General features: G+C 48.7%; 4 protein-coding genes across 12 annotated transcripts; 2 read left to right on the top strand and 2 right to left on the bottom strand.

The window, feature by feature from the left end:
- Positions 1-16,877: 16,877 nt before the first annotated feature.
- ZC3H18 (zinc finger CCCH-type containing 18) lies at positions 16,878-87,602 on the top strand. Of its 7 annotated transcripts, XM_059667083.1 has the most exons (19): positions 16,878-17,027; positions 24,449-25,047; positions 37,080-37,164; positions 37,901-38,023; positions 47,386-47,534; positions 48,010-48,102; positions 49,084-49,241; positions 55,795-55,912; positions 57,902-58,170; positions 73,886-74,077; positions 75,209-75,334; positions 78,300-78,404; positions 80,169-80,312; positions 80,780-80,839; positions 81,984-82,144; positions 82,384-82,586; positions 83,453-83,549; positions 86,004-86,100; positions 86,695-87,602. In XM_059667083.1, exons 2-19 carry the CDS (start codon positions 24,463-24,465, stop codon positions 86,900-86,902), a joined length of 2,973 nt encoding a protein of 990 aa, XP_059523066.1. In that variant the 5' UTR covers positions 16,878-17,027; positions 24,449-24,462; the 3' UTR covers positions 86,903-87,602. The 7 variants fall into 7 exon arrangements, with proteins under 7 accessions (XP_059523066.1, XP_059523065.1, XP_059523064.1 ...); XM_059667082.1 differs by lacking the exon at positions 16,878-17,027 and having other exon boundaries at positions 37,952-38,023; positions 82,387-82,586; XM_059667081.1 differs by lacking the exon at positions 16,878-17,027 and having other exon boundaries at positions 37,952-38,023.
- Positions 87,603-92,763: 5,161 nt separating this feature from the next.
- On the top strand, positions 92,764-95,502 carry IL17C (interleukin 17C). Its single transcript, XM_059667076.1, has 3 exons — positions 92,764-93,614; positions 93,943-94,277; positions 94,773-95,502. Exons 1-3 carry the CDS (start codon positions 93,606-93,608, stop codon positions 95,032-95,034), a joined length of 606 nt encoding a protein of 201 aa, XP_059523059.1. The 5' UTR covers positions 92,764-93,605; the 3' UTR covers positions 95,035-95,502.
- Positions 95,503-97,403: 1,901 nt separating this feature from the next.
- Positions 97,404-105,165, bottom strand: LOC132217089 (cytochrome b-245 light chain). Of its 3 annotated transcripts, XM_059667078.1 has the most exons (7): positions 105,014-105,145; positions 100,214-103,022; positions 99,795-99,864; positions 99,228-99,302; positions 98,931-99,014; positions 98,266-98,347; positions 97,404-97,814 (listed from the first exon to the last, which is right to left on the bottom strand). In XM_059667078.1, exons 2-7 carry the CDS (start codon positions 100,248-100,250, stop codon positions 97,599-97,601), a joined length of 564 nt encoding a protein of 187 aa, XP_059523061.1. In that variant the 5' UTR covers positions 100,251-103,022; positions 105,014-105,145; the 3' UTR covers positions 97,404-97,598. The 3 variants fall into 3 exon arrangements, with proteins under 3 accessions (XP_059523061.1, XP_059523060.1, XP_059523062.1); XM_059667077.1 differs by lacking the exon at positions 100,214-103,022 and having other exon boundaries at positions 105,014-105,165; XM_059667079.1 differs by lacking the exons at positions 99,795-99,864; positions 105,014-105,145 and having other exon boundaries at positions 99,228-99,308; positions 100,214-103,018.
- A 1,264-nt stretch (positions 105,166-106,429) lies between these two features.
- Positions 106,430-115,382, bottom strand: MVD (mevalonate diphosphate decarboxylase). Its single transcript, XM_059667075.1, has 10 exons — positions 115,223-115,382; positions 112,884-112,954; positions 111,788-111,902; positions 111,328-111,474; positions 110,124-110,323; positions 109,764-109,838; positions 109,339-109,557; positions 108,763-108,878; positions 107,767-107,875; positions 106,430-107,177 (listed from the first exon to the last, which is right to left on the bottom strand). Exons 1-10 carry the CDS (start codon positions 115,290-115,292, stop codon positions 107,097-107,099), a joined length of 1,203 nt encoding a protein of 400 aa, XP_059523058.1. The 5' UTR covers positions 115,293-115,382; the 3' UTR covers positions 106,430-107,096.
- Between the last annotated feature and the right edge of the window lie 6,514 nt (positions 115,383-121,896).

Below are 121,896 nucleotides of genomic sequence, written 5' to 3'. Positions count from 1 at the left end.
CGCCCCCAAACAGCTCTCCACCAAGTCTGCTCTCAGTGGCCACTGCAGGGGCCCAAGGGGACAATAATCTTGAGGAGGACAGGAAGCGGGTCAGGGGCCCGTGCCTTTGCCATGTCTGGCTCCGGGGTCAGGAGCTCCTCAGCTCACCCACAGGGGAACAAGTGGCTATGCCTGAGGGTCAAAGTGGGCCCCATAGACTGAGCTTGCACGTTTGGGAGTGAGGGAGCTCAGAAATGGCTTCCCATTTCTCGTTAAGTCAAGTGCTCTCCTCTGGCTATAACCCAGAAACCGTCCCACGCGGGGAGTCTGGCCCAGGGACAGAACTCTAAAGGGAGGGAAGCAGGAGTCCTATTTCTGGGTCGTTCTTAGCCCATATGAGTGGCAACATGCAAATGGCGTCTGTGCAAATGATGGGGCAGCGGGAAGTGTCTGGGGGAAGCTGGGTACACTTTCGATGTGGCACCAGGTGGCACTGTCCACAGCTAGACTGATGGATGGATCCTGGCAAAGGACAGAAGTGCATGCCTTTAATACCCAGCAGGATTTTCCCATGATTAAAAAAAAATGCTTAAAGTAGTAACGATGGAAGGTCATAATTTTACACTGATGAAGGCTGGGTCCTTTCAGCTTCTTATTTCTCACCTTCCCCACTTCTGGAGGAGGTGAGAGAGCTACTCAAATGCAGTCCAGCCTTGAACTCCAACCACCTGAGCCAGGACACTGTAATGCCCTCGCTCATGAAGAAAGTCACTGGGGACCCAAGCCCCGGCCTGGCCCATGGCGTGGCCCCTACTTGGTTCCTTCCCCTGTCCAGGCCTCACTGGCCCTGCGGTGGGGCAGGTGGGACAGGGAGCTCTGGAGCAAGGTTGTCCCCATGAGCCCGTGGAGGACTTGGCTGCCTCCTGCACGCCCCCTACCGAAGATCGAGTCTGCAACCCAGGCATGTGCCCTTGGCTAGAATTGAACCCGGGACCCTTTAGTCCGCAGGCTGACGCTCTATCAACTGAGCCAAGCCGGCTAGGGCCAAAGACATTTCTTGTCCCTCATGGCCAGGCTCACAGCCTAGACCTGGGTCCCCTCACCCTGCAATACCCAGGCCAACAGGTCAATACACATGGCAAGGAGATGGAGGCCAGAAAGGCACAGCCAGGGAGAGCCAGGACGGGGACAACACCTGGATGTCAGAAGGACTCAGTTATGTTCTAGTTCTGTGTGGCCCTGGACATGCCACCTATTTGCTTAAGGCGTGGAAACGGAAGAGCTGGGTTTGAATCCAGGCAGCAAGCTTCAGAATCCACATGCTCCACCCAAGGCTAGAATGCCGCTCAGGTGCTAAAAGCAGAACTGGAAAAGACCCAACAGACTGTCCAATCTAAATGCCCACTTTCCAGATGGGGAAACCGAGACCCAGAGGAATGCAGGGATTGACAGCGATTTACCAACAGAGGCGAGATGAGAACCCCACTTCCAACGCCTGCCCCTGGCACCAGGTGCTTCCAGGGTCCCACCCAGCTCCCCACTATGCTCAGCTGAGCCTAGTGGAAGTCCTGGCTGCATCGCTTTGTGATGAGGGCAATGGCATTCAGGTGGAAGGCTAGGAGCACCTACCTCTCCACAGTGAATGCCAGGACAGAGGAGAAGACGCTGATGCCCAGATACTTCAAGTACATGCCTGCAGATCCACTGCCCAGCCAGGCTGTCGGAGATGTTTGGCAGCCCCACGACCACCAGCACATTGAGGTCAGCCAGGGCCAAGCTGACCAGGTAGCAATTGGTGGGTGTGTGCATGTCCCGCATGGTCAGCACCACCAGGACCACCACGGCATTGCCCACAATGCCCACCACGCACATTAATAGCACCAGGAAGACCGAGACCTTCCTGTACTCAGTCGGGCCCAGGACTGCAGTGCCTCACTCCAGCAACACATTGCTGGGCTTGTCTGGCTTGCTCCCATTTTCTGTGGTGGCTGATCAGGTGCTGGAGGCAAAAAGGATTTCCAGGAGGCCTCCACCACCAGTGGGGCAGCTGCAAGGCCAGACGAACTCCTGCCTCTCCTATGAGCCAGGCTCCGGGGACATGCAGAAACCCCCACTTAGGAGGTTATCTGCTCAGCCAGGTGAGGTGATAGAAGAGGGGATGCATTTTTCTAGTCTTTGCCATTAATATTATTAGTGAGGCAATCCCTCCACAAGCCTGTTTCCTGGTGGGGAAATACAGGTAACAGTCACATCTGACACATAAGACCGTGTGGGGATTAAACCAGGCAGCACGCATGTCAAGCCCTTGGCCGGCACGTGAGTGCTCACTGTCAGCTGCCCTCTGTCATTAGGAAGTCACCACATAGCATCGCTAGGCCTCAATGAGCTTATCTGTGAAATGGGGAGAATAAAGGGACCCAGTGAGATTTTCGTGAAATGTTGAGGCTTGGAAAGTTCTGGGCCTGGAAGCTGGTGAAGGCTCAGTGTCCATTATTTAATGTTAATATTAAAACTTTAATCTCTTTGAACCTCGGTTTCCCCATGTGTCTGTGGGGATAATAACTGTAGCTCCTCCCACGGTTCTGTGAGGAGTGAGTGAGATCGACACACCAGGGTCTGTGGTGCAAAGGCTGGTTTCCCGGCGGCAGAGCTGGAAGCTGATGACCGGCTCTTGCCCTGTCTCACTCTGGAAAGGGACCCGGAGTCAGCCAGACCCCCTTCCACCTGTTGTTCAGAGGTGCCCCCTCCCTTCTCAGGCTTCTGGGGATAACAGCAATAGGGGTTTTATTATGAGCTGATAGAGCCAGAGTCATCTGCTCAATGAGTGAAGTCAAAGCTGGGACTTGGGCAGACATATGAGGACACAGGACACACACACACATACACACACCACACCCATACCTCACACACATAAAACACAACACATACAACATACATACATATGCCACCCACAACATCATCACATACACATGCAACACATATACATACACAACAGTCACACAACACACTTACTTACCCACAACACACATGCACACAATATACCTGCGACACACCTGCACACACATCCAAGCATGCACATGCAATACAATCACATCAATGTTCACAAACACATGCTGTACACACAGCCCATAAGTCTCCCCCATGTACACCAATACGCAGAAATACACACATATACCACAAAATTACTCATGAACCAAAACTCCCTTCCACAGCATACCCAACACACACAAATATAACAAACCTCAACACACACACGTGCAGCACACACTTCTTCATGAATACACACTTGCACTCACCCACACACACCCTTTACCCAAAACCCAGGGACCCAAATGCACACATGCATATGTAAATATACAACATAGCTCTCTCGCACCTCACAACACAGGTGTATGTACTGTAAACATGGACACACGCCATCTACTCTCTCACGCCCACATGCACAAGTACACAGAACACACACCACACCCCTGTACTCAGACACCTGCATAACCCCACTCACGGATCCACCGGACCCGAGGCCCATCGCTCTCCTGAAAATGACCTCCCTTTCTGTTTAGGAGAGGAGCCGATCACCCCAGAGTCCCAGCGTGCCGCTACACGCCCCCCCAAAGGCCTCATGCCCCTTCCAGCGGAAGAGGCTGGCAGCCTCGAGGACTGAATCCAGAGTTCTCACAGCTGCCCCTCCAGATGTGCAAGCCCCCGCCACCACTGCAGCCATGCCTGCCACCTCAGCATTTCAGTGAACACCCCTCCCCGCCTCCCCCGACTGCCTGCGCTGGTCTTTCTCCACAGAACCTTCCACCAGGTGGGCAGCTGGGGCTGCTGTCTCCCAGCCCAGCCCCAGGAGAAACTCGCAAGCGCTGAGAACTTACTCTGTGAAGAGCCTTTTCCTCCTCTTCCTGGGGAGACGGAGAGAGAGGGAAACCGATCCTGCGAGGACTCCGTCCATGGACGAAGGCTTCTCACCCAGCGGGCTGCAATGCCGCATACATGTGCACAGACACAGGGGCCGGCCAACTTCTCCCCGCTCCCTCAGGTCCCTGTTCCCCCCACCCCCACGTAGCTGAACATGCCAACCCCATGTCAGCTGATGTGGCCCACCCAGCAAGGAGACCTGTGAGGAGAAAGCCCAGGGCCCTCCCCTCCCAGGCCTAGGGTGCGGGTTCCCCGGGAGTTCATCCGGCTGGGGTGGACCCCCACTAGCCAGGTGAGTCTTTGACAGGTGGCCTGACAAGAGGAGGCAGAGACCGGGGAGGAGGGCGGGGACAAGTCCCCTTCTCCAAGAGAGGCCAGGATGGGACTAATTGGCAGTGCTCAGCCGCCTGGAATCTGAAGGTGACCCTGGTGGGGGCCTCGCCACAGAGGGCCCTTCACAGCGATCTGGGCGGAAAGAAGGACACCGTGCTGAGCACCTCCTGTAGCATGTGCCAGAGGGGAACAGAGGCTTGGGCGTGGGAGTGGCCGGCTCAGGTGAAGGAGTGGGACTTGGGCCCAGGGCTGAAGGCTCTGGGGGGCAGGGGTGCCCAAGACCCTTCCTGCTGAGGCTGGGGCTTGCTGCTGTGCACCCCAAGAGGAGCACGGTTGGCACCCCTTCTCTTGGGAAAGGACCCCAAAGGGGCCTCTCAGCTAGCTCAGAAAGCGGGAATCCCAGACCATTTCCCCTCAATAGCCAGGGGCCCGGCTCTTCCCAGGCCTTTAGAATGAAGATTCCAAGCCAGGGCGCCTCCTCAGAGCCCAGGAGGACCCTTTAGAATGCAGGTTCCTGGGCCTCCAAATCAAGTACCCAGGAGCAGTGCCCTCAAATATGTGTTTTAATAGCCTTCTCCCACTCCAATGGCCACTGGTGTCCTTCTCTTTCTTGACATTTTAATTGTGAAATGTAATATTATAGAGAAGGCATACAAAAGAGAAATTAATGGTTGAATGAATAAGTGAGCACATCACCCCTGCCCTCCCAGCTCCTGCCCTCCCTCCAAGGAGGTTGCCACTTCCCAGCCACACACCTGCAAACAGCATCCTCTCTCCTGCCTGCGTGTGAGCCCTCTGTAACCAGGACCACACGTAGTTGTTTGTGTCCTGCTAATTCCCCTCGTCATCGTGCTGAGACTCATCCCCACTGGGTGTGGTTGTAGCTCATCCATTCCCACAGCTGTGTAATATTTCCCCACAGGACGAGGCTGCAAATGTTCGTGCATGATGCACTGTCGCTGGACTTCTGTACAGGACCTCTGGCTCGGTGGTATTTTCATTAGTTTGGTCCCCAAAACAGCTGATTTCCAGGACCTGGCTGAACAGAGGTGAGTGGAGAGGAGAAAGGATTGATGGGAAGAAAAAAGGGTGGGAGGTTGTGGTCCCTAGTGCTTCTGAAACACTGCACCCAGCTCCCCACGGGGGCTGCCTGGGATAGCTAGAGCAGCTATGACTCCACAGGCTATAGTTGCACGCAAGGCTCTGCTGCTCCATCTCTCGACATCCGCTGCTGCCACGCCCAGCCCACCGCCCACACCTCTCCTGCCCTCTCCTCCTGGAGGTACTCCCAGGAATTCAGCTCCATGGACAGCTCCAGGGCTGCTGTCCTCCCTCGACGGTACTGAAACCACCCTGCTGCCTTCCATGCAGCCTTCCAGAAGCCACAGGCTCAGTGGCCTTGGCAGAGAGCAGAATCCAATGGCACGGAATGGGGCTACAGAATTGTCCCCACCAAAGCCCTCATCACAAGAAGTGAAAATGAAGGTCCAGAGAAGGAATGCAGTTTGCACATTCACACAGCTAATGGCAATAATGGGTGAAACTGGCAATGAAAACTGAGATCCGGTGAGTATTTGTACATCCCAGACGCCTGGCTGTCTATGTGGGGACTGCCCCAGTCAACTCACACAGCAGGCAGGTTGGAAAGCAGGATGCTACCTCCTATCCCCTCTGAAGGAGAAAGCTCGTCTAGAAGCAGCAGAGCTGGGACTGAAATATGCTTCTTCGGTCGCATGCTGGGCCCTTCCTCCATACCGCTCCCCTTGCCCTTGATCTTGGGGGGGTTCTTCCCTGTAGGACAGAAGCAAGACAGCCAGAGCAGCAATAGCATCCCTGCCCAGCACCTACGTAGAGAGTGCTTTCAATCTGCCTTGGGTTCTCATGCTCACCTGTGGACAGACCACATTTCACAGATTCTCTCATGTCCCCACCTCTGTGTGCCTAGGAGTTCTGTAGCCAGCAGCGATCCTCACCCGCCCCCAACCACCAGCAGTAGCAAAACAATCCTTAGTGGCACTCCCAGGAGTAACACAGTTACATAGCATTTATCTATAATAATAAAAGTGTAATATGCTAATTAGACCAGACAGCCAAATGAACTTCCAGATGTCCTCCCAGACATCCTTCCCGATGACCTTCTGGACAAAGCCAGGGCTGCTAGGGCTGAGCCCCTTGCACGAATTTCGTGCATGGGGCCTCTAGTCTATACATATAAAAGGCTAATATTCAATGTCCCCTCAGGAGTTCAATGGGGAGACCAGGAGTTCGATCGCTCACTATGACATGTGCTGACCACCAAGGGTTGGCATGGAACAAAGGAAGGCCCCGGCTGGGCAGCCAGAAGGCCCCGACCTGCCCTGATCACCGGCCAGGCCTAGGGACCATGCACCGGACCTCTAGTTCATAATAAAACAACTTGCTGACAAATGTCCATTCAGAGTGTTAAGAACTTGATGCTGTGTCCCCACAGCAGAGATCTGACTGTTAAAACTGATGTCTTAAAGAAGTACAGGATAGTATTTCCCCTTATCCACAATTTCAGTTACTCAAAGTCTACCATGCTTCAAAAATATTAAATGGAGCCCTAGCTGGTTGGCTTAGTGGATAGAGCATTGGCCCAAGGACTGAAGGGTCCCAGGTTTGATTCTGGTCAAGGGCACATACCTCAGTTGCAGGTTCAATCCCTGGCCCTGGTCAGGGCTCATATGGGAGGCAACCAATTGATGTCTCTCTCACACATAAATGTTTTTCTCTTTGTCTCTCCCCCTCCCTTACACTCTCTCTAAAAATCAATGGGAAAAAATCTTCAGGTGAGTATTAACAAAAATTTAAAAATTCATATGTTTTAAATTATGCACTGTTCTAAGTAGTGTGAAGAAATCTGTCATGCTGCAGGGAATCATCCCTTTGCCCAGCTCCCCAACCTGAAGTTACTTAGTAGTTTGTCAGTTATTTTTTTAAAAAATATATTTTATTGATTTTTTACAGAGAGGAAGGGAGAGAGATAGAGAGTTAGAAACATCGGTGAGAGAGAAACATTGATCAGCTGCCTCCTGCACACCCCCTAACTGGGGATGTGCCTGCAACCAAGGTACATGCCCTTGACTGGAATCGAACCTGGGACCTTTGAGTCGGCAGGCTGACGCTCTATCCACTGAGCCAAACTGGTCAGGGCGGTAGTTGGTCAGTTATAAGGTTGACTGCCATGTGTCACAGTGCTTATGTTCAGGTAACCTTTATTTTACTTAACAATGACCCCAAAGTGCAATAGTAGTAATGATGGCAATTCAGATATGCCAAAGGGAAGCCATAAATGTCTCCGTGGAAGAAATCCCAGGCCTTTAGTAAAGTCTCTGTGGTAGGAACTGAACTTCCATCCATCCTTCATCCATTCACCCAAACCAGCCCGCAAGGGCCCAGACGGGGGTGGGGGGATGCTGGAGCTGAAGAAACAGCAGAAATCCCAGCCTCGGGTGCAGAGGTCCTAGGAATACTTCCCCAACTTCCCCCTGTCAGAGAGGGGGACCTGTCAGAGAGGTGTGCAGGCAGTTTGAGGGTCACCCTGGATGTCTCCAGGGAGGGAAGAAGGCCGAGTGGGGTCGGCACTGGGTCCCCAGCCGAGGCTGGGTAGGAGCCTGGAGGGGACAGGGTCCACAGGGGTCAGGCCCCTCTCTTTCTCACCTCAACTGCGTTTGGGTAGCAGCTGTGATGTGATGGGGGTCCCACACAGAAGGGGGCGGGGGCTTTCCTGCATCCACTATGTGGCTCTGAGCAAGTGAAAGAGGCTGAACAGAATTTGAATGTCTAGACTGTGCTTTCTAGACATCTTCCGTGCTGTGACCTGAGAATGAGAAGGGCTGACAGGACTTGGCAGCTAAGACAGCCCGATCCACCTGGAAGCAATGGATGCCCTGGCCCACTCCCGGATTACGTAGATCCAGACACCCCAGCCCCAGGCCCATCCAGCGTCCCGCCTGTCCAGCACATCCGGGCTGACGCACCCGCTGGCGGCACCTTGAGAAACAGCAAAGGCGGACCCGCATTGGGTAAACTTGGAGAAGGGAGAGCCTTCTGGTGCTTTCCTCCCCGTTGTTTCAAACATCAGATTTGCCTTTCTAACATGCTGCTTTCAGCCCTTGGCTGGGCAGCTCAATTGGTTAGAGCAGTGGTCGGTGAACTCATTAGTCAACAGAGCCAAATATCAACAGTACAACGATTGAAATTTCTTTTGAGAGCCAAATTTTTTAAACTTAAACTATATAGGTAGGTACATTGTTATTAACTTAATTAGGGTACTCCTAAGGCTTAGGAAGAGCCACACTCAAGGGGCCAAAGAGCCGCATGTGGCTCGCGAGCCACAGTTTGCCGACCACGGGGTTAGAGCGTTGTCCAGATACACCAAGGTTGCAAGTTCAATCCCTGGTCAGGGCACATACAAGAATCAACCAATTGATGTTTCTCTTTCTCGCTCTCTCCCTTCCTCTCTAAAAATCAATAAATCAATTTTAAAAAAGGATAAACACAGATACACATGCTGAGGCATTTGGAGGACAGCCAGTACTGATAGGGCATGGGTCTCTGACGGCTGAGGGAAGGGAAACAACAAAGTGACATACACATCCCTTCAAGCTGTAGGCTCCCCCACCCCCCACCCCCCCACCCCGCATAAAAGCAGCAAATATAGGCTTGCTGTGCTGAGCAGACAGGGGTTCAAAACAGCTGAGACTTGAGGAGAAACCCTGCAGAAAAGGAGACCAGGATACTAGCCCAAGTCCTCTGAGACTGGCCAACCCTAAGCTGCCCAAGCCCGGAAAACTGCAAGAACCAGCAGAAAAGAGCACCTGGAGGATAAGGAGCTGCGCGCACATGCAGCAGCCCCTGGGGCAGCCACAGGGAGAAACAGGTTGCAGATCACACCTGCAGAGGTGGAGGCCAAGCAGACAGTGCAGGCTTTCCTCTGAGTGCAGGAGGTACACTTTCCAGGAAGACCAGCCACACTCTTGGAAACAGACCAGCTTTTATGAGGCCTAGAAGTAAGCCTTAACCAGGGCCCAGGGATCTGCTGAAAATATCTGTCTGTAAGAATCAAGTCCTGCCCTCTTTGTGAGTACATAACTCCATCCAAATGCCCCCGCAATAATTTATCCACAATATTCAACATCAAAAAAGTACAAAGCATGCTATAAAAAGGGACCAGAGCACTGAAAACCAAGAGGAAAAGCAACAGGTACACTGGTGACTTAGAGGTAGGAGCTTTAAGATAGAGGCTTTAAAATCACCAACATGCCACTTCCTTCATGTCACTCGCCTGCTCAAGAGTCTACTATGGCTCCCCGTTGCTCCTCGGGGGAAAAGGGGTTGGTCAAGGTCAATACCCTCCCTTGGAAGCAGCTTCTCAGAGTGGAAAGAAAACAACTTCACTAATCTGTAGTTATTATATGTATATACCTGAGATTCATGTATTACAATTTTTAACAATTACAATATTACAATCACCTATAAACACTTGGGTCATTTGTATGTTTTTTTCCTTTCAGTTATTACCGAAAGATCTTTTTTCTTTAATCTTCACCCAAGGATATTTTTCCATTGCTTTTTAGGGAGAGTGGAAGAGAGAGGGAAAGACAGAGAGAAACATTGATGTGAGAGAAACACATCGATTGGTTGCCTCCTGCATGAGACTTGACCAGGGCCCGGGCTAGGGAGAAGCCGACAACCAAGATACATGCCCTTGACTGGAATCAAACCCGGGACCCTTTGGTCCACAGGCCAACGCTCTATCCACTGAGCCAAACCGGCTACTCATAGATCTTCTATGAATATCCTTGTTCATGTTTCCTGGTGCCCAGACACAAGAAAGTTACCATTCCATGGAGCAGCAGGATCCCTGTGACTTTTTTTAAAAATATATTTTATTGATTTTTTACAGAAAGGAAGGGATAGGGATAGAGAGTTAGAAACATAGATGAGAGAGAAACATCGATCAGCTGCCTCCTGCACACTTCCCGCTGGGGATGTGCCCGCAACCGAGGTACATGCCCTTGACCGGAATCGAACCTGGAACCCTTCAGTCCGCAGGCCGACGCTCTATCCACTGAGCCAAACCAGTCAGGGCCCCTGTGACTTTTTAACTTGCAGACTGCTGACCCCACTAGCAGAGCTTCTGATGCAGTAGTTGTGGCAATGGGCTCAAGAATGTGCATTTTTAACAAATCCCCATGCTGTTACTGCTGCCCATCCAGGGACCTCACCTTGAGAAAGCCTGTCTAGGTGCATGCCTGGGATGGAATTGCTGGTCACCGGGTATTGCTCTCAAAAACGCCACATTGTTTTCCAACACATTGTGGTCCAATGTAACTTACCACCCTTGTTAAATTCAGATTCACTATTCCATGGTCTGTCACAGCTCAGTGGTAAATAATGTGAATTTAGGCCATTGTCCTCAACTGACTCAGTAGCCCTTGTGGGATGGGACCATGCCTGTCAGCACTCAGAATTTGGGGAAATGTGCCCATTAGTATCAGAGTGGCTACTAGTGACAGTGATCCCACCTGATAAAACAAATGTTTAAGTTTCTCTTACATACATCACAACCACAGTAACAATCTGGAGACAGTATTGTTCATTATTCCATAAAAGGCTTGGTTTTTGTGGTACAACTGCCTGGGGTGAAATTGCAACTTTACACCTCTGTTTCCCAAACTATAAAGTAGAGATACCTCTTCATTCCAGAGAGAGAGAGAGAGAGAGAGAGAGAGAGAGAGAGAGAGAGAGGCAGGTGTAAAAAGGCACGCTTTACAGAGCAGGAAAGCTGAGGCTTAAAGGAATGATGCTTGCACGCTCACACCCAGGGTTTCTGGCTCAAAGAGCTGAGGTTCAAGCCCATGATTCAGAGAGACCTAAGATTCTAATCCCACCTTAGTCATCTTCTTAGTCTTTCTAAATCAGTGGTTCTCAACCTTCCTAATGCCGCGACCCTTTAATACAGTTCCTCATGTTGTGGTGACCCCCAACCATAAAATTATTTTCGTTGCTACTTCATAACTGTAATTTTGCTACTGTTATGAATTGTAATGTAAATATCTGATAGGCAGGATGTATTTTCATTGTTACAAATTGAACATAATTAAAGCGTAGTGATTAATCACAAAAACAATATGTAATTATATATGTGTTTTCCGATGGTCTTAGGCAACCCCTGTGAAAGGGCCGTTCGATCCCCAAAGGGGTCGCGACCCACAGGTTGAGAACCGCTGTTCTAAATGCTCCCCACTAATGCACACACACACTCCAGATGTTGCAAACATTGCAATTAGCAACTCAGTGCCTGACCCAGGACCTGAGCCAAGGTTACAGGCTGACCACTGCAGTCCTGCCCTCCAGGAACTTGTGCCTAGCTGCAGAGACAGACAAGGGCTCTGGGAGGAGGCCCATCCAAAGTGAGATATGAAAAACAATTAAAGGCTGGCCAGATGAAGGGGGAAAGTGGGAATGGTGTTTCAGCCAGCAGGAGTGACATGTGCAAAGGCATGGAAGCAAAGGAAAGTGTGGAGCAAGTCAAGGGCTGATGGGGTGGGATTATAAAGAGCGGGTGCATCAGGTTTCATCTGGAGGCAGAGGGAGCTGCTGGAGAAGCCTCAGGCTGGAGTGGTAAGAGTGGAACCAACCTCAGATTACAGAAAGGTGGCTCTGGGTGCCTGAGGGAGGATGGGGCATCAGGGGCAGTGACAGAGCAGACAGCCAGGGTACAAGCTGGAACTGTGGCATTAATCCTAGTAGGTGGTGATGGTGGCTGGAACCAGAGTCAAAGGAAATGGGGAAAAGGGATGATTCAGTTAGGAGGCAGAGCTGTGGACAGGAGTCCTCGCCCCTTTTCCTCTCCCCCAAACCCCTTTTCCCTCCTCACCCAGCCTTTCTGCCTTCTTCACCCCCACCTCCTCTAAGCTCTCACCCTGCATTTTCTCCCCTTCTCTCCTGTCTCCCTTCATTTTTCTTAAAAAAAAAAAAAAAAAAAGCTTGCCCCGGATAGTGTTTCTAAGTGGTTAGAGTCCCAATCCTCGTACTGAAGGGTCCCAATTCCCAGTCAAGGACACGTACCTGGGTTGCAGGTTCAATCCCCACCTCCAGTCAGGGAGCATGTGGGAGGCAACCAGTCGATGTATTTCTCTTACATCAATGTCTGTCTATCTGTCTGTCTCTCTCCCCTCTCTCCCTCCCTCCCTCCCTTCTACTCTCAATGTAAAAGCAATGAATAAAATATCCTCAGGTGAGGATTAACAAAAAGCAAATAACAATAATAATATACCTTTATTAAGGTACTAGAGGCCCAGTGCAAGAAATTGGTGCATGGGGGAGGGGGGTGTCCCTCAGCCCAGCCTGTACCCTCTCCAATCTGGGACCCCTTAAGGGATGTCCAACTACCCATTTAGGCCCAATCCCACTGGTCAGACATCCCTCTCACAATCCAGGACTGCTGGCTCCAAACCACTTGCCTGCCTGCCAGCCTGATCACCCCCTAACCACTCCTCTGCCAGCCTGATCAATGCCTAACTGCCCTCCCCTGCCGGCCTGGTCACCCCTAACTGCCCTCCCCTGCTGGCCTGGTCACCCCTAACTGCCCTCCCCTGCCAGCCTGGTCGCCAATAACTGCCCTCCCTGCAGGCCTGGTTCCCCCCAACTGCCCCCCCCTCTGCAGCCCTGGTCACCCCTAACTGCCCTCCCCTGCAGGCCTGGTTGCCCCTAACTGCCCTCCCTTGCTGGCCTGGTCCCACCCCCCAACTGCCCTCCCCTGCTGGCCTGGTCCCCCCCAACTGCCCTCCCCTGCTGGCCTGGTCCTCCCCAACTGCCCTCCCCTGCAGGCCTGGTTGCCCCTAACTGCCCTCCCCTGCCAGCCATCTTGTGTCCACATGGGGGTGGCCATCTTGTGGGTTGGAGTGATGGTCAATTTGCATATTACTCTTTTATTAGATAGGACTAGAGACCTGGTGCACAAAAATTTGTGCACTCGGGGGGTCCCTCAGCCCGGCCTGTTTCCTCTCACAGTCTGGGACCCCTCAGGGGATGACCACCTGCTGGCTTAGGCCCGCTCCCTAGGGGATTGGACCTAAGCTGGCAGTCAGACATCTCTCAGGCAGCCCAGGAGCCCTCAGGGGATGTCCACTTGCCAGCGGGGAGCAGGCCTAAGCTGCAGTCGGACATTCTTAGCGCTGCTGAGGAGGTGGGAAAGGCTCCCACCACCACCGCTGTACTGGCAGCCATCAGCCTGGCTTGTGGCTGAGGAGATCTCCCGCTGTGGGAGAGCACTGACCACCAGGGAGAAGCCCCTGCATTGAGCGTCTGGCCCCTGCTGGTCAGTGTGTGTCATAGTGACCAGTCATTCCCAGTCTTTCTGCTGTTAGGGTCAATTTGCATATTACCCTTTTATTATCAACACTAATAAAAGAGAAAAATGGTAATTGGCGTACAAGCTACCCTTTTCATTGGCTAATCAGGGCTATATGCAAATTAACTGCCAACTAAGATTGGCAGTTAACTGCCAACTAAGATTGACAGTTAACTGCCAACTAAGATTGGCAGTTAACTGCCAACAAGATGGCGGTTAATTTGCATACATAGGAACAATGCAGGGAGGCAAAAGGGAAAGCAGGAAGAAGCCCCCTGCCACCGACAGTGATCGGAAACCCAGGGGGGAGCTAAGAGCTGGGGGGCAGGGCAAAGGCGGCCCTGGGGCCGCCTTTGCCCTGCCCCCCAGCCATGATCGGAGAATCAGGTGCCTTTTCCGCCCTGGCCAGTGATAGCAGGAAGTAGGGGTGAAGCCAGCGATGGGAGCTGGGCACGGTTGAAGCTGGCAGTCCTGGGAGCTAGGGGTCCCTTGCCTGGGCCTAAAGCGGAGCCCACGATCGCGGGGCCGCTGCAGCTGCGGGTCCCCGCTGCCCGGGCCGGACACCTAGGCCAGAGGCATTAGGCCTGGGCAGGGGTGGAGCCTGCAACCGCGGGGAGCTGGGGGTCCCCTGCCCAGGCCTGACACCTCTGCCGGAGGCCTCAGGCCTGGTCAAGGGGCCGATCCAGTGATTGGTGATCGGAGGGTGATGAGGGTCAACTCCTCTGGCCGAGGCATCAGGCCTGGGCGGGGGACTGAGCCGGGGATTGGGGGGATATGATGGTCCCCTTGCCCAGGCCTGAAGCCTGGGTCAGAGGCATCAGGCTTGGGCGGGGGGTGGAGCAAGCGATCAGAGGGAGATGGGGGTCCCCTGCCCAGGCATGATTCCTGGGCCAGAGGCCTCAGGCCTGGGCGGGGGCCAGAGCCAGTGATCGGGGGGAGATGGGGGTCCCCTGTCCAAGCCTGACACCTCTGCCGGAGGCCTCAGGCCTGGGCAAGGGGCCGATCCTGCGATTGGAGGGTGATGGGGGTCAATGCCTGAGGGCTCCCAGTATGTGAGAGGGGGCAGGCTGGGCTGAGGGACACTCCCCCCCTCCCCCCGCACACACACACACCCAGTGCATGAATTTCGTGCACCGGGCCCCTAGTATAAGATAATTGAGATGCCACAAAATTCACCCTTTTTTAAAGTGCACACTTCAGTGAGTTTTAGTATATTCACAAAGCTATACAGCCATCACCACTACCTAATTCCAGAATGCTTTCATCACTCCTAAAAGAAACTGTACCCGCCCTAACCTGTTTGGTTCAGTGGATAGAGTGTTCCTGTGGACTGAAGGGTCCCAGGTTCAATTCCGGTCAAGGGCATGTACCTTGGTTGCGGGCATATCCCCAGTAGGGGATGTGCAGGAGGCAGCTGATCGATGTTTCTCTCTCATCGATGAAATAAAATACATTTTTAAAAAAAAGAAAGGAAGAAACTGTATCCATTTAGCAGTTACTCCCTATTCTCACTCCTTCAAGCCCTGGTAACCACTAATCTACTTTGTGACTCTATGGATTTACCTCTTCTGGATATTCCATGTAAATGGAAGGTGTCAGTCAGCTTAGGCTGCCATAACAAAATACCATAGACTAGGGACCTTAAACAATAGAAACTGATTTTCTCCTAGTTCTGGAACTTGGAAGTCCAAGATCAGGATGCTAGCATGATTGGGTTCTGGTCAGAGCCCCCTTCTTGGCTTGCAGACTCCGCCTTCTTGTGTCCTCAAGGGAGAGATAGAGGGAGAGGGGTCTCCCTCTGATATCTCTTCTTGAGAGACTTCATTTCTTTATATGGCTGAATAATATTACACTGAATGCATATACCACATTTTACTTATCCATCATCAGTTAAGAGACATCTAGGTTGTTTCTACTTTTGAGCTATTGTGAATAATGCTGCTATGAACAATTGCATACAAGTTTTTGTGTGCACGTTTCATTTATCTTGGGTTAGCTACCCAGAAGTGGCACTGAAGAATCATATGGTAATTCTATGTTAATGCCCTCATTTCTTCCCTTGCTCCTTCATTCGTTCAGATAACCTGGGGCAAACATCTATGCGTTCATTCAATTTTACTGTGGGCCAGACACTCATATTTGTGGGTGGAATAGTGGCAGGCTGCGCCAAGGAAGAGTTTTCCTGGAGGAGGAAGATGGGGTAAGGAAAGGCTTGCTCTGCTCACCATACCCCAAAATCCTGTTACCCCCAGAACTACCTTTATAATTTGCAGGGTCTATTGCAAAATGAAAACCTGGGCCCCTTTAAAAAAGTGATTAAGAATTTTAAGGCAGAAAGGTTCTAGGTGATTCCACGTGAATGGTCTGGACTGCGGGAAAGTTGATGGAAGCGGGCCACCTATGTTCTACCAGCCTGCGAGAGGCCACCTGAAGTGGGGAGACCTGGCTACCTGGGGTTCGCAGTCCTGAGACACAGACATTGGGGCTGGGGGGCTGGGAACTGAACTTAAATCTCAACTGGAGGTCTTCGGGCCTGGGAGACTCTTGATGTTCTGGAAAGCTATAAAAAGATTCTTGGAGTTGGAAAGCTGTAAAAATACTCCAAATACCACATTATACCCTTCTGATCATGAAGAGGTTACATAGCGTTAAGCTGATCACATTTAAAAGAGACAGAGCTATTGAACCTGACAGAAATAGTTTAAAATGTTAAGCTTTGATATTTGAACTCATTATCTCAAAAATGATTAATTTTGTTAAAGTGATTATATTTAATAGAGCAGAAGCCTATTTAATACCGTTCCGGAAGTAGTTTTAAATGTTTAGTCTTTGATATTTAACCTCAATATCTCAAAAATGATTACTTTTTGTTGGGTGCTTACGTTTAACAGAACGAAAGCTCTTGAGTCTGACGGAAGCAGTTGAACTCCAATGGCGAAACCACGCTCCCCCTGCAAAGTCCCTCTGCAAAGGGCGGCCCTCCCACCCAGTACGCAAATCCGCGGTGCGGGAGCTCGGTGCGTCACGTGACCACGCGTCGTCGGGCGGCCGCCACGCACAGGCTCAGACTCGCCCCCGGGGACGGGGCCTCCTGAGGCGCTTGCGCAGTGAAGGGCTCGGGCGTCCGCCGCGCGGAGGCGGGGAGGCGCGGAGCGACCGCGCGGAGGCCGGAAGGATGCAGGCGAAGGGCGGGGCACGCGAGGGAAGCGAGGGAAACCCACTTGCCCGTAGAACGACCGTCGCTGCCTGATGACGTCGCACAATGGCCGGCCCCCGCGGGTAGTGGAGCCCGTTTGTTCCGCTCGCGTCGCGCCTCCAGTCGGAGTCTGTAAGGAGCGGAAGGGCCGAGGGACGCCTTCCCCGCGCCGCCCCCTCCCCAGCGGAACCGTGGCCCCCTCCCCGTCCTCGCGCTGAGGTAGGCGGCGGGGCGGGTGGGCCGGCGGGATGGAGGCCGAGGCGGCCAGGCGGGGATCGTGGTGGCGGCGCGGAGTCCAGGCCCGGGGAACCCGCCGCCTCCGCCTCCGGGCAGCGCCCCGGACTGCCCGCCCCGGCCGAAGCGTGGCTCATGGACCCGGGGTAGAGGACGCTGAGACAGGCACGATCCCGCGTTCCGTCCGCGGCGAGCTGGCTCGGGGGGGCCCTGGAACCCCTCAGAGCCCGAGCTCCCCGCGACTGCCTCCGCGCCCAGCGGTGGGGTTGATTCTCCTAAACCTGTCATTTCTCTTCCGGGACATTCGCGTGGCACATGTGTGTCGCCCACAAAGGTGGGGGGGGGAGGAGCACGTAGGTTCTCCTTGCAGAGGCGGCCTTCCCGGCCCGGGGATGAGCTCTTCGGAACTTTGAGCTTTCTGAGCCTCCTGGAACTTGCTCTCAGCTGCCCAGTGTGCACAGGCTGGCGGCATTGGCTGTGCCCGAGACGCGCACCGCTCTTCAGAATAAGTCACTTCCTTGCCCCTTTGGTTTGGAGCTCAAAGAATGCCCGTCCTTGGTAGAAACTAACTACAGCCACGATGCTGGCAGAACCTACTGCCAGGCTTGCTCCTGCTGAAACTTCAGTTTTCCTAAACACTTAATGACAGCCGAGTTTGCTGGGTAGAGTGGTTGATCATTTTAAATACCAGCAAACTCAATTGCAAGAGTAGATCAGTCTTCGCATCCATTTGGGGAAAAGAGAAGAGAGTGTTTGACGTGTCAAGTACTGTTCCGAGGCATAGCAAGGGCTCTCATCATTTCTCCCTTGAGACCTTCTCCATGTATATCCCTCGGAGTGGTCCTTGCCCGGAGCAGAGGTTGCAATTATCAGGGTGAGCCTGGATGCAGGCTGATTCCCACTTCCAAGCCCTGAGAAGGGATCTTTGCCTGATAATTTTACAGACTGTTATGTGTGGAGCGCAGTCGGCTCTGGTAACCAAATGTGTCCCTAAAGCTGGAACTCTTCTCTGATTTGGGGTGGGAAATGCTCAAACTCTGTAAGAAAGCTTTGTGGAATCATTCCAGAGAGCAAACAGGTAAGCCGTGGCCTTGCTCATGTTTAAAATGTTTTTGCTTTTGTTTTACTTTTTCAACAGCTATAGATCATTTCAAGGTGAGTGCTTCCTCCCTGAGTTTTTTTGGTGGTCAGGCTTACTTTGGGGGTGGTGTTTTTCCGCAGCCTTGCCAGCCTTCCTTTAGATGTTGTATGTACATGACGTTATGAAGCAGAATTTTAACCAGATGTACCAGAATTTAGGCATTCAAATAGGGGCTCTTCTATTTAAAATTGTTAGCCTGAAAGGTTATGCTTGTATGTCATTGGTGTTCCTTTGCCAAAACCACCTGTTTTGGTAGTAAAATAGGTAAGCCATATGAGAAAATGTATCTTATTTAATAGTCACACCCCATGTTTGACCCAAAATTGTCTTACCTTGGTAACTCACCTCACTTATCAGACCAGGCTCTGAATGTCTTCCTGCAGTTTCTCAAAGTGACCCACCTTGAGAAGAGGAAGATTTGCTGCCACTAAAAGCTCCAAGAGAGGGTTCTGCAGGTTCTAAAGGTTACTCAAAAGAGAAGTTCCCAAAATGTTCTGTACTTTAGCAGTGCCATTGGAATTGGTGTGCAGCCTCCAGGGTGATTGCTGGGAAATGAGACAGCAGCTGCAATGCCTGAGTTCTGGTATAGTCTTCTAAAAATTAGACACTTATTTCAAATTTATTTCTGGTATGCAACAGGTAGTTTATCAAGTAAAGAGATTTTTGTCATTCCTCATCACTCACCATCTGCCAAATGCAGTAGTCAGTGGAAACACAGTGATGAATACTTGTTATTCTGTTCTCTAGGCAAGTTCACCATTTTATGGATAAAAGAACAAAAGAATTCGTTCTTTTTTAAAAAAAAATACATTTTATTGATTTTTCTTACAGAGAGGAAGGGAGAGGGATAGAGAGAAACATCGATCAGCTGCCTCCTGCACACCCCCTACTGGGGATGTGCCTGCAACCAAGGTACATGCCCTTGACTGGAATTGAACCTGGGACCCTTCAATCTGCAGGCCGACACTCTATCCACTGAGCCAAACCAGTCAGGGCCAAAAGAATTAGTTCTAAACTTTACCAAGAATCCTCTATTATAGGATGATTGTGTGAGAACAAACAAAAATCTGTGCACCTGGCAGTTAGAGAAGACGTGGCCAGAGGACCCTCCATTTCATTGTCTACACTTAATAGGCCACATGGTTTTCCTAGCACCTGAAAGAGAGCATGCACTTAAGAGTTTTGCCAAATTGAATTCATCTCAAATTAACTTAGGACACAGACGCCTAGAGAGATGGTTAACCTGCCCAGAGCAGACCGTGGAACACAAGCCATCTTCTGACCCCCAGTGACTCTCCTCTTCATTGCAGCCAGGTTGACTCAGGTTGCTTCTAATAACAGGGAGATAGATTCTTTGGCACATTTCTCTCTGCAAGATGTTCACCTGTGAGCAGCCTCGGATTATAACTCCCAGATGACCCCACAGGGCCTTCTAGGGTGACTAGATATCCCCATGTGCCTTGGACAGCCCCTGTTCATGCTTTTTTTAATTAACAGTGTCCCCTTCCAGTCTCAAACATGTTCCAACTTAGACAGTAAATTACATGGGAGCTCTGCTACTAAGTGTCAGATGTTTGCTGAGCCCAGAAACTACAGAAATGAGTGTGAGCCCTTCCATTCAGACCCTTCATGGGGTACAGGAGGGCCTTCCTACAGACTTTGCACATAGTCTCAGTACAGTATGGTAAGTATGGATACATAACAGAATAATGTACAATATACTTAGGGCAAGAGTTCTTAATCTGTGGGTCATGGGTGGACCTCAGGAGGTTTTGAATTCCCTAAAATAGAAGATGTATTGTGTGTGTCCAGATTTTTTAGGGAGGGAAGCTGACCCTTCATCTTATTAAAGTAATCCTTGCTCCCAAAGGCTAAGCACCGCTGACATAGAGAGCACCGAGCCTTGCCTGACAGTAGCAGGTGCACTCGGGACCTTTGGCCACTCCTGTCTGTTCCGTGCTGAGAACTACCTTTTGAGAGTTGGGAAGTTATCTTTGCATCTTTAGAATGTTGAAGTAATTCCCATAGTTCAAACTGTGGAGGACATTCCTATGTAGTTTAAGTATCTAAGATTCAAACTTCAGCCAAGTTTAAAATCATAAAACGGTGCCATAGATTGGATCTCCATGTGGTCATCACTATTTTTTAACTAGTAGTCTGTATCAATATGTTAACTTTTACTTTTATATGAAAAGGTGAGTTTTGGTTCAAGAAGGGCTAAGATAGGAGTATAGTTGGATCAGCACAAAACTTTGGAAGAAAGAAAAGAAAAGCAGGCAAGATCTACTGGTGCAAAGTCCCCAGCTAATGCGTGAGCTGTGTTCCAAAAAAGAATTTATAAAATCAGTTTGGAACTCAGGTCCCATTTTCCTATAGGAACAATGGCAAAAAATGGGGGTTAGTTCCCAGGCAGGGAGCAGAAACTCATTTCCTGCAGAGTCTAGGGCTCTGGGACTGAGTACTTGCTTGAGGTGCAGCTCTAAGTTGCAGTCTTGGAATAGCCATTCAGTGGCTAGGTAGCCTTGGTTTCCTTACCTATGAAGGGGACCATCACTTATTTGGAAGGTTGATATGAGGAAATTGATCAAGCGCCTGACACAGAGTAGTAGGGTCTCAGTGGACAGTGGTAGCTGTTGAATTTTTGCAGAAGTTTTTTTAAATAATTGAGTCTTGCATTAAGTAGATTATCAGATATTTGCTGCATGGAATAGTGAATGAATTACTCCTGAGTGTAAGAGACCTGAACTGAACCTGACAGGGGTGAAAGGAGTGTGGCTATTGGAAGTTGAGGATTGCCTTTACTCATCTTCACATTAATTCAGTTTAAATTAAAACATGCTGGGCAGCCCTGGCTGGGTGGCTCAGTTGGAGTGTTGTCCCATATACAAAAAGTTTGGGAGTTCAATTCCTGGTCGGATTGCATACAGGAGGCAACTGATAGATGTTTCTCACATGAATGTTTCTTTTTCTCCCTTCCTCTCTACAAAATAATCAATAAAAACATATCCTCAGGTAAGGATTAAAAAGAAAAAAATGTGCCAGGCACATCATCAGGCTCATGTCATCTAATTGTTGCAATGGTCTTGTACAGTAGATACTGTTATCCCCATATTTGAGATGAAGAAACTGGGGCCTGTCGAGTTTACATAATTTCCCCTAAGATCCTTAAAGCTAGGAAACAATATAGCTGGGGGTTCAAGTTCTATCTCAGAAGTGCACACTGTTTGCACTAGCCCATGTACCCCTGCAAAGATACAGTGTACCAAGAGATAAAGTCCCATGTTACTTGCTCACTTCTTGGATTATTTGAAGTTTGGCCCTCTTTTTTCGTTTCTTACTCTAATGTAAAAAGCAATTTGGATTGGATCTAATCAAACAATGAAACCAGAACAAACCAATTTGCACCTGGGCCCAGGAAGAGGGCTGTTATCAGGTTATGAGAGTTTGTGGCTGTGAACAGATAGTATGTTGCAAGGCCAATCACAGGCTTGGGGCAGGAGGAGGTTCTGCAGAGTATTAGTTGTGTGGTTTTTAAAAAAAAACTGTAGTTTGAAAAGACATTCAATTTTGGTTGATTATGAGGTAGCTTTGTGTCAAGGTCGCCATTAGACTATAAAGTATGAAAATCAGGATTTGGTTTCAAGTAGTGATGTATAGGTTCAGTAATCAGTTTCATGTGACTGCCTGCCTACAAGGTACCAGGTGCTAGCTTAATCAGCTGGGGAGATGAAAGTCCCTGCCCCTCTGTGAAGATTTCTTATATACAGTGTAACAAAAAGTATACAGAGATAGGCATAGGGTATCATGCACAAAGGAAAATCTTATGTGTTTTATTAATATCATTAACCAAGGGACCAGCTGCCTGCCACCCCCCCCCCCCCCCCCGTCTAGAACAGTTAAGAGTATAGGGGGGCTTTAACAGCCAGCCCTCTCCTTGGTAGCTTTCTCGTCTTTGCTGATGCCCTGGACTATGGAAGTGTGCTATGTGCAGTGACAGGCTCTGTCTGCACAAGGAGGCCAGGAAGTCACAGGAGTAGTCTTGTATTTTCGTTTTCAGCAGAATATATCATACAAGGACTAACTTTTTAATAATTTTTTCCAAAGTTCTACCTCTGGGTAGTGTAGTTTGAAGACTAAAAATTGAATCATTTTCAAAACTACATATTTAAATGACTGAATGAATTGATTGGTTCATAAATTTCTATTACTGCTAATCACTTAGTTTATTTATAAAGTGATGAATTATAAGTGATTTGTCCTGATGTGTGCTAAATTACAATAATTTACATTAACAGCCCAAAAGGGGGAACAAGAGGGGAGCATCTGTAATACTCTTGACCATAAAGAATTTCTTAAGAAATCAATAGGAAAAGATTTTCCTGATAAATGCAAAAAAAAAAAAAAAATAGCCCCCAGAAAAACAACTGTAGGTTTAGTTATGTAATTACATATAATAATTATATATTTAAGGTTTGCAAATATGTTTGTGTATGTTTCCAGATCTTGCTGAGATGTCAAGCTGCATGGCTGTGACATACATTATTTTTTTATTGATTTCAGAGATGAGGGGAGAGAGAGAGAAACATCAGTGATGATAGAGAATCATTGATTTGCTGCCTCCTGCATGCCCCACACTGGAGATCGAGCCTGCAACCCAGGCATGTTCCCTGTCCGGGAATCAAACCATGATCTCCTGGTTTATAAGTTGACACTCAACCACTGAGCCATGCTGGCTGGGCCATACATTATTTTAAATTAAAAAATTTGAAGAATCAAGTGACCATTTAACCTTTCACTATTACTAATATTTCAAACTAACTCAGTGGTGGTGACTAGCTATACCTTTCATTGGTGAATGGTGTTTGCTTATAGACTGTTTGGTGTTGGTTTCATGCACTCACACTCTTACTCCACTTTGTACAATCTGTATTTAAAACAAATGGAATAGCCTGGCGGTATGGCTCAGCAGTTGAACATCAACCACAGGAACTAAGAAGTTGCTGGTTCGATTCCCAGTCAGGGCACTTGCCCAGGTTGTGGGCTTGATCCCCAGTAGGGATGTGTGCAGGAGGCAGCTGATCAATGACATTCTTGTCTCATCAATGTTTCTCTCTATCCCTCTTCCTCTCAATAAAAATATGTTTTAACAAAAATGGAACAATGTACTATCTTTGCACACTGAAGTGGGAAAACCAGAAAATATTCACTTTATAATTAAATCTAGATTAGTAAAATAGAAATGAAATCTAAAAGTGACATGTTAGTCTTTTGACAAAAAATACAGTTGACCCTTGAACAACTCTGGGATCAGAGGTGCTGACCTCCTGAGCAGTCTAAAAGCCAGGGATAACTACAGTCAGCCCTTTATATGCTCAGATTCCCAACCGAAGAGTTAATCCTTGAACAATGTGGGTTTGAACTCCATGGACCAGTTGAAAAAACCCACATATAAGTAGACCTCTGCAGTTCAAAACCATGTTATTCAAGAGTCAACTGTTCTTAAATATATAAAATGTTCTGCCAGAGTTCTTTTCCACAACATATCTGTATTAGAACAGTGGATCTTGACTTTACTGTGAGAATCACGGTACATAAATACCTTCCGGGGCCTCCATTGGCAGCTCCAACATATAGGTCTGTGGTGAGGCCCAAGATCATGCCGAATGTATCTGATGAGGAAATCAAGGCCATATTTAGAGACTTGCATTTAGGAACAGGAGACAGCCTACAACCTGGGGACTCTTATTAAAGATAGGCCGGGTTTCTGTTATAGACCCTTCTGTTATAGACTCCAGAAAAAAATGGTTAGATGCATGCCTTCACAGCTTCGCTGCCTTATTCCATAATGTACATTTTCTTGAATTTCATCAGCAATCTAAGAATCCAAAAGGCTATCCCCTTGCAATGCATATCTTATCACTCATTTTCTATACTTTCTATTAACTGTTTGAGTTGCACTAGTGAGAAGAACTACATCAGGTACCTTCCTGCCAGATTGCTGCAGATGTGAGGTACTTAGCACACAGCTTAGCAAGCACAGTTCATCCTCGTTAAGATGCTGTGTGTGGTAGAACAGCTAACAGTAGTGGTCTGTGAAGTGGGGACGGGTTTGGAGGAGTTGTGCAGGACCAAGCAAAATGCAGATCCTGGTCCCCCCTGCAGGTCAGGAGTAAGTGTGGGGGCGGAAAACCAAGGCAAGACTCACTTTACGTTTTGATAAATGATATGAATTCATCTTCTCTCTCTTTTTTTTTTTCTCTCCCAGAACTGTGGGTACCGATGGATGTGGCTGAGAGCCCTGAACGGGACCCTCGCTCTCCAGAGGACGAAGAGGAGGAGCAGCAAGGGCTCTCGGACGATGACATTCTGAGAGAAAGTGGGTCTGATCAGGATTTGGACAAAGCTGCAGGGAGGGCTTCTGATTTGGAGGATGAGGAAAATGCTGTCCTAGGACTGAGCCAGGAGGAAGAGGAAAGTCGCTCTGATGAGGAGGATCAGGACCAGGACTCTGAGCCTCAGGAGCTGAACAGGGGCCCTACGAGCCCCCCTCATGCAGAGGAAGGGGATGGGGGGGAGGAAGACCATACAAGTGATCTGAGGGACGAGGCCTCCTCGGTCACCAGGGAACTGGACGAGCATGAGTTAGACTATGATGAGGAGGTCCCTGAAGAGCCAGCCCCCACTGGGCAGGAGGACGAAGCAGAGAAGGCTGGGGCAGAGGAGGATGAGGAAAAGGGAGAAGGAGCTCCCGAGGAGGAGGGAAAGGCCGATGTCCACAGTGTGGAAGAAAAGGAGCCCCTGGAGGCAGCCAAGGAGAAAAAAAAAGAGGATGACGACGGAGAGATTGATGATGGGGAGATCGATGTGAGTATCCCTGGGTTGCAAGTGCATGTAGATAGAGCCCAGAAGGACTTCTTGCCACCAGCCACACCTTGGCCTGGTGCCAGGAGGAGAGCTCTTCATAGGATTAACTTAGCCTCATTTCAGAACAAGGAGGTGGGATGGAGGAGTGCAGGAAAATGAGAGGATTGTCTGGGAGCAGTCGCCATGGTAATTAGGAAGTGCTAAATTCAAAGAGAAGTGGTCTAGATTCAGAAAACTTCTGCCAGTTGGTAGCTGGCAGAATTTCCATGGACCCTCACTCATCTATCTGGTGCTATTGTATTAGAATGCCTGGCCCAAATGTTTTAAGTTTTGGATTTTTTATTATTATTCATTTCAGAGAGGAAGGTAGAGGGAGAGAGAGATAGAAACATCAATGATGAGAGAGAATCATTAATTGGCTGCCTTCTGCACCCTCCCTCCCCCGCCCCACTGGGGATCAAGCCCACAAACCAGGCATGTGCCCTTGACCGGAATCGAGCCCTGGACTCTTCGGTCCATAGGCTGACGCTCTATCCACGGAGCCAAATCAGCCAGGGCAGTTTTGGATTTTTTTTAACAAGTGAAGAGGAAATTTCTCCTTTTCTCTTTGCTATCTTTAAATCCTATTTGAGTTGACATTCAACCAGAACCATCATGAATCTTTGGTCCTAATCAGGTTCTTGAGACTGATGAAAAGACTCGAGAGGCTTCCTTCAGTTTTGTCTAGGCATTTTTCTTTGTCCCACACCTTGTCCTCTGGTGAGGGTCCCAGCTGGGCCAAATAAGACCCTCAGGATTGGATAAAATGGGGTTCTACATCAGAACACCTCAGGTTTTGATCAGGCTATCACACTTTTTTATAACTTACTTAAATCTAGCCTTCAGGTTCAGGAAAAGGTAAGATTGGTAATATATCTTAGATAAAGGTAAGATTGGTAATATATCTTAGATATGGGTAGTTTGGGGTTTTATCACAGGTAAGCCTTTTGAAAGAACTTTAATCATGATATTTAAGAAGTTGAGTTTTGGGGCAAAGAGTCTGAAGTTTTTAAAGTTCCCCAGGGAAGGAAATTCTGCTTATCTAAGAGTCATCACAGTGACAGGTGTGTAGAATATCTCTCAGAAATGTTTTGGGTTGGGCGGGAAAAGGTTACTCATTAAATACTTAACCACAGGTTTACTGTAAGTACCACACTTCTCTAATAGCGTGTTGTGGTGACCATGGAGTGCCTAGTGAATTTGTAGGGTTTTAGACATTGCTTATCTGACTTTAGTTCATAAGAACAGAACTTTACAGGGCATGTGTGGGGTTATAAGCTTAGAATTTTAGATTTTTTTTTATCATCTCATAACTAAGTGTAATCTCCTGAGTTAATAATAATCTTTGTTTAATCTTTATATTATTTATTAAATAAATAATCTTTATTTTTTTTCATCTTACCCAAGGACATGTTCACTGATTTTTAGAGAGAGAGGAAGAGAGAGAGAAACATCGATTCAGCTGCCTCCCTCACATGCCCCAACAGGGAATCGAACCCACAACCCAGGTATGTGCGGTTGGCTGGGAATATAACCACAACTCTTTGGTGTACAGGACAATGTTCCAACTAACTGAACCAGCTGGCCAGGGCTATTATCTTATTTAAAAGGGTGTTGTTGGAACATTATCAGGCAGGTTCCCTTAGGTTTTGCCAGCTATACTTCCCTTCCACTTTGGGAAAGTTCAGTTCTGTCACGGAGTTGGCAAAGGGGAACATGGTATCATGACACTCAAGTTGATCAATGTGGATGAACTTTTGACCAGTAAATGGTCATTGGTTGAGATTGCTTGTGAATTTGGTGTTTTAGCCACTAGGGAATGTTGGAGAGCTCTAGATTGTGGCCTAAGGGTTCTGGACAGTTCATTTCCCATTAAGAGAGGACCAGTCATGAACTCACTTTGCTTCAACTGTTGAATAAGTTTTGTTTGTTTTTTTAATCTTTATTGTTGAGATTATTATAGATGTCCCTCTTTTTTCCCCCCATTGCCTCCATCCACCCAGTTCCTGCCCCAGGTCTTTGCCATCCTATTGTCTGTGTCCATAAGTAATGCATATATGCACATGAGATCTTTGTTTAATCTCTTCCTGCCCACCACCCGCCTCCCTCATCAGTCTGTTCCATTTCCATGCTTCTGATTCTATTTTATGCACCAGTTTATTCTGTTCATTAGATTTCTCATTCATTTATTTTGATTTTTAGATTCAGTTGTTGATAGGTATGTATTAGTAGCCATTTTATTGTTCATATTTTTTTTTCTTCTTCTTCCTCTTAAAGAATATCCTTCAACGTTTTATATAATACTGGTTTGGTGGTGATGAACTCCTTTAGCTTTTTCTTGTCTGAAGCTCTTCATCTGATCATCCATTCTAAATGATAGCTTTGCTGAGTAGAGTAATCTTGGTTGTATGTCCTTGCTGTTCATCACTTTGAATATTTCTTGCCACTCCCTTTTGGCCTGCATAGTTTCTGTTGAGAAATCAGCTGACAGTCAGATGGGCATTTCCTTGTATGTAACTAATTGCTTTTCTTTTGCTGCTTTTAAGATTCTCTCTTTGTCTTTAGCCCTTGTCATTTTAATTATGATGTGTCTTGGTGTGGTCCTCTTTGGGTTTCTCTTGTTTGGCATTCTCTGTGCTTCCTGGACTTGTAAGTCTATTTCTTTCACCAGGTAGGGAAAGTTTTCTGTCATTATTTCTTCAGATAGGTTTTCAATATCTTGGTTTCTCTCTTCTTATACCCCCATAATGTGAATGTTGGTATGTTCGAAGTTGTCCCAGAGACTCTTTACGCTATCTTCATATTTTTGGATTTTTTTTCTTTTTGTTTTTCTTGTTGGGTATTCTTTGCTTACTCATATTTCAAATCATTGATTTGATTTTCAGAATCCTCTAGTCTACTGTTGAATCCCTCTAAATTCTTTATTTCAGCCAGTGTATGTTTAATTTCTTAATTTCTTTTCCAAGAAGATTCTTGAGTAACCTTATAACTGTGGTTTTGAACTCTATATCCAGTAATTTGTTTTCTTCCATTTCTTGCACTTGTGACATGTTTCTTTGTCTCCACACTTTGGCTGCTTCCCTGTGTTTGTTTCTGTGTATTGGGTGAAGCTGCTATGTCTCCTTCAGTTGGTGGAATGGTCTTGTGTAGTAGGTGTTCTATAGGGTCCAGTGGCTCAGCCTCCTCAGTCATCTGATCTAGGCACTCTAGATGTGCACCTTTGTGGGCTGTGTGCATGGTCTTATTGTAGTTGAGCTTTGATTGCTGTTGGTGTCACTGGGAGGAATTGACCTCCAGGCCAATTGGCTGTGAGGACCAGCTGCGACTACAGTGGAAGAGCTATTGTGCAGGAGACACCTCTGTGGAGCAGGACTTGCTTCAGTGGGGCTTTGGTGCTCACTGAGTCTGCCCCTTGACTGTGTTGCTTATGGATGTGTAGAGTTGTAGTCTGGTGTGGTCTGGTACTAACCGCTAGGTACACGGGCTCTTAGGTTTCCAGGACGTACAAAGTCAGCTTCCTGACCCAGCTGCAGCAGGAGATTTTAGCCTGGGTGACTAATATCCATTCATATGCAAAAGCTGCTGGACAGGCTTGGGTGGGATTGTAAATTGGATGAGGCAGGGTCTTAGGGAATCACCAGGGCGGAGCAAACAGAAATGGCTGCCAGTCAACTCTGTGACTGGGGAAGTCCCAGCAGAGGAACAATGATCCCTGTGAACACCTCTGTCTAGGACAGTGATGGCGAACCTTTTGATCTCGGCGTGTCAGCATTTTGAAAAACCCTAACTTAACTCTGGTGCCGTGTCACATATAGAAATTTTTTGATATTTGCAACCATAGTAAAACAAAGATTTATATTTTTGATATTTATTTTATATATTTAAATGCCATTTAACAAAGAAAAATCAACCCAAAAAATGAGTTCGCGTGTCATCTCTGACACGCGTGCCATAGGTTCGCCATCACTGGTCTAGGAGAAGGCCGACCCGGAGTTCCTGCCCCGATGCCAGATAATCCAGTCCTCATCATATGTGTCTGTGTTCCCCAGAGCCTCGCCCTGGTCCTGGAGCTCAGAGGAAGCAGGACTTTGTAAGTTCAGTTCATGGTGCCAGCCTTTTTGAGAGGAACAACTGGGTCTCCAGCAGCCTTTGTGTCACTGAGCCCCAATCCACACTGGTTTTTACAGCCCAGAGTTCTTACTGCCCTGAGCTGGTGGTCTGGTGTGGGGCTGGGACCCCTTGCTCCTCTGGGCGGCCTCCCTCCACAGAGAAGATCTCCCTCCCAGTTAAAAAAGCTACACACGTGGGTGTCAGACCAGCCCATTGCGCACCTTCTACCAGTCTCCACGTGCTTCCTTCTTTACTTCTCTAGTTGTAGGACTTCCATTCAGCCAGCTTTCCAGCAGTTCTGGATGATGGTTGTTCTGTATTTTAGTTGTAATTTTGATGTGGTTGTGGGAGGCAGCTAGTACAGGCGTTTACCTACACCACCATCTTGTCCTTCTGAGTAAGTTTTAAGAGGAAATTTATCTACTCTTCTGTCTTTCCATGGCCATATGGGGTCAGGTGTCTCCCTGCTGGTCCCAGGGGACTTTGGCGTCATCCCACCAGTGGGTTTTTCCACTGCACTTAGATGACATTGAGTTGAATTGAGCTGTCCCTGAAAAACACCCATTCTCTGGAGATTTGTTTGTTTCTCTTAGAAACAGCATGTGAAATAAAAATTAGGTTGGTTTCTTACCCACTCAGATCCCATGGTTGATGGGTTGGTTTTGGCTTGTTTTGCCCTGCATGACACCCTCTCGTAAGGGGCCCTACACGTGGAAATAGTCTGCTGCTGAGGAGACCTTGAGAACATAGTTTCTTTCGGTCGCAGGAGGCAGTTTCCTTCCCACACCCCAGACTGTGCCTCCTACTCAAGTCACCCCTGCAGGTCTGTTTTCTTGGACACAGCACTAGTAGGCCCAACTGTGTGCCAGCCTTGTCCCAATGCACTGAGGATAATGACAGGTTAGAGCTGAGTCTCCCCCCAACTCAGGGACAGGCAAACCTCACCATGGGGAGGCACTGGTGACTTGGGCCCTCACAGCAGCACACCTGGCCTGCAGTTGCCCAGCTTCTTTCCAGGATCCTCTCTATTCTTTAAGTGTTGGTGTAAATGTCACCTCCTTAACATAGGCCCCTCCTCCTGCCCCTGCCTCTCTGTTGCACCTGGCACCTTTATTGTACTGCTACAGTTAAATTAACTGGGTCATTAGTATGTTTGTTCCTGTCACTTCCCACCTCTCTTCCCACCTCCAGGAGCACAGTTCCCTACCTCTGGGACCTACTGGGGTGGCTTCCTCAGTATCCCCAGGACCTGGTACATTGTAGGCCGCCAGTAACTGCCTTCTGAGCAAATAGAGAAACCTGCTGCTTAGGGGTATGTTTCGTTTGAGTGCCATTGAGATGTAGAGTGGCAGTGGGCAGAAGGTTTACACTGGAGAGCCATTCTCATAGAGAGGGCAGTTTAAGTGCTGGTTGTGGGTGACCAGCACCAGCCCTAACCACCATTGGGAAACCCAGTGTTAGACACCTATCCGCTTGTACATCAGAATGACTGTTGCTGATTTGTTTTTCCTGCTCTCTCTCTCTCTGCCAGTTCTAATCCTTTATTTCCTGTCAGATCTCTGCTCGAGTGTGTGCCCTGTGTCCCTACAAGCACACTGTCCTCTTTCTTTCCCAACATGCCCTGTCCCCAGCCCCAGCTACATTTCTCTGACAGAGCAGGGAACAGAGGTGTGTACCTGGGTCCATGAACAGCCTACTTCTGGCAGGCCTTTGGTCTGGTCCCCTTTAGTTTTAAATCTCTACAAAAAGTTACTTCTGGTCCTAATGGAAACTATACATTACAGAGGGCTTTTTCCTGGTGGCTTTCAAGCGCAGCTCTGCTATCAGGGTGAACCACCTGGATATCATGGGGAGGAAATTTGCATTCAATGAGGCCCCTGAGAGGTTCTGTGCACAGTAGGCGTCCTGCCAGCAGGCTGAATCGAGAGGTTCACTCATGGTTCAGAAGGCCCCTTCTGCACATGTGGCTGCTCCGTCTCCTCCCTCAGTGTCTGGCCCTGTGTTGCTGGCAACAGCTGGGTTTGAAGAGTCTAGAACGCCATGCCACATATCCTCCTATAACTGAGGAGCTCTTCCCTTCTGTCAGGTGCATCGTCCTGCTTTTCTCCCTTTACATTGTGGGTCACTGGGACAAGGTGAACTGATTTGGGGGGAGTCACCCCCACCCTCCCCAACTTTTCCACTCTTGGAAGCTTCCTTGATAGTGCTATGAATTTATACAATAAACCCTTCTGGATCTCTGGTTAGTCTCTCACCAGAATCATTTCTTCCTTTTGGGTTTGATGAATGGATCAAATGACCTTTGTGGGTCGTTGATTCACCTCTACAGACGTGTCTTCCCACCTATAGTCTGTCCATCCTCTCCTTGGCTTGTTTATGTGGTTCTGTTTTTATATCTTACTTGTCATTCAGTTAATAGAACTTTGATGATCTGGAATATATCATCTCCTTGGGGTGTATGTTTTGTTCTTTTTATCAAAGATTCTCATACTGGTGGGGTGGCCTCTCAGAGACAGCAGGACATGTCCTGAGTGGATAGTCCACGTGACTCCTTGGTCAGAAGTGTTAGCTTTCAATCTACCCACATACAAAAAATACCCCCTTGTGACGCATTTCCCCACAGAAAGATTACTGTGACTGTTCAGGTGCTGCTTCAGGCCACGCTGTATCATCTTTCTAAAATCAAAACATTTTGAATTCCCAAATCATCTGGCTGTGAGGTTTTGGGGTAAGGGATTATAGACCTGTATTGTTACCCCATTTTACAGATGCAGGATCCAGGGTGTAAGGACTTGCGAGTGACAGTGTCCAGGTGGTGCCTACATCTCTGTTCTGGGGCATGTGTACGAATGCCAAATCTGCTTCTGCGCACAGCAGCACCATGCGGTGACCATGTCCTTTTCTTCCATTGCTATGGGAGCTGCCCTGTTGGAAACCAGTTCTTACATGAGTAATATATAGGCTTTTTTTAAAAAAAGGAAAATAAAAACCTGCTCTAAGAAGAAAGCAAAAACAAATTATGCTACCATTGCTTAGAGATAATTGTATTTTGGCACATTGTCTCTGAGGTATTTTTCCATTAAAATAGTGATTGCTAATTAAGTACGCACTGTTCATGTTTTATATAAGGCACGTGAGCTCTCTGAATGCATCCCTGTTCTGCTAGAGGAAATTGCCATACCATCAGAATGTGAACGCGGGCCTTTCATCCAGTCATACGTATTTTATAAAGGCGTTAAAGTTGAATGTGCCCTGTGCATATTGACCCTGAGAAAGTGCTGATAGAGGTATGCCAATGAGCCATGGAAGTTCCTTAGATTTGTAAACTGTGGAGGGCTTTGCACATTCCCCCAAGTTAGATATCTGTACCATTTTAGCCATGGGGGTGATGTTTGCTGAGAACTTCACAGGCACTGTCCTTCTCATTGACCCACCAATTTGCTTCTGGCTGGACCACTAAGACCTCTCCTTGTCCTCTGCTATCTGCTGCCTCTGCTCTGGGTCACCTGCTCAGGAGGCCTGAAGTAATTCACAGATATTGTTTGATGTAACAGCCCTCAAACAATGAACATTGTGAGTTTGTCTGTAGAGATCCCTTTCTTGAGTTGTATTTGCATGAAACTCTATAAGATTAAGAACTCGTTTTAATCATCTGTCACTTGGAAAAGTCATGTTAAATGAATGGTTGGTTGAAAATTCAGGATATTATATTGTTGAGTGATTTATTGATTGTTTTTTGTTTTTTAATTAAAATAGAGACCATAAATGCAGCAAACTAGTGTGTACAGCCCTTTGTTCATCCTGGCAGGTGTGGGGATTAGATGACAGTGTTCTCTATTCATTGGTTTGACATTATATTGTGTGCTTTACTGTGCATTTCTAGGTCTGTTTACTGATCGTTTTTAGAAGCTGCATATACTCCTTATGGTTCATGTGACTGCTTACCAATCTTAAGTTGGGTAGGTGGTTCTTCTTTTTGCTCTTGCAAATATTGAAAGTAATGCCTTTGCAGAAATACATACCTCTTTAAACCTGATCTAGTATACTACTATGATCCTGACTTTGAAAAACTATTATTCTATACTCATTATTTCACTCCCATGCATTAATTTTTAGAAGATTTGAATGGGTTCTAACCTATCAAAAGGGCTTTGTATTTTTAATGAGAACAGAGAGAATCTGCTTTAAACTTAGAGTTCATGTGAAATACCACATTAAGGCAGGATAGTAATCATTACTATGAGAAAATAATAAGCAAATATTAAGACTTAAAGAAATTCTAGGGTTGGAGAAGATGGGGAGATGTTCAGAGGGTACAGACTTGCAATTATAAGGTAAATTCTAGGGACCTTAAAAAAGTGAATGTGAATAAATTTAATCTTTCAAAAAGAATCATTCTGTTGGCTCTCTTATGGGATAGAACAAGTATCTGTTCTTTTTGTTACAAGATGCTTTTTAATAACTCAGATTTTCAAGGCAGAAATTATATATCTATTTTTTTTAGAATATTTTATTTTTTATTATTATTAGTTAAGGTATTACAAATGTGTCCTCATCCCCCCCATTAACCCCCAACCTCCCCCACCCTCCGCCCCGCACACTCATGCTCCCATCCCCCTGTTGTCCATGTCCATTGGTTTGGCTTATATACATGTATATAAGTCCTTCGGTTGATCTCTTCCCCTTACCCCCGCCCTCCCCTACTTTCCTTCTGGGGATTGATAGCCTGATCGCTGTTTCTCAGTCTTTGGATCTGTCCCTTTTCATCAGTCTATGTTGTTCTCTATAATCCACAAATGAGTGAGATCATGTGGTATTTATCTTTCTCTGACTGGCTTATTTCACTTAGCATAATGCTCTCCAGTTCCATCCATGCTGTTGCAAAAGGCAAGAGTTCCCTTTTTTTACCGCAGCATAGTATTCCATTGTGTATATGTACCACAGTTTTCTAATCCATTCATCTGCTGATGGGCACTTAGGCTGTTTCCAAATCTTAGCTATGGTGAATTGTGCTGCTATGAACATAGGGGTGCATATATCCTTTCTGATTGGCGTTTCTGGTTTCTTGGGATATATTCCTAGTAGTGGGATCACTGGGTCAAATGGGAGTTCCAGTTTTAGTTTTTTGAGGTAGCTCCATACTGTTCTCCACAGTGGCTACACCAGTCTGCATTCCCACCAGCAGTGCAAAAGGGTTCCTTTTTCTCCACATCCTCTCCAACACTTGTTGTTTGTTGATTTGTTGATGATAGCCATTCTGACAGGTGTGAGATGATAACGCATTGTTGTTTTGATTTGCATCTCTCGTATAATTAGTGACTTTGAGCATGTTTTCATATGTCTTTCGGCCTTCTGCATGTCCTCTTTCGAAAAGTGTCTATCTAGGTCCGTTGCCCATTTTTTGATTGGATTGTTTATCTTCCTTTTGTTAAGTTTCATGAGATCCCTGTAAATGTTGGAAATTAAACCCTTATCGGTGGTATCATTGGCAAATATGTTCTCCCATGTAGTGGGTCTTCTTGTTGTTTTGTTGATGGTTTCCTTTGCTGTGCAAAAGCTTTTTATTTTGATGTAGTCCCATTTGTTTATTTTCTCTTTAGTTTCCATTGCCCTAGGAGCATTATCAGAGAAGAAATTCCTTCGGCATATGTTTGTGATTTCGCTGCCTGTGGATTCCTCTAGTATTTTTATGGTTTCACGTCTTACGTTTAAGTCTTTTTATCCATTTTGAGTTTATTTTTGTGTATGCTGTGAGTTGGTGGTCTAGTTTCATCTTTTTGCATGTATCTGTCCAATTTTCCCAACACCATTTATTGAAGAGACTGTCTTGACTCCATTGTATGCTCTTGCCTCCTTTGTCGAATATTAATTGGGCATAGTGGTTTGGGTCTATTTCTGGGGTCTCTATTCTATTCCATTGATCTATATGTCTGTTCTTTTGCCAGTACCAAGCTGTTTTAAGAACAGTGGCTTTGTAATACAGTTTGATATCTGGTATTGAGATCCCACCTACTTTGTTCTTTCTCAGGATTGCTGCAGCTATTCGGGGTCTTTTTTTAAGCTTTAAAAATAGTCATCCTTGCCCTGGCCGGTTTTGCTCGGTGGATAGCGCATCGGTCTGAGGACGGAAGGGTCCTGGGTTTGATTCTGGTCAAGGGCACATGCCCGGGTTGTGGTCTCGATCCCCAGTAGGGGGTGTGAGAGAGGCAGCCAGTCAATGATTCTCTCTTATCATCGATGTTTCTCTTTCCCTCTCCCTTCCTCTCTAAAATCAATAAAAATATTTTTAAAAAATAGTCATCATAAATCCAGGGTTTGACTTTAGCATTTCTGCATTCAACAAATACTTTTTATTTACTATGAGCCCAGCACTATGCTTGGACCAGCAACACATAGTGAGCAGACAGACACGGTCCTGTGAGCTCCATTGAGCGGGTCATGATGGTGGTGACCAGTGCTACAGGAGGGGGCTGTGGGGACCATTGTGAAGGGAGATGGGTTCCCTGAGGAAGGGGGCTCAAGCTGCAATCTGAGAGTAAGATGTGTTAAAAGAGGAGGGATGCCTTGGCTGGCCAGTGTTGCTCAGTGATAAGACCTTCGGCCTGCTCACCCAAGTGTCGAAGGTTTGATTCCTAGTCAAGGGCATGTACCTGGGTTACAGGTTTGATCCCCAGCCCCACTGAGGGTGCATTCAGGAGGGAAACAATGGATGTGTCCCTCTCACATTGATTTTTCTCTTTCTCTCTTTCTCCCTCCCCTCCTCCCTTCCTCCCACTCTCTAAAAATCAATGGAATAAATCCTTGGATTTTTAACAAACAAACAAAAAAAAAAAGAGGAGGGAAGAATATTGTCTGCTTGGATTTTGAAAAGATCACTGTGCATTGTAGCGAGTGTGTGGGAGAGATTGGGGGGATACCAGTTAGGGAGTGCTTCCCCTGACCAGGTGAGACCGGGTCATATTCTGGAAGATGGTGGTGCTACAGGAGATGGGGTGAGTGACCTCCAGAACTCTGCCGGTGGGACCCCTTGGACTGATTACACTAGAGCATGCTCAGACAGGCTGGGATGTTTCATCCTGGACAGACCAACAGAGATATCAATATCAGCAGGGCAACTGGATCCCTACTTGGGCTGGGGGTGACCCTGGGGTTGGGGGTGGTCTCATCTGAGAGGCACAAGTGAGCAGGAGTCTACAAGTGACCAAGGGGAGTAGGTGGAAGTCTGTGCAGGTAGGTCAGTGGTGACAGGCCCTGCGGTAGGGGGGGCTGGGGAGGGCACAGAGCAGTGGTCCAGGTTGTGGCTGTTCTTTAGGGTTGGAGTTAAGCTCCCATGTTATTCTAAAGTTTGAAAACCAAGATTAAGAACTCTGGACTGAGAAGGGCCTAGATCTGAGATGAAAGGTGGGTTCACAAAACTGGCGAGGTGGCATTGCCAACCTGAGTCACCTAACTTCCCTCCTCCCCACGCCCCAAATGTTTAAATAAGAGGAAGTTAGTATTGAATTTTAAGGACATACGATATTTTATTCTAAATGTACACAATATTAAAAACCTGAAATGTAGCCATATCCTGCCCGGAATTGGTAATTAAGAGAAATATAACGAAACCCAGGTTTGGCCCATGGGTTACATGCTTCATAGTGTCTTTACTCAGTATTCTTTCATGGAATTCCTCAGCCTTATAGGTAAGCTTTGAGATTTCCCATTGTGTGGGTGAGGAATCTGAGGTTTGGAAGATGAGCATGAATGAATTGGTGAGTGGCCCAGACATGGTCTTATGACAGTATCCTTTCTGGTTTCATGCCTGCTGGAAGATACCCCTCCTGCCTCTTCCCTCTTGCTAAGATGATTCCCTCTGCAAGTCACATTGTCCTCTGTTTCAGGATGATGATCTGGAAGAGGGCGAAGTAAAGGACCCCAGTGACAGGAAGGTGAGGCCTCGTCCCACCTGCCGATTCTTCATGAAAGGTAATTATCAGAGTGAGGGGCCTTTGCATGGCCCATTTGTGTGGCCTCGGCTTTTTCTGGGACTCTAGTGGTGGTTCAGCCTTGTCGAGTGCCCTGGAGCCTGTGTTTGGCTATTCCTGTGGTCAGAGTATGACTGTTTGTGGTGGCAGTGGTGGTGGTGGTATTGATGTGAAACAATAGATTCTTTTATTTGTCCTTTAATCACTTGAATGACTAACTCAGAGGGGAGCCAGTCTAGTCATTTTCACAGTTGTGGTTCCAAACCCAGTTGTTTATAACAGACCTATGGCTTTAATGTAGACAGTATCAGTCATTTTTCTAAGTGGTTCTTTTTATAAGGCCAAGTGCCCTAAGTACCAGTTTTGACATTTCCCCACCTCTATAAGGAAAATTACCACTCTTCCCCAAGATGAATTAGAAGTATATACTCCATTTGAAATGGATTTCTAAATAGCAAAGGGATGGCCTCTGAAAGCAGCAAGGCCCTCTCTCCTGAAAAGTAAATGATGTGAGTCAAGAAGCAGTAACAGGTGGCAATATGATAAAATCTTGTTGAAAAGTCTGGACTAAAGTCTTGGGAGATTTGGAAATGGAAATGAGACTTTCCATTCTTAAGGTTTCTTTATATGCAGCAGTAGTTTGGGTATGTCTTGTTATTTAGCATTTTCCTTGGATAAGTAGGAAGATGCTTTTCTCTTAATTTTACTCTGACCCTTGACTTTGCTCACTGACCCAGCCTGCGTGTACCGTCTAAAGTTCACAAGAGCTTCCTGTACTTCTTTTCCAGATGTTGTGACACCATTATCCACTCTTCTTCCACCAATATCAAATTCCATACCATTCAGAGACCAGGTTAAAGGTACAAAATATACAATATTCACTCTCTTTAGTCCCGCAAAGTCCCCCTGCTCCAGAGGCCAGACTTCTTTCTCCTGGACCCAAAGTACTACTGTGAAGCGAAAAGGAAGGGGAGGCTTGCAGGGGCAGAGAGCCGTTGTGAGCCTTAATAATTAGAGGCGTTGATGAAGCTCGAGGGAGCTGTGCGCTGACCGCACGGGAAGGGCGGGATTGCAGGGGCACAGTGGAGTCCCATCTCATAGAGAGGCAGCTCTGCACTTCAAGCGGCCCTTGAATGACCCCATCCTATCCCTAATACTGAGGGATGACCTGATGATGAGGGTGCATGGGAGCTGAGGGACCGGCACACTCAGGACCCAGATCACCTTGCACCTCAGGGCTTGTGCACTTGGCCTGTGCTATTTACATGTTTATTGTTTCTGACAAGCCAAAAACAGTTTGACTTGCCTGTATGTGATGGGCTCTACCATGCCCAAGAGGGAACAGCCAGCCGTCATGTACTGTAGAGCAGACATTACATCATGAGCAGCACAGCCACCCTAAGATAAGCGTGCAATACATTTTAGAAAGTATATGAAGTGTCAGTATTTCAGAAACTTTAGCAGAATACCTCCTTTTCATAATGATTTGAGAACACATGTCACTGTATCTCTGAAATTTCTAGATTAAAGCAGTGGAGCAAATATGTACACATAACATAAATATAGTTGCAGTCATTTCCAGTTAGCACTGTTCACAAGTGGGGGTCAGAAGCCTGGCCAACTCTGGTTAGAACTAGCCAGAGACTCCCACAGCGGGGGCAGCAGTATCCACCATTCATGCCACGGCGGCTCTGGTCCAGTGCTGGAGTCACACACTGGAATAGTTTCCAGAACTTAGCGAGAGAAGCATGCATATAAATGAAGTTGTTGCTGGAACTGCAGATCAGCATCATGAGGAGATTCCCGATGGACAAGGACAGGACACCGTCTCCGTGGATGCCCCGGGGTCACCTCAGAATAGGAGCGAGGTTCCTCCAGGGTCAAACTTGAGTGCTCAGTTTGGATTTCAGGGAATGAGACCAGCGGGTAAGGCTTTCGGCACTAGAAAAATCTAAAGCTAGTGGCAAGCAGCCTTTTTGCAGCGTAATTGGGCATGATCAGTAACTTGTTTCAGGAATATATTTTTAAATATATTTACCTTTCCTCCTATACTGTTTGTTTATTCTACGGAGAATTCTAAGTAAATGATTTGTTTGGGTTTTTTTGTTTTATTTTTAGTGTTCTAGAACATAGCTCCTGATTTTCTTAGTTATAAAAAAGTTTTGGGATGTAAATGATTTTGCTTACCTGTGATTTGCAAGTTTGGTGTTAAATTGAGGTGGATATGTTTACGTTCCTTCCAATAGTAGAAGTCATTTAAAAAATGAAGTTTGTTGTGTTTGGCGAGGATGCATAGAAATGGAACCCTCATACACTGCTGGTGGGAACATAAAATGTCAGCTCCTCAGAAAGTGAAGAATAGAGCTACCATATGACCCAACAATTCCATTCTGGGTATCCATCTAGGAGAAATGAAAACATCCACACAAAAACTTGTATATGAACATAACAGCATTATTCATAATAGCCAAAAAATGGAAACAACCCAAATGTCCATAACTGATGATGGGTAAGTAAAATTTGGTTTACCCATACAATGGAATATTATTCAACCATAAAAAGGAACAAAGTACTGATACTACAATATGGGTGAACATTGAGGACACTGTGCTAAGTGAAAGAAAGAAACCAGACACAAAAGACTGCATATTGTAAATTTTTACCTGTCCAGAATAAGAAGCAGAAAGTAGATTAGTCATTGTATCGGCCAGGGGGTGGGAACAGTGAGGGGTGATGTATAATGAGTACAGGGTTTCCTTTTGGAGCGATGAGATATTCTGGAATTAGTGCACAACTTTGAATATACTAAAACTCACCGACTATATACTTTGGGTTTTTTTCTGACTGTATACTTTGTTGTTTTTTTGTTTGTTTGTTTGTTTGTTTTTTGTTTTTTTTTTTATATTTTATTGATTTTTTACAGAGAAGAAGGGAGAGGGATAGAGAGCCAGAAATATCAATGAGAGAGATCGATCAGCTGCCTCCTGCACGTCCCTCAGTGGGGATGTGCCCGCAACCAAGGTACATGCCCTTGACCAGAATCGAACCCGGGACCCCTGAGTCCGCAGGCCGACGCTCTATGCACTGAGCCAAACTGGTTCGGCCTGACTGTATACTTTGAATGGTGATATTTTGTGGTATATGAATTGTATCTTAATTTGGGGAGGGAAATTCTTTTAAGTTTGTTAACTGTGTTTCTGTTACAAGTTGTGATCTTCAGATTAATTGTTTAATTGCCCAAATGGACACTTTTCGTATTTGTGACGATTGAAAACAAAATGTATTTAGGCAAACAAATTGAAACATTTTAAAACACCAATACTTTGTTTAGGGTATGTTTTTACCTCTCTTATATTTATGTTGAATCATCAATACACTGAGTTCTAGTCACAAAGGCATAAATAGCATTTTCTTTAAACTATGCCCTCCTTTGGATTTCTGATTTCCCCAGCTGTCAGTAGGGCCTAGCCCTAGCCTATTCTATGAGCCAGACCTCCTTGTCTCAGCTGCTTCCTGTTCTCTTTTTGTTAATTGTGGTAAAATATTCATAATATAAAATTTACCATCTCCACTTTTATTGTTGTTGTTGTTAATCCTCACCGGAGGATATTTTTCCATTGATCTTTTTTTTTTCTTTTGAGGGTCCATTGCTCTTTTAGAGAAAGTGGAAGAGAGAGGGAAAGACAGAGAGAAACATCGATGTGAGAGAAAGACATCAATTGGTTGCCTACTGCACACACCTGGGCCAGGGCCAGGGCCAGGAAGGAGCCTGTAACCAGGGTATATGCCCTTGACCAGAATTGAACATGAGATCCTTTGGTCTTCAGGCTGACGCTTTTTCCACTTAGCCGAACCAGCTAGGGCTCAACCATTTTTAAGTGTACAATTTAGTGACATTGAGTACATTCATATTGTGGCCATCACCACTATCCGTCTCCAGAACTCTTAATCTTATAAAACTAAAATTCTGTTCCCATTAAACACTCATTCTTCGCTTCCCCTCAGTCACTGGTAACCATCATTCTACTTTGGTTTGTATGAGTTTGACTATTCTGGGTGCTAATGTAAGTGGAATTATACAATATTTGTCTTTTTGTGACTATCTTATTTCATTTAGTATAATGTCCTCAAGGTTTATCCATGTTGTTGCATGTGTCACAATTTTCTTTTTAAGGCTGAATGTGTATATAGACTACATTTTGTTTATCCATTCATCTGTCGATGGACATTTGAATTGCTTCCATCTTTCAGCAATTGTGAATAATATTGCTATGAACATAGGGGTACAAATATATTTTTTAAGACTCTGCTCACATCTTTTGAATATATACACAGAGATTGCTGGATCATTTGGTAGTTCTGTTTTTAATTTTTTCAGGACCTGCAATACTGTTTTCTACGGCAGCTGTACCATTTTACATTCCCAATAGTACACAAGGGTTCCAGTTTCTCACATCCTCACCAATATTAGTTATTTTCTGATTTATTTTATACTAACCATGCTAATGGATGTGAGGATGGTATCTCTTCACCTCGTTGTGGTTTTTATTTGAATTTCCCTATTATTAAGTCTGTATTTATAGTCAGGCATTGACCACCATTCACTCACAGTTAAATAATGCCAATTGTAATTAATGATGTCTGTGATAGAGCAGTAAAAATTATAATTGTTTTACACTTGAGTGTAGGTCTTTAAAAAAAAAACACACACAATTTCAACAAGGCATAAATTACACACCATAAAATATGCCTGTTTCAAGTGTACAATTCAGTGGTTTTTAAATTAAATATACCAAGTTGTGCAGCCATCACCACAATCCAGTTTTAGAATATTTCATCATCCCAATAAGAGCCCTTAGTATATGTCTTTATTATATTCAGTATGATGAAATTGGAAGTGCATATGGAGCCCCTCTGCTGCGCACTGAAGTGCAAAGGTCATCATCTCCAGTGAGGGCACGGTTGAGGTTTGCACTGTGAGCTGAGCCAGCCGCTCTTCCCATGGAGCGCATGTTCACTTGCAGGAAGGACCGCGACATACCAAGGTGGTGCAGAACCAAGTCTTCTCAAAGACTCGCCAATGAGACTGCTACTTCAAAGAGAACAGCTGACAATAACTGTTGCTAATGGTAAAATTTGAGCTCTCAAGTGAAAATTAGAATTGTGGAGAGCCAAAATCTCCCCTGTGAGCTTGACAGCTTTTTTATTTTCAATGAACTTTTCCAGACATCCACTGGGTGTTGTTACAAAATCATACCTAGGTAGAAGATCCATTCACAGTTCAAGATAGACTAGTGGACTGCAGTGAAACACAGTTGTAAAAGTTTAGTGATAAGGTTACAGATCCCACATTGTGGCTAGCTGAAGAAGCATTCACTTGTTGAGTTTGGTGTAGCTTCAAACAACATCTAAGGGTACATGAAAAAGCTATTAAAATGCACCTTCCTTGACCAGCTACATCTCTGCCTATGGCTGGATTTTCAATCAAAACAACCTGGCACAACAAATTGAATGCAAAAGCAGACATGAGAACCCAGCTATCTTCTGTTCTGTGTCAGCATTAAAGAGATTTGCAAAAAGGAAAATAATGCTACTCATATCACTATTTTCTGCTCTTCATAAAACATCCTATATAATAAAATGCTAATATGCAAATCGACCGAATGGTGGAACAACCAGTCGCTGTGATGCGCATTGACCACCACTGACCACCACGGGGCAGTCACTCAACACAGGAGCTGCCCCCTGGTGGTCAGCGCACTGCCACAGGGGGAGTGCCGCTCAGCGCAGCAGTAGTGGCAGGAGCCTCTGCCACCTCTGCAGCAGCACTAAGGAACCCTCAGGAGATGTCCACCTGCCAACTTAGGCCCGCTCCCCGTAAATGTCGTGCACCAGGCCTCTAGTATTATATATTAGGTCTTTAAATTTTCTCAGTTTTAATTACAGTAAATATCAATTTAACCTGTACAGTTAAAATATCAGTTTAATCCATTCAAACAAAGGCTCTTTGGGGTCCTAAGACTAAAAAGTTAGAGGACTGTTGGTTTTAAGACTGTTATTTATAAAGAAGCAGTACAGAAATTATTTTAATTTTTTTAGCTACCATAATGGATTTATTTCTTAAAGAAGCTAAAATATCTCAGAATACTGCTGGATGTGACTGTTGATGTCTACCTACTTCTGACAGTTCTCTGTGACACGGGAAAGGAAGGGATACAGGAGTTCTTGGGGTTATATCATTGCAATCTTTTATGCAATGGTTCTTTGGATTTGTGCCTGTTAGAATACGCATTTGTAGAGCTTAGGTGTGTTCTTAGTGTTTAATTATTAGACTTAAGTACTTTAAACTGCTTTATTTTCGCAATCTGATTATTTATTGTCTATTCCGAGTTATTTAGACTAACAGGAAATTGGAGTGAGGAATATTTAAATAAGACCACTATATCTTATTTAGAAATAAGTTTTTGTTTAAAATTCTAGCAGTACTTTGTATGGAAAATAGTCTGTAAAATTATTTCAACTGTTCTAGTAGGATACATGCATATACAGTGACAGCACAGCCCAAAACAGTAATCAGCACTACACTATGCTGATCAGTGGAACCAATAATCAGCAATTTTAAAATCTGGCAGTGTTTCTGGACCTCCCACACACACATGCTCACACATGCCCATAGACACAGCGTGCTTACTGCTTCTGACATTTCACACCATGGGAGAGATGGATTCCTTGGGCTAGTGTAGTGTGTGAGTTGTGACCAGTGGGTTGCTGGCATGGGAGATGTGGAATTCATTTCCTGTCCTGTGTCAAGCTAGTTTCCTTGATTTCTAATGCGGCCCATTAGGTTTCCTGCATATATTGTCTGTTTCACTGATAAGAGTTTGGGTTTATTGCTGTTGAGCCGGCAGGTTCCTTTTTTTGTAGATTTATAGTAAAAAAAAAGAAAAGCAGGGTTCAACGCAAAGTGTATAATATAACCAGGAGAAAATAGGGATGGCTACACTGATTTGATTGATTGATTGATTCCTCAGTAAATTGATAATTGCCTCTGTGGAGGGCCTGAAGGCATAGAGACTTTGCTGAATACCTTTTAGAGAAATTTTTTGTTTAAATGAATTCCTTTTATTTCATTGAATTATGAAATATTTCATATAAAATATACTATAATGTTTATTATACAGGCATAGAAAATAATAAATGAGTAAAATAATTACTAATGTGCCCACCATCCAGTTAAGAAATAGAACACTATCAATGCCTTTGAAACCCTGTTTCAAGATGAAGAAACTTGTCACCTAGCTAGCCCAGTGGTCAGCAAACTGCGGCTCACGAGCCACATGTGGCTCTTTGGCCCATTGAGTGTTTTTCTTCCACAAAATACCACATGCAGGCGTGCACGGACAGTGCGATTCAAACTTCGTGGCCCATGCGCAGAAGTCGGTATTTTGTGGAAGAGCCACACTCAAGGGACCAAAGAGCCGCATGTGGCTCGCGAGCCACAGTTTGCCAACCACTGTAGCCGGTTTGGCTCAGTGGATAGAGCATCAGCCTGCCGACTAAAGGGTCCCAGGTTCAATTCTGGCCAAGGGCACATGCCCGGGTTCGCATGCCTGGGTTGCGGGCTCATCCCCCCCCTCCCCCCGTCCTCCAGTAGGGGTGTGCAGGAGGCAGCCAATCAATGATTCTCTCTTTTCATTGATGTTTCTATCTCTCTCCCTACCTCTCTGAAATCAATGAAAAAACATTTTTTTTAAAAAAAGAAACTTGTCCCACTGAACTGCCTGCCACAGCTGTTTTTATTTCTTCTGTTCTCTTCTGGCTCATATTCGTATCCTTATATAATTGTGAGCCTATTCATTCATCCAGTCAGAATCACAATCCACATAACTTCTGTGTTGGTGAAGTTTCATTCAGAAGCAGACCGCTATACGATTTTAAAACCAGAAGATCGAATTTTGCTTCCATTTCTTGAAGAATTTTTTTCCCCAGTAGCTTTTGTTTCGTTTTTGTTTTTCCCAATAGCTTTTTTAAATTACGAAAGTAATATATGCTAATTAAAGTCAAGACAATCCTATATAATAAAAGCATAATTTGCTAATTAGACCGGAGGTCCTTCCCGATGACCTTTCAGATGGACGAAGCGGGAGCTGCGAGGGCAGAGGTAGTGGTGGCCGCTGCCACAGGCAGGGGCGAGGCCTGGGTATGTGGGGGCTGAGAGTGGCGGGGACCAGGCCCCTTACGAATTTTGTGCTTTGGGCCTCTAGTAAAATAATAAAAGTCTTTCTCCTTCCACAGTCCCAATAGTTTGGGGTGTATACTTCCAGACATTTTTTACACAACATTTTACTTTAAAAGGGCTAATGGGGTTGCACTATTCCAACTGCTTTCTTTTTGGCTTCTCTTTGGTGGCCAGGGGTCCAGACATACACTCAACAAGGATCTTAGCAAACCTAGGAACAGGGGGCTTCAAGGGGTTGGGCTTCTGTCACTCACCAGTGTCTCAGAGGGGCACATGTCCCTGCTCTTGCCCCTTACTTTCCTCATGTGTTTCTTCTAACATACCTTGTTCCTCTTTTCTCCCCTTTCCAATATGAGTGATACAATATCCTTTTTGTCAGTGTGCTAGCTTGTGGGTAATGTTATGTTTTGAAATTATAAAAGAGCAATGTAACAAATACCCATTTATCTATCATCCAGATATATATTAGGTTTAAAAATTATGGGAAAGTTGTTTATATTCATACTTTTATGTACTTGCAAATTTTCTACAGTGATCTTTTACTTTTTTAACTTCAGTATGAAATGCAATATGAGTTTTGTAAGAGTCAAATGATGAACTTGATAGTGTTTTGAGATTTTTTATTTAGATATGTGACTGCATCGTCTTTTTCTTTAACCCTCCTGAGACTCGGGGATTTTGAACCCCCTGTAGCACAGTATCTCCCCTCTGACTTAAATGTGATTTCTCAAATACTTTTAGGAATTTTAAAAATTAATCTGTCATTTTTCCATTCCCAGAGAAGCAATTTTAAGCATGCTTTATTTCATATTTAATTTAGATCAGTATATTAAGTTGGTTTTAATACAAGATTAAGAATTCATAATGTTTAAAAGGTAAAATTTAGCTTTTTCCCAAATACCAAATTATTATTTCTCTTTAATTTACATTGCGCAAGGAAAATCATTTTGTTGACAAAAATGTTCAAATGGAATATCATGTTAGAAGTGAATATATATTTTTAAATACTTTAAAATTTAACTACATGTTAACCCATTGAAAATGTTTTTTTAAAACTAAGATATTGTGTGCCATATTTTTAAGCCTGTGTACATGTTACCTACTTTTAAAAAATTAAATTTTTGAAAGTGATTTACTCATTGATTAGATTTAAAACTTTGAGTTTTTCCCTCCTGTGCTGAAAGGTAAGTGGTTTCCTTGAATAATCCTGATGGTCTCATCACTGAATAATATTAAAAGATGACTTTTTTTATGTGAAGTATAAACACCTAATATATTATCATTGTTTATGTGTTTTAAGTACCAGAAATATAATGAAATGGTTTGTGAGGCTTTTGATAGGAAAAATGCAAATTTACAGAACTGATAAAGACCACCAGGGGACAAGCTTGGAGAATTCTGTTCGTTTTTATGCTTCTCGGTTTCTGTTTCAGTATGAGTGGGTTTGAGTCAGAATCTTGGTTCTTTATATGCACCTGTGACCCTCACTGGGGGTGTAGTGTCTCTGAGCAGTAAATCCACAGAGCAGGGGCCGCCTCTAACTGTCTGGAAAGCTCTTGGACTTTTCTGTTTTGAGGGGAAAATTAACTATTCATATGATGATCTTGGAACAGGGGCTGTTTCCTCTAATACATGACCAGTCCCCTTCAGAAGCTCTTTAGGAACTACTGCTTACTCCCCAGCTGAGGGTCTGGTCTGTGACTATTCAAGCCTGCCTGCCAAGGACCTGGGTGTGTATGCAAATGGGGTGAGGGGCTCAGGCACACACACACTGGCACTGCAGGTGATTGGCTCTGGCCTGTCTGTATTCAGGTTCATGCACCTTACAGGGTGGATGGTGACACCAATAACCTATGAGTGTGCTCAGCAAACTGTCTGGCATGTCACAGGCCCTCGGGAAAACCTAAGCAAAGCAGACAGGAAGCTGGCCTCATGCACATGGGCTCTTGTAGACACATTCTGACCTAACTTTTGTTTCCTTAGGGAACTGTACCTGGGGAATGAATTGTAGGTTTATACACCCTGGAGTCAACGACAAGGGCAACTACTCCCTAATCACCAAAGCCGAACCTTTCCCGCCTAACGGTGCCCCACCTCTCGGACCTCACCCACTGATGCCTGCCAACCCTTGGGTGCGTGAACACTTTTTTTTTTTTTTTTAATTTTCAATCCTCATCTGAGGATCTTTTTTCCATTGAATACTAGAGAGAGTGGAAGGGAGGGAGGAGGGGGGAGGGAGAGAGAGAAACATCTATTGGTTGCCTCCTGCACACACCCCTACTGGGGCTGGGAAACCTGCAACCGAGGCACATGCCTTTGACCAGGATTCGAACCCGTGACCCTTTGGTCCGCAGGCCGAAGCTGTAACCACTGAGTAAAACTGGCCAGGGCAACACCTCTTTTTTTTAATTGCTAGCAAACCGACATCTAAGCTGTTTGTGACCCTCCAGCTTAAGGCACATTACTACACCTTGGGTAAAAGGCATTTTTGTGATGTCAGTCACAGAGCTGCCTTCCAGATGCTTCCAGGTGTTTTTGCTCTCATTTCTTTATAGATTTTAAAGTTTTGCTTGCTTTCTCAACTTTTTCCTTCTCATTTTTTAATAGGGTGGGCCAGTAGTTGAGGAAATTTTGCCTCCACCCCCTCCAGAACCCCCCACAGAGAGTGCCTGGGAACGAGGACTTCGGCATGCAAAGGAGGTAACAGAATTTGGCAGAAAACCTGAGAAGAAAAATACTAGTGGTGGTCTGTGGGCAAAATAGCATTTCCTTGATCCAGAGACTGATCAAAAGCTCAGTAGAGTCTCTGAGGTGAGGGGTATATTTCTATGACTTCTTTGAAGAGCTAGAGAATGGAAAATGATTTCTAACTATCTGTCTGAGGCATGCTAGGTCGTGACCAAGCCCAGAAGGCCAGGGAGTCCCAGCCTAGAGCACAGTCTCCTGTCTTTATGTGGCTTGGCAGCATTGGACAACACCAGCTGGTGCTACAGCTCTGATCACTCAGAGCCATTCCCCAGAGTCATCACATACTGCTACCCCCAAATGGGCAGTCTTTTGGAGAAACCATCCTCTCTCTCAAGCAGGGTGTCAACTTGGGCCTGCCCTCTTCCCACACCTTTAATCCAGGTCTCACTTTGGCCGTGAATGTTCAGGCTGCTTTCTGAGCCCCTTAAGTTGGTTTCTCTTCAGTGAAATGACAGACTAAACCAAAACCATTCTCCCTCCCATAGCACATACTTCACTGCCCCCCCTTTCCTCTGAGACTTGAATGTCTCCTTGTGCCTTTTCTGCCATGAGCAGACTTACTTTCCTCTCCACACTCAGTCCTCATCATCGATGAATATCTGGGGCTCCCTGGTTCAACGCCAGGACTATTATTAGGAAGCAACCATCTTCATCACCCTTCCCAAGATATGAGTAAGCTCTATGGTACTGCTTAGTGGGCCTGTCCTGACTGCCAGATGCAGCTCTGTGCAGGGACAGGGCACTCCAGTCCTGCAGAAAGGTACATGGGATCCTTCGTCTGCCCGGGGATAGAGCTGAGGCACACCTTGCCCACTGAGCACTCAGCCATGCTGCTCAAGCGGCACTGGCCAAGCCTCCGTGGGTCAAATCGAGACAGGTTTCCCTTTGTTTTTCCTAACAGTAACTGGTGTTGGCTTCTTCTCACAACGGTAGGTTTTAAAAAAAGCAACCATTCGAAAAGAACAGGAGCCTGATTTTGAAGAGAAAAGGTTTACTGTGACCATTGGTGAGGATGAACGGGAGTTTGACAAAGAAAATGAAGTTTTCCGAGATTGGAATTATCGGATTACAAGAGATGTCAGAGACACAACGTAAGGAATGGTTTGCCTTTTCATTCCCCTTTGAAAGAGAATTAAGTTGTCCCCAACTGTGTGGGGCTTGGGTCCTGGAGAGCAGCAACATGTAGGTTCCCCAAGGCCTGTGGGGGCAGGTGCCTGCCTATCCACTCTCCCTGGACTGAGAATGCCATCCCTGAGATAATTTCAGATGTTTTGCAATTAACTTTCCTCAGTATTTTGCTTCCATGAAGGAAATGTTTTAGTTTTGTGTCAGGGCCATGTGACTGGGAGGGCTCATGCCCATTTGGGCTCCTACAAGTTCTGAGAGTTATTAACAGCCGTTCTTAAAGTCCCATAAGTCTTTTCCTCACGTCTCCCCAAGTTACCCAGGCAGGAACCAGGAAAACCTATGAAATTTGTCACTAAAATCCAGGAGCGTGGGAGGTGTGACTTTTTTCGTTGTAAATGCTGTCGTTGTTGTTTGTTCTACCAGATATTTTATTACTGGTCTTTTAAAAAATAATTACAAAGGAAGTACATGTGGTTGAAAATTGTCAAATCTTTAGAAATTTGTAACATAAATACAGCACTTTTCCCCAGTGCTGCTGCTTCCAGGGAAAGCCCAGGTTTGTTGCGCTCACCTCTAAGGGAACAAAAACAGGCCAGGTTTCTCCTGAGTAGCCAGTGATCTGAACTGACTTTAACACCCATCTTAGTCTTCTAACAACACTTTATTCATTTACGTTTGCTACTGGAAAGTCATAGTTGCTGACTTTTGGCAGAAATGACAGTAAAAGGTGCAGAAAAAAGGAACACATACAGTGCTGGCATTGCCAGATTCAGTCATGTTGACCTGGACCCCCTAGGCCAGTGGTTCTCAACCTTCTGGCCCTTTAAATAGAGTTCCTAATGTTGTGACCCAACTATAAAATTAATTTCGTTGCTACTTCATAACTGTAACTTTGCTACTGTTATGAATCGTAATGTAAATATCTGATATACAGGATGGTCTTAGGCAACCCCTGTGAAAGGATTGTTCGACCACCAAAGGGGTCGCGACCCACAGGTGGAGAACCGCTGCACTAGGCTGTCTCAAGGCCCTCTGTCCCCGGTTATGCTCCCTTGGGCTTTCTGGGTGCATACAGGAGAGGGGAGGATGCTCTAGTGTCCACGCCTGTTGTGGTAGCTAATAGCTCAGGGGTAGAAGGGGTAGAGCCGTGGTCGGCAAACTGCGACTCATGAGCCACATGCGGCTCTTTGGCCCCTTGAGTGTAGCTCTTCCACAAAATACCACGTGCAGGCGCGCACATACAGTGCGATTGAAACTTCGTGGCCCATGCGCAGAAGTCGGTATTTTGTGGAAGAGCCACACTCAAGGGGCCAAAGAGCCGCATGTGGCTCGCGAGCCGCAGTTTGCCTACCACTGGGGTAGAGGTTTAAAGCAGCGTTCGCCAACTGGTGGTCCGTGGGGTCCGAAAGGTTGGCGACCGCTGGTTTAAAGAAACCTTTGGAGCAGTGGTTGCCAACAGGTGGTCCATGAGGTCTGAAAGGTGGCGACCGCTGGTTTAAAAAGTAGTTAAGATTTTGCTTCCTAATTGTGTGTGGGGAAAGTGTTAGGTCACAGACAGGAGTGTCTGAGTGAGAATTGCATTTGCTGCCTGGGGCATATTGCCACAGGTCTTAAGGCCTCACCTTTTTCTAGTGTAAGTGAAGGTGTTGACACTGCCCTTGTCTGGGGGGTGTTCATGGGAGTTACAGGAGCTAGTTATACAGATCTGCTCTGCTCTGAGTGTGGTGCTTGTGAGTGGTGAGAGAAGAGGCTTTAGAACCACATGGTCCATCCTTAACATTCTGTTTCCCGTCCTGGCTAGAGCATGGGCTCAGGAAATGTGCCTGATGGGGAGCAGTCTGGCACGTCTGGTTCTGTGGTGGCCTCGGCTGCACAAGCAGCTGTGCTCTAACCCTGCCCTGTGTTTGCTACCTGCTTTCTCTGACAGGATAGGTTGATGCTGCAGGACTCTCAGACTCTGAAGCTTCTGAAAACGGGCCCTTAGAGCCAGGTTTTTACTTGTGTTTTGTTTGTTTGTTCAACATTTGCTGTGACATGCACGTGCCAGGCCCCATACCCAGACCTGGTCCAGACATCTGGGATCAGGGTCCTGAAGTGTGTCAGGTAGGAAAGTGCCCCAGCTGTTTCTGATGGCAGTCAGTGAAAGGGCTGTGTTAGCCAGGGTTCACCAACAGAAACCACCTGGCTATTATAATGGAGAGCATTTAACATAAAGACATGCTTCTAGGTGACCAGAAGCAGAAAGAGGTAGCAACTGCAGGAAGTGGCTGCCATGGTGGGGAATAAGGGGGCTGTTAAAACAGAATTTACCCAGTCACACAGCAGGCCCTGTGATCAAGGTTACAGCCCAAGTGGGGAAAGGTGGTAAAAGGCCTGAAAGCTGTGGCTCTCCACGAGTGGTGTCTGGACCAATAGCAGCAGCATCTGGGAGCTTGTTGGAAATGCATTCTCTCAGAGTTGCCCTATCAGAAGTTCTAGAGAGGGTGGAACCCAAATGGCTGTTTTTAGCAAACCCCCTAAGTGATTCTGGTGCCCAATGAAATGTGAGAACCACTGATTTCAATTCAGAGACATCAGCTGACAGACCTGATGCTGAGTTGTAGGGATAGAAAAACTCTGAATAGTTGTCACATGGAACCTAGTTACTGTGGTTGGTTCTGGTCATGTGGAGCTAGGTACTTGGTTGTAGTACCCATGGGAAAGCTGCCCAGTCAAGAACTCCTGAGGAAGTATTCTGAGATGGTAGAGGATGGGAAAATTATTATTTTTTGCTTGTTTTTTTGTTTGTTTGTTTTGTTTTGTTTTGTTTTACTTGCTTTTGGAATTAGAAAGAATTTACTGTCTGGCTGGCATGGCTCAGTGGTTGAGCACTGACCTATGAACCAGAAGGTCATGGTTTGATTCCTGATCAGGGCACATGCCCCAGTGAGGAGTCTGCAGGAGGCAGCCAATCAGTGATTCTCTCTCATCATTGATGTTTCTCTCTCTCCCTCACCCTTCTTCTCTGAAATCAATAAAAAATGTATTTTAAAATAAAGAATTTCGCCTGACCGGTTTGGCTCAGTGGATAGAGCGTCGGCCTGCGGACTCAAGGGTCCCGGGTTCGATTCCGGTCAAAGGCATGTACCGTGGTTGCGGGCACATCCCCAGTAGAGGGTGTGCAAGAGGCAGCTGATCGATGTTTCTCTCTCATTGATGTTTCTAACTCTCTATCCCTCTCCCTTCCTCTCTGTAAAAAATCAATAAAAAATATATTTTAAAAATAAAAGAATTTACTTAGCAAGATCACTTAGTAAAAAGAATGCTTTTCTATTTTTATTTTTATTATTTTTGTAGAACAGCAAGCAAGAATTTATTACCTGCAGCAAAAATACATTTAGGACAGTGAAATAAGGAAGAGCATAGAAGAAGCAACAGGAGAGCCTAGGCTAGGTTGCTTTGGCTCACTGGGAAGTCAGAGAAAAGGGGGCCTTGAAGACAAGTTCAGGGGGTTAGTCTGGGACGAGCTGCCACTGCCCATTGCTCCCCTGGTTGCAAATCTCATTGGGCCCCTTGGAGTTTAGGAGATACATGCCTGTGGGGGAAGGCTAAGGGGAAAAGAATGGCATGAATATGCTCCCTGGAGGAGAATGCTCCACTTCATAACTTTTAAAATTCCATCTCCGCCATCTTAGGCACCTTATTCAGATACCATCTGACCTGTAAGACCTCATGCATAGGAGTCATTAAGAAATGTCATCTCTGCATGGGGCTGTGGGGCACTGTACTCCACTAAGTCCTGAAGGAACCTATGATTCAGAAGACACAAAGGGCCTCCAAAATGCACAGAGTGTCAACTTCGAGGAATAAGATCATTGGCAGTAGATCTGTCTGGAATAGAGCTTCTTAGTAAACCCTTCTTCTCTGAAATCACTAGAGAATCACTGCAGCAAAAATACATTTAGGACAGTGAAATAAGGAAGGGCATAGAAGAAGCAACAGGAGAGCCTAGGCTAGGTTGCTTTGGCTCACTGGGAAGTCAGAGAAAAGGAGGCTTTGAAGACAAGTTCAGGGGGTTAGTCTGGGACGAGCTAGACAGGCCACATGCCCAGGGCCTAGGAATGTACCCTTGCCAACACTCATCCTTTGAGATTGGTCTGAGGAGGCAGTCATTGCCAGGTTGAGTTCATGACAACATTTTATGGACTCGTGCAGATCCAGGCTCTGTGAGCTGGTGGGTAGCCCGGGCTTGGTTCTGAGGGAGGCAGCTGAGGGAATGACACATGCCCTTTAGTTCAAGGAACACTAAAATTGAGAAATCCTGCAGGAGAGGGGCCATTTTCATTTTGCTTAGTTTCCCCAAAACAAATTTGTCCACACTCCCTCCTTTGAGAGTGCATATACCCTCACGCCTTTTTGGAAAAGTGTTTTCTGTGGTCTTCATCGGCTATGTATTGTGTTGGTTTTGTATTTTTAAGGACACAGGAAAAGCTGTGCCTCAGGGACTGTATTCTCTCCTTTCTGGGTAGCAGATGTGGTGCTGCAGTTATTGATGGTTGTCATTAAATATATGAGTGGCCCTAGCCGGTTTGGTTCAGTCGATAGAGCATCAGTCTGAAGGGTCCTAGGTTCGATTCCGGTCAAGGGCACATGCCTGGATTGTAGCCTCGATCCCCGGGGGGGGGTGGGGGGGGGTTGCAGAAAGCAGCCAATCAATGATTCTCTCTCTTTCCCTCTCCCTCTCTGAAATCAATAAAAACATATTTTTAAAAATATCATCCGAGTGGTGTGAGGTTAGGTTGTTAGAAAGATGTTCGACTGTTTGGGATGAAAAAGAACTGTGTCATTTGGCAGAGCCAGCCTTGGATTATCTCTGCCAGGGGCACTGGAAACACCAGAGGAGAGATTTCCTAGAAAGCAGCCAGTGGAAGGCCATGAAGATGCCTAGAGATGGCCATGACTTTTGTGTCTTTCAAGAGTGTTTTGAAAGTTTTCCTCAAGTAGGTTCTGCATATTTCTGGTCAAATGTTTTTGTTACTAAGTATTTTTTTTTAATATATTTTAATTGATTTCAGAGAGGAAGGGAAAGGGAGAGAGATAGAAACATCAATAACAAGAGAGAATCATTGATCGGCTGCTTCTTGCACGACCCCTACTGGGGATTGAGCCTGCACTCCGGGCATGTGCCCTTGATTGGAATTGAAACCGGGACTCTACAGGCTGATGCTCTATCCCAGCCATGGGCAAACTACGGCCCGCAGGCCGGATCCGGCCCGTTTGAAATGAATAAAACTAAAAAAAAAAAAAGACTGTACCCTTTTGTGTAATGATGTTTACTTTGAATTTATATTAGTTCATACAAACACTCCATCCATACTGGAGAGCATTATGCTAAGTGAAATAAGCCAGTCAATAAAGGAAAAATACCACATGATCTCACTCATTCATGGACAATAGAGACCATTCTAAACTTTTGAACAATAATAGATACAGAGGCAGAGCTGCCTCAAACAGATTGTCAAACTGTAGCGGGAAGGCCGGGGAGGGTTGGGGGGCAGGAGGTAGGGGGGTAAGAGATCAACTAAAGGACTTGTATGCATGCATATAAGCATAACCAATGGACATAAGACACTGGGTGATAGGGGAGGCTAGGGGACTGTCTAGGGCGGGGGGATAAAATGGATACATATGTAATACCCTTTGTAATACTTTAAGCAATAAAAAAAAAATAAAAATAAAAATAAAAAAAAAAAAAAACACTCCATCCATGCTTTTGTTCCGGCCCTCGGGTCCAGTTTAAGAACCCATTGTGGCCCTCGAGTCAAAAAGTTTGCCCACCCCTGCTCTATCCACTGAGCCAAACCGGCTAGGGCTGTTCCTAAGTATTTTTTTTTCTTTCTTGCTAAAATGAAGTTTTCTCTACCCTCTGTCTCCTAACTAGTTATTATTTGTGTATATGAAGGCGTTGGTTTCTTTTTTTCTTTTTTAATCTTTATTATTGAAAGTATTATGTCCCCTTTTACCCCCATTGACCCCCTCTAGCCCTCCCTGCCCCAGGCCTTTGGTTTCTATATGTTAATTTTTCTCAAACTGCCAGCATTGGCAGTGCCTTCAGCACAATGGCGGGTCATTGAGGAGGCAGCAGGTCTCCTTGCCTTGTCCCAATCTTAAAAAATTTATCTCCTGTTCCCCTGAAGTAAGATGCTGGCTTTATTCTAGAATATATTAAGAAAGCATTATTTCCTATTTTCTTGAGTATTTTCATCAGGAAGAGGTATTGAATTTTCATCACAGACATTTTCTTCATCTGTAGATGGAATCCTTTTAATTTTCTCTTTAGGTGTATTATCATATGAGATTTACTCATAAATTTCCTAATATTGACTCAACCTTGCATTCCTGGAATAAATCCCACGTAGTCATGCTATATTATTTTCTTAACATAGTATTGGATTCTTTTTGTTAACATTTTTATGTAGTATGTTTACAATACTATTTTTAAGTGAAAAGATTTACTTTTTTTGTTTTTGTTTTCAGACTTGAGCCTTATGCAGATCCTTATTATGATTATGAAATAGACCGGTTCTGGCGTGGCGGGCAGTATGAGAATTTCAGGGTGCAATATACAGAAACAGAACCGTACCAGAATTACCGGGTAAGTAGGACTTAGATTTGCAGCTCTGAACTTCACTGATTGATTTGTTAAAATTGCCCGCTTTTTTAATTTCTAGGGCTTCATATGCGCTTAATTATGTCAGCACAGTGTACTAATTCCAGCCCATTGACTGAAGAACTAATGCAGATCCACATATTAAATATGTGGTGATTTGAAAAGAGACTTTCTTGGATTTATCTATGTTCTTTTCTTTTTTTAAAATTACACTTGGTGATTGGGGTATTGATACAAGTTGCAGGGTGTTCCACCCTCTTAAGCATATTACTTTTTCAGGCTCCTTAGTAATATCACTTAAAATTGTTATGCTTTACCAATTCAGTACATTCCTTTGGGCCTCTGCCAACCATGTCGTTGTCTAACGGAGAACTGGTCTATAATAGTACTTCTCTTGAGAGTTTAGTGTATACAGTAGGTCCTCGGGTTACGTTGGAGATCCATTCCTATGGCGCGACATAACGCGATTTTTGCCTAAGTCAGAACCCACTTACATAAGTACCTACGTCACTCACATGGAGCACATACACAGCAGTAGTGAAGTGAAATAATAAAAAAAATTTAAAAGATAACAATTCCTGACCTTTACTTGTGGTAAATAAATAATAAAAAACCTAAAGCACATATGTACATATGTCAAAATGACAACTTTTTTTTTTTTTTAAATGCAGGGGGTAGGGGCCTTTTTATTTATTTGTCTTTTTATTTATTTATCTATTTATTTTAAATATATTTTATTGATTTTTTACAGAGAGGAAGGGAGAGGGATAGAGAGTTAGAGACATCGATGAGAGAGAAACATTGATCAGCTGCCTCCTGCACACTCCCTACTGGGGATGTGCCTACAACCCAGGTACAGGCCCTTGACCGTAATCGAACCTGGGACCCTTGAGTCCACAGACTGACGCTCTATCCACTGAGCCAAATCAATTAGGGCAACTTTTTTTTTTTTTTTTTAAATAAATGGGAGATGGCAACGTAACCACGAAATGACATACGTCGAGTCTGACGTAACCCGAGGACTATCTGTATTTGTGAATATATGTGCTTCAGCCTTTAAGTTGAATTAGGGTGATATGAAACAGCTGCTACTAGAAAGAGATCAGTTAGAAGCAGTTTAGTAGTTTTTATGCTAAGATTTATGTGATAGTCATGCGTTTTTAGGGCCAAAGGAAGGTGACTTCCCTGGGAACCCATCAAATGGCGAGCTTATGGAGAGACAAGGACCCTGGTTGGCCATCCGTGCCCCTCTACCCAGTAGAGCAGATTCCTCACTAGGGTTGGGCTATAGGGGTGCGGTGCCTCGTGCCAGGCAGGGCTGCCTTGGAATATAGCAGGGACCTGCTGGAGTCCCTTTCCACCACGTTCCCCCCACGGTGGGCCAGCAGGAAGGTCAGGAGTGCACTTCACTTCTTCCCAGCCACCTAAAGCTCAAAGCCTGCCAGTGTGCTGTGATCTGTGCATAATTCACTTTTAATTTTGAATATTAGAGCAAATATATGAATGAGAACAGAGTAATAGTTGAAAAAGATGTTTAAGGATTATGCTTAGAAAAACAAGAGCCACCATTTTGAGGTGCACTCTCTGTTTCAGACACCATTGCGCACAGTGCTTTGGATGCCCAGGCCTAAGCCTGTGCAAAGTCTTGGTTGTCTCCACCCTACATGTGAAGAGCTGAGGCCAGGAAGGCCCACTGGCTCATATGCTGGCAACTAGGACTCACACCAGCCCTTGGATGCTGATGAGGTTAGAATTAGTGGTTGGAAGAGTTCACTCTTAGGTTGTGTTGCACCCTAAGTTAGCATCTAATCCATTCTTTAACATTGTGTTTTAAGGAGAAACCGTACAAAATTACCACCAGAGATTGTTCCCTAATCTTCATTCGCTTGCTCTTCTGCATTTTCTTTGTACTTTCCATTATAAGTGTTTCAATTGCAGCTAGCGTGTGTTTGTGTGTTTGGCTTTTCAACAAAGGAACGGGAAAGGGAAAGAGAGCGAGAGAACAGACAGCGAGAGCGCGAGCGGGAGCGTGAGCGAGACCGAGAACGAGAGCGCCGGCAGCGGGAGCGGGAGCGGGAGCGAGAGCGAGAGCGCGACAAGGAGCGGCAGCGGAGGAAAGAGGAGTGGGAGCGAGAGCGAGCCAAACGGGACGAGAAGGACAGACAGCACAGAGACCGAGACAGAGAGAAAGAGCGGGAGAAGGAAAAGGAGAAGCCAAAGCCCCGCTCCCCACAGCCACCAAGGTAGGCCACCCAGCACTGGGCTCCTTGCTGGGTTGTGGGGCCCCGGAGGAAGGGCCTGCAGCTCCACTGTCTTGGCCCTGCCTGCCTCCCACAGCCCTTCCCCTGCAGTCCCAAAGTAAGTTGCTGAAGAAATGTTAATGTGTTTTGATTAGTAGTTGCTGCCTCATCATGTAACATGTGTGTTGTGAAGCATGCACTGTGTGCACCACCCTATTATTTTCCTAAATCAGTAAATTCCTGTATTCCCAGTTCATCTGGGGCTTGGGAGAAGAAATTAGATTGTGCATGTTTGTTGCTGGCCACAGTGTGGTGCTCTAGCAACTAGAATGCAGGACCTTGGGTCTCCAGGTGGACTGCTGGCCTCTCCACTTAATTTGTTCTCTGTGTGGCAGTGAGGACATGCTCCACAGTAAAGGCCCAAAGGGCAAGGCAGGCTCGGGCTTCGCACAGCTTATTTTTCTTTTTAAACATATTTAAATACTGGAGCAGGAAAGGTGGTCCTCTCTAGAAAATCAAGGAATTAGATGAAAGTTAGTGTGTGCTTTTTACAGCTTTATTGAGGTATAATTCTCAGACAATACAATACACCCATTTAAAATGTACAAATTTATTTGGTTATAGAGCATTCATGGACTTGTGGTGCTATCACCACAATTTTAAAACACCTTTGTCCCGCAGAAAGAAACCTTGTACCCATTAGTAGTCACTTCACATTTTCCCCAAACACCCATCTGGCTCCTGGCAACCACTAATCCACTTTCTGTCTCTGGAATTGCTTATCGTGGACATTTCATATAAATGGAATCCTATATAATAAAAGGGTAATATGCAAATTGACCCTAACAGCAGAACAACTGGTCGCTATGACACACACTGACCACCAAGGGGCAGACGCTCAACACGGGGGAGCGCTGCTCAGCCAGAAGCCGATTCGTGGCTGGTCAGCGCAGCAGTGGCAGTGGCGGGAGCCTCTCCTGCCTCCGTGGCAGAGCCGACCTAAGCCATCAGTCGGACATCCCCTAAGGGCTCTCAGGCTACCAGAGGGATGTCTCACTGCCAGCTTAGGCCCAAACCCCTAGGGGAGCGGGCCTAAGCTAGCAAGTGGACATCCCCAGAGGGGTCCCGGACTGCGAGAAGGCGCAGGCCGAGCTGAAGGACACACCCACCACCACCACTCCGAGTGCACGAATTTTTGTGCACTGGTCCTTTGGTCAAAATATATGATCTTTTGTTTAACTATTTGTTGAACATTTGGGTTGTTTCTCCCTTTTAGCTGTCATGAATATGAACATTCATGTACAGCTTTATGTGTGAACATGTTTTTTCATTTCTCTTGGGTGAAAACCTAGGATTGAAATTGCTGGGTCATGTGGTAACTATCTTTAACCTTTTGAGGCACTCTAGACTTTCCAAAGTAGCTGTAACATTTTACATTCCTACCAGAAATGTCTGAGGGTTCCAATTTTTTCCTCATCCTTGCCAATACTTGTTATGTATTCTTTTTATTATAGGCATCCTAATGGGTATGAAATGCTATCTCATCGTAGTTTAATTTGCTTTTTCTCTGATAACTAAGGAGGTTGAGTATCTTTTCATGTGCTTATTGGACATATATATATATATCCTTTGGGAAAATATCTATTCAGATCCTTTGCCCATTTTTAAATTTGATAGTCTTAAAAGCTCTTTATAGATTCTAAATACAAGTCCCTTATCAGATATCTAATTTACAAATCCATACTCCAATTCTGTGGTTTGTCGTTTCACCTTTGTGATGAAGTTTATTTTCTTTTTAAGGGGAGGCCTCTTATTTTTTCCAGCTTTATTTAGTTATAATTGACATATAACATTGTGTAATTTAAGGTGTATAATGTGATGATTTGACACATTTATGTTGTGAATGATTAGCACACTAAGGTTAGTTAACACCAGCATCATCTCACATAATTACCTTTTTTGCGTGTGTGGTGATAAGATTTAAGGTCTACTCTCTTAGCAACTTATATACACAATACAATATTGTTAACTCCAGGCCTAGCCGGTTTGGCTCAGTGGATAGAGCATCATCAGCCTGCAGACTGAAGCGTCCCAGGTTCGATTCCGGTCAAGGGCATATATCTTGGTTGCGAGCACATCCCAGTAGGGTGTGTGCAGGAGGCAGCTGATGAATGTTTCTCTCTCATCGATGTTTCTAACTCTCTATCCCTCTCCCTTCTTCTCTGTAAAAAATCAATAAAATATATTTTAAAAAATATATATTGTTAACTCCAGTCACCATGCTATATGTTAGATCCCAGAACTTATTTTATAACTGAAAATTTATATAATTTGACCTACATTTCCCCCACCCCCTAGCACAGTGGTTCTCAACCTTCTGGCCCTTTAAATACAGTTCCTCATGTTGTGACCCAACCATAAAATTATTTTCGTTGCTACTTCATAACTGTAATGTTGCTACTGTTATGAATCGTAATGTAAATATCTGATAGGCAGGATGGTCTTAGGCGACCCCTGTGGTTCGACCGCCAAAGGGGTCACGACCCACAGGTTGAGAACCGCTGCCCTAGTACATGGCAACCACCATTCTTCTCTCTGTTTCTATGAGTTTTTAGATTCCAATATGAAAATATACAATAAGAACAGAGTCTTTATCTGGCTTATTTCACTTAGCATAATGCCCGCAGGGTCAATTCATGTAGTCCCAAATGGCACGGTGCTCTTTTTCATGGTTGAATAATATTCCATTGAATATATTTACCACTTTTTTTAATCCATTCATCTGTTTGTGGACATTGGTTATTTCATGTCTTGGCTATTCTGAATAATACTATAGTGAATATGGGAGTGCATATACCTCTAGAGTTATTTCATTTCCTTTGGATATATACCCAGAAATGGAATTGGATTGCTGGATCATATGGTAGTTCTATTTTTAATTTCTTGAGGACTCTACATACTGTTTTCCATAGTGGCTGCACCAATTTACATTCCCACCAGCAGTGCAAGGTTCCCCATTCTCTATATCCTCATCAACCCTTATGTCTTGGATTTCTTTGGGCTTTTTGTTTGTTGGGTTGTTTGTTTGCTTGCTTGCTTTGGATAATAATCATTCTAACAGGTGTAAGGAGATAACTTATTGTGGTTTGGACTTGCATTTCTATGATGATTAGTGATGTAGAACATTGTTTCATATATCTGTTGATTGTATGTCCTCTTTGGGAAAATGTCTATTCGGAAGCTTTGCCCATTTTTAAATCTGACTATTTGGCATTTTGCTATTGAGTTGTAGGGGTTTACAAATATTTTCTTTCATTCTGTAGGTTGTCTTTTCATTTTGTTGATTGTTTATTTTACTGTTCAGAAGCTTTTAGTTTGGTGTTGTCCCATTTGTTTATTTTTGCTTTTGCTGCTTGTGTTTTAGGTGTCCTATAAAAATTGCCAAGACCCATATCAAAGAGCATTTTCCCTCTGTTTTCTTCTAGGAGTTTTATGACCTCAGGTCTTACATTTAAGATTTTCATTCATTTCAAGTTAATTCTTGAAATGAATAGGAGTCTAATTTCTCCTCCTCCTCCTCCTCTTCCTCCTCCTCCTCCCCCTCCCCCTCCCCCTCCTCCTTTTTTGCATATAAATATCTAGTTTTCCCAGCACCGTTAATTGAAGAGACTGTTCTTTACCTATTGAGCATTCATGGCTCCCTTGTCAAATATAAGTCGACCTTATATGCAAGAATTTATTTCTGCACTTTTGATTCTGTTCATTGATCTATGTTCCTTTTTTTTTTTTAATCTTCACCTGAGGATATGCTTACTGATTTTAGAGCGAGGGGAAAGTGGATAAAAAGAGAGAATGGAAAAGAGAAAATCATCAGTGTGAGAAAGAGCATCAATTGGTTGCCTTCTGTATATGGGATCATGCTCCGACCAACTGATCCATACTGGCCAAGGCTGATCCATATCTGTTTTTATGTCAGTACCATACTGTTTTGCTTACTATACCTCTGTAGTATAGTTTGTAATTGGAAAATGTGATGCCTCCAACTTTGTTCTGCTTTTTGAAGATTGCTTGGCTATTTTGGTTCTTTTATGGTTCCATAAGAATTTTAGGATTTTCTTTTTCTATTTCTATGATCAGTGCCATTGAAATTTTTTTAAAATATTTTTTTTTAATTTATTTCAGAGAGGAAGGGAAAGGGAGAGATACATAGAAACATCAGTGATGAGAAAGAATCATTGATCAGCTGCCTCCTGCATGCCCCGCATCGGGGACCGAGCCCGCAACCCAGCACGTGCCCCGACCGGAATCAAACCTGGGACCCTTCAGTCTGCAGGCTGAACCAAAACACTGAACCAAAACAGCCAGGGCAATGCCATTGAAATTTTGATAGGAATTGCATTGAATCTGTAGATCACTTTTAGTAGAATGGACATTTAACAATATTAATTCTTCCAGTACATGAGCATGGAATATCTTTCTATTTATTTGTATCTTTCATCAGTGTCTGGTAAGTTTTATTTTACAGGTCTTTTATCTCCTTGGTTAAATTTATTCCTAATTATTTTTATTATTTTGGATATACTTGTAAATGGGGTTGTTTTGTTTTCAGATAGTTTGTTGTTAGTGTATAGAGCTGCAGCTGATTTTTATATGTTGATTTTGTATCCTGCAAGTATACTGAATTCGTTTATTAGTTCTAACAGTTTTTTGGTGATGAAACCAGCTTTCATCCCTTCTTTTATGTATATATTTGACATATACATATATATACACACACACACAGACACGCACACACGTGTGTGTGTGTGTGTGTGTGTGTGTGTGTATTGATTTCAGGGAGGAAGGGAGAGGGAGAGATAGAAACATCAATGATGAGAGAGAATCATTGATTGGCTGCCTCCTGCACGCCCCCCACTGGGGATTGAGCCCACAACCTGGGCATGTGCCCTGACTAGGAGTCGAACTGTAACCTCCTGGTTGACGCTCAGCCACTGGGCCACACTGGCTAGGCTGTCATTCCTTCTTCTTGATCTTCTCATTAAACAAGCTCCTTTCCTGTATATAGTTGTGTTTCTGAAAGTAAATGTTAGGACTGTAGTCTATCATTTTAGAGTTATTTATGGCTACAGCAGGATACTTAGTTGTGATAAGTTTTTATTTTTTATCTGAGTTGCAATGAGTTGGCCTCCCTAAATTAGTTGTGTGTGTGTTTTTCTAATCCTCACCAAGGATATGTCTATTGATTTTAAAGAAGGCAGGCGGGGGGGGGTGGGGGGGAGGGAGAGAAACATCGATATGAGAGAAACATCCATCAGTTGCCTCTCATATGCACCCCAACCAGGGATTGAACTCACAATCCAGTATGTGCCCCAACTGGGAATCGAACCTGCAACCATTTTTGTGTATAGGATGACACTCCAACCAACCAAGCCACCCTGCCAGGTCTAAATTTGTTATATTTTTTCATGCTTTCCTAACATTGGGCAAAGTAATGTTCTTACAGAACTTTCAGGGTAAATCACATATTTTAGATACACTGAGAGAGTTCATTCTTTAAAAGGCTGCTTTGATGAATCTTTCTGTTACAATAATCACTCTTTTTTTTTTAATTTAAATTCTTTATTGTTTAAAGTATTACATATGTCTCCTTTGTCCCTCATTTACCTCTCCCCAGCCACTCCCATCCCCCAGCACATGCGCTTACCCCCCTACTATCTGTGTTTATTGGTTACTAGAGGCCTGGTGCACAAAAATTTGTGCACTGGGTGGGGGGGGGTCCCTCAGGCCTAAGCTTGCAGTCAGATATCCTTCTGGCAGCCAGGGAGCCCTCGGGGGATGTCCGACTAAAGGCTTAGACCCCCAAGGGAGCTGTGATGAGGAAGCTGGGGTGATAGAGGAGCCATGCTGTCCCGCCCCGCCGCCCTGGGTCAGGTCGCACACGGAACGCCCGCCGCCCCGGGTTGCAGATAGCAGGGCAGGCTGGATGGCATTGTCCCGCCCCACCGCCCCAGGTGGCAAATAGCAGGCCCGGATGGCGGCGGGGCAGGCAGGATGGTGCTGTCCCACCCTGCCTGTGGTATGCAAATTAGCCGCCATCTTTGTTGGCGGTTAATTTGCATATCATGCTGATTAGCCAATGGGAGGCATAGCAAAGGTATGGTCAATTACCATGTTTGTCTATTATTAGATAGGACTAGGCACCCGGTGCACAAAGTTAGTGCACTGGTCGGGGGTGTCCCTCAGCCCAGCCTGCCCCCTCTCACATACTGGGAGCCCTCAGGGGATGTCCTAGTGACGGCTTAGGCCCAGTCCCTGCTCCCCTTGGGGATAGAGCCTTAGCCACAGTCTGGCCTCCCTTTGTGGGAGGTGACCGGGCTGATCAGGGGAAGGCACCAGCCCCATCACCCCGCTGCTGCAGCCACTGCCAGTCACCGCAGTCACCAAGGTGTTTTCATCAACATGGACTCCCATCCCTTCACCATGAAAAAATGACAACTTTCTTTAGGCATTTTCAAGATGTGTCTCTCATATACTAATTTCTTTTTTTCTTTTTTTTTATAATAATTTCTTGATTTTTTTTTTTATCCTCACCTGAGGATATGTTTCCATTGATTTTTAGAGAATGAGGAAGAGAAAGGGAAAGACAGAGAGAAACATCAAAGTGAGAGGAAAACTGATTGGTTGCCTCCTGCCTGAGCCCTGACCTGGGCCCCGGCCAGGGAGGGGCCTGCAACCTAGGTACATGCCCTTGGTCAGAATTGAACCCAGACGCTGCCATCGGTAGGCCAAGGCATTATCCACTGAGCTAAACTGGCTAGGGCAGGATATGACATTCCTTAGCCCTCCAGCAGCGGACCTTCGTTTTTTTCACCAGGAGTGTGGTGAAAAACCCTAGATCACCTTTTTTGATTCTTATTACCCAAGTTACTAAGAATATTACCAGTGGCATATAGGGAGCTTAACCAATGAGCAGTCAGAAAAGGTGTTTCCTCTGTAGTTCACACCAATCGCTGGCTTGGCCCCACCCCCACCCCCCCACCCAGGCCTGATGCCTCTGGCCTAGGCTTCAGGCCTGGGCAGGGGACCCCCATATCCCCCCGATCACCGGCTCCGCCCCCCACCCAGGCCTGATGCCTCTGGCCCAGGCATAAGGCCTGGTCAGGGGACTCCCAGGCCTGATGCCTAGGCTAGAGGCGTCGACCCCTATCACCCTCAGATCACAGGATCGGCCCCTTGGCCGGCCTGACGCCTGGGCCAGAGGGTCAGGCCTGGGCAGAGAACCCCCATATCCCCCCGATCACTGACTCCGCCCCCCACCTAGGCCTGATGCCTCTGGTCCAGGAATCAGGCCTGGGCAGGGGACCCCCAGACCCCTCCGATTGCCGGCTCCGCCCCCCGCCCAGGCCTGACACCTTGGCCAGAGGCGTCGACCCCCATCACCCTCCGATTGCAGGATCGGCCCCTTGCCCAGGCCTGATGCCTCCGCCAGAGGTGTCAAGCCTGGGCAGGGGACCCCCATATTCCCCCATCACCGGCTCCGCCCCCCACCCAGGCCTGATGCCTCTGGCCCAGGCGTCATGCCTGGGCAGGGGACCCCCAGACCCCTCCGATTGCCGGCTCCGCCCCTCGCCCAGGCCTGACGCCTCCGCCAGAGGTGTCAGGCCTGGGCAGGAGACCCCCATCTCCCCCCGATCACCAGCTTCTGGGGCCGGCCTGTGGCCCAAGATGGTGGCTCGTGCTGGCGGCTATGCTGTCCCGCCCTGCCTGCAGTATGCAAATTAGCCGCCATCTTTGTTGGTGGTTAATTTGCATATCGTGCTGATTAGCCAATGGGAGGTGTAGCGAAGGTACGGTCAATTACCATGTTTGTCTATTATTAGATAGGATGCTTATATGCATGCATACAAGTCCTTTGGTTGATCTCTTATTCTCCCCTCCCACCTTCCCCTGCCTTCCCTCTGAGGTTGGACGGTCTGTTAAATGCTTCTATGTCTGTGGATCTATTTTTGCTCATCAATTTTATGTTCATTATATTCCACAAATGAGTGAGATCATGTGATACTTATCTAGTAATCACTCTTTAAGTTATCTTGGAATTTTGTATATTTATTTGAACAGAAAAGCTTGATTTTTATATTTCTACTTTTGGTCCTTCTGAGCTAGTAGGTCGGGACTCAGGAAGCTTGATTAAATGAGTTCTGCCTAAAATCAGAGACAGCTTTTTTCACCAAATTAGGTGGGTCTGTTCTCTCCCCTCTCTCCTCATCTATCCCCCATTTCTGACCTGGGTTGTTCCCTTCTTCTCCTCCCCCAAACTTTCACTTATGCTTCTTCTATGGGCCTCCATCCCAGCACCAACTGCCATCAGCAGAGGTGAGGCGCTCTGGTCACTTGGTCTGGATTCAGCCTGTCTCACTGGTGCGGGAAACACTGGTTGGGCTGAGCAAAAAGTGTATCCTGTTTAATTTCTTGACCCCTTACAGACTAAATTATCCAGAACTTGCCCGACTGATAAAGATGAAAAGATAAATAGTTGTCTCTCATGCATTCATATAGACATCTGAATGGGTAGGATTTAGATAAGTACAGATGAATACCAATACAATCCTGAATTAGAAAGAAGCATTGTTGAGCCTGTGTGAACCTTACTCTGTTTATAGTCATAGCTGTATATTCATTGTGGGGACCAAGGATGATGGAATGTGGAGAAATGACATGAAACCTAAGCCAGTGTTCATAGTCTTGGAAATTCATAAAATGTATTCAAATGACAAGCCCTCACCTTGGAAACCGGAAGTCTTAATGATATCTGCCCACCACTTGAAATAGTACAGATTTATTTTTTCTGTTCACTCAGAATTTAAAAGGTAAGTTGTTAGTAGTTACATTTTACCTCTCTCAGGTTTACCTGCTTATGGTTAAGTTTAAATATGTTTTCAAAATCTGAGGATTAAAGTGATGGGTCTTTTATCCCCAAGTGTCGTCCCCTCCCCCCACCCCCACCAGGGAAAACTTATTCCCACCTTCCCTTGGAAGGACTGTCATTGGAAAGCCCTACTCCATCACAGCCACCCTGTCAGGGTTCTGGGATTTGCTCTGGCCTTGTTGATTCAGCATGTGTTGCCATGTGCTACAGGCCTTCTGCTCAGTCCTGTGAGAGACACAGTTGAGAAATGGGAATAGGAAATACAAGTTAGATCACATTCTTACTTGTGTGTAGGTCCATAAGAGAGGGCCACGCAGCATGGTAGAGGTTGGAGGAGGGGTTACAGCCAGCTGGGTGGATCATAAAAAGTAATGATAGTCCTTGGAGGGGAATGCACGGGACTTTACTCAAGGTGGGCATTCCAGAGGGCGGAAGGGATTGGGATTCTTCTGCTGGCAAGCATCCACCCAGGTGAGCTGGGACTAGGAGCCTCCTGTCTTGTGTGGCATAGGGCAGGAAGGGCTTCAAAGGCAGTGTGCACTTGGAGGCCAGGCAGGAGGGGCCCCCGGGGTAGTCCAGGAAAGGGGCGTGGTGGCCCCTGAGTGCACTTGGGGACTTCCGTGGCCAGTTCTGCTCAGTGTTAAGGAAGGTGAGCATTGTAATGTTCCACAAAAGTTCCTGGATGAAATAGCTCAGAGGAGCTGCCATGAAAAGTATTCCGAGCTTCTCCAAACTGAGTGTGAGTTCAGTTGAGAGAAAGTCCATGTACTTCGAATTCCCTTTCTTTAAAATATTAGATGTGTATCCTTTTTTTTATTTTAGAAATGAACTTTCATTCTTTTTATCTTTTTTTACCTTTGACCCCAAACCTGGCAATTGCCCAGATCGGAGTTTCCAGACATGCTCTATGGCCACCTTGCATCATTGGCACTAACACCTGTCAGTGATGTAAGATGTGAGCTCCTCCTGAGTTGACTCAAGGCCCCTTTGCTGTGTCTTGTTGTGACATTTTGTTTGACAGTCATAGAACAGATGATCTCTGCTCCTTGGAGTCTCTCTCCATGGCCTTGAACAAAGGATTGGGTGTCTGGGAGATAAGATTGTGTCATACCTGTGCCTGGTAAGGGCACTTCTTCCATCAGAGATTACTGAAGAGTCATCCTTCTCCCTCCATCCTTCCCCTTCCTCCCTCTCCCCCCCAGTTTAGAAGTGTTAGGCAAATTCCAAATCTATTCCACTAGCTCTTGATGGCAGTATTTCTGGCTGAGGTCCTACCTTACCAGCTGTTTCCATTCAGCTGGGTTTTCTTCCCATCTACATCTTCGTCTTTGGTGGGTGGCATGGCAAGCCTGTTGTTTTCCATTTGGGTGTAGTTTGTCTCTAGTTTTCCAGGCTCTCTTCTGGGGTGCTGTCATTCAGTGAGAGAAGGGCTTCGGCTTCCAATGTCTTGCACTCTCAGAAAGCAGAAGCAGCCAAAACCGGTTTGGCTCAGTGGATGGAGCGTCGGCCTGCGGACTGAAGGGTCCCAGGTTCGATTCCGGTCAAGGGCATGTGCCTGGGTTGCAGGCATATCCCCAGTGGGAGATGTGCAGGAGGCAGCTGATCAATGTTTCTCTCTCATCGATGTTTCTAACTCTCTATCTCTCTCCCTTCCTCTCTGTAAAAAAATCAATAAAATATATTAAAAAAAAAAAAGAAAGAAAGAAAGCAGAAGCAGCTCTACTTCTCTGCCATCAGCTTGAGGCACCAGAATGACTTCACAGCCTGAGCAAACCTGTATGGGGTCCTGGCTCATGGACTCCATGGTCAGAGGTGCCAGCCTTACCAGGATTTCCAGGGCCATCAGCCTAATCCCTGCTCTCTAGTTATTGTTCCCTTACTGACTGGGTCATGTTTAATTTGCTACTGTGCACAGGACAACTTCTGCTGGCCCTAATGGTGTTTTGTATAGGTACTGTTGAGGACTGATATTTGTGGCGTTGGGTTCTGTATGAGCTACTTTAGACTCCAGCACCTTCGTTCAGTGGGCAGGGGCACTTCTCCTTTGGAGGTTCCTATAAGAGATGAGAACATGTCACTAAAACCAATTACTAGTAAAATCCCTGAGAGTATGTACTTGCTAACGGTATTAAAAGATTTTATTTGCAGAAACGGAAAACTTTTAGGTAATGTTTGAGGTGTTTTCTGTAATAAATGTAAACCATGATGATTTAAGAAAATTTGGAAAACTTTCTGAAGAATAAAGAGAAAAGGTAGAAAAGATGGCCTGGAGATGACTGCTGCGGTTGCAGCGTGGGCCCATTGCCACACTGACTGTGCTTAAGAGTTTGGGAGCATACCTGATTTGCCTCTTCCCTCTACCCTTCCCCAATATAATATGAACATTTTTCCCAAATGGAACTTTTATTTAAAATATATTTTCTATTGATTTCAGAAAGGAAGGGAGAGGGAAAGAGAGATAGAAACATCAATGATGAGAGAGAATCACTGACTGGCTGCCTCCTGCACACCCCACACTGGGGACTGAGTCCGCAACTCAGGCATGTGCTGTGACTGGGAATTGAACCGAAACGTGACCTCCTGGTTCATTGGTCAGTGCTCAACCACTGAGCTACGCCGGCAGGCCCAAATGGAACTTTTAATGAACTTTTTATTGTTAATTCAGTCATTCTTTTCAAACTTAAAATAGATACCTAAGTTTGCATCCAAGCCTGAAAACATTACTTTCTGGTTTGGGTCCCCAAGTCAGGGGAGAGAAACCAATTGAGGTTCAGTTCATTAATATTTGACTTTAGTGGTCTGCAGAGTGACTCAATAACACAGTGATCCCTGATCTTCATTTTGTGCCAACTGCATGATTTTACATCCAAGTACCACCTATATTCGTGCACGGGAAGGCCTGGCCGGCAATCAGGGCCTATCGGGACTTTCCGGCTGCTGGCCGGGGCCTCCCTTCCCCAGCTGCCAGTTGCCAGCCGGGGCCTTCCTTCGTTCCGCACCGCCCTCTGGTGGTCAGCGTACATCATAGCAAGTGGTCAAACTCCCGAGGGGACACTTTGCATATTAGCCTTTTATATATATAGAAGATAGATTTTCAGGGAGAAGTCGAGCCAGCTGTTTGCTCCCTCTGTGTAGGGCTTGCTCTAGAGGTGGTATGAGTGTTCAGGCCCATCCATGGCACCAGCCCAGAAAATGAAAGATTTTAGGGACACCTCCGGGTCTTGTTCCAGCACTGTTAAAGGAGCCAGCCTTTTTTGAAACCCATAGTCTTATCTCCAGAGTGAATGAAAGATTCTTCCTGGTGAGGAAACATTTCCTCTAAAAGGTTATGGAGGCCTGTGTCGGTCACCTATCTGTGGTCTCAAGTGATTTTCTTTTCTATGCTGTGATGGGGCAGGGTTTAGCATTCTTTCTCTTTCCCAGTCACTACAGCAAGAACTTTCAGTACTGTCACAGCTGTGTCATGAATCATTCCCTTGATTTCTATCTGTTCCTCTCTCCCTGTTAGAAGGACTGCAAGTTGATAGAGCTGGACCACTTTGATGACTAATGAAAAACCTAGTGACCAAGGTGTTCCATTTCCTGTTGCATTTTTAGAATGAGAATAACACAAGAAGTATAAATGTGAAAGCAGCTCCCTGGTGGCCTATGACAGGCTGGAATCCTCAGACAGGTTTTGCTTCCTTCCTGGATTACTCTTCCAGGAAGACATGCTTATGAGGTTTTGTGGCAATAGCTCTCAGGGTTTGGGCCAAGATAACAGAGATTTTATGCCTCAATTTAGTGTGTCCTTAGGACAGTTTTTAAATGTTGGGTGTTCCTCCTGGTATGTTATTCTTGGCAAATAGTAGGCATGGAACTTGCTACTTGGTGGATTGATTAAACAGTTCTGGAAATATCAACAGGTAATGGTTTTTATATGTTATGATGTAATATAACTAGATGTTGAAATGCTGGTGAAGAGAATTTATAATAGTAACTGAAAATCTACCCCCAAAAGGCAATACCTTTTATGAAGAAAACTATTATCCTTTGCTGACACCCACAAAAGAAGACATGAATAATTGCAAGATGCTATTAATAAGTTTAATAACATTCTAATCTAAAGCCCAGTGGAGCCCTAACCGGTTTGGCTCAGTGGATAGAGCGTCGGCCTGGGGACCAAAGGGTCCCAGGTTCGATTCAGGTCAAGGGCATGTACTTTGGTTGCGGGCACATTCCCAGTAGGGAGTGTGCAGGAGGCAGCTGATCGATGTTTCCAACTCTCTGTCCCTCTCCCTTCCTCTCTGTAAAAAATCAATAAGATATATTTTAAAAATAAATAAATAAAGCCCAGTGGAACTGGGGGAGCAGGGTCTAACTGTTGCTAAAGATCTTCTATAGATAAACAGTGACAGGACCTACCAAGAAGTCATTGGTCAGAGTTTAAGAGTGTTTGCAGATGCTTTTCAACATCCCAATAAACCCATTATAAATTGAAAATATCATCATTCAGCCCGGCCAGTGTGATACAGTGGTTGAGCATCAACTTAAGAACCAGGAGGTCACGGTTGGATTCCCATTCAGGGCACATGCCCAGGTTGCAGGCTCGATCCCCATGCAGGCTATGCAGGAGGCAGTTAGTCAGTGTTACATTTTTACATCGTCGTTTCTCCCTCTCTCTCCTTCTCCCTTCCTTTCTCTCTAAAAATCAATTAAAAAATATTTTTTTAAAAAAGATCGCATCCCGTCACAAACGGTTTAGAAAAGAGGAGCTGGTTAGCCAGTGCTTCAGGAATAGTTGAAAGAAACTCTAGATCAACTAAAAGAAAAATGCAAGTGAGTATGACTTGGAACGGAGACAGACTTTATAAGCCTATAAGAAGCTACCCAAGAAAAGGAAAAGGAATTTCTTTGACAGTTAATGTTATGTTCTATACGTTAGACACCATCACCCAAAACCTTAAAAAGCAAGTAGCCTGGGAAAGGGTTCCAATTCTTTGTAACTGAAGAGCTTACGAGAAAATTGGCCAAGAACAAAACAGACAACCAGATCTCACAGGTGTCAGGACGTATAGAAGACAGAAACTTCCAGCCTTGGAGGTACCAATAGGAACAAATGGGAACCAGTATTTGCCGTTGTTGGGTTTCAGTCAGTCTCATCAGTCAAACAAAATACTAGGCTACATTTTAACGTTTAGCAAGAACAAGGTTTAGTATGAACCATCTAGACTTTGAAGACCCCACAGTTGCCAGCATTTGGGGTTTATTTTTCTCTGGTGGTGCTTATGGTGTTTCACTGGTAACGCAGGAACCCGGCATTGTTGAGAGTCAGATAAAATGGACACCTCATACTGGTGGGGTTATTAGAAGTCAGTTTTTCACTTGAGGGTAAAATGTTTGGCAGTCTACCACAAATCTGTAAAATGCTTGTTTGTTTTGACCCACTGGTTTCACTTCCTAGGCATTTGACCTTAAAAAAATAAAAAAAAAGATGTCCGTAAGATTTATATATAAAGGGTCATTTTAATGTTATTTGTGTTTTCTAAAAGCTAAAAAACAGCTAACCGTGTGGAAACATTCAGATTATGTAACATCTGACAGTGAATTGCCACACAGTCTTGAAAGACCACATCTCCACAAACGGGTGACAGGAAGAGCTGCTCCTGCCTAGCCCAGCAGTCACAGGCAGGTCCCAGCTGTGTCTAGAGTGAGTGTGAGCACACGTGCAAGCGTACATTGTAGGAAATAAGAGATGGAGAGGACGTGCCGAGATGCGAAATCTTGGCTGTCCCTGGAGAGTTGAGATAGCAGGACTTTTATTTTCTTGTCTTTCTGTATTTTTAAAAAATTTTAAATGAACTTATAATATTTGAATTTTTAAAAATCAGAGGTCCAGCAGATACCTTCATATTAAACTGCTGTTGGTGGGAACTCCACTTCGGCTCATGTGTAGGGGGGATGTTTAGGTTTGTAGGTGTTTCTGATTTGGTGCTGAGCTTCTTCCCAAGGGCTTCTGAGCTTCCCACTCCCACTTTCTCTGCACCCTGAGCTCATGGATAGTGGTGGGTGGGCTCCCACAGTTAGGACTGCGTGACTGCCGCCTCCCTTCACTCCCAGTTCTCCAGTGCAGATTGTGGCTTTCACGTTTAGGCCTTGATTTGTTTCCAGTTGGTCTCATCTGCCCACCTGTAGTTAGTATTTACATAGTTTGGCCAGGAGTTAGAAGAATTGCCATTGAGCTCAGCAGAGTCTCCTCTTGATAACCTACCAGCCCTCAGTTGGACACTGGGGTTTTAATCAGGATGTTCTCTGGATGAATTAAACCAGTGTTTTTAAGACTTGGGTTTGTTAACTCACAAAATTTCTAATAAAAAAAAAGACTTTGTTATCCTTTAATTTCATAAGTATTTATTGTGTACCAGCTCTAGAGAATATGTTTTAAATAAGGCTGATTCCTTCCCTGTCATTCTCAGAGCTTACAGTCTATTGGGGAAGATAGGAATTTAATAAGTAATATACTACAAAAAGGAAACACCAGTATAGTTAGATACAGTGAAGGAGAAAGATGGGTGTTCCCCTGAAAAAGACACATGTGAGCAGAAACCATTTATGGAGAGAGAATTATTGTTCAAGATAATTATTGTTTTTAAGTGGAATATCTGCTACCTCTTGTAGATGACCCATTATTTTTCAGGCATTTCTCAGATAAGCCACTTAGATCATAATCTCACCTCTCAGTTTCTTTCACAAAGTAGCAATACTGTCAAATGGAAGGTAGCCTGAGAATTGCTAACCTCTCTGTGTTTTTAGCCGACAAGCTGAGCCACCAAAGAAGGAGGCAGTCTCCGCTGGGCCACAGGTGAAGCGAGCAGATGAGTGGAAAGACCCTTGGCGCCGGTCCAAGTCTCCCAAGAAGAAACTTGGTGTATCGGTCTCCCCTAGCCGTGCACGAAGGCGTCGAAAAACGTCAGCCTCATCAGCCTCTGCCTCCAATTCCTCCAGGTAAGGAGGCAGGCTGGTGTGAACAGCTGGTTCATAAACACACAGGAGTGATATTGTCATGGTCTGGGGAAAACTCAGTAAGACTAAACAGGCATTTGTTGGTCTCAACTTACTGAGTAACTGGGTGCTACAGCGTTAGCAGCAAACTAGATGGGCACTTAGAACCATGTTACAGCTTCACATATTGAGATCAGCCAGGATGCGGGCAACTCAGAGTAGAACACAGACCTGGCCAGGGTGGGGGGCAGGGAGTGTTTGGGGAGAATACTTGCCTGGGTCACTCCAGGAGAGGCACTGAGAGGGGAGACCGACGGGAGCCAGGGTTAGCAGCTCTGAAACCTGTGTATATACTAGCTCTGCGCAAACAAGTGAGGATGTCATGGATGGTGAGAGCTGGATCTCTTCCCTGCCAGAAAGAGACACTACAGATCTGAAAGGGGACCCAGAGGAGCCGCGGTGTTAGACGGGAACTGGAAATATCAGTGTGGAGTCAGGGTTCACTACATGCACAGATGGACAGATAGAGAAATATGCAGGCACATGTGTGCACAGACACCTGCACACACAGGCACACGTATCCTGGCTCTGTACACTGAGGGCCTGGGATCTGTGTCACAGCAACAGTGAGATACACAAAACAAAACGAAAAAGTAACAGTGAGATACCAAGCATCCAGGTCTTGGTTTCTAAACACCATTCCCACCAAAAGGAGGGTGGGACTAAGCATGTCCACAAGGGTGTCCAAAGGGCAGATGTATCTGTATGAGTGTGGTGGGGTATATGTGAGTGCGGGGAATATATCTGTGTGTGTGTGTGTGTGTGTGTGTGTGTGTGTGTGTGTGTGTGAAGGGAGTGCGTATCTGGGTAGGTGTGTGTGTTTGGAGGAGGTTGTATCTGTGGAGCAGGTGTATCTGGGTCAGTGTGTCTGTGAGGGGGATGTATCTAGAGGGGTGGGTGTGTCTGGGGGGTATATGTGGGTGGGTGTATCTGGGTGAGTGTGTCTCTGTGAGGGGGTATGTATCTGGATGTGAATATAGCCCTGTTGTATCTGAGGACAGCAGGTCTGGCATCGGTGGGCAGGGCAAGGTAGAGAAAGACCTGGTCTCTCTTCTCTCCCCCTTGATGCTCTAGGTCGTCTTCACGGTCCTCCTCCTACTCTGGGTCTGGTTCGTCCAGGTCTCGGTCCCGGTCCTCATCCTACAGCTCCTACTCTAGCCGGTCTTCCAGACACAGCTCCTTCTCAGGCAGCCAGTCCAGGTATGTCCCCAGAGCTTATTGGGTGTGGCCCCAGTCGTCCCAAGTCTCTATCCTGTGTGTGTGTGTGTGTGTGTGTGTGTGTGTGTGTGTGTGTGTGTGTGTGTGTGTGTAGTGCATATCTGGGTGTGTATGTCTCTGTGGCATGTCTCTATCCTGACAGTGTTCTTCCAGGTGCTGTTTTCAGAATAGTCTCACCAAGTTACGTGTCTTGTGGTACATTCTACGGAATACATAGTGAGGGGCCAATTAACAAACTGCATGTGCTGGGGGATCTTAACACACAGTGCATATCAGGGGACACAGCACCTATGTTGGCCTGTTTTGGAAGCATACTAAAATCAGAAATCAGGCATCACACACATACAGACACCCATATACACACACACATGCTTCTTTGGGAAGCACATCACTAGATGTTTGGGGAATAAGTGGGCCTGTTTATCTTGCAGTGGTTTGTTGTCTCACAGTGGTACTACTTCCTGGCAGCCAATCTTACTTTAGGGCAGTTGTCAAGAGGATTAGAACAGCATTAGATCGTTAGAGCTATTAAATCTGGTAGTCAAGTTAACATTTTAAGTGGGCTGTAGAACAAACAGTAGATGATATGTGGGCCTGTTTTCCACGAATGTTGAATCTTGTGCATATCAATAACCTTGAAAAAGAAAAGCAAACCTGTCCTGGCTGGTGTGGCTCAGTTGGTTGGGCGTTTTCCCATGTACCAAAAGGTTGCTGGTTCAATTTCCGGTCAGGGCACATGCCCAGGTTACAGGCTCTCAATCCCCAGTAAGGGACATGCAGGAGGCAGCCAATGGATGTTTCTCTCATCGGTGTTCCTATCTCTCTCTCTCCCTCTCTCCTTTCCTCTCTCTATAAAAAAATCAATAAAAACATATTTAAAAAATAAAGAAAGAAAACCTTTTTCTAAGTGTGTCTGGAGAGTCAGCTATGGGTCCTAGGGCCTCACAATTTTCCTGCCGGAAGTTGAAGCAGTACCAAGAACTGCTGCCAGTCATGGAATGCTGCCTGTAGGAGATGAGGTGAAAGACAGAAAGCTATTAATCAGAGCATCAACGATGGGAGAAACCTTGTATGGCTTCATTTAAGAAACAAGGCTGGTAAGCTGCAGGAAGAAGCCTGAGACTAAGCTGGGAAACTTAGAAATTTTAGAAATCACATGTGGAAGTTACCTACCGTTTTTCTTACATGTATTCAGTGGACACTGGGAGAGATTAAGAAGGCCCTATGGCATTGAGTCTCTAAGGTCAGGGACAGGCCTGGGACAGCTATGACAAGGCCCAAGGCTGCAAACAGCAGACAAAAGAACCACCTCAGCCTGGTGGGCTTGCCAGGCTCTTCACGCTGAGTTAGGTGTGGAGGGGAGGGGGCTGCAAGCACGAGAGTCAGCGGAAACGCGGTTGCTCTTTCAGGAGGTGGACCCCAAGGAGGATGCTTGGCCTCCTCGTCATCCATTTCTAAAGAAACTCCACTCAGGACGCAGCCCAGTGTACTGAACCAGTTTCAGATATTTTTAGTTTGGAAATTAGCCATTTCCACAAAATTAGGTGCCCTTTCTCACCACTTCCCTTCCCCGTGACTTGTGTTCATACTGTTCCAATGTCCATCACTCAGCACGCCTCTTCCCTGGCTCCAGGCCTCTGCTGGCTCCTAGGCAGGCCCATGTGTACCTGAGAGCATGAGCAGAGTGCCCCCCTGCAGCACGCCAGGTGGGCATTGGCTCTGCAGCAGCCTTCTGAGGAATGGGACCCAGGGATGAGGTTACTCTGAGGAGGTGACACTCCCACCCCCCCACCCCCACCCCCTCATGTGGTGATTCCGGGCTGCACAGTGTTACAGAAGCTTGGAACTGAACCTGGCATTCCTTCCTGTCTCCCATGGCAGGCTGCCCAGCCAAAGGCAGTGAGTGTGAAGACAGGAGAAAAGAGCATTTTTCCTATGTAGCTCTGTCTCTATACATTGCAGCATGTGTGACTGCAAAAGCCCAATCTTAGCTTAGCTGTTGGTGTTGCTTGGCTGAAAGTGTCGAAAATCTTACATGACCATTTCTAAGTAGGAGAAAAATACAGCAAACCCATAAACCTTTTAAAGTGTTGCCTCCTGTGTGATGTTCTGTGAATCCTGAATGGTGGGGCCAGCAACCTGGCCAGGCCATGCCTCCACCCAGTCCAGCACTTCGTCCATCCTTCTGACCCCTGCAACTTGTATCCAAATGAGCTCACTTGTATCCTTTAGCTCTGTGGTCAGCAAACTGCGGCTCGTGAGCCACATGCGGCTCTTTGGCCCCTTGAGTGTGGCTCTTCCTAAGCCTTAGGAGTACCCTAATTAAGTTAATAACAGTGTACCTACCTATATAGTTTAAGTTTAAAAACTTTGGCTCTCAAAATAAATTTCAATCGTTGTACTGTTGATATTTGGCTCTGTTGACTAATGAGTTTGCCGACCACTGCTTTAGCTGGAACACTCCCTGGGCCAGACCAGTCTCTGCCGCATAGCACTGTCACGTCTGTGTGTGGGCCTGTGCTGCTGGCCATTCCTGGGGCCACCCACCTGAGTGGAGGTGCCCCACTAGGCCTTCCATTTCTCCCATGCTGCCAGGGCCTGGTCAGGCTGTGTGTCTCCTCATTGTGGTTTCATACGCACACACAGAGCAGAGCCTGTGCCCTTCAGGTCCTGCCCATGCTCACATGCCCCACGGCTCAGGGCCTCAGAAGGACTCACCAGTGTTGTTAGCAGCTATCCCCTCAGCACTCTCCTTTCCCCTCTGGCGATGTACTTTATGAAATGACCAAGAACTGTCTGAAATCCTGTAAATAAGTAGGAATCTGAGGCAAATAAGTAGAAATTCATGGTGGCCTCCTCTGTGAATTTGAGGTGGCATCCCCAGCATGCTCATACTTGGACAAGGGTACTGTGGTGCTCCCTTTTCACACTTCTGTTTACTCCCTAGGTCCCGATCGTTTTCCTCATCCCCGTCCCCCTCTCCAACGCCTTCTCCACACAGACCTTCTGTCCGAACCAAGGGGGAGCCTGCTCTGCCTCCTGGGAAAGCAGGGTAAGTGCTTAGTGGTCAGGCCAGGCTGACTCAGCATCCGCCTCCCTCCCTCATATCTCATATGTGGACAATCCCCAGGAGAACTGTAGACAGTACCCTTAGAGGTGGGTGTGTAGACCTAGGGGCCATGTACTGTTTGGGGGTGGTAGTGTCCGTGCTCCTTGGGGTTCCAAAGAAGTGCAGCCACCAGCCCCCATCTTACCAGGCAGGCAGGTGGGAGGAGGTTCCTGTCACGCTCAGCCTTGGGGCTGTGTCTGCAATACATTGAAAGGAGCAGCCTACCAGACTCTGTCTCCTCTTCACCTTTGCTGCTCCTGGAATAAGTCACATTGATCCTTCTCAATAGATGTGGCTCATGGGAGAAGTTAGAAACATATAGAACTATACGAACACCTAAATTCTGTAACACCTGACATGTAGTGTCTCAGCCAGGCACTTTAGGGAGGTCGGTAATTAATTCTCTGTGACATCAATCCTGCCACCTAAGGGGCAAGGCAGCCTCCGTGTGAGCAGACTAGACCTGCATACCTGCCTTGGGCCCTGTCCTTGTGATAGCTCCTGCTTCCTGACTTGTTCTTATAGTAGTTACTTGTTTAGTGGGGAAAGAACCCATACCTGCTATATAATAGGCATTGAAATGCTGCATACTACCAGTGTTTTATCCTAAATGGAGTGAGCTAAAAGGCCTCAGAAACACTTAGGGAATCCTGAACAGCTAACTTTCATAAATGAACTAGAGGCCCGGTGCATGAAATTCGTGCACAGGGGGTGGGGGGTCCCTCAGCCTGACCTGCACCCTCTCCAATTCAGGAGCCCTCAGGGGATGTCCTACTGATGGCTTAGGCCTGCTCCCCATGGTTCTCTGCTCTCTGCAGGGCCTGCCTGCTCCACACCATGGCCATGGGCAAGCAGACCCTGCTGGGTGCTGCCTGCAGGCTGCACTTGCCTGCTCCCGGGTTGCCCTGGCGACAGCCAAGCAGGCCCTGCTGGGTGCTGCCTGCAGGCCACGCTTGCCTGCTGGTTGCTGGGGAGACGCCATCTTTGTCGTGGAGTGATGGTTAATTTGCATATTACTCTTTTATTAGATAGGATTGTATTGAGATATAATTTATGAACAACACAACTCATCCATCTACATTGTACCATTCAATGCAGGTTAACAAACCTGTGAGACTGCACAGTCCAGACACTCCAGCCCCTGCAGTGGCTATTCCCCTACCAGGACTTCACAGACAGAGTCATGCAGGATGCATGCTTCGCTTCTGCATTTTCATCAGCAAAGATTTGACTCCCCTCTGACACTGTGATTTGACCAAGACTTTGTTTCCTGCTGAGATCACTTTGTTGACAGGGTCTCTGATAGGCACATGCTCTGTACCCCATCTGAATCAGGAGTGCTCAGCACCACTAAAACAATTAGCAGATAGAAAAAAACAAGCTTTGGGGGCTGTTTTCTTTACTGCAGTGTGGTTTCCACATGTGAACATGCTGCAGCACCCTCAAGGGGCCACCCCCACATGCGGGACAGGAGGTCTGGGGGAGCACAGTGCCAGCTCTCAGCGATTCTCAAAAGCTCTCAGATGAGCCATCTTCTTGCTGCTGACGCACCTCTGGCTCCTGCCTGTCAGGAGAAGGAGGCCTGAAGCTTCAGAAACGTTCCAAGAGCCCACCTGGCCTTCCTGCCAATGCACCCTGGAGTCACACCCTGAGGTCGTTGGCTGGGCTCCTCCACCAGGTCTGACCTCTTTGCATCTCATGACACAGAGAGAAGATGGTGAAGAAACCAGCTCCACCTCCAGCCCCACCACAGGCCCCCAAGACCACTGCCCCCACCCCTGAGCCTGCCAAGCCAGGAGACCCTCGGGAAGCCAGGAGGAGGGAGCGCCAAGCCAGGACCCCCCCCAGGAGGTAAGCACACTACTCTTGGGGAGCCTCATGGGGATTTCTGTCTCTTTGGTGCCAGGGCTAGGGGAGGGGATCTCCTGGACAAAGCAACCCAGGCCAGGAACCCATTCTATCCCTGATCTGTGAGGTTTGGGGCTAGTTAGGCCACCTCACTGAGCCTGTTTCCCCATGGGAGGCATGAGTCCATCTCACTGCTCCACCTGAGGTGGGAAGGCACTCCCTTGACAGCCAGAATCTTCCCTGGAAAGAGGCAGTTGCGGGATGGGGGGAAGACACTGAAGAGAAGTTTATTTTTTGAGAAAAAAAAAATGCACTTAAAAGAAAATAGAGCCCTACCCACTTCTGAGTCTGTGGCAAGTTACTGGTTAAACATCTGTCTCGGACCAGTGATTAGCCCTGGTTTTGAAGAGAGACTGTCTGCCCTTTGTCGAGTCTTCAGAGATGTGACGGGACTTTCGATTGTGTTGCAGGCGGACCATCAGTGGCAGTGGCAGTGGCAGCAGCTACAGCGGCTCTAGTTCCAGATCCAGGTTATTTTCAGCATCTCTCTGGCCCCAGTCCCCATCAGCTTCTTTGCCCCTGCCTCCCAGTCAGGATCCAGGACCTTAGGAGAGGTCACCTCAGGTGTGAGCCTTTCTCCCCATCAGGCAGCCTGTGGCTAACAGCTGATAGCTGTCAGTCAGTGCTGTTCAGGAGCAGCGTGGCTGGCTGGCTATCTCCACCTGGACGCAGAGAAGAGAATGGACTAATGCTCACAGAGTAGGGAGCCTGGTCCAGTGGCTCCAAGCATGTGGAGGGGCTGGGACGCCCTCTGTCCCCATAAGCCCCTGGCAGGCTTGAAGCCAGGGTGCTTCCAGGTCAGGACTGAAAGAGGCTCACATGGAGGCTTCGTGCTCGTTTTGTGTGGAGGGTTGGGTCCTGCCCTGGCCTGTTATGCCTGAGGCAGCTGGGGACAGCCTTTTTTTTTTAACCTGAGAAAATAAGTGGAAAAGAATTCTGTTATTTGGGTGTTTAAAAAGGAAACAGTATTGATCAGTCCTTAGATCCCTTAAGTCAAACTTTCTCTTAGTTCTAGGCAGCAGGTGGTTTATATACATTTGCCCAAATCTTTCTAAATAGGTTTAAAGACCTAACCTTTAAAAAAAAAAATCTTGGGCTTTCTTTCTCTCCCCCTCCCTTGTCCAGCATCTGACAGCTTTAGGGAACAGTGATTGGTGTTTCTCAGAGCTAAAGAGAAAGTACTCAGCAGACACTGATGTAGCAGCTTTGTGCATTTCAAGTCCTTGTGCAACATGGGCTGTGAAAGAACCAAGGACCTGTGAGATTGGCCGTCGTTGCATACTTTCCTGAGACATGCCATGGTTAAAGCCATCTCCCATCTAGTGTCTGGTGTCTGCAGGTTGAAGCTCTCCCTGTGTTGTGCATCATTAACCAGGACTCTCAGTTCTATCATCACTAACTCTTGAGTCACGCTTACTCATATGTCCTTGTCCAGCAAATGGTGTGAGCATCTACACACTATGTGGCACTTTTAAACTACCCAGAGTCCCCTCTGAAATTTCAGGTTTGGTGGGTACACGTTCCTTAAACTGGGAATTGGGGAAAGTAGACATAGGAACGCCCCCCTCTACCCAATCAACCCGTCCTCAGAGACATGGGCTTTTATGTGTCTAGGTCCTTGAGCGTGAGCAGCGTCTCCTCAGTGTCCAGCGCCACGTCAAGCAGCAGCTCAGTGCACAGCGTGGACTCGGAAGACATGTATGCAGACCTGGCCAGCCCTGTGTCCTCAGCCAGCTCACGGTCCCCCACCCCAGCCCAGACCAAGAAGGAGAAAGGTATGGGGGCTCCTTGTGTCCTGGCTGTAGTGGCTCCAGAGGAGAGTCAGGCTCTTCATGGAAGGAGGGTGCATGTAGCCTCAGTCAGCACTGCGTGCAGCTGGTCAGACAAGAGCATGGTGACTCCCGGTTTCGTCCCTGTGCACGTGTTGCCTGCTTGATACTGCACCCCTCCACCGAGTGGCACTTGGGAAACCGCTATGTAGTATCAGTGACCATGACCAAGCATTTTTTGTCAGCAGGAAAATCTAAAAAAGAAGATGGCGTTAAAGAGGATAAGCGGAAAAGGGATTCATCCACACAGCCACCCAAATCCTCAAAATCTTCCACAGGCAGTAAATCCTCCCAGCAGCCCACAACTCCCCAGCAGGCACCCTCTGGGCAGCCCCAGCAGGGTACATTTGTGGCACACAAGGAGATCAAGTTGACACTGCTGAACAAGGTGAGGCCCTAGGCCAGGGGTGGGCAAACTTTTTGACTTGAGGGCCACAATGGGTTCTTAAACTGGACCGGAGGGCCGGAACAAAAGCATGGATGGAGTGTTTGTGTGAACTAATATAAATTCAAAGTAAACATCATTACATAAAAGGGTACGGTCTTTTTTTTTTTTTTTTTAGTTTTATTCATTTCAAACGGGCCGGATCCGGCCCGCGGGCCGTAGTTTGCCCACGGCTGCCCTAGGCACATCTGGTGAGAGCTCCAGGGAGCCACATACCTTCAGCTCATCCTGGGACTGAGACCAAGTGGGGACCAAATGGCCATTTGAACTTGGTAGCCAGATATCACCCCTGCTCATCTGCCTGCCTTGATGGTCAGCCCTGTGGGAAACAGGCGTGTGGCATCGGGTAGATGGGTTCTATAGCATGTCCTGGGGCATCGGATCATCCCCTGGTGGGTGCTCTCCCTGTCCTGAGAACCCACACCCTTGGCCCTCCTCCCTGTGCCTGGGCTGGCCAGTTCCCACAAGTCAGCACTGGGACAGAGCAAAGCAAACTTGGCTTCTGTGAGTTGATGTTCCCAAGGACCCATGGGGCCGGAAGAGCAAGAAGCTGAGTCTGCTGGAGTCCTTTCTCTGGCTCGTGGCCCTCACAGGGAGCACAGCATCTTTGCTGGCACCTTCACTACAGAAAAAGGCCCCAAAACCATGGGCTTTGCTTCACTCAGGACCACAGAGAGGGAGCACAGAAGAGGGGAGCAGAGAACAGGTCCTGATGTGAGGACGTCACACTATATTCCTTTCACTGTGTTCCTCCTGGTGGCCAGCAGCTCAGACCCTGTATCCTCACTGTTCTCCCTCCATCTTTTCAGGCCGCTGATAGAGGGAGCAGGAAGCGATATGAGCCCTCAGACAAGGACAGGCTAAGCCCTCCTCCAGCCAAGCGGGCCAACTTATCCCCAGACCGAGGTGAGCTCAATCCCTGCAGGGGCCTGACGGGCAGAGGGACCAGGACCTCATCCATTATTTTAAAACTAAAGGCCCAGTGCACGAAATTCGTGCATGGGAGGGGTCCCTCAGCCTGGCCTGCACCCTCTCCAATCCAGGACCCCTCAGGGATGTTGGACTGCCGGTTTCAGCCCAGTCCCCACAGGCCAGGCTGAGGGACCCCACTGGTGCATGAATCCATGCACAGGGCCTCTAGTATGCATATAAGATCTTTGGTTAATCTCTTCCCGCCCACTCCCTTCCCTCTGAGATCCATCAGTCTGTTCCATGTTTCCATGCTTGTGCGTTGAGTGTCTGCCCCCTGGTGGTCAGTGCACGTCATAGCTAACAGTCAAACAGTCACTTAGGCTTTTATATATATATAGACTAGGGGCCCGGTGCACGAAATTCGTGCACTGGGTGTGGGGGGCGGGGGGGTGTCCCTCAGCCCAGCCTGCCCCCTCTCACATACTGGGAGCCCTCAGGCGTTGACCCCCATCACCCTCCAATCGCAGGATAGGCCTGGGCAGGGGACCCTCATTTCCCCCTATCACTGGTTCTGCCCCCAGCCCAGGCCTGATGCCTCTGGCCCAGGCATCAGGCCTGGGCAGGGGACCCCCAGACCCCTCCGATTGCTGGCTCTGCCCCTTGCCCAGGCCTGATGCCTCAGCCAGAGGTGTAGACCCCCATCACCCTCCGATCACCTGATCGGCCCCTTGCCCAGGCCTGATGCCTCCGCCAGAGGTGTCAGGCTTGGACAGGGGACCCCCATCTCCCCCCGATCACTGGCTCTGGCCCCCGCCCAGGCCTGAGGCCTCTGGCCCAGGAATCATGCCTGAGCAGGGGACCCCCATCTCCGTCTGATCGCTTGCTCCACCCCCCGCCCAAGCCTGACCCCTCTGACCCAGGCTTCAGGCCTGGGCAAGGGGACCATCATAACCCCCCAATCCCCGGCTCAGCCCCCCGTCCAGGCCTGATGCCTCGGACAGAGGAGTTGACCCTCATCACCCTCCGATCACCAATCACCGGATCGGCCCCTTGACCAGGCCTGAGGCCTCCGGCCGAGGTGTCAGGCCTGGGCAGGGGACCCCCAGCCCCCCGTGGTTGCAGGCTCCGCCCCTGCCCAGGCCTAACGCCTCTGGCCTAGGCATCCGGCCCGGGCAGCGGGGACCCGCAGCTGCAGCGGCCCCGCAATCGTGGGCTCCGCTTTAGGCCCAGGCAAGGGACCCCTAGCTCCCAGGACTGTCAGCTTCGACTGTGTCGAGCTCCCATCGCTGGCTCCACCCCTACTTCCTGCTATCACTGGCCAGGGCGGAAAAGGCACCTGATTCTCCGATCATGGCTGGGGGGCAGGGCAAAGGCGGCCCCAGGGCCGCCTTTGCCCTGCCCCCCAGCTCTTAGCTCCCCCCTGGGTTTCCGATCACTGTCGGTGGCAGGGGGCTTCTTCCTGCTTTCCCTTTTGCCTCCCTGCATTGTGCCTACATATGCAAATTAACCGCCATCTTGTTGGCAGTTAACTGCCAATCTTAGTTGGCAGTTAACTGCCAATCGTAGTTGGCAGTTAATTTGCATATAGCCCTGATTAGCCAATGAAAAGGGTATCGTCGTACGCCAATTACCATTTTTCTCTTTTATTAGTGTTGATATTGAGGACCCCAAGGAACTTCTCTGATCTTGTGAATTATCAACACAGTCTTAGAAGTTAAAACTAGGAAAAAGTTTTATTTTTTTCAATGTTTTTATTAATTTCAGAGAGGCAGAGAGAGCAAGAGAGAGAGAAACATCAGTGATGAGAATCATTGATTGGCTGACTCCTGCACGCCCCCTACTGGGCATCTAGCCCATGACCCAGGCATATGCCCTGACAGGGAATCAAACCGTGACCTCCTGGTCCATAGGTCAATGCTCAACCACTGAGCTACACAGGCCAGGCTTTAATATTTATTTATAAGCTACTCTATTTGAATACAAATAACTTTTTTTTTTCCCATGAAAAATAACTAGGAGTGGCATTGTTTTTTGTTTTTCTAACATCTGGTTGGCAGATAACGGCTGGGTACTCATCTCCAGTGATAGCACAAAACACAGGGGCTCCAGAAATTCCACCCTGGGCTGTGGGAAAGGAGGGCACAGTGAGTGGGCAGGGCCTCGGTGTTAGTGAAAAGAGTCTGACTGCTCAGTGGTCTGTTCAGATGCTAGCTCAGGAAACCGGGAACCCAAATTGGAGCTCCGCTTTCGGGGTTTTCCTGGGCTCTCAATCTGACATGATCAGGGCCCCCCCTTCCTCCTTTCTCACCGGCTCTGCCCTTCTGCCTCTTCCTTTAAAAATGAGGAAGCTGTGCTGATCTGTCACATCTCTTTGGAATGGGGTCACTAGCATCAGTAAGGCTGCACCAGACCATGTGTAACTGGGACCCTGGTCTTACATTGTTTCAGGTTCTCGGGACCGGAAGTCAGGTGGGAGATTGGGCTCTCCCAAGCCAGAACGGCAGAGAGGCCAGAATTCCAAGGCTCCTGTGGCCCTGCCAGACAGGTGAGTGGGCTCCTTTGCCCTGCAGACCCGGAGGGGAATGTCTTAGATCTGGAGGCAAGAAGGCGGCCCAACACATGTCTCACTCTACACCACCACCCCCCCAATTGGGCCCTGGAATGAGGAGCAGCCTAAGGCACTCAGCTCACAGCCTGAGGTGGGGGGTCAGTTTTGGGGGCAGATGGTCACAGCTTTTTTGTACCTTCCATTTCAGGCATATGAAGTAGGAGTAATTTTCTTTTCCTTTGGAAGTCGGCTCTGAGTCCCTGTGCCCCTACACCATGCAGTTCAGGATCAAGGGTTGGGTGGGGGAGGATATGGGGAGGGCGGGCACAGGACTCAGAGAATTGTACAACCCTCTACACACATCTGGGCCTCAAGGCCTCGGGGGTCCTCCTAAGTCAGCAGTGTGGGGTTTCAGCTCACCACAGAAGGAGGTCGCATACAAGGTCCCGAAGCAGGAGGGGGCAGGTCAGCAGGATGCTTAGGTTGACCCTGGACACTTCTTGACCATCCACTGGGTAGAGGGTGCCTTCTGCCTGGCGGGTACAGCTTACAGGGTCTCGGACCCCTCTAACAACCTCCCCACCCTCGCAGGAAGCGTCAACTGTCACCCCAGTCCAAGAGCTCCAGCAAGGTCACAAGTGTGCCTGGTAAAGCCTCAGACGCCGGCACTGCCGCCTCCACGGGCACCAAATCAGGGAAGGCCAGCACGCTGTCGAGGCGGGAGGAGCTCCTGAAACAGCTCAAAGCCGTGGAGGACGCCATCGCTCGCAAGCGGGCCAAGATTCCCGGGAAAGTGTAATGGGCCCCGCGGGCTCAGCTCCCCTGCCAGAGGCAAAGACTATGTGTTTTTATAAATAGGGTAAGCGCAGCCATTTTGGATTTTGCAGTTAATGTCTTATTTTGGCTGTGATTCTTTTTAAAAATTAAAAAATAAAAAAAAGTTTCTCAGCTGGAAAAGAAGCCACACACACATAATGAAGATGACGCTGAACCTCAGCCTTCTCCCAACCACACTGACCAGTCCTTCCCAGAGCAGAGACAGGCAGGCAGGCAGACAGCACCGAGCGAGGACATGGCACAGTTTTATGTAAATTTTAAGTCCCAGATGCCCGGATCAGCTGGCCCATACATTTTTTCTTCCCCATCTTCTCTTCCTCCCTCGGTTAGTCAGGCAAGTTCGCGCCCTGCTGTGTGCCGTGTCCTCACCACACGGCTCTCCTACTGTGGACAGGAACACCTAGTGCTACTGAGCAACCTCTTCCCCACCCCTGCCCATCCCCAGGATCAAAAAAATATATATATATATATTCTTGACTAAAGTCTGACTGGGAAATAGTTCCTGTCTTTTATTTTAAGCATCAAATTGTTTTAGTTGATTTGAAAATGAAAATATACAGAAAAGACCAAAAAAAAAAGGCCATGGGTATTGTTGGGCGTCTGTCTAATGTGGAGGGTCTTTTTTTGAGGGGTCTCCTAAAATAAAAATATTTTGATAAGCAGCTATCTTGCCCTGGTGGTGCTGTTTGCATGTGCCTGGGCTCCACACCCTCTACCCTCCCCATGGCACCGGGCTCTGCCACCTCACGGAGCCCACCTGCTCTTTAGGGGTCCCTGGCTGATGGAGGCTGAAGACATGGAGTTTACCAGAGGCCCCTGTGCCGTTCCCTGGGAGCCTCCAACCCAGAACAGTAATTGCTCGCTTGCCTGTTAGCCCAAGCACTCTGCCCCCGGCCCCCAGGGAGTGCTGTTCCTCAGCTTCTTCACAGTGGAACTGGCTCTGGTGGGGCTTTGTGAACACCTTTCCCAGTAGAGGCCCTGGGGCTGCAGAAGTCAGGAAGGATGCTCCTCACGCCAGGCTGTATCATCCATCCCCAAAGCCAGTTCCCCACTCAGAGCCTTAGATGCGCCAGCCAGTCCCCCCACACCACTCCGTCCGTCCACTGCAGAGCAGAAATGCCAGCAGTTCTGAGAGCAGCAGCACTTGGAGTACCCACCGCAGCCTGGAGCTGCCCCAATGGGGCCACGACCAGGGCGGGGATGGGGGACCTGAGTGCTCGCTCAGGGTCCTTCCTAGTGGGATTAAACTCAAAGTGGTACCATAGGCCTCCGGGTGCCCTGCCACCCTCAGGTTATCATATAGCAAGTACCATAAGGACTTGTGGACAAAATGCCCCCCAGAGCCCACGCTGCTGGCCCCAGTTCCAGCTCTGCTTCCCTTCCCCATTCTCTGCCAGCTCCCCAGCTCCATGGCAGTCCCTTGCCAGCCTATAAGGACCCTGCCGGTCAGTGTCAGGCAGCAGCCTGGGGTTCTCATCTGTTGCCTGAGCTGCGACCAGCTTACAGGGTACATTCCACGGCGCCCTGCCCCACAGCTATACAGCCATTACACTGGACAGGAAAGCTTGGAGGGGCCAGTGTGGGCTGGCCATGCCGCCAGGCCTCCTGAGTGTACTGTTTTCATTTCATGTCTATGCCCCTCGCATAGCACAGGACACCAGATACCTCTTACGTCACAGCAGCCTCAGTCAAGTTTTAAAGGCTTATTTGGTTTGCCTTTAGGTCAAAGCCAAGTGCAAAGGGAACTCCCATTTTCTGAATGAGTAGCTTCCAAGGACACGAGTCAGAACCCAGGACAGCCTGTCCCTGTGAGTTCTGTGCCCCAAGCCACTAGGCCCTGCAATCCAGCTGGGCAGCAACTGTCCCTCTGAGCTAGGAGCCCACAGGTGAGCCCACTACAGAGTCTGTCCTCAGCCCTCCTTGTTCACCCCACCAGCCCCTTCTGGTCCCAAGAGGCTGACCTGATCCTGACCTCTAATGCCTCGGCTGGAGCCATAGCACTAGGTCCCTTTGACCCAAGCTAGGTTTAAACTAGGAGCTCACCTAGGCTAGGCTGGGCAGGTGGCTGTCTTGGGAGGAGCGAGGACCACACCCAGAGCCAACTCTTCCTCTCCCAAGGTCTAGTGGAAAGAACATTTCGGATCAGGCAGCTGAGAAAAGGGAGGCCTCTGTTGGATGGCATCCTCAGGCATCTTTGCCCTCAAGGGAATGAGGACTGATCCTGACAGGTGGTTACATGCAAATAGTGGGAATAATTATGGGTTTCTCAACTTCCATCTCTATCCACCAGTCTGCTCTTCAAGTGTCCAGAACATTGTGGATCCCCTTCCCTCCAGTCCTCACTCCACAGCCAGAGGGACTGCACATGCTAACCCCTCCCGCCTGCCTAGAGCCTTTGCACATGCTGTTTTGGTTCCTGGAACTCTGACCTGACTCATCCTGCTTCCTCTCAGCTCAGGCAAGCTGGCCCCATCCCCTCAGTCCCTCCATGCCTGCTGCCACAGCACTGTTCTCAAGTGTAACCCGGGAAGCACTAGGCAGGAAGCTCCTAACACTGGGCCTTCCCGAGGAAGGGGTCAGGTCTTGATTTCCATCTCCCAGCCCCTGCTGTTCCCTCAAACCCTGGGCCTCCACCTGCCCCCTCCCCATTCTCTGCCAACTCCCCAGCTCCATGACAACTCCCCTGCCAACTGAAAGCCCCTGTGAGCAGTGGTCATCCTCGCTCAGCAGGGGCGGCTCAGGAGCTCTGGCTGAAGGCCAGGCCCTGGGTGAACAAGCAGGGACTCCCCTCTCCACCCTGGACAGCATCCCCCTGGACAAGGATGAGGTAAAGAGGTCATTCCTGGCAGCGCAAAGTGCTGTGGGAACAAGAAAACTGGGCTGTGTGATAGACTGACCACAGGCAGGGCTGCCTGCGGCTCAGTGGTTGGGAACTCCATACCCTCCAGGGAAGGGGGGGCCAAAATTGTCACCCCCACTTCACAGATTAGGGAACTGAGCCCTGCTGGTGGGCCTCCCTCCAGGATAGGTGACAACTTCAAGCCTGGAGCCCAAAGAGCCTGGCGCAAACCCCTCTTGCAGGCCCACTTGACTGCTTCTGTCCAGGCAGGGCTGGAAGGGCCCCGAGCCACTGACTGGGCCGCACGCCCTTGGCGTGTCTGTCCCTGTGTCTCCGGCTTTTGCCTTCCCGCCTTGGCCTCGGCCTTTTTCTCTCTGCCCTGCCTTTCCTCTGCCAGTCTGTTCCTGGATTTGTCTGTGACTCTTTGCACCTGTCTCCATCCATTCCTCCTCCTCCTTCTCAGTCTCCTCACACATTCTTCCTGCATCTCCATCCTCTTGGTTGTGTGTCTCTGGGACTTTTGGGGGTGTGGCCATTGGGGTGTGGTACAGTGGATGTGGTTTGAGGGGGGTCTTCCTGCCACCACCTTCAGGACGCCCTCCTGCCTTCCTCTGGCAGCGCCTTTCCAGTCTTGCCCAACCTGGGACTTCTGCACTTGCCTCAGCAGCCCAGGAATGAGGCACCGCCCCAGTCCACCCTGTGCCCTTCTGGCCTCGGCAGGCGTTGCTGGACCCCTGACTCTCAGTCCCTGGGCCAACTTCCTCCAGGAAACCGGCCTTCACGCCTCTGGGGAACTGTGCTGGGAGTTCCCGGGCCCAACGTGAGGAAGAATGAGTATGAATTCAGGGATGAGTTTCCTCCACCCAGTGCAGCTCCCGCCACCCACCCAGTCAGCTGTTCAGAACAGAAACAGGAACACAGAAAATGCAGACACCCTACCAGATTGGCCTGGGCAGGGGACACCCCCAGCCCCCCCTGCTGGACTCAAGCATCCATGCATTCCTTCGGGGTGGGGACACCCAGGAGCCTGGTACAAGCAACAGTTTTATAGCCTTTTCATTTCCTAATTGAGCACCTGCATGAATGCAGCCGGACTTGTCAGCCCAAAGGAAGAGCGGTGCTGCCCACTGGCCTCCCTCCCTCGGCTCCCTCCGGCTCTGACTCAGCTCCGGGCCTGCCTCCTAGTGCCCCTGCATGTGGGGACATTGTCACCCTGTTTTTCCCATGGGGGAGTCCAGGCTTATCTCCCTTTTGTTAATGGAGCACCTAAGTACCTGGGCAGGGTTGTTGGGGCCATTGTCCCTGTCCTCAAGGGGCTCACACTACCTTTTGGGGGCAGCAAGAAGGGGCTGGGATTTTTCTGAGACCTCCAAGTGCCCCAGCAGGGAGACGGGTCAGTCCAGCCTAAGGAGGGTCTCTCTCTTGACCGGACCTAACCCACCTGGTAGAGGGAGTACTGGGCTCAGTTGTGTCCCCCTGAAAAACATGTTGAAGTCCTAGCCCCGGTACCTGTGAGGAATGTCATCGGAGAAGTGGGTCTTTGCAGACATAATGGAGGTATGGGTCTTGAAACGAGAACATGCTGGGTTAGGCTGAGTGTCCTGAGAAGAAGACACAGACACGGGGGGAGGTCCATGTGAACAGGAAGGCAGAGTCTACAAACCAAGGACTCCAGGGATCGCCAGCAGCCACATGCAGCTGGAAGAGGCAGGAAGAATCCTCACTGAGAACCCAGAAGGAACCAACCTGCTGACACTTTTGAGTTTGGATTTCTAGCCTCCGGAACTGTGAGGGAATAATTTTTTCTGTTGCTTTAAGCCTCCTAGTTTGTGGTACTTTATTATGGCAGCCCTAGCAAACTAATGCAGAGGGTGAGCTTCCCATTGCAGGAAGCATGCAAGCAGAGGGTGGGTGGGTAGGGGCACTGTAGGAGAGGCCATCCTGGGGACTCAATGCATCTCTCCATCCATTCACCCATCATTCAGAATAAGCCTCACCCGCTCCCCAGAAGGCAGCTTAGCCCTGCTTACAGGTGCAGGCACTGAGGCCCAGAGAGAGCAAGTCCTTGCCCAGAGCCACACACTGCTGAATGGAGAAGCTGGGAGAGCCCGGGTGACCAGGGGCCGTCTCCGGGCCCTCCCCTCAGGGGGTCTTCATGCCACATCAGTATGCAGTTCAAATGTAAAGAGAATGGCAATGTCACGGTATGTACATTCTGGCACCTGCCAGCAGGTGACGAAAGACACCCGCCCCCCCACCCCACCCCACCCCACCCCTGACTCTCCTCAGCTGGACATTTTAAACTCTGATTTGAGACCAGGAGAGACAGGCCCTGAGCCTGGAGAGTGCCCATGGACCCCAGGCAGCCCTCTCCAGGATAATGTTCAAACCCCATTCAAAATCTTGCAAGATCTGGCTCCAAACTCCTTTTCAGGATAACAAAGGCAGCCCCAGCACCCCTCTTCCCTCCAGCAGCACTGAGTGGGTGGGATGCAGGTGGGCTCCTGGAGCCCCTTACATAAAGCCTCCTGACATAGGTGCACTGCACTCGTTTCCAAGGCACGCCTGGCCTGTGTGCCTGCTGGTTGGAGTGTCCTCTTGTACACCAAGAGGTGCTGGGTCAGTTCCCCTTCAGGCCACGTGCAGGAGGCAGCCAATCGATGCTTCTCTCTCCCTTCCTAAATAAATAAATAAATAAATAAATAAATAAATAAATAAATAAATAGTAAATAATAAATCATTTCCAAGGCATTTTCATCCACTCCATCTCAATCATCTTAGCTTGAACTTTTGTTTAAGAAAAAGGAAGGGAGGGAGGGAGGGAGGGAGGGAGGGAGGGAGGGAGGGAGGAAGGAAGGAAGGAAGGAAGGAAAGAAGAGAGGGAGGGAGGGAGGGAGGGAGAAAGAGAAAAAAAGAAAGAAAAGAAAAGAAAGAAAGAAAGAAAGAAAGAAAGAAAGAAAGAAAGAAAGAAAGAAAGAAAGAAAGAAAGAAAGAAAGAAAGAAAGAAAACAGATGCCCAAATACAAGGTGGGCTAAAGTAGCTTTACAGTTGTTCATATGAAAAATAATGCAGTAATTAATAAAAAATAAAGAATAAACTCTATGTTTCGACTACAACTGTAAACCTACCTTTGCCCCACCCTGTAGAAACCTGAAGATGCTCACTGGCCCAGCCCCCCAAGTCTCTCCTGGGACTTCTCCCACCTGTGCAGGTAGAGACAGATGCTAGTGTTCGCCTGACCTTCGTCATCTTAGATGAGAAATGGAACCCACCTCATGTCCCCTGCCGGGCAGGAGAACGCCATCCTGGAGGAGCACTGCTGCAGCGTGGGATGAGCAGGCTCCGCCAGGCACCCAGGTCAGCGGGTCCAGGTACAGACATACCAGTGGAATCAGAAGCGAGCTGCAGAAGGCTCAGCAAAAACCCTTCACACAAAGTTCAAGAATGTTACAGAGGCAGGACCTGTTTTCAACTCCATCCACAGGTGCTTAGCCTGGGGTAGTGTCCCTCTGAGTGGAGGAGGGAGAGTAATGGGACGTGAGAGGGGGTCTGGAGTGAGGGCTGGGCTTCTCCTTCCCTGGGCTGAGAGGAGGGGACAGTCAGTAGAGACCCACAGGGAGGGAAGAAGGAAGCTGGGGCTGGGCACTTCCCAAGGAGGAAGCAATGGTGCCGGATTTTCCCCAGGTGTGGCCAGAGGTATAAAGGGCGCTGCCAGCTGGCCACGGCCAGATCTAGCACCTGGTGCACTCCAGGACCACAGCCAGGTGTACTTGCGACTGCACCGGGCACACACCAGCTGCTCAGAGTCCAGCCGCCACCGCCACCATGGAGATGGTGAGCCATCTCTCCCCACGCCCCCACCTGGAATGGTGCCATCTGGCCCAGAAGGACTGGCAGTTCCCTGAGCTCCGGGCTAATGATGTTGGGATGGGGTCCAGGAAGCCCCTCCAAATCTTGGGGCAGGAGGGAGCCAGGACCCAGGAGCTCTGGTCCACTGAGGAGCTTGGGCTAAGGGTTTAGTAGCCTCTCTAGGCCTCAGTTTCCCCAGCTGTAGAGAGTGGGCTATGCCCTACCTTTCCACAGAGAACAGGGCAAGCCAGGGTGGCAGCGAGGTGCCTTCTTCACTGGGCACCCCCTGACAGCCCACCACCTGTTTCACCAGCTCCTCCCTGGCCTTCTGCTTCTGCTCTGGCTATCTGCCGGCCTGGCCCACCACGGTTCCGCACTCCGGGGAGGCCCCCACAGCCACACCCATGGGACCCCACGCTGCTACTCAGCCGAGGAGCTGCCCCTGGGCCAGGCTCCCACACACCTACTGGCTCGAGCTGCCAAGTGGGAGCAGACTTTGCCAGTCGCCCTGGTGTCCGGCCTGGAGGCAGTGGGCCGTAGGAGGTGGCAGGAGAGGCCCCCAGCTGGGACCCAGTGTCCGGTGCTGCAGCCTGAGGAGGTGCTAGAAGCCGACATCCACCAGCGCTCCATCTCGCCCTGGCGATACCGGTGAGGGCTGGGCTCCCTGGGCACTGGATCCCCACGGTGGGCGGTGGGCTGCTCCCTCCCCTTTCTGGGCACTGGCTTCCGGAAGGCTCTGCGAGTCTGTTTCACCAGTTCAATGGGATGAGCGTTCTGACCTCTGTCCAGCCAGGGCCCTGCCCCGGAGGGTGAGGCTCCGTCCGATGAGCTCCTCCTTGCCACTGTTGTCTCAGATCTTAGCTCAGACCTTGGGTACCAGCGTCCCCTAGGAAAATCGGGGGCCCTCACTTGAGCCCCTGCAAGGGTTGGGCTGGGCTCAGAGGGCGGAATGGAGGGAGGCCTCTGAGAGGGCACTGGAGACACGGGCAATCATCGCTTACTGGGCTCCCGGCAGCCTGACCCTTCAGCTCTCACTCAGGCCGGGAGCAGCCTGGGAGTGTGGGGCAGCCATGGGGTACAACAGGAAGGGGGGAACAGGCCTGCTGAGGCTCTCGGCAGGGCCTCACCAGTCTTTCCCGGCAGTGTGGACACAGACGAGAACCGCTACCCACAGAAGCTGGCCGTCGCTGAGTGTCTGTGCAGGGGTTGCATCAGCGCCAGGACCGGCCGCGAGACAAAAGCGCTCAATTCTGTGCCGCTGCACCAGAGCCTGCTGGTGCTGCGCCGCCGGCCCTGCTCCCTGGACGCATCCGGGGTGCCCACGCCCGGGGCCTTTGCCTTCCACGCGGAGTCCATCAGAGTGCCCATCGGCTGCACCTGCGTCCTGCCCAGGGTGGTACGGTGACCACTGGCCTCAGCTGTCCCACCGTGCTGTGGGCGGGGATCACCTCCCAGACTGGACAGTGGGGATCTCTCTGCAGAGAGCCCCTCCTATTTATGTGTATTTATTGGCTATTTATATGCCCTGGGTGGCCCTGCTTCTGCTGCCCAGGGTCCCTGGGCGGGTACCAGGGCTCCACGCCTCTAGTTTGAGGGAAGAACAGTGAAGATTGGGCACGGGAAGGGCCAAGTGACCCTGCGCTAGTCAGCCCCCTCTCCACATTGTTACCTTTCCTCACAGACAGTGGGCTAGAGGAATGTTACTTTTCTATAACTTCTTAAAACAACAGAAAATGTGTTCTGCTGGCCCCCACCTTGGTGGTCCCTCTGGGATCCCCCAAGCTCCTTTCCCCACCACCCCTGTATTTCTAAAACTGTTTGTTGTAAATGTGTGTCATTAAAATGATAACCCCTGGAGCACAGCATCCACGGCACAAACTGCCTCCTCACCGCCCTTCTGCCTGGCCCTGGCCCCCAGATGGCCCTGTGGCCCGATTCTGGTGTGTCCAGAAAAGTCTGTAGGAACCCCACGTATGACCAGGTGGGGAATGAGTTTGTAGAGTGGAGCACAGGTGTGCCCTGCTGGCCCCTACAGTTTCCCCCTAGCGATGGCTCTGGGGCCCGGGGATGGCCCTCACTCCCACAGCCCAGCCGATGTGATGTAGGCTGGCCCTCCTCTACTGACAGGCCCAAGGCGTGGCCAAACCTATGCAATGACAGTGAGCACCCTCTCCACTCCTGGGACATACATCTCTGAGGAGGAGGTGGCTTTGCAGCCTGGGTGACTGCCATCACCTTCAGGTATCTGAGTCATGCTCCCCAACCCCAGCAGAGCCCCAGGCAGCTCCAAAGGCCACCCCATGTCCCAGGCATCTCCTTGGGCTTCTGTTCACCACTGGTGACCTGCCAGACCAGGGGCAGCCAAGCAGGCCAACACCCCCAGGCCAGGTGCCCCACTGGCTACCTGACAACCCAGCCTGTGCTCTCACTGCACAAGTCCCATACCTGCCCGTTCAGGCGCGTTACTGCTGGAGGCGTTCAGTTCAGGTTCCAGGAGTGTGGCCTCAGCAGCTGTGGAAGGGGCCCTGGGGCAGCCTGTGAGGCACAGGCCCAGCCAGCTCCAAGGCTGACTTGGGGCCGTGGGGTTTCCACCCACCGATTAACGCCCATTGCGTGCAAGTGCCTGGAAGGACGAGATCAGCACGTGTTTACTGAGCTTCTGTGTGTGGGCACCAGGAGCAGAGCAGTGAACAAGCGGACAGATCTCTGCCTGCCCACACACGGGGGTGACTGACAACCACAGGACAAGCAGTAAAGTGCTCCCTCGGTGGACAGTGATGCAGGGAAGGGGCAGGGGCTGCAATTCCAAACAGAGGGTCGGGGAGGCCGTGGAGGCCACCTGGGCAAAGGCCGGCATGGCCAGCCAGGGATCTGTGTTCTAGGCAGGGGGAATGGCCTGTGCAAGACCCTGAGAAGGCAGCCTGTGTCTGAGGGTCAAGGGTGGTCAGTGTGGCTGAAGCTGAGGAGCAGGCAGTAACTGTGGGACCAGGGAGTAGAGTATCCGTCCTAGACTGTGGGAGTCTGTGGTTCTGAGTGGGTGCAGCAGGTCAACTGCAGTGCTGGAAACTGCCTGCAGGGACAGGGCAGAGTGGGAGGTGACAAGCAGATTTATGAAGACAGAGCCCAAAGGGGGCGTGGGGGTACATACAGGGGTGTCAAGGGGGCCTGTGGTTTTATTGTCCTGGAGGCTGGAGTGGCCATTTCCTGGGGCAGGGCTGGTACAGTGGAGTGTTGGCCCTGGAATGTGAGAAGACCCCCAGTTCTGAAAGTAGGATTTGCTGAGAGCAGGTGGGACAAACAGGAGGCAAAGGGTTTAAGGGCTTTTCCAGACTTTGGGGGAGTGAGTGCCCGGGGAGAGCCCGAGGAGGAAGGGGCTTCCAGGCTGGGGTGTGAGCTAAAGGCAGGCAAATCTTGGGGCTCCTGGCTGGGGAGCAGCAGGCAGTGTCCAGGAGGACCACGGCTGGCCCTCCTGGGGCGGGGGGCTGGGGGGGGGGGGAGAGGTCTGGTGTGTTTGCAGCCTCAGGACTGGAGAGGCAAGGGCAGACCTGAAGCCCCCACAGCCGGCCTGGCCATCCTGGGTGGCACCCAAGGTGAAGGCTGCTGGGCTCCCTGGGGCCTCCCCTTGCTCCCCTGCTTTCCCACTTCACTCAGCTGCTCAGGTGGGACTGGGGGTTCTTGAAGGTGAGTCTGGGCAGATCCAGGAGAACTGGTGGGGGGCACACACTCCCTCCTCCCAGGCCTGGGAACTTCATTGCCAGAGTAGAAACTCAATACTTGGAATTTCAGAAACTGTATTTCATGGAATAAAAGATGCTTGTGATTTCAAGTACCATTGAGAAAAGATAGGCTTCTGGGAATGACACCAAGAGAGGGCCTGTGGTTCCGCAGGGCAGGCAAGGGGGTACCTCTGGGGTCTGGGTGGGTCCCCCCACCGAAAAGCGACATGAGACAGCAGCCACTCGGAGTAGTTCACACAACCTCATCGGTCACTGGGATAGGGTTTTCCTGGGGGCCACTGGAGACTCCCGCTGCCGCCTCGTCTTCCTCCTCACTGGGCTTCTTGCGGGCCTCGGCTGGGGGCCGGGGTGGGGGGTTGCTGGGTGGCTGCTTGATGGTACCCCCCACCTGCGGCCGCTCCTTAGGCTTGGACTCGATGGGAGTCCACTGCTCACCACGGGTGGCCGCCTGCAGGACACAGAGTGGCTGGGCCCGGGGGGCCTCTGGGGTCCATCCCCAACATAGCCCCCACCCCTCTCAGGTGACAGGGGGGCCCTACAAAGAAGAGGGAGCTAGGAATCCCTGGGTTGCGGAAAGACCTCCTGGAGGTCACGTCCAGGTACACATTCCCAGACACCCCCAGGAGCAGGACAGGGAGGTCAGGCCAGCGTGCCCATCAAGCTGAGTCAAGAAGCCAGGCAGCACACAGGGTGGAAGAGGCCTAGGAGGGCAGGGGCCCACTCAGCCTGGAGCCTCCCCGAGGGCACCCAGGCCTGTTGTGGGGTGGGGGTGGGGGAGCATCACTGACATCCCCATCACATGAGCAAGGACACAGGCTCCTGGCCTTGGCTCAGCCCATGGGTGGCTGCAGGGACTGAGGTGTCAACCATCAGCAGGGCTGACCACAGACACCACTCACCAGCAGATAGATGCCACTCGCTATGGCCAAGCAGGCTGTCCCCAGGATGGTGGCAAGCAGGAAGCCGGCTGGTACCGACAGCCTGGGGGGAGAGGGAGAGGATGGGAGACTCAGAAGAGCAGCCACAGGGGTTCTGCAGGGGGTCCAGGTCTTGGGCAGAGGCCATAAGATCTCAGGACAAAACCTACAGTAAGTGTGCTGTCCCCATGAGCCTGGACTCAGGGAGCACCTGGCCCTGCCAAGGCTGGGCTTTTAAGTTTGGGCCCCTGGAGCTGTCCTCTGCTTGACTTGTACCCTAACAATCTTGGGGCCCTTGCGCTTGGTCCAGCCGTCGTGCTGGAGGGACGCCCCGGCAGCTGCAGGGACACAGTGTTCTGGCCTCTGCAGTCACCACCAGGCACGTGCGTGCGGGAGCAGAACTACCAGCTGAGCTTCGTCTACCCCAGAACCCTGACTGTTCCTGTTTAAGTTGCTAAGGTTTGGGGTGAACTGTTACTCGGCAAGAGATGACAAGTACAGGTTTGGGGAACCTCTGGCAGAGCCTGGGACCTGGGTTTGTTTGGAAAAACAGCTAGGCTGAGAGGGCCCCCACTTGCCCCAAGCGCCCCTGTCCAGGCAGCCAGGCCAGGAGGGAGGATCTACCCCAGGAGCAGGCAGGGACTCACACAAGGTGCAGGAAGGCCCGGACGTAGTAATTCCTGGAGAGGGGCCCGAACAACTTCACCACTTTCGTCATGTACTTCTGTCCGCTAGACCAAGTGAGGGAGGGAAGACAGACGGTTTACTCAGCAACCCCACCTCCCACCCTGCCCCAGAGCGCCCCAGCTTCTTTCCTCAGGGGCCATGGGCCACGGCAGCTGTGCAGGCAGGCACCAGCCTTGGTTTGCCCGGGAGGATAAATGGGTTGGTGCTGGAGCTTCGTAGTGTCCTGGGATGAAGCCCAGAGCAGGTGGGGGACTCACCATCTCTCCATGGTGGAGCCCTTTCTCCTCTTCCCCCGGGGATACTCCAGCAGGCAGACGAACACTCCTGCTACACTGAAGCTATGGTTAAGGAACAGCCCAGCTCAGCCAGAGGCGCCACAGTGACCCCCTCTGCTGATGAGAAACAGGGGTGCAGCAGTCGCCTAGAGCCACATCGCGGGCGAACAGCCAGGTGGGATTCGATGGGTCTGGCCACTTCACTGCCTCTCCTGCACCACCCTCCCCGATGCCTGTCTTGGGTTTCAGAGGACCTGGAACAGCCAGCCTACAGGGTGGCTGATAAAAGAGGGGACAGAGAGGATCCCTGGGGGTGCTGACACCTCTCAGTCCCTGCCAGCGCCAGACAAGTCAATGCCCTGCTGAGCCCTGGCTTCCAAAACTATAGCTGAGCCTATCCTGCTCGGTCTAAAGGGCCAGGACTGTGAGCAGCAGTCCGCAAACTGTGAAGTGCTGTGCCCCCAGAGGCAGTGGCATCTCTGTTTGCAGCCCACTAGTGCCACCCCTGGCAGTGCCACCTGCCCCATGGGGTCTACAGTGGGAGGATACATGGAGTAGGCGCCAAAGTACCACTGGGTGAACTGGCCAGCAGTGGCCACGATGCCGCCCGTGATGAGGACTGTGGGCAGAGAAGCAGGTTAGTAGAAGCCCTAACCCATGGGAGAGACATGCCCCCACCCCATCCTTGCATGGCTGGGGCCCACGGGCGGCTGTAGCCACCTCCCCTGGTGCTCCCCCTCCCACAGCTGGGCCACCTGCTCACCACAGAGCTGCCCTTGAGTCCCTCAACCAGGAAGTGGACTCAGGTGGCTGCAGACGCCCACAGATAATGGAGGATACCTTCCCCTAGCAAGAGGCCCGTGAGCTGGGGAAGGGGTGAGGCTGGTGGAGCTGGGCCTGTGTCCCTGGAGCGGTTGGGGGACAGCCAGCTCATAGCCCTGGGCAGGAAGAGGGGCCTGGACACTCACTCTTGAGCGCTGTGACCCCTTCGTTGATTTTTTGCATTTAAAGACTGCACCGCTGACAGCTGATGTGGGGTCTGCTCCATGGATGCCTCTCCTCGTTGCATGGTGCTCCTGTTCTGTCTCTATTCCTGTGTTTCACCTTCCTTTCACTTGTGTCTGATACTGATAATCATTCATGCTTCTTTGGTTAGGACTTGTCAGCTACCCCCGCCCTTTGTTTTCAGCTCTGTATGATCCCAGTGGGCCTTCTCTCCCCAGTAATTTTTTTTATTGTGGTAAAATATACATAAAAATTTCAAGGAACAATTCAGTGGCATCAAGTACCTTCACACTGTTGTGTATCCATCCCCAGAATTTCCAGCAATATATGTTGAAATATAATTTTTACATACAGTATAATATAAAGGCATAAGATTCCCATCAGCCCAGAAAGCTTTCTTGTGCCGGTCAACACTGGAACCCTAGATCTGGCTTCTTTAGCTCAACAGGTTGTCAAGATCATTCATGTGGTCTGGGTGAATCACTAGCTCATTCTTTTTGTGTAGTTTTTTATTGTATGAATCAACCTCAATTTATCCGTTCTTCTGTCTCTGGGAAATTTCGGTTGCTTCCAGTTTTGGGCTATTACAAATAAGCTAATATAGCTGAATTTTTAATATTTTAACCAATCTGATAGTGAATTTAACAGATTTCATTGACTGTGATTGCAGATAATTTGAACTTGTTTTATCTTGATTTTGTGTTTTCTCTTTAACAAGTGTCCTTGTTATTCCTCTGACTTGATTGAACTTTAATTTTAAATTCTTCTTCCTGAACCACATGTGGGCTTTAGACTGTTTAACTTCAATCTCACTCCCAAATTACCCAGTATTATTAATTATTTACAGACAATACTTAGTCACTAATGTCTTCATTCTTGCATCCCAGTCCTTCCTCTGCATTCAGTTTCCCTCTTGCTGAAGTACATCCTTTAGTAGTCCTTTCTGTGAGGGTCTGTTAGCAGTAACTCTCTAAATACCTCAAAATGCCCTCATTCTGGAATAATAGTTTATCTGGATACTGAATTCATGTTGTCTCAATACTAAAGATATTAATCCATTGTCTTCTGGCACCTATTATTGATGATAAGTCTGAAATCAGTCAGATACTAATCCATTTTATTCTCTGGTAAATTTTAAGTCTTTAATGGTCTGTATTTTCATTACAATGTGACAAGAAGGGGTTTAAACAAGACCCTTTATTCTGTAAGGAACTTTGTTTTCTTGTTAAATTCTGGAATTTCTCATCCATTATCCCTTTTACATTGCCTCCTTCCATTCTATTCTCTCCTCTGAAACTGCCATTATATAGATGCTGGGTCTTCTTGTACTATTGTACATGACTCAATTACTCTCAGCTGCATTCTGTGGTTTCCTCAGATCCACCTTCCATTTTCTCTTCATCTCTATATCGTGTTTAACTCATCCATTGACCGTTAATGACTTTATATTTTGTTTATTTCTGGACATCCTGTATGAGTTATTTTTTGTTTTGTCCTGTATAGTTTTCTATTCTTTTATCTCTTTGAACAGTTTCAAACACTCCCTCAAGTTTAAACATGTACCCATATTCTCAAGTCTCCTCCTAATGGCACCAGCTCTGAGGACATTCTCCAGTCTATGGTGTCTGCTTCCTCAAATGGTGGGTGTCTGCGAGCTACGCCCAGCAGGGCTTGTCTTCCTGTCAATCCGTGTGCCCTGGTTGAGGAAATGCCCTTACAGAACAGTTTCACATTTGCCTCGATGGGGTCTATAGGCTTCTCCAGTCCTGGGTGGACTTTATCTGAATTTCTTGGTCAGTGGTCCTTATATTAAAGGGTAGGGCTCAGCCCTCACCCCATGCACAGCACAGGCCTGAGTTTCTGGGGGTTTTGTCTTGGGACTTTCTTCATCAAATGGCAACAAATGACAAGCTTCCTTGGAGGGGATAGTTTTCCAGTCTGTTCTTATACAGGCAACCTTTCCTAGCTCTGGCTGGAAGCATGCAGCTCCATTTCAGCCCTTTTTCTACACAGAGGCCCCCAAATCCCACTGGGTAAAAGCCTGAGCCTCTGTCAGTCCCGATTCCCCAGGCCTCTTCCTTCCACCCCAGCACAGCACCTTGAAACCTCCCTGTTTTTGTTGCCTGATTTCCTATTCTTGGAGTTGAGCTCAACTATGTAATAACTCTTTTGGTTTGCTCATCGTACTTCTATGAGTTGTTAAGAGAGAAGGGTGGTTCTCCCCATGTGTTCAGTCAGCCTGTGGTCTACTTATCTTTGGGGATATAATTTTCTCTTTTCTAGACTGTTTTGTTGCCTGCCATTAGCAAAAGGGGAGCAAGATACCACTGGTTGGCCAGGAACGCATGAGCAGATAGCACTACAGTATACTGGGACTCTTATAGGTGCAGGGAACTAGACAGATAAGGCCTGAGCTCTCAGGGGGCTTATGTTCTCAGGAGGGAACAGAAATAAACATCCAACACTGCACTAGAACAGGGACTGTGACAGAGATGTCCAGGTGCTCTGGGAAGACTTCTCTGAGTAGGTGATATTTGAACTGAGAAATGAATGGAGGAGCCAGCCATGGATATTTCAGACAGAAGGAAGTGCTTCTGCAAAGACCCTGGGATATGTCCAGGAGATCCGGGAACAGAAAGGAGGCCTGTGCAGCTGGAGTGACCGTGAAGGGAGGCGGGTAGGGGCAGAGCAGTCAGAATATGGCTTTTCTTCTTCACAATCCACTGCAGTATTTTCAGCAGGAGGTGACATGTTCTGATTAGATGGGATTTTCTGCAATAAAAAAGCCTGTTGGATGCACTTGCCGGGCCTGAGCAGTCCCAGGTGCCTGCAGTTTATTCTGAGTCAGGAAAACAAGTCAGCAAGAGGAGGAACTCAGAGTGGGAAGGGCCCTGGGAGACCTTCCAACAAACTGCCTTATTTGATGGTGGAAATGGAGTCACAGCTTGAAAATTCTCTAGGACTTGACTTTACTGTCTATAAAGTGGACATAAGAACAGCTCTGGCCTCACAACACTGAACATTAGCTAAGGCAAGGAAGGGACAACCTGCACACAGTGGGCATGCCATGCGTGGGGACGCTAGGAGGGTCACCATCGGCACGCACTGGGACTAGAACCCGGGCCTCTCAGAGAGCTCCCAGTAGGAGCCCTGTCACCTTCTACTTCCTGGGGGTAGAGAAGGGGTTGTGGAGCTGTAGGACAAAGGGAGGCTGGTCTGCAGCACTCTAAGGCCTCACAGCCTGTGGCAGGCAGGGGGACAGCCTGGGGACAGCTCTGGGAGAAGCGAGAATGATCTGTGCCTGGCTGTGGCTCAGTGGTTGAGCATTCACCTATGATCCAGGAGGTCACAGTTCGATTCCTGGTCAGGACGCATGCCCGAGTTTCAGGCTCAATCCCCAGTGTAGGGCATGCAGGAGGCAGCTGATCAATGATTCTCTCTCATCATTAATGTTTCTAGCTCTCCCTCTCCCTTCCTCTCTGAAATCAATAAAAAAATTTTTTAATGATTTAAATAATAATAATAAAAAAGAATGATTTGACCCACTGAGCTCTCAGTACTCTAGGTTCCAAAAGGGAGATGACCTGCCTGCACACAGAACAGACCACTGAGCCTCACCAAAGCTGCTCACACCCAAATGTGATCTTACAGTTTGAGGCCAGAGGGACTTGGTTTATGTCTACTCTCTTCCCTCCCAGAGCTTTGCCAGGCTCCTCCGGTCCCCAGCTGGCAGGGGGGTCTCAGGGTGTTTCTCAGGGCAATGGTGGCGGGCTGGGACCCTGCTCATCACCACGTCCCCCACAATCTTCACTCCCACTAGGTGCAGGTCCTTCCTGGGAGTGGCAGGTCCCCGGTGGCGGGCAGTGCCTCTGGGCAGCTTCCTCTTGCTGCCGACCCTGCCTGGGCCCAGCTCACCCACACGTCCTGAAAGGTTCCCTTCCCAGTACAACACAGGGTGCAGAGCGCACTGCTTTCTTCACCAGAGCTCCTGAGCACAGGCTCAGGGTGCCTGGGGGCCTGTCATCCTTCCCCAGATGCAGCCTGGAAGTTGAGCTGGGAGGGTTCGCTCTGGGCAGTTTTAGATGTCCTGGAAAACTCAGAGCTGGAAGCGGGGCGGGGGAACGCCCCTGGCGACCCCTGGGCGGAAGCCCCACTCCAGGGCAGGAGGGGTGGCGGGAGCAGGTGGTCCCCGCCCAGTTTTCCCAATCCTCGAGGGCGGTGACTCTCCGGAAACCACCCGGGACGACAGCCTCTTCCCCCAGGGCTGCAACTTCCTCTATCTGGAGAGGTCCGGGCGGGGTGGAGAGGTGAATAGGGGACCGCGGTGGGGGGAGGGGACGGGGGAACGCGGGTCTGCAGTCGCAGAAGGGTTCCCGGACAACCTCCGCAGCCCCGAGGTCTCCCGCTGCCGGGCGCCTCCGAACCCAGCCCGCCCTTGGCTCCCCGCTCCCGCCACGCAGCTGCGGGGTCTCCACAGGGGTCTCGGGGCCCCACCTCCAGGCTTCAACTCCCACCTCCGGCCTGCAGCCCGGAGTCTCTGACTCAGGACCCTGGCTCCCCGGCCCCGGCCCCGGCCCAGCCCACCCGGTCCCTCGGCCCGCAGCCTGGGGTCTCGGCGCCCCAACTGCCCCAGCCTGCAGCCTCGGGTAGCTGATTCCCCAGGTCCTCATCGCCAGCCCACCCCATCCCCTCCTCGCAGCCTGAGGTCCCTGTGCCCCCAGCCCGCCCCGCCCCGGCCCGCGTGCCGAGCCCGGCGCACTCACTCAGGCCGGACGCCAGCGCCTGCTCGTTGGCCCACATGGCCCACTCGATCTGCCCCATTTCGGCGGCCGACGCAGCTGGCTCCGCTGGGACACTGAACCCCGCGCGCCCGCTGCCTCGCAGCCCGGAGTTCCGGCCCCGCCCCGCCCCCTAGTTCCCGGGGCAGTCCCGCCCCGCCCCGCGGAGCAGCAGTGCGTCCCGAGTTCCGGCCCCGGCCCCGCCCCTAGGAGACAGGCTGGGTGAGCAAGGGGAGCCACGGTGGTGGGCACTCAGGAAGCCTGCCCGACGCCTTCAAGCTTGCAGGTCCGAGGGGCCCTCGCCTCACCTCCTCCAGCGCCCTGGGCCCACCGCAGGCCGCACCCACCTGGATGCCTGCGTGGTGCTGGGAGTCTGCTCTGCCAGCTCCACCGCAGTCAGCCTGGAGCGCCCTCAGCACTGCCCAGGGGAAGGGGCCCTGGAACCCGCTTCATTAGGCAGTGTCATCCCAAAATGCTGAACCTCCTGCAAGTGCCAGCAGGGGCTCCTTTGGAAGGTGTGAGCAGGCCAAGTTCCTAGGGGGTTTAAAGGTCCAGAGCCATGCCCACTCCAGGGAGAAGAGCCTCAGACAAGGAAGGAGCCTGAGCCTGGGGCGCGGCTCCATGGAAGTCAATGTTTGCTACTTAGGACAGTGGCAGGTCCAACCCTCACTTCCTGACCCTGGGCTAGCCAGGTGTGGTGGGCAATCCTCTGCTCATAGAACTAACTTAGGGGAGGAGAACAAGGTGTGCAAAGCTGGGAAAATCTAGAATGTAGGAGTGCTGGGTCCTGTCCCTTTGTCATTTCCCTCCTCTGCCCTCTCCCTTAAGGGTCAGCAGCAGCATCTGACCCTCCTGGGGTGGAGGCAGGGAACCCGGAGGCAGGTCAAAGGGCACCGGTGTCCACCCTCCTTTTCCCACAAGCTGATGGTGCTGAGCTGGGAGCGTGGGGAAGAGTGCAATGACTCACACACTAATGTAAGTACAGCCATTCATAGAATTACCAGCCATTCCTGCATCCCAGAAACCATAAGCTTCTGGGCTGAGGGAACCTTCCCGAATCAGTGCTATCTGCACGCCTGTTTCCCACTTTTGTAGACTGGAAGCTTAAAGCCAGACCCGAACCCTGTCCCCATACCTGTCAGAGCCCTAGTGACCGTGTCTGCCATCTAGTGTGGCCCGTGGCCATGGGAGTGGCTGTGTGATGAATACCCCACCGCAGGCTGGGCAACTGAAGGGGAGCTTTGGGTCAGAAGGCAGCTTCTTCAGGAGCAAGTCAGCAAGTGGGCAAGTTCCAAGTTCTTTGGCAGGAGAAGCACATGGGCCGTGCCCTCCCCAGCCCTCCCGATGAGTGCTGCCCACTGCCCACACAGGGACGCTGGTTACACAGAAGCACGCCAAGCCTGATCAGCAATTCTGGCTTTATTCCCAGTTGCCAGGGCTCCTTGTGACAGTGGGGCTTCCGTATAACAAGGCATCTTGGGCTGCTCTCCCATCTCCCTTGGAGTCACAGTCCTAGTCTTTTTATGAAGAAACATTCCACACGCAGCGCTCTGAGCTCTGGCAGAGGAGCTAGGGTGACTGTCACGCTCAAAGCACTTTGTAGAAGGATCCTGAGCTTGCAGAAGTTGCTTCCTGAACAGTGACCAGTCCTCCAGCTCCAAAGAGGGATGCCAACTCCCCATCATCTCAGTGAAACAGCTCCTGTTTCGGCGAGTGAACGTAGCCCCAGAGCTCAGGGTCAGAGACCCTTCACCGGGGACACACCAGCAGCTCAACCCAATGGGCTGGATCCACCAGGTCCCGCATCCCATCCCAGCCCTCATCTCAGCACAGTACAGGCAGGGAAGGTGAGGCACTTGGCAGGGTGCCCTGTTCCTGGCCGCCTGGGAGCCTGCAAGTAGTCACTTCACTGCCCCCACTTGGCCATAGCACACTGACCAGCCCGGGGCCAGGTAGCCACCCTCCAGTCCCAACAAGCATGGCACAGCTGCTGCCACACCCAGCTCCCCAGTCCCAGCAAAGCAGTCCCTTTTCCAAGTGGTGGCCAGGGCTCCGCTCAAGGAGGCGGTCAAACTGTTGGCTTCGGTAGGCCGTCCGGGCCCAGGAGGTGAGCGTGAGGGTGGTCCAGGATTTGAGGCCCGGGCCCCACCTGGCAGGTAGAGAAATCAATGTTCAGTTGGGTGACAGCGAAGGACAGGTGTACCCTCCAGCCTCCCAGGAAAGTACAGGTCAGAAGCTGACCACCGTGTGGTGATGCCCTGGCCCTGTGCCCAACTCCCTTAGGCAAGAGCCATGTGGTCCCAGCCTCCATTACCCAGACTTGAGTGAAAGGTAGAGACAGGAAGTCATGAGGACTTGGAATTGAACCATCTGAGTGAAATCCTAGCTCAGCCACTGAGCAAGGATCCTGATCTGCTTCCAGTGGGTGAGCACTGAGGGTCCCCAGGATCCCCATCTCCATGGCCAGCCCTGCCCTCTCCCCTGAGCACTGGGAACACAGCCCAAGTCACAGTGTGTCCTGAAAGCAAGTGAGTGAAACAAACCAGTGGACCAGATACCTTGAAATTGCTGTTATTCTTGACGAAGTGGGGGTAAAGGGAACCCCTTCACTTGGTTTCACCTGGTGGACACACTGGGTCTAAGGCCATGAAGCCTGTGTACTGGATAGAAACTTCCCTGGGTGTGCTGGGCCATGAGGGCCCCAGGCCCTGGTGTTGAGGGCTGGTACCAGGCCTCACCTGAGTGGCAATGATGTATTTGATGCCGCCGGGGGTAGGATCCATGCCCAGTGCAGCTTTAAGCTCGTCTGAGAGCGGGCCAGGCTTCACGGGCAGCCCCTTCAGAAACCTGGGGAAAGGAAGGCAGGGGTGTTGTGTGCCCATCGACAGGGGCATGCAGACCAAAGACAGGAAGCGTGTGACTGACGATGGGTACGGGGTTTCTTTTGGGGTGATAAAAAATTCTCGAACCAAATGAAGTGCTGGTTGCATAACAACGAATATACTTAATGCTATCCACTTCAAAGTGTATTTCACCACACATAAAAGCTGAGCAGGAATGACCAAGGGCCAGGCTGGGGTCACTGTGAAGGGAGGGTTTCAGGAAACCTCCCTGAGGTTTTAGATTCACCCATGGCCCGTGGCTACTGCTCCACCCAGTGGGGTAACAACTTAAATGCCTCAGTTCTGGCATGAGTCCATCACTGTGTTCCTCTGCCTACCACCCACTGCGGTGACAAGGGCCATGAGTACAGAGCTTCTGATGAGGGCACCCCCGGCCTCCCAGGCCATCATGGCTGTCCCACTTGGTAAGGAAGTTAGTATTCTGGCCTTCCACCCACTAGCCACCAGTGCTGCCCCAATTATGGAGACAGGTAAACCGCCCCCCCTTTCCAGTACCCCTAACAGGAAGGTGTCCCCACATTGAGAAGGGACCATTAAAATGGGTGCGAAGAATGCTCTGTCCCCACTGCGGGGCTGTAGCCACTGTTCACACAGGAGCCACGACGCCATGTGCGTGGGTGTGTCTCTGTCACGGGCTAAGGCATGTGATGGGAAGTTCCCGGTCACAGCAAGGCGCACTTGGTGACACACTGCCTGTGGTCCAAGGGGATCTACACTTCTTGCGGGACTCCCCGTTCAGCACCACAGCCTCAGGAGCAGCTGTCCCTGATCCCAATAGGAGACCCTGCTCCTCCCTCCACGGCTTCCCAAATGGGGGGACCCACAACTCACTTGTCTCCGTTTGACTCAGGGGGAAAGCTGTGCCTCACGGCAGCCACAAATTCAGCCACAGTGTCATCCAGAGTAAAGATCACCGCGTTGGGGCCTGCGTCAAATGTATACGCCACCTGGAACCCATGCAGTCAAGGTCACTATCTGGACAGTGGCTCTGCCGGGCCCAGATCCTCGAGACCAGCGGTCGCCAACCTTTCAGACCTTACACACCACCAGTGGTCCTCGGGCCACCGGTTGGCAACCGCTGGTCTAGACTGCCCAGAGACCCAGGGCCTCCCACAGCGCCCGCGAGGACAACCCCGAGTAGAGCGGTGGCACTTCTGCTGGACATCTCAGGACTGAGGGCAAGGGGGCTCCCCAAACCAGTGCTTTAAAGTGCAGCCTGGGATCCCTCAGTGGGTCTTACAACCAAAATGAAACAGAGTGCGACGGAAACTATTGCTGCTCTGCACACAAGAGCATGAAGCAGGTTCCGTGGCGCTCTGTCACTGACAAGCATGTGCTGGTTTTACTGAAGATCACGGCCTGAGGCCCACTCTGTGCGATTCTGGCGCTGCCCCGGCCCCACCTTGCCTTGGTCTGCCCATGGTGGGCATTGAAGCGGTGCACCAGGTGGATGATACGCCTGGAAGTGTCGTTGAGATAAGAGATGGGTGGGAAGGTGTCCAGGCAGGTGGCATGGAACTGGTTGCTGTCCTTCATGGTCAGCTCACCAAAGCCCTGGAAATTTCTCTCTTTGACATAGCGGATCATCTCTGCCATGCGCGCCGGCACCACCGCCTCAGCCCGGAACTGCAAGACACAGGTGCTTCCCAATGAGGTGCTGGCTGCTTCCCAGGACAGTGGCCTGCGGGTAGGGCCTCCCCCAGGCCTCAGCATTCATACATCCAGGAGAGCAGATGAGCTCAGTTGCAGAGGATGTGGGTGGAGCCTGGCGTGTATCCTGACAAGCAGGTTGTTCCCTGGGGAGCTGACACCTGCCCCAGTGCCGGCCTTACCCTGAGCAGGGGGCTGGTCTCCACGCTGGTCTGCATGCCCACTGTGCTGCCAGTCAGCTTCTTCTCAGCGCTCACCTGCACCGAGGGAGAGATGGCCTAGACCTCACACCCAGGCCCCAGCCTAAACACCCACCCTGTCCTGTCCCTCCCCTCACTGGTACAGGCAGTAGGGTGGAGGCCAGCACCTCCTGACCATGGAGGCCTCCTGACTGGCAGAGATGACAGTCCTGAGAACAGCAGCATATAGATCAGCAACCCTCTTACTGCATGGGCGCCATTCCTGAACGCTCTGTGAAGAACCATTTCATCACTCCCAGCTCAGCCCAAGAGGTCCCCGCACTCCACGGCTGTCTCACTCACCACAAGGATGAGGACTCGGAGTTCAGGCCAGTGTGATTCAGGGGCCACCTGCCGGGCAACGCTGTCCTTCCCATCAGCCTGCTCCCCCATCTGCCACTCCACGAAACCGCCGTATAGACTCCGGCAGGCGCTGCCTGAACCGCGGCGGGCCACTTCCGAAAGGTCACTCTCGACCCCATAGACTCGGGCCAGGGCATAGGCTGTAGGCACAGGAGGGAAGGTGGACAGGGGAGAGGGACTAAGATATGCTCAGCACCCTAGGAGAACGTGCCTTGCAGGAAATTAAAAATTCTGAGATGACAGAGTTTCAGCCACCAACTCTCCCGGTTAGCATTCACCTACTCACCCATGTGGCCACCCACACACTCACACACACTCAGCATTCCCAAAGGCGCGCTCTGGACATACAAAGACCCCTGGAGCCCGTGGAGCTGCAGTGGAGGGGAGCCACTCGTGGGGACCTGAAGGACTGAGTGCCAAGGGGCCAAAGTTTCTCCAAGGAGTGGCACAAAATTGGGCTTTTAGGGGTGCTGTTTGGGGCAGGAACCGAGGCACAGAGGCCTGAAAATGTACACGCTTGGGGTAGCTGGCATGCTGGGTGTGAAGGAGCAGGGCTGGGCCTGGTCAAGGGTCTGATGCCAGGATGCACAGCTGGGGTCATAAGGCAAGAGCTCTGCCCAACACTGGCACCTCTCCCGGCTTGGATCACCCATCCCCCGGCTCCTGTAAGTGTTCAGGCCTGGATACATAAGCCAAGCCAAGCCAGTAAGCATCATCCCTGGGGTTTTCATGGGCCACTGATCTCATTGGCCATGAGGACGGTGTGAGCCCACTGACGGCCACTGTGGTAACCAGCTTTGCCCTAAGTAGGGAGATCCTACCAGAGAGTGAACCAACAGAGGTGAGCAAGACAGGATTTCATAGGAAGAAACGGGTGCCCAATGAGGCGGTGGGAGAGTCTGGAGCCAGCTGCACCAGAAGGCAGCTGCACTCCTTGGAATTTTGTTACGTAAGCCAAGACAGTATCCCTACTTTAGACATAAGCCAGTTTGAGATGGCTTCTGTCACATACAACCTAGAGGGTCTGATGTATGGAACCCTCAGAAGACTTTAACGTTCAGATGTGTGAGACAACCAAGGCCTCAGCCTCGTGAGACGAGGGCTCCCCGAAAGCTGCAAGAGCATGAGTCCTGTGGGCACCCACCGAGGCAGGCATAGCCTGAAGCTGAGGAGGCCAGGCCTGCGGCTGTGGGGAAGTTGTTCACCGATGCGACGTGGACCTTGTAGTTGAGGCTGAGAGGCAGCGGGTCCTCCTCATCACCACTCCTCCGCTTTCGGGCCAGGCGGCGGACTGTGGGGAGGGGGAGAAAGCCACTGGGCAGAGCTGCCCTGACCTGCTCCTGGCATCTCGCCGGCCAAGGGTCAGAGATACAGCTGACACCGGGCCTCTGCCTCAAATTTCTGCAGGCCTCCTTGCTCAAGAAAGCCCCAGACCCCAGACCTGGCTGTGCTAACAGGTGTCCCCAATCCCCGGGGGCTCTCAGAGCCAGGTGGGGAGGGAGCAGCGCCTGCTGTGCTCAGACTCCGCCCAGAGTAAGGAAGAGAAGGAGGGGAAGGAACAGGCTGGGACTGGCCCCAACGTCCCAGGTGGGACCCCCACTCACTCTCCCTCAGGCAGGCCTGGATACGCGGCTGCCCTATGTCCTCTTCCCGGCCATTAAGCCAAATCCGGTCCTCAGTGAAGTCCTTGCTAATGACAGCTGTCGTAGTGGTTTTTAACTGGGAAAGAAAATGCAGGGCCAACTCAGGGGCAAAGCACCCCTTTTTGCTGAGGAGGCCTTTCCTGCCATGGCCTATCGCTGTCACCCCCTCAGGGGCAGGGGCAGCCTTGCTGGAGAACAGGAGGTTGAGGCCAGACAGGAGGGGGGTCAGACAGTGTGGTAGGTAGGCTCAGCCCCAAGCCTGGTTTCCCTATATAGTGGCGGTTCTCAACCTGTGGGTCGCAACCCCTTTGGGGATTGAACGACCCTTTCACAGGGGTCGCCTAAGACCATGGGAAAACACATATATAATGACATATTGTTTTTGTGATTAATCACTATGCTTTCATTATGTTCAATTTGTAACAATGAAAATACATCCTGCATATCAGAGATTTACATTACGATTCATAACAGTAGCAAAATTACAGTTATGAAGTAGCAACGAAAATAATTTTATGGTTGGGGGTCACCACAACATGAGGAACTGTATTAAAGGGTCGCGGCGCCGAAACCGGTTTGGCTCAGTGGATAGAGCGTCGGCCTACGGACTGAAAGGTCCCAGGTTCAATTCCGGTCAAGGGCATGTGCCTGGGTTGCGGGCACATCCCCAGTGGGGGATGTGCAGGAGGCAGCTGATCGATGTTTCTCTCTCATTGATGTTTCTAACTCTCTATCTCTCTTCCTTCCTCTCTGTAAAAAATCAATAAAATTATATATATATATATATAAAAAAAAGGGTCGCGGGATTAGGAAGGTTGAGAACCACTGCTATACAAGGTGAGGCTGATGCTTCCATCCCCCACAGCAGAGCCACTGGGCCGGGCATGAGTGTGAAGGGACAGATCCTCAGAGACCTGGGGGTGCATGTGCGATGAGCATTCCTAACAGTGGAGCATGGAATGGACACTGTTCATAGACTGGGGATTCATTACTATCAATTATTAAACACAAGTTTAGTAAATTTTTATTTTGGTATTTATTGTCAGCCCATACTAACCTGGTCCTGGTGTAAAGTGACACTGAGGGAGGAGTTGATGGGCAGGATCAACTCCTCATCTCGCTTTCCCCCTGGAACAGACAACCCAAGGTAAGCTAGTCAGTTTCCCAGCCCCGCAAACCAGGGCACTGGTGCCCCCACCCACCAAAGCCCCACTCCTCCCCACTAGTGCTCCCTTGTCCCCCCCTCTCCCATACCACAGTTCCCCACACCCCTGGACCCTGCTCTCTCACTATGTCCTCTTCCTGCTGTACCCACACCTGCAGGAAGCCCTCCTGGATTGCTACCCACTTCGCTGTGCTCCAGGTCCCAGAGCAGAGCTGGAGACTAACCATCTTTCTGCTTCATTTTTTTGTTTTATCGTCTTTCACCCATTGGACAAGTCACACCGGAGTGCCTACTGGGTACTGAACGCTTGACTGGTAGGCTTTTGTCTTTTCCTCCCAAACAGGAGCAGCCTCAGTTACTGAAAATACCTCAAGTCTCCCTGCTCATACTCCCTGGAGACACCCAAAATCACCCCACTGCTGCTGAGCACTTCTACCTCCGGATCTTATGGCAAACAAAGTAAACTTTCTGGAAATTTCAAAACTCTTTGTTAAGCACACACAATGTGCTGCACTTTGGCTTGGAGGAATGGCAGAGTTACGGGAGGTAATAAGGATTCATACCCGGCAGGTGATCTTTGAGACCCAGAAAGAGTCCCCATCAATAAACCCAACTGATTTTTTATAAAAATACAAAAGCAATTCAGTGGAGGGACAGCATTTTTGGCAAAAGCTGCTGGAATAACTGGACATCCATAGGTCACCGAATGAACCTCCACCCAAGTCTTATACCTTATACAAAAAATAACTCAAGTTGGATCACAGACTTCAATTTAAATTGTAAACCTTTTAGGAGAAAATCTTCGGGTGGTAGGGCTAGGCAAAGAGGTCTTAGACTTGACACCAAAAGCATACATGGAATAACTAATACACTAAACTTCACCAAAATGTTTTAAACTTTGGCTGTTTGACAGAACTTGTTAGGAAGATGAAAAGATAAACTATAGAGTAAGAGGAAATATTTGCAAACCACGTATCCAACAAAGAATCAGTATCTAAAATATAAAATGAACTCTCAAAAACTCAATGGTAAAACGAACAATTCAATTAAAACATGGACAAAAGACATTAAGAGACATTTCATCAAATAGTATACAGAGATGGCAAATACGCCCATGAAAAGGTCAGCCAGCAGAAAAATGCACACTAAAACCACAACGATGTATCCCCTAAAACAAAAAACAGTGACAGCCACTCGGAAAAACAATTTAACAGTTTCTTTTTTTAAAAAAACAACTAAACATGCAACTATGACCTAGCAATGGCACTCCTGGGCATTTACCCTAGAACAGTGGTTCTCAACCTGAGGGTTGCAACCCCTTTGGGGGCCGAATGACCCTTTCACAGGGGTCGCCTATGACCATCGGAAAACACATATATAATTACATATTGTTTTTGTGATTAATCACTATGCTTTATGTTCAATTTGTAACAATGAAAATACATCCTGCTTATCAGAGATTTCCATTACGATTCATAACAGTAGCAAAATTACAGTTATGAAGTAGCAACGAAAATAATTTTATGGTTGGGGGTCACCACAACATGAGGAACTGTATTAAAGGGCCGCGGCATTAGGAAGGTTGAGAACCGCTGCCCTAGAAGAATGAAAACTGATGTTCACACAAAAATCCATACAAACAGCTTATAGCAGCTCTATTCCTAACAGACGAAAGCTGGAAGCAACCCAGCTGCCTTCCAAAGGGTGTAGGACCTGTGGCCGGGCCGCACCAGGGGGCAGGACTCGGCACTAAAGGAGCAAAGCACTGATGCCACTACCATGAGCCTCCAGAGATTACAGTGGGTGAAGTGGGCCAGTTCCAGAACGCTACGTGCTGCGTCCATTGTTCATTGATGAACTATTCTTGAAAAGAGAACATGCTAGAAATGCAGAGCAGGTCCCAGGTGGCTGGGGTGGGCGTGACCGTGGGAGCTGAGTCCCACCTTAGGGATGGACATCTTGTGTGGACCATGTCCATCAAGTGTCCCGGGACCCGAGAAGATATACGTCCTATGTGGGCTGTGTCCCCACCTCCGCGGGTATGGACGTCCCGTGTGACCAGTCCCGGAGTGGATCCGGGGCATCGCATGCCGCACCACCGGGCCGGGTGGACCGCTGGAGTGAGTGCTCACAACTGTATATGGACCTCCAACCGCGTTATCACCTCCTCCACCGCCCACCCGCGCCGGGCTGGAGGCCCCCACGCGCGCACCCTCGGCCCGCGCACTCACAGTACTTGATGACCGCGATGTTGACCGGCGCGGTGCAGGTCACCGCCAGGTACGGCTTCTCCGAGGCCATGGCCGAGGAACACTAGCGACCCCAGCCCACAGCCGCCAGGCTTCGGAACCCGCGCCCCAGCAGGCCTCGCCATTGGCCCACGCGGTCCCAGCTGTTCTCACGTTGTCCAATCAATGGCGGGTTCTTCCCCACGCTCCACCTCTCAGCCAATAAGCGGGATCGAACGATGGACTGCTGAGGCTGAGCCCGCCCCTCTGTCCCCGGCGTGCGTGCTCGGGCTCTGCGTAGGCACAGAGCATGCCCAGACGTGGAACCTCCGGTGGCGCGCGGTCGCGCAGGCGCGGAGCGTGCGCAGGCGCAGAGCGGCGGCCTTCTCGGAGCGCTGTGGATCCCGCGGTCAGACCTCCCCGGTGGGCGGCTGAGCAGGTTCCGTCCAAGGGGTTCTCCTGGCTGAGAGGAGGCTGAGTGGGGCGCGGGATCAGCTCGGGTCGAAAGGCTGTGGTGACCATGCCAGAGTGCCCCCGGCTCCCCAGCACAGTATCTCGCAAGGCCTCCCCCGGGATTTCAGGCCCGCCACCCAGTCCGCCCTGCCGCCTGGGGTCTCCTGGCACCCCGCCACCCGGGGTCCCGCCGCCCACGCTTCCTCACTGGCCCTGACATCTGGGGGTCCCACGAGCTCCGCATTCTGACCTGTGCTGCTGGGTGGCAGCTGCTAAGCATGAGAGATAAGCGCTTTCAAAGCCCACTCTCTCTCTTTTTTTTTATTATTTATTTATTTATTTATTTATTTATATTGCTTAAAGTATTACAAAGGGTATTACATATGTGTCCTTCCCCCCCCCCCCCGCCCTTGACAATCCCCTGGCCTCCCCTACCCCCCAGTGTCTTATGTCCATTGGTTATGCTTATATGCATGCATACAAGTCCTTCCGTGGATCTCTTACCCCCCTCCCTCCTGCCCCCCAACCCTCCCCGGCCTTCCCACTGCAGTTTAACAATCTGTTTGAGGCAGCTCTGCCTCTGTATCTATTATTGTTCAAAAGTTTATAATGGTCTCTATTATCCATGAATGAGTGAGATCATGTATTTTTCCTTCATTAACTGGCTTATTTCACTTAGCATAATGCTCGCATAATGCTCTCCAGTTCCATCTCTCTCTTTTTTTAAATCCTCCCTCAAGGATGTGTGTGAGGGTTTTTTAAATACACACACACACACACACACACACACACATATTTAATTGATTTCAGAGAGGAAGGATGAGGGAGAGAAACATCTATGTGAGAGAGAAACGATTGGTTGCCTCCCAAACACACCCAGACCAGGGATGGAACCGCAACGTAGGTGTGTGCCCTGACGGGATCCGAGGGCCCTTCTGTGCCGGGACAATGCTCCAACCAGCGGAGCCACGCCGGCCAGGGCCCGCTCTCCTTTTTTAAGCTCCATATAAACAAGGATTACTTTTTTAGGGGTTGAAATGGGTTGCCACATAAACACGTACATGGGCTTTCCCCTTGTGGTATAATACACATAAAGCTCATCAGTTTAACCACTTTAAGTACACAGTTCTGTGGCATTAAGTAAATTCCCACTGACATGCGACCATCACCACTATCCATCTCCAGAACTTTTTCATCATTCTAAACGGAAACTCCTTACCCATTGAACAGTAGTAACCCCATTTTTCTCTTCCCTTTATAAAAATTTATTTTTAGCTTTAAAATGGTTTAGACTGAAGTCAAGATATTAAGAGAATTAAGAGTAACACAAAGTTCAAAACAACCATGAGGTACCATCTCACACCTGTCAGAATGGCTATCATCAACAAACCCACAAACGACAAGTGCTGGAGAGGATGTGGAGAAAAAGGAATACTCGTGCACTGCTGGTGGGAATGCAGACTGGTCCAGCCACTATGGAGGACAGTATGGAGTTTCCTCAAAAAACTAAAAATGGAACTCCCATTTGACCCTGTGATCCCACTTCTAGGAATATATCCCAAGAAACCAGAAACACCAATCAGAAAGGATATATGCACCCCTATGTTCATAGCAGCACAATTCACCATAGCTAAGATCTGGAAACAGCCTAAGTACCCATTAGCAGATGAATGGATTAGAAAACTGTGGTACATCTACACGATGGAATACTATGATGCTGTAAAAAAGAAGGAACTCTTACCATTTGCAACGGCATGGATGGAACTGGAGAGCATTATGCTAAGTGAAATAAGCCAGTCAATGAAGGAAAAATAGCACATGATCTCACTCATTCATGGATAATAGAGACCGTTATAAACTGATGAACAAAAATAGATACAGAGGCAGAGCAACATTGAACAGACTGTCAAACTACAGCGGGAAGGCCAGGGAGGGTTGGGGGGGGGGGGGCGGGGGGTGGGTAAGAGATCAACCGAAGGACTTGTATGCATGCATATAAGCATAACCAATGGACACAAGACACTGGGGGGTAGGGGAGGCCAGGGGAGGGTCAAGGGGAGAAAAAAAAAGGAGACATATGTAATACTCTTTGTAATACTTTAAGCAATAAAACAAACAAAAAAGAGTACTACAACGTCTCCCACCCTGGGCCCTGTTACAGTGTCTTTGTGTATCTTTCTCCCAATATTTTATGCAAAATACAGGTACACCTTGGAGATGTTACAGGTTCGGTTCCAGACCACTGCAATAAGGTGAGTCACAGGAATTTTTTGGTTTCCCAGTACATATGAGAGTTATGTTTATACTATACTGTAGTCTATTAAGTATGCAATAATAGCATTACGGCCAGGAAAACTGCATATCTTTTTAAAATAAGATTTTAATTTTTCAATTACAGTTGACATACAGTATTGTATTAGTTTCAGATGTACAATATAGTGATTAGATATTTAACTTGTGGACGAAAGGGGCCACATGCTGACCTGACAAGCTTAGGGGAGGCCTACATGGCGGTCTTGCAAACTCAGAGACCTAAAGTAACCACAAAGGATGGTATGAAATTAAACGTTGACTAAAAGCAGTTATGGTGGGCAGCTACATCCTAGACCAGTATCTTCACTTGACAAGGTCAACCTTCACCTTAACTGAGCCTATCTGTCTTTTTGCATCTATGACAACATACCCTTGAAATGTCTGGGTAACTTGTAACTTCCCTTTTTCTGGAGCCCCTGGGGCACACGGAAATGTGCTGGGCACCAGGACAGATACCACAAATTCCTTCATTATCATGTTAATTGTTCCTGCACCCACCTAAGTATGTGTCCATCATTTTACTTTTTAGCCAATCCCAGGGTTTCCCCTGCTTTGCTTTATCCCTCCTCCTTAATCTGTCACCAATGAATTCCATGTAACCCACCTATGTTCCTCCTTTGATTGCAATGTGTAAATACAAATGTAACCCGCCATTCTCCGGAGCACTATCTCAATTCGTTGAGGTTCTGCTTCCCGGCATATGTCGACAGTTTGGCTCAAATAAACTCACAAAAATTCTTTACAGGTTTCAATGTTTTTTTTTTTACGTTAACATGTGCATGTGCAAGTATTTCTTTTTTTAAAAAAAATCTTTATTGTTGAAAGTATTACATATGTCCCCTTTTTTCTCCCATTGACCCCTTATAGCCTACCCTGCCCCAGGCCTCCACCACCCTATTATCTGCATCCATGGGTTATGCATATATGCATAAAAGTTCTTTGGTTGATCTCTTCCCACCATTCCACCCTTCCCCACCTTCCCTCTGAGATTCGACAGTCTGTTCCATGTTTCTGTCTCTGGATCTGTTTTGTTCAACAGTTTATTTTGTTCATTAGATTCTACATTTGAGTGAGATCATGTGATACTTATCTTTCTCTGACTGGCTTGTTTCACTTAGTATAATGCTCTCCAGGTGCAAGTATTTCTATAGGAGAAATTCCTGGACTTGGAATCGCTGGGCCAAGTGGAATGTGCCGGACGTAATTTTGACAGCTGTGGGCAAGTTGCCTCTGGAAATTGAATGTATTGTTGAAGTCTAGTGTGCATACTGTGCCAGCACAATGGCTCACCCATCAGTATGAGGGTGGAAAGTGGTATCTCACTATTGTTTACACTTGTATTTCAGATGATTATTATAAGTTTTTCTTGCAACCACTTTTCTGTTTAATGCAAAGCCTCTCAAATTTATTTTGAAGAATTAATGGTTGATTGCTTTGGACAATAGTCATGGTGTATTCTCTGAGCTACGGAGGAAAGGGTTGAAAACAAGTCACCCATGAACCCCAGTAATTTATGTTCTGCTGTGATAGTGATGGGAGGGAGAGCACAGATATTTATTAAGCATCTATTTTGTGCCAGATACTATACTTGGTGTTATACCTCCATTATATGGGCAACTTTTCTATTTCACTGTTTATAATCAGTTTATAATCAAAGTATCAGAAGATGGGGCCTTTGGGGGGTGGTGATTAGGCAGAGCCTTCATGAATGGGATTAGTGTCCTTGTAAAAGAGCCCAGAGAACATTATCGCCCCCTCCTCCATGCGAAGACACAGCAAGAAGACAGCCATCTGTGAACCAGGAATCCGGCTGTCACTATACACTGAATCTGCCAGCACTTTGATCTCAGACTTCCAGCCTCCAGAACAGAGAGAAATCAATGGTTGTTTAAACCCCCAATCTAGGGTATTTTTTGTTCTAGCAGCCAGACTAGACTATTACATATCCACTAGAGGCCCGATGCACAAAATTCGTGCATGGGTAGCGCCCCTAGGCCTGGCTGGCGATCAGTCCCGATCTGTAGGGCGACTGGCGGGGCAAGTGGGGCAGGCCCCCACTGGCACCCACCTTGGCTGGCTGGGGACTGTGGGCTGGGGGCAGCTCCTGCTTTGAGTATCTGCCCCCTGGTGGTCACCGTGCATCATAGCGACCGGTTGTTCCACTGTTGGTTGATTTGCATGTTAGGCTTTTATTATATAAGATGATTTAAAAAGTTAATTTCTGCCCTAGTGGTGTGGCTCAGTAGATAAGAGTGTCGGCCTGCGGACTGAAGGGTCTCAGGTTTGATTCCAGTCAAGGGCATGTACCTTGGTTGCAGGCACATCCCCAGTGGGGGGTGTGCAGGAGGCAGCTGATTGATGTTTTTCTCTCTCATAGATGTTTCTAACTATCCCTCTCCCTTCCTCTCTGTAAAAAAATCAATAAAATGTATTTTAAAAAAATAAATAAAAGGCACACTTTCTGATCCTCTGGAGACTGTTTACCTGTTTACAAACTGTTCACCTGAATAGAGTCTCTCCTTTAAAAAAAAAAATAAACAATAAAAAGTTAATTACTGCCCAGTGGATGAGCATTGACCTGTGAATCAGGAGATCATGGTCCAATTCCCAATCCAAGGTTGCAGGCTCATTCCCCAGTAAGGGTTGTGCAGGAGGCAACCATTCAGTGTCTCACTCTCACATCATTGTTTCTCTCTCTCTCTCTCTTTCTCTCTCTCCCTTCCTCTCTCTCTAAAAATCCATTCTAAAAAGTCAATTAAACAGACTGTTCCAGTCTGTTCCTCACCAAACCTGAACCTCACCTGCTCTCCTCCAGGTTCTACTCATCAAAGGCAACCACTTTTTTTAAAAAAAATATATTTTATTGATTTTTACAGAGAGAAAGGGAGAGAGATAGAGAGTTAGAAACATCGATGAGAGAGAAGCATCGATCAGCCGCCTCCTGCACATCTCCCACTGGGGATGTGCCCGCAACCCAGGTACATGCCCTTGACTCGAATCGAACCTGGGACCCTTCAGTCCGCAGGCCGATGCTCTATCTACTGAGCCAAACCGGTTTTGGCAAAGGGCAACCACTTTTAAGTCTTTTATTTTCTTCCATGTTTTTAAATGATCTGTGTATTTTTAAAAAATATATTTTTATTGATTTCAGAGAGGAAGAGAGCGATAGAAACATCAGGATGAGAGAAAATCATCGATTGGCTGCCTCCTGCACTCCCCGCACTGGGGATCAAGCCTACAATCTGGGCATGTGCCCTGACTGGGAATCAAACCATGACCTCCTGGTTCATAGGTTGACAACCACTGAGCCACACTGGCTGGGCTAACCTGGTTTCTTTTTTTTGTTTCTCTCTTTTTTCCTTCCTTCCTTCCTTCCTTCCTTCCTTCCTCCCTTCCTTCCTTCCTTCCTTCCTTCCCATCTTTTAGCATTTCACGTTTGCCTAACTTATAAGTGGCCATGTGTCCAAGTCATGGTTCTATAATGATTAAAGCATGATATGTCAGGTTATTTGAATATAATTTTTTTTTTTAATAATCCTCACCTGAGAATAGTTTTTCCATTGATTTCTAGAGAGAGTTTAAGAGAGAGGGAAAGACAGAGAAATATCAATGTGAAAGAAACATAGATTGGTTGGTTACCTCCTGTGTGTGCCCCGGCCAGGGCCCAGGCTGGGGAGGAGCCTGCAACCAAGGTACGTGCCCTTGACTGGAATCGAGCCCAAGACCCTTCAGTCCACAGGCCAGTGCTCTATCCACTGAGCCAAACCGGCTAGAACTGCTACTTTTTAAAACATCCTCACTTGAGGATATGTTTTTATTGATTTTCAGAGCAAGAGGAAGAGAGAGAGAGAGAGAGAGAGAGAGAGAGAGAGATGAGAGAGAAACATTGATGTGAGAAACATCTATCATTT

The sequence above is a fragment of the Myotis daubentonii genome, chromosome 15 (genome assembly GCF_963259705.1).
Source record: "Myotis daubentonii chromosome 15, mMyoDau2.1, whole genome shotgun sequence".
Taxonomy (NCBI): Eukaryota; Metazoa; Chordata; class Mammalia; order Chiroptera; family Vespertilionidae; genus Myotis; species Myotis daubentonii.
Note: the sequence above shows the minus strand (reverse complement) of the source record. Positions and strands in the feature narration are given on the sequence as shown.

What these genes read in the sequence shown, in the direction of transcription:
- ZC3H18 (XM_059667083.1), top strand. Translation starts at nt 24,463, where the DNA reads ATGGATGTGGCTGAGAGCCCTGAACGGGACCCTCGCTCTCCAGAGGAC. An exon ending in GACTTCGGCATGCAAAGGAG is followed by an intron (nt 48,103 to 49,083) that starts GTAACAGAATTT and finishes TCACAACGGTAG; the next exon opens with GTTTTAAAAAAAGCAACCAT. An exon ending in AGTTGACACTGCTGAACAAG is followed by an intron (nt 82,587 to 83,452) that starts GTGAGGCCCTAG and finishes CCATCTTTTCAG; the next exon opens with GCCGCTGATAGAGGGAGCAG.
- IL17C (XM_059667076.1), top strand. An exon ending in ATCTCGCCCTGGCGATACCG is followed by an intron (nt 94,278 to 94,772) that starts GTGAGGGCTGGG and finishes CTTTCCCGGCAG; the next exon opens with TGTGGACACAGACGAGAACC.
- LOC132217089 (XM_059667077.1), bottom strand. Translation starts at nt 105,071, where the DNA reads ATGGGGCAGATCGAGTGGGCCATGTGGGCCAACGAGCAGGCGCTGGCG. An exon ending in CGGGCCTTCCTGCACCTTGT is followed by an intron (nt 98,348 to 98,930) that starts GTGAGTCCCTGC and finishes CTCTCCCCCCAG; the next exon opens with GCTGTCGGTACCAGCCGGCT. An exon ending in CGAGTGGCATCTATCTGCTG is followed by an intron (nt 97,815 to 98,265) that starts GTGAGTGGTGTC and finishes TGTGTCCTGCAG; the next exon opens with GCGGCCACCCGTGGTGAGCA.
- MVD (XM_059667075.1), bottom strand. Translation starts at nt 115,292, where the DNA reads ATGGCCTCGGAGAAGCCGTACCTGGCGGTGACCTGCACCGCGCCGGTC. An exon ending in CCCACCATGGGCAGACCAAG is followed by an intron (nt 108,879 to 109,338) that starts GCAAGGTGGGGC and finishes CATGGGTTCCAG; the next exon opens with GTGGCGTATACATTTGACGC. An exon ending in CCTGAGTCAAACGGAGACAA is followed by an intron (nt 107,876 to 108,762) that starts GTGAGTTGTGGG and finishes TCCTTTCCCCAG; the next exon opens with GTTTCTGAAGGGGCTGCCCG.